This window comes from Malaclemys terrapin, chromosome 3 (assembly GCF_027887155.1).
Source record: "Malaclemys terrapin pileata isolate rMalTer1 chromosome 3, rMalTer1.hap1, whole genome shotgun sequence".
In the NCBI taxonomy this organism is placed as follows: Eukaryota; Metazoa; Chordata; order Testudines; family Emydidae; genus Malaclemys; species Malaclemys terrapin.
In genome coordinates this window covers 100,296,008-100,440,186 of record NC_071507.1, presented here as the reverse complement: position 1 = coordinate 100,440,186, position 144,179 = coordinate 100,296,008, and the positions used below count along the sequence as shown (strand labels likewise).

General features: G+C 41.6%; 1 protein-coding gene across 3 annotated transcripts; it reads right to left on the bottom strand.

The window, feature by feature from the left end:
* Positions 1–96,529: 96,529 nt before the first annotated feature.
* EPM2A (EPM2A glucan phosphatase, laforin) lies at positions 96,530–143,517 on the bottom strand. Of its 3 annotated transcripts, none has more exons than XM_054023117.1 (4): positions 143,242–143,517; positions 128,410–128,584; positions 101,578–101,819; positions 96,530–98,458 (listed from the first exon to the last, which is right to left on the bottom strand). In XM_054023117.1, the coding sequence occupies exons 1-4, from the start codon at positions 143,492–143,494 to the stop codon at positions 98,184–98,186; spliced, it is 945 nt and encodes a 314-aa protein (XP_053879092.1). In that variant the 5' UTR covers positions 143,495–143,517; the 3' UTR covers positions 96,530–98,183. The 3 variants fall into 3 exon arrangements, with proteins under 3 accessions (XP_053879092.1, XP_053879094.1, XP_053879093.1); XM_054023119.1 differs by having other exon boundaries at positions 143,286–143,366; XM_054023118.1 differs by lacking the exon at positions 143,242–143,517 and adding an exon at positions 128,978–132,178.
* Positions 143,518–144,179: the final 662 nt, after the last annotated feature.

Here is a 144,179-nt window from a genome sequence, read left to right as displayed (position 1 = left end):
GAGGAGCTGTGGTAGTTGTCCCCCATGGAGTAGAACACAATCATATATAAGCCATTCATTTAGAGCAATGAATCTGAAAGATACTGCATGGGGTTGCAATATCTGTCACATCTCCCCTCTGGAGAGGTTATGTACAATCCTGGCCCACAATGATACATACATTTAATACAACAATGCCTTCCAAGGATATTGCAGGAAGTTGCCATATCGGTCATGAATGCCAGGTTTTGGGATAGGAGATGAAGAGGCAAGTGATGGGAATAGTAGATTTTACAGAAAGTTGGAAGAGAGCGAGGTGTCTGATGGGGTGTTGAAGGCAAAGAAGAGACACTAATACTGAGTCCAGAGGAGGATGTTATAGGAGAACATAAGCAAGAGCTGAGTTTACAGGGCTGTAGAAAGGAATAGTGTCTGGGGGTGCAAATAATTGGAATGGAGACTTTAATGGGGCCTGCAGAGGCAGAATGAGAACAGCAGACATCATTGGAGCCTGAGGAAGCATCAGTGGTGTGCAGTCTATGTATGTAAGGCATGCATTGCATGCCCTGCATACCTGACAGGCTGTGCATTGTCCAAATGGCACAAATGGGACAAATCCGGCCAACAGGATGATTCTGTCTGGCCCTCACACAAAATGACATTCTCTGCACTGTGTGACCTTGCACCATATGGAGCAAACTAGGTTGAACCACCTACTTACTTACTAAAACTGTCATGGCATGCCACTGGGAAGCATGTTTGTGAAAAGGGGAATAGAAGTTCTGCATGCTAAAAGTGGTGTGTCTTGGCAGAGATTTCTGGAAAAAATTTCAGCAAATAAACTCTGTCTTGGCTCTAGTCTGAGTTTAGCAGGCCTTCATCTTCACAAATAATATAATTTACCTAAATTTAAAAAGAAAAAAAAGGAAACTGTTACTGACATAAATGGTGAGGTGTATTCTAAATTGCACTCTGATGAAGTGTAATGTATAAATCTAGCAGCACAATGTAGCTGGCAGCAGTTTGTAAATTAAGGCTTGCTTAAAACATTTAGCTAAATCAGGTCAGTTTTGGGCATTTGCAATACATTAGGAAAAGTGTCTGTAGCAAAATATGATCTAATTGCATAACTAAGAACTTTTCTCAGAAACTGAATACCTTTGGTGTAATCAATGCATATTTTATATAATTTGGATATATTTTAGTAGGGTTATTTTGTCACAATGACATAATGAGGGCAAGCTATAAAAGCCCTACACTAGCAATGTGTATTTGCTGTAAATCCTATGCAAAATGTGAGTAAATCACAGGCTTCCCAGTAATTGTGGTGAATTATGAGCATCTCAAATCTGGGAAATGCAACACAAGCTAAAATACTAGTTTAGAATATCATCTAAATTATGTCTTTAAATGTTTTCCTTTGACAAAGGTTACTATGTCAATAGATTGAATGCATAAGATTAAATTACACAAATACACATAAATGTACAGACACTTATTTATGTTTGTATGTATACACACACACACACGTATATATGTACGTACATCTATCAGTACAAAAACACACATTTTCGTACACTAATGAAGTTATTATGTAAAACTCAAAGGACAGGACATATAGCCATTATGTGTGCAGATAACACTAGCACAGATTGCAGACCATTTCCAACATGCTTATGCAATTTCTGCTGGAGGCTGTGATCTAGCAATAATTGATAGCATGTGCATTGGGAGGTTTAGCTAGAGAGACACAGACTACTAGATGGATGGCTGTCTTTGGCTACCACCTACAGATTATTAGATAACTAATTTTCCACTAGGCCTGAGAAAAAGGCAGTTGATTATATGAGGTGTCTTTTAATGAATCCCACTGGAGGTCCCTTCAGCCAGCTTTTGTTTCTTCTTTGATATAAGGCTTCTGTGATACAAGTAATGTCCTCCATTTATACAGTAAAACATTAGACACATGAAAGGCACTGACAGCAGCTGAAGAACTATAATCCTATTTGCCCTTGCCCTTCATTTGTCCTTTATTCTCTCCTCCCCCACCCCCCACCCCTGCTGGGTGTCACGCAGAAAAACAGCATCATGGTGTGAAGCTTCTTTTCACTAACAGTGTTCCTCCTAACAGAGTCAGTGAGAGAGAAGTCAAAGCATTATACTGGATCAATGCTGGCTCAGCAGGGAACCCGTATATTCTGGCATTGACAAAGTGAGCCCGACCAAGTGGGGCCTAGGGTGGTGATATTAGGCCACTCTCTCTTCTTGATTCTCCACTTGTTTATGAAACTGCATGAAGGAGCGAATTCGACTCTGATGGTTGTCTATTCTTGTGCACACAATTGCTAGAAAAGAAAAGAAATGAAACACATTTATAGCCTAGGTTATGCCACCCCTTGCTCCCAGGATAAGGCTTACAGAAGATTCTGTACCTACCATGTGCATACACCGGGTGAAAAACAACACAGTCACTTTGCACTGCTATAGCACTTCAAGAGTGTCACAGCATTCTACAGGTATTAATTAACTAAGCCTCATAATACTCCCAAAGAGAGAGAGGTATTTTTATCCCCATATTACAAATGGGAAACCTGAGACACAGAGATATCGTGCCTAAAGTTACAGACTGAGGCTAGGTCTACACTACCCGCCTGAATCGGCGGGTAGAAATCGACCTCTCGGGGATCGATTTATCGCGTCCCGTTGGGACGCGACAATTGATCCCCGAATCGGCGCTCTTACTCCACCAGCGGAGGTGGGAGTAAGCGCCGTCGACAGAAAGCCGCAGAGGTCGATTTTGCCGCCGTCCTCACAGCGGGGTAAGTCGGCTGCAATACGTCGAATTCAGCTACGCTATTCACGTAGCTGAATTTGCGTATCTTAAATCGACTCCCCCCTGTAGTGTAGATGTACCCTGAGTCATTGAGAGGGTTGGAAATAGATCTTAACAGTGTGACTCAAGTCCCCTTACCTAAATACTAGAAGCAATGCCTCCCAAGGAAAAGAACAGAGTGCTTACATGGCAATTGTGTTTTAAATTTTTCATAGCTTTCCTATATAACTTGTGCTATGAGAACATGCAGAGGGTAGTGGGCAATATAATACAGAAGCACTTTATGAGATTGTGAAAGAGTTTCTGGAGCAATCATTTATTCCCTTTATGTGAGTGAGAAAAATCAATAAAAAGAATGAAAACTGGGAAGTGCTATTGTCAATCTCATCCCCAGGACTTTCCTTTTAATAGTCCAGCATCTTACACAGGGAAATGTGAATGATATACCTCATTGTGGTCATGACAAAACTACTTTGGCTTTTTACCAGATAACCAGTTAAGGCTGACCAAATTGTTTTGAATATTTTTTTTAAAAGTCCATGAAAAAATATTTTCAAAATGTTCCAATTAAAATAAAATAATGTAGCCTTTTAAAATAATATTTAAGTTTTGGATTTTTTATTTAATCAGTTTTTCTTCCTCTCCCTTTTTACTCTTCCATCCCCTACCCCTTTTCTAGTTGCAACACAGAAAGGGGGAGAAAAAAGTACAGGGAAAGGGGAGAAGGAAGAAAAATGGAGGGAGGAGATACTGAAACATTAAAAAGATAGAAAATGAAAATGAGGAAAGAATAATAAATATACTGTTCTTATTTTTTCCACACAATCTTCCCAAGAGAAGACTGATTTCTGTAGAACAGTAGTGCACTGAAAACTCCTGCTACATCCAATCCACTAATGGAGTATTGCCAGCCATAACAGCTTGAAGATTTCTCCCTCAAATGCAAACATTGGGCCAGATCCTGCAGACACTTTAAATGTGGTTAAAATGTACACACTACGGAGTAGTTCACTGAAGTCAATGGGACTACTCACTGTGCATAAAGTTACACATGTGCATAAGTCTTTGCAGGATCAAAGCCTTACATTTTAAAGTTAGATCATTGACAGAAAAGTTTCTGTGAAAATGGCACCATTGCAGAGATCAGCTTCCTATTTATATTTTCAACCATATCTACTTTGCAACAAAAATAAGTGTTCACTACTTTTACATCCCTGAGCACTACAGGGCTATCACAATTCTAGGAAAACAAAGTGGATTCTATTCCAGTTTGTGCATCATCATCAGAATTTTTAACTAAATTCCTATTGCAAAATCCTTACTCCCAGTGATAGTGCACAAGCCTGAAATGGAATAGCTTGACTCTTCAATTCCAGAGTTAGGTTGCAGCACTGATGGAACAGACTTATTTTAACTAGAAAAGTGAGGACATTTTGTCTGAAGTCATTGAGACATAATTTACATAGTATCCTACTATACTTTTTTAATATAGAGAATACAACTGGAGCTTAAATATTAACCAGCTATTACTTAGGGTTACCATATTTCAGCAAGCAAAAAAGAGGACGGGAGGAGCCCCGCCCTGTCCTACCCTAGCCCCGCCCCTGTCCTACCCTAGCCCCGCCCCTGCCCCGCCCACTTCCCCGCCCCCCTCAGAACCCCCAACCCTCCCCCCCGCTCTTTGTCCCCTGACTGCCCCCTCCTGGGACCCCTGTCCCTAACTGCCCCCCCAAGACTTCACCCCCTACCTAAGCCTCCCTGCCTCTTGTCCCCTGACTGCCCCCTCCTGAGACCCTCCCCCCCATCCTAACTGGCCCCCTAGGACCCTACCCCCTACCTGTGCCCTGACTGCTCCAACCCTTATCCACACCCCCACCCCCAGACAGACCCCTGGGACTCCCATGCCCCATCCAACCACTCCCCACCCCCTGACAGCTCCCCCCCAGAACTCCCGACCCATCTAAACCCCTCTGCTCCCTGTCCCATTGACTGCTCCGATCCCTCTCCCCACTCCTGCCACCTGACAGCCCCCCCCAGAACTCCCAACCCCCCCCGCTCCTTGTCCCCTGACAGCCCCCTCCTGGGACCCCTGCTCCTAACTGCCCTCCAGAACCCCACCCCCTACCTAAGCCTCCCTGTTCCTTATCCCCTAACTGCCCCTTCCTAAGACCCCCCACCCTAACTGCCCCCCAGGACCCTACCCCCTACCCGGACCCTGACTGCCCAAAACCTTATCCACACCCCCAGAAAGCCCCCCCCAATCTCCCGACCCCCCCGTCTCTTGACTGCCCCCTCCAGAACCTGCCTGCCCCTTCTCCGACCCCCTGGCTCCCTTGTCGTTGGCCTTCGGTTCGCCTAAGGTCTCTCTGAGAGCTTGCTGAGTCTGAGCCATTCTCCCGGCACGCTGGGCAGCAGTGGGGGAGGAGCTCCAGACTGCCGGAGGCGAATGCAGGGAGGGAGTGAGTGAGTGAGCTATGCTGCAGGGGGAGGAGGGGAAAGTGGAGGAGGGACTCTCTCTCGCTGTCGGAGCCCCATGTAAGTGGCACCATCCGGCTGCCCTGTTAGCCGCGCATGCTCTGCATGGGGGTGGGGGGAGAGGGAAGTCCGGACATTAACAAATTCCCCCCGGACACTATTATAAGTTCAAAAATCCGGACATGTCCGGGAGAATCCGGACGAATGGTAACCCTACTGTTACTCATTTGTGGTATTCCTTTTAGTAATGATGATCTCTCCTGCTACGTTAGATGCACCTATACTGGAATTTTTGTTCAATACCATCCCACAAACTGATTGATCCAAATATCAGACATGGCTGTTAAATAAAAATTATCCCCAAACTGTATAAATCTAAAGTCATGCTGTAATTCTCAGCTGAAAATCTTATTTGCACAATGCAGTCTCAATTTAGAATCAGTTCATAACATTGAAGAAACTCAAGAAGCTGCTGTGATGAATTTGGAGCTGCTCTGTAATAATTTATGAATAATGTTTGTTGACCTGTTTATTCAAATGTTTAAATATATTGGCTTTGTTTAATAGGAGGCTGTCAAGATAAACAAACAGGGAAAAAAAAGAGTGGCTCAGTATCAATGAAGTAAACAATGAAGTGTTGATAAGAGACAAAGCCAGGACAGGAAAAGGCCAGGAAATCAAAAGAACTGTGGCAGGTTAAAAAAGGAACATTCTCTCAAGGAAGAGAGGTAGTCATTCAGGGGAACCAGACTGAGATACAAGACCCCAATTGAGAAGTGGGGCATAGGAGGACCTGAAGAAGTTACGCCTGCTTTGGTTACCACCAGGGAATGGTGAGTCTTTCGGGAAGAGGGACGTGTGTAGACTGTTGGTTGTTTTAAAATCCTTTTTCTCTAAATGCTTTGCTGGTATTGCAAAATAAACAGTACTTTGTCGTGAGAAGGCTGTATAATCACTGGATATCACTAGTCACACATTCCCAAAGGGAAGAACTGCAGGTATCTGTACTCAGTCGTACCTTCTGGGTAAGCATGGTTTATAACATGACTACTGTAAGCCCAGGGCCCAGGCTAAGAGTGGGAGAATTGTGGAATTCCCCCCCAGGATCGGTAAAGGTCTGACACTTGAGAGGGTGAACTCAGAGAGACCACAAAGGCAGCAGACATACAGTTAGCCCTGTAATCATGACAGCTGCATCTGGGATTTGCACCTTGTGATCTTGGTTATATTTTGCAGAAGGAAATAAACATCTTGAACTTGCATGTGCTGGACACAAATGTCCTGTAGCAGAGAAGGCATGTGATCATGCATTTCTAACAGAGGGCTTGGAGTTAGTATTCCTGGATCCTGTTCCTGGCTTTACACGGAAATGCTAGATAAGTAATTTTATATCACTGTAAAATGGCTATAATACTACATAATACCACCATTTTTATGCTGGGATAACAGCACAGTTTCTGTCTCTAAGTCAGTAGCATATGGTGTCTTGGTCTCCAAGTTCTCAAAGCACTTTACAAACATTGGATGTGAGTCACCACTCTATTAAACTGCTGTAATAGAGTGGTGAATGTTTGTAAAGTGCTTTAAGATGTTTAAAGGCAGGATGCCGCATCTAGTGAGTAATTTGTTTGTACCACACAATAATAATACTTTTAAATGTACAATGTAAGTGCAAAGTATTATTTCTGTTGGTTTTAGATTGGCATAAACTGTCGCAATCTGCTTGTGGCCTGTTATAATATTTGTGTGATTTTAAAGAAAGTTGTGCAAATGCATTGCAGAGTCAGTAGCCTCTAATGGCAGCCTATTGACTCAGGATCGGAGAACCACACCTCTCATTTTACAGGCTGCTATCAACAATTAGTTGAAATTAATTTAAAAAAAATCTGTGTGGTAATGCATCTGGGCAGGATATTGAACCTGAAGACAAATAAAAGTAAATGATTATGTACAACCCTCTGTTTTCCAGTTATGTCAGAGGGTACAATTCCCAGCAAAGAGCAAAGACAGCAAGACAAGTTATTTTCAAACGTGTCCAGGGGAACAATAAAGATTTGGCAGGACCTGTATCTTATGGAGACCTAAAAGTTTAATGTTTGAAGATGGAGATCCACAAAGCAAAAAACACTGCCATTTTGAAACTTCTCTTGACTACAATCTCATCTCACTTCTTATAAAACTGAGAAGCTTGTTAACAGCAAGAGGGTAAAAGAATCCTCATGTACACTATAGTGCAAGCAGGAGTTAATTAAAAAAGGAAAAGGTGAAAACGTAAAGCTGTCCATATTGAAACCCACAGCTGTGGCTCTGTAAATGAGGGCTTCAGAAGTATCACAGTTTGGGGTATCAGCTAAGAAGTACATTGATTTTTAATTGCTGCAAAAGCTGTGGTTAGAGAGGCTGAAAATGTGATGAGTGGCAAGTCTGAACAGAGAATGTTCTGGAGCTTTGCAGGGTAGGAAGAAAATTAAGAATTAGAGTAATTGCGCAACTATATGTCAGTGGGTCTTAATGAGGACAGACCGAGGGACTCTACCACAGGCTTTTCCCTTCACTAAGGGAGTGAGTTCCATGGCAACCACTTGTGTGGGAGAATTTACTTTTGTTTTATCTTTTTAGATTCACCACTTTATTCCCATGGCTCAAAGTGGCAAATGGGGGGTTCTGGGGAATGCTGAGACCATGAGGAAACTGAGGTTAGAATGAAAGACAAACCACAGTGAAATAAGATGCAGAAGAGTAATGAGAATGAGATCACAGTAACATTCTTTTGCAGGGTATGCCAATAGAAAGCAATCGCTGTCCCTTATCCTAAGCAGTTTCTGGGGGAGAGAAGTACCTTGTGGGTGCAGAATAACATTTGTTTGGGTACATAACCGTTTCAACCATAGTATAAACCACCAATTCCTCAATGCACCCTCTCTCTTGCTCCTAAACCTAGGACCAAGGGGGATGTAAAAGATAATCTAGTTCTAAAGAGAATGTATACAGATCCCTTTTCCTCAGGAACACACTATGTTACTCTATAGTAATAGCTAGGATATCAATGCAGGAGGCCAAGTCTAACTTAGGGATTTTAGATAAATAGAAATGTAAGAAGAAATACACAGGAGATTTCTGTGAACCAAAATTAATGAAATCTGCTTAGTTACCTTGATTTATCTCCTAACTAATAGTACATACCTCAGTTAGCCTAGAGTGTACAGATAACCTTAAGATACTTAGGATGAGTCTCCCATCTCACACTGTTACACCAATGTGTCTCCATCAACATCAATGGACTTACCTCTGTATTATTCCCTTATCTGCTGTGGTAAGAGAACCAAGTCCAACTTTGTACAAATGCCCTCTAGCAGATCTCTATTACATCCTCTTTTCTAGGTGAAGCAGGAGGACAGTTTACATTACATCTTCATTTCTGCAAGGGGACAGTGGCAAGGCAGGGGAGAAGGACACATGAAATAGTTTTGTGTGTGGGCAGAGGCTTCTAGCCCTTGTCGGTGTAGACCACTTGCCCTTTGTTAGTAAATGTTTTAGTCATGAGGGTTGTTTTTTTAGGTTGTGTGCTATTTATTTGTGGTTCCCATCATAGGTGCTGGAACTAGGGGTGCTGAGTGTGTGGCAGCACCCCCTGACTTGAAGAGGTTTCCATCAGACACAAGGTTTACAGTTTGGTTCAATGGCTCTCAGCAGCCCCAATGTACAAATTGTTCCAGCACCTCTGGTTCTCATCAGCTCCCTATCCCAACTGACAACACTGTTTGAATGTACTTGGCATTTCACCAGGAGGGCCTCTGTCTGTGTAGCAGCCCAGCCAAACCATCATGAAATGACCAGCTCAGGCACAAAATCTACTCAGCTCCTCTTTACTAGGATAATTGATTACTGTCATCATATGTATATAGCATCAAGAGTGTGCTGGGCATTTGACAGACATGTAAGGAAACAAAGTTTTTTTGCCCCTAAGATATTACAGTCTGATGATTGATGATGAAAAAAGCAAATATTTTACTAATTTATATTTTAAACTTTTTATATATTTATATGCATGACATTCATGTATGTATATTTACATAAATTTGCAGACACAATGTCTTTTTGTCGTACTCACACCTAATCAATGCATTCACTCCATACATTTGTACCAGCATTTACTCTACGCACTCTTTCATTTGTCCTCGGTGAATCAATGAGAAGGATTTTGCAAGGCCAGTATACAGTTACATTCCTAACAAGTACATCAGATTTTACCTGGGACTCTGTCATTTTAGCTAGGAGATAAATACCGTAGAACCTCAGAGTTACGAACATCTCGAGAATGGAGGTTGTTCGTAAATCTGAAATGTCTGAACAAAACATTGTGGCTGTTCTTTCAAGAGTTTACAAGTGAACAATGACTTAATACAGCCTTGAAACTTTACCATGCAGAAGAAAAATGTTGCTTTCTCTTTATCTTTTTAGTAGTTCACAGTACTGTACTATATTTGTTTTTTGTTTTTTGGGGGGCGGGGGGTGTCTCTGCTGCTGCTTGAGTGTGTACTTCCGGTTCCAAATGAGGAGTGTAGTTGACTGGTCAGTTTGTAACTCTGGTGTTCGTAACTCTGAGGTTCTACTGTAAAGGAAAGTGGGCCTATCTAAGTGTTTTTATATGATAGCATCTTCTTGTTTAATGCATCATACATCTTCTTCCTTAGTTTTTCTAACATCTGCCAGTTGTCCCCTGGCTTCTATGAACAGACAGTGTTTACCAGCTAAAAGACAAGGCAATGCTGCCTTGGTATGGTCACCATAACTTGGCTGCTTTATGAACCGTCTGCAGCTTGCACTTCAGATAAGCTTTCCCAGAGGTTTTAGTCTTTCTTCACTTACTTCAAATTGGCTTAATTTATCAAGTTCCTCATGTTCTTATTATAAGTAATGCCAATGCCTGCAACAAAGTATTGTTTTGTTACATTGTGTTTGCATTTTGTTTACTAGAACATTCATTTATGCGAACGATAAGGGTCTTATCTTGATACAAAGGCACAGACATTGGACCAAATTTAGCAGTGGTGTAAATGGGGGCAGACTAATGCATACTTTTATACCAAAATTTAGCCCAAATAATCTATTATTGTGTTAGAGTATATATTTATACATAAAGTATAAGTACCACCTATTAATAAGGTTCTTCGACATTTCCCATTAGAAGACCCTGTTTCAGTTCCTTATAGCTTTGCCAAACTTTAGCCATTTGAGCTAACATTTTCCATGCCAGGTGTCTGCTTGAGTAGGAAGAATTTTTTTGAAAACTTCAGCCAAAACAGTTCAGCCATTTTCAAGAACAAGACTAGGGAAAATATGGGGTTTTGCCCATTAAAAAAAATTCTGGTGACCTTTTTTGTGACAAGCTCTAGTGCTCCCATGCTTTGGAGCAAGGACTTGAAATCTGGCAGGGATGATTTCGCATTTTCTAATGGCATTCGTAATTTGTAACATTTTAATTACATCATCAATACAGCTGGGATATTGTTAAACAAGTAAGTAGCATTAGACCCCCTTTTAATTGGCCTTCTGTTCTCTAAGAATCCAAAGAGAACTCTGCGCCATGGAAAGAGCAAAGGTGAAAGGGAAAGAACAATTAGAGGAACTGGAGACTATATACTAGCCAACATATAGAACATTTAAAAAAAAAAAACCTAATGGAGAATTCTTTGATAACTGCCTTGGCCAATCTCGAGAACGCTGCGTTAGATACATTTTGGCTATTTTAATAGAAACCACAATCCACAAAGCAAGTATCTGAGTTTTCCATCAGTGATAATTTTGGTCTACTATATTTAACAATATTTCTCATATTCAGGCCCGCCCAGAGGATTCAGGGATCCTGGGGCAAAGCAATTTCGGGGGCCCCTTCCATAAAAAAAAGTTGCAATACTATAGAATCCTATATTCTCATGGGGGGCCCTGCAGGGCCCGGAACCTGGGACAAATTGCCCCACTTGCCCCCTCCCCCCCCCCCGCAGGCGGCTCTGCTCATATTTCCTTATTCCTCTGGGAAATGGAGAAGCCTGTGCACCCCTCTCCTTCCACAGGAATAAGGAAATATGAAAAATATTGCTAAATACAGTAGACCAAAATGATCACTGATGGAAATAGTGAGATAAGTCACTTTTTGGCTCAGATTCTCAGCTGCACGCAGGAAGGGAGGAGACACAAAGCAATCAGTTGTGCCACCACTGGGCAGGCAAACTGATAGCATAGAGCTACTGCTAGCATCATGATTTAAACCTAAGTACAGACTGGACCATCTTTGCTATCCTCTCTTACATCTCCCTGTTTGCTTTTCTGCCCCTTCTTATACCCTTTCCCAAAGAGGCTTAAGGGTTTGTAGGCTCAGCATCATAACTAGTAAACAGGCAAGCGGGTTAAGTAAGAAGAGCTACGAAACATGAACTGTGCCGTACAAAAAATAGCTTGCTGTGCCTCCCTGATCTCCAAAGTTATTCTGGGATGATGGCCATAGCTTAAAAAATCCACTAAAATGCTTTTAATATCAAGAAGGATGGTGATAATTGGAGAGGGGTCACAGAAGAGCCGTGAGAACTACTAAAAGATTAGAGAACATGCCTTATAGTGATACAGTCAGAGCTCAATCTGTTTATCTTAACAAAGAGAAGGTTGATTACAGTCTATTAAGTGTCTAGATGGGAAACAAACATTTAATAGTGGACTTTTCAAAATGCAGCAGAGAAAGTTATAACATGATCCAATGGCTGGAAGTTGAAACTAGACACATTCAGACAGGAAATAAGGTGTACATTTTTGACAGTGAGAGTAATTAATCATTGGAATAATTTACGAATGGTCATGGTGGATTCTCCATCACTGGCAATTTTAAAATCAAAACTGGTGTTTTTCAGAAAGAGCTGCTCTGGGAATTATGGGAAGGAAGTTCTATGCTTCGTGTTATACAATAGGTCAGACTAGATGGTCACAATGGTCCTTCCTGGCCTTGGAATCTATGAAAACAAAAAAACAAAAGATTGAAACTTGTAATGAAGGAAAAGGGGCATTTGAGGACTTCTTTAGCAAAATAGCTAAGCCATTAAAATATGGCTATCTTTTCTTTATCTCTTCTTTTCATGAGTTTCTTTATTCCTCCATTCTCCTTCACTTATCCCGCTCTTCCCTTTCCTCTCTGATAGTTCATTTTAAGATTCTCATTAAAGAATTGTTTAGCTGATGGCAAGCATTAATCAGCAACTCCAGAACAAACACAGGCAAACAAATTGAAACAAGATCATTGGAGGGTAAGAAATGATGAAAACATGGACAGTGAGAACGTTCAAAAAAGATTTCAAGAACTAGACATGTTCAGTCTGGAGAAAAGATGACAGAGTAAACACAATGTTGACAAATATCTAAAGGGATGTTACAAAGAGAACAGGAATCAATTATTCTGCACAGCCAGTGAGGTCAGAACTGAGGTTGCCAGTTAAGCTAGTGCAGAGAAAGCGAAGGTTAAATATTAGTACCCAAATAAAAAAAAAAAAATCAGATGTTAACTTCACTAATGTTCAGAACCAATAAGTCACCAATCAGAACTACAAATTTGTTACATGAACTCCCTTTCCGGAAAGTGGGGGTAACTATTACAAGCGTCATTTCAACTTAGGCATGGTCTACACTGGTGGGGGCGGGGCGTGAATTGACCTAAGATACGCAACTTCAGCTATGAGAATAGCGTAGCTGAAGTCAACATATCTTAGGTCGACTTACCTCACGTCCTCATGGCGCAGGGTCGACTGCCGCTGCTCCCCCATTGACTCCACTTCCACCTCTCGCCACGGTGGAGTACAGGAGTCGACGTCAGAGCAGTCGGGGATCGATTTATTGCATCTCCACTAGACACAATAAATCAATCCCCAATAGATTGATCACTACCCGCCGATCTGGCGGGTATTGTAGACGTACCCTAGTGGATAGAGCATTATGGAATGTATTGTAGTGAAGAATCCTGCATTGGGATGGGGTTGGACTTTTCAACAGCCTCTTCTGGGTACCTAATTATACTCCCAATGGAATATATAGAAATCCCATTTACTTCAATGAGAGCTATTCTGTCCTGCATAGTGAAAACAGTGTCCCAAGACAGAGGAAGGAGAAAGCCTAAAATTAATTAATAAAAACTCCAATACAGCACAAGAAGAGTGATGAGCTGTGTTGCACCAACTACAGATTAGATCATAAGCATACTAGGAATCACTGAAGTGAATTTCAGAACTTTGTAAGTCTCTTTTCTTCTCTATCTCAAGCAGTTTTTAGAAAGGAGGGGTTTTAAAAGGTTAGAAGAAACTGTTCATTGAAGTTCCAATCTCTGATGAGGAGCTCACAGATGCTTTTATTTTAGGGTAATATATTTTAGCTAAACATGGATTTAGCAATCCTATATTGCTTGCCGTACCGGGAAAACATCACCAAACTGGCTGGTTTTCTATACATTTTAATCAACGAGAAAGGAACAGAAACCCCAAGACTGATTAGTAATCAAACACAACATGTCTGTTCTCCCACTAATGAGCAGGGGAGTCCAATGACCTCATCTCTATATCTCAAGGAGTGAATGCCAAGTCCTTTTTATTTTAATGCTATAGTTGTAAATCATCTACCTATAGATTGAGTCTTATAGAGAGAATTACAGTAAAAAAGGATTTAATATTCACTGTGCTCTAGATTTAATTCCATATTCCTTATATATGTTTGATATTTGGGGCATAAAACTAGTTACTATTGGGAGGGGGGCTTTTTTCTCTCATCAACAGTTGTGTGACTTCCCTGTTCTTTAATGATAGAACATGACAAGTAATGTTTGATTACTTGTCAGCCTTGGGATGTTTGTCCCTTTTTTGCTATTTGAAACTAGTGAACTATTGGACTGGAGGGAGGTTACTAGTGTAGTTTCTCAAGGATCAGTCACAAGCCTGATTTTATTTAGTATTTTTATTAATGACCTGGTGTGATGGGGCACACTCACCCCACACTGGATGGGGAAGGGTTAACCCTACATTGTGGGTTGAGGAAGCCACACCCCCATTACTCTACTGGGCATGCTCCAGGTGCACTGATATAAAAGGGAGCAGCTCAGCTCAGTTGGGACTGACTGCTGGGGAGGAAGGAAGTGCTCTGCTGGTTCTAGTTGAGGATCAGCCAAAACCTGAGGCTCTGGAGGCCGGGGACACTGCAACCCAAGCAGACACTACCGAGACCCCGCTGCATCAGGAGTCACTGGGGCAGCGCAGACTGGGGAACCCAGAGACAGCAGAGACGCCCAGACCGCAGCAATGGGAACTACAGTAGGAAGCAGCCCAGGGGAGTTAGATAGTGGCTTGGTTAGCGAACCAGAATTTTGAGTCAGCGTGTCTCAGTTGGAACCCCCCTGCTGACGCTGTGGCACACACCCCTGCTACTACCAGGGCCCTGGGTTGGGGTCCAGTGGAGAGGAAGGGCCTGGACCCCCCTACTAGGGCTGCCACTCCCCTCCCTGTGTGTGATGGCCCCCTTCCCAACTGACTTCGGCCACTAGGCCTCCCTGCCCTGCCACTAAGCCTTAATGCCCTGTCTTCCTGCAGCAAATGTACTGATTGTGGCTACTGGGCCTCACTGCCCCCTCTAAGAGGGGCAAACCTATTGACTTTGGCCATTGGGCCACACTGCCCAGCTATGAGGGGTGAATACATGGGCTCTAGGCATTAGGCCTCACTACCCCCTGAGAAGACAAATCTATGGACTTGGGCTGCTAGGCCTTACTAATTGGGGCAGATCTATTGACATTGGCCAGTGGGCCACACAGCCCTGCAAACCGGGCTGAATTTACTGACTTTGGCCACTAGGCCTCATTGCCCTGCTGAGGAGGGTGAATCTATGAACTCTGGCCGTTAGGCCTTACTGCCCTGTCTTCCTGAGGTGAATGTACTGATTAGGGCTACTAGGCCTACTAAGAGGGGTGAGTCTATTGTTGCTGGCCATTGGGCCACATTGCCCTGTCTTGTTAGGGCGAACTTATTGACTGTAGCTGCTGAGCCTTACTGCCCTGCTGACTGGGGCCAATTTATTGACTCTGGCCATTGGGCCGCACTCCCCTGCTAAGAAGGGTGATTATATAGATTGGAGTTAGAAGTGTGACGGGGCACAGTCACCCCACACTGGACAGTGTTTTCCCCAACCCTGTCACACCTGGACACAAGAAGTAGGAATGTGCTAATGAAGTTTGCTGATGATACAAAGTTGAGAGGCATTGTCAATACAAAGAAGAATCAAAATATTCTAGAGGACCATCTGGATGACTTTCAAGCCTGGCGTGACAGAAATGGGATGAAATTCAGTAGTACAAAGTTATCCACGTAGTGTCTCATAAGAATTTCTGCTGCAATCTCAGGTCGCATCAGTTGGAAGCAACAAAGGAGGAGCGAGATGAGGATGTGTTTGTCAATAACAGGATGACTGAGCCATCAATGTGATGCAGCTGTTGAAAAGGCAAATGCAAACCTAAGATGCATCAGGCAAGGCATTTCCAGTAAAGATAGAGAACAGTGTTCAATTCTGTTCAAGAAAGATGAATTTCAACTGGAACGGGTGCAGAGACGAGCTACTAGGATGATCAAGGGAATGGAGGGCCTGTCTAATGAGAGGAGACTGGAAGAGCTTAGCTTGATTAGTCTAGCAAAAAGAAGGTTGAGAGGGATACGATTGTGTTCTATAAATACATCACAGAGGCAAATACAAATACACCTCTACCCTGATATAACGCTGTCCTCAGGAGCCAAAAAATCTTACCGCATTATAAGTGAAACCGCGTTATATCGAACTTGCTTTGATCTGCTGGAGTGCGCAGCCCCCCCCCCCCCAGGAGCACGGCTTTACTGCATTATATCCGAATTCGTGTTATATCGGGTCGCGTTATATTGGGGTAGAGGTGTACTAGGGAGAATGAGGAGCTATTTAATGTTGTCCTAAGAACAAATGGGTATAAGCATGAACAAATTCAGGCTGGAAATTAGAAGAAGGTTTCTAACCATCAGTGGGTGAGGTTCTGGAACAGTCTCCCAATAGAAGTTGTGGGGGCAAACAATTAATTTTGAGAGAGAGAGAGCTGGATAAATTCATGAGTGTGATTGTATGACAAGGTTGCTTGTGATAGTAGGGGCCAGGGCTCAACAGCCCTGGGACTCACTTCTGGTTTATGTCTTATGTTCTTAAAAGCTCATGCTTCAGGTTTTCAGCCAGTCACCTGCAGGGTCAGGAAGGGATTCCACCTTTATCCTCCATGTATCCTGGGTGGGGAAGGGGTTAGTCTTCTTCCCCTGAAGCATCAGAGATGGCTATGGCTGGAGATGGGACATTGGAATGGGGTGGGTCTGGGCTCTGAGGTGGCACTGAGCATTCTCTCTTGGGTGCTTGGCTAGCTGGTTGTTGCTCACACGCTCAGGGTCTAACTGTTGCCATATGTGGGGTTAGGAAGGAATTTCCCCCCAGATCATATTGGCAGTCATCTTGGGGCTCTTTTGCCTTCCTATGCAGGATGGGGTGCAGGCTGCTTGCCAGGATCATCTGCATATATGTCCCTTAATTAATACTCTGCCGTTACAAGGGCCTTAGGCACTGGTGCACCTCAACTCTGTCTATTCTCTCCCCAGGGCACATAATAGGTGAGTCTCCTGTGGGCTGTAACACCTTGGTCTAATTTCAGTTGTTGGCTTTAGTGTAGGGGTGGAGTTGGTGGCCAGTGATATATAGGAGGTCAGACTAAATTATGAGCCAGTCCCATCTGGCCTTAAATTCTATGACACTAAAATGTGTAGAGAACATTTTCATTTTTCTGGTGCAGATATTGATGTTCTTTAAAAATATATAGTGGGATAAAGAACCTTTCATTTCTACTTCACCAGTTCAAATGCAGGCAGGTTGGCAGTGACAATGTCATTACCATATGGTTACTATATTGAATTACCGTCCACATTGCAAAAAACCCATCACCACTATCAGCACCTTGTCAATAGAGGCCTTGTGTATAGTAGGAGTTTCATCTGTATTAGACAAGTGATCTAAAACATGGGTTCCCCTATCCATGTTAGATTGAGAGGCTGTCCAGAATTTGTTAAAGTGTATGTGGAACTTGGTAGACCCTACCCATACCACTAGGACAACATTTAACATGAGCTGAGTCAGTAGGTAGGGACAGCTGAAAATGATAGTGAAGACATAGACAGAGAAGTCAGCGGACATGAAAAAGGAGCTATCCTCCCACAACTATAGAGATGTCTGCACTAGAGACGTTTTCCGAAAAATTCCCATTGCTGCTAACACCTGCTCTGCTCCACCAGAATTAGCATGATTGGGAACCATAATGTAGATAGGTCAAGAGTGTTTTTTATATTCTCATGCTAACTACTTGGAACTGGAGATTGATTTTTCAGTTTGCAGAATCCAAAAAAGGTTCATTTTGAACCCAAACTGATTTTTTTCAGCTTCTTACTGAAACAAACAAAACAAAAAATATCACTCAGTTCTATTCTGAGCAAGGTCACATGACACAGTTGTTAACAATGCCAATGGCGTCTGGAAGCCCATCTACACTAGGACTCCCCATGTTGGTAATGCTGGTGGAGGTGGGCCAGTGTGTGAATCTTTAGAAAGTTTCTCTTCTGTAGACATGGCCTAGAAGTAGAAATTTGGTTGGAGAAAAAGATTGCCCTACTACTGAAAAAGTAATTGTGGATCACGTTCTCTCAACACGAATAGAGAAATCAAATATCTCCTAGGGATCAATTCACAAAGCCCCAGCCTCATCTTAACATGTAGATAAAACTGGCATTATATTTTAGATTCCACAATATTAAAATTTCCAAATTATTTTTGATGGACCAAAAATTTTCAATAAGTGAAACGTTCTTGACACTTACTTTATAGTTTACACTGTCTGTACTCGGCTAGCTTGATTATCACTTCAAAAGTTTTTTTTTTTTTTTTTTTTTTTTTTTCTCTTAATTAATTGGCCTCTCAGAGTTAGTAAGACAACTCCCACCTGTTTATGCTCTCTGTATGTGTGTATATATATCTCCTCATTATATGTTCCATTCTATATGCATCCGAAGAAGTGGGCTGTAGTCCACGAAAGCTTATGCTCTAATAAATTTGTTAGTCTCTAAGGTGCCACAAGTACTCCTGTTCTTCTTTTTGCGGATACAGACTAACACGGCTGTTACTCTGAAACTTTATAGTTTATTCACATTGCCTGAAATAACACCAGGCACCTTGTTTCTCTGTTCTTAAATCTTTTGATTTGGAAAAAAAATATAAGCAGTTCTATCCTAATTAACTCAAATACTTTATAAGCCCCTCTAGCTGTGACAAAAGTTCTAATGGGTTTCATTAGTGGTTCTGCATCATTCTATGCAACACAAAATCATTGATGCTTCTTGCATAAAAAAATATTGCCAAAATAAATAGATCCAAAATTGAACTTCTTTGCCTGTTTACTCTTGGGAATATTTTCTTTTAAAATAATGAGGAAAATTACTAATTTACACACTAATGAGGAAAATTATTCAGTGGTTTTTTTCCCCCAAAATTTTTTGCCTTGCACAAAAAGCTCCCGTGATAGTTCTATTACAATCCTGCATACAGACCAACCTGATTGCTTACCTAAAGAGGGAGGCAGCAAGTGGAATGGAAACAATGCATTGGAACTGGCTTACACAGACACATCATGAATAATATCCCAGGGAGAGTAGTAAGGAAGAGCAAGCACTAATATTAGAAAAGGTAGGCCATTAAATACAATACAATCTCATTTATCCACCCTCCATTTAGGCCTTATCCAAAGTCCATTGAAATCTAAGGGGAGTCTTTCCATTTAATTCAATAGCCTGTGAACACCTTCTCAACCAGAAATGCCTCTTATCTCAGTCCCAGTTATGTCCCTTGATGTGAGTTGCCCTGTTTCTACCCAGTTATCTGGTTGAATGTGTGTATCCACACAAACAAAAAAAAGACTAGGACTTCCTAGAGTTATACAATATGCCAGTTTTAACCTAATGGGATGCTTTTAGTTTGCTTTCTCAGTGTGCATTTAGTTCTGGTAAAAGGTGCCAGATGGAGACCAGTAGAGGCTGATGTTCTCTACTCACAGCACAGATATAACCAAGGCAACCACTCTTAAGCTTCCTCAGTTTGTCTTACCAATACACCATAAATCTAGACTTCTTGGAGCACCTCTAGGGGTGAGTGTTTCTGTGTTAATAGCCCTTTGGTCCTTAGGGCCTCTGAGGCTGCTGATCAGGATGTCAGGTAGTAGCAGTTGTGATATAGGTGTTTGCGATATAGACTCCTGTCCACTAGGAGGCACTAGACTGAGCTAAACAACGTTTCCCATGAACCACTGAGCTGTCATTAGATAGTAAAGAATTTCATTCGGTGACAAATTGGACTGAATTTTAACCAGTGGTCTCAAAGTGAAATGCTGATGACCCCATTCTCAATTCCCAGAGCCATCTAGTCTGAGTTAATTTCCATTTTATTGTCAAAATCCACTCAGATGAAATCTTCTTGGTTTTATCTTCCTCCTTTTCCTGACTAAGTTTTAAAGGGTTTAGAGCATAGGCTTTTGGAGATATTAGGACTCAAGGTGGTAATTCAGAAGCTGAACCCAATGTAGCATATTATTTATTATATGTATCACAGGAGTTCCCAGATGCCCTAGGTACCCATTGTGTGAGGTGTTCTACAAATAATAGAAGTGTAGGAATGAAAAGAACCACAGTAGGTCATCTAGTCCAGTCCCCTGCACTCAAGACAGGACTATGTAATAACTAGACCATTTCTGACAGGTGTTTGTCTAAAAACCTCCAATGACGGAGATTCCACAACCTCCTTAGGCAATGTGTTCCAGAACTTAAATAAATGCAGAACAAAAAGACAGTCCCTGCCTCAAAGAGCTTACAATTAAAGTAATCTGCTTCTAGGCATTAATGTATGTTTAGGAAAGGCTATAACAGAGCACAATAATGTCAAAAGAGAGAGGCTGCAGAAACTAGGTGCAGGTACACTGAATGGGAACTGGGGAAGGCCCAGCAACAACATGAGGAGGCACTTGATGAGCATCAGAGCAGCAAGTTGAGCAGCTGTTCACAATTGGTGAAATTCATTCAGCAGCAGGAGGCCAACTTAAGGCCTGACGGAGTTACATCGTTAAAAATGGACACCAATAGAACCAGGAGAGGAAAGATCACAGTAAGAGGGACAGGGGAGACAAAGTTGCGTTAACTTGGATGGGCTAAATGGGTCCAGAGGATCAAAGGTATTAACATGACCCTGTCACCATGCAACGCTCAACAGTTAAACTAGGTTCAAGGTTTTGAGCACCGAGATCTTGGTCTGGTTAGTTCCAAGGCACAAACACAAAAAGTCATGCCAAAATTTGAACATATATTGACTGGGATACACAAGTGGAAAAGAATCAACAATAAAACAAAGCATTCTGAAACTTAAATTGACCTACAAAGCAAACAATCGAAACTGATCAAGTCCCTTTTTGAGAGAGAGGATATCAGTTAGACCTCCCGTTCTGTCACGCAATCCTTCTGAGTGGGGAAGAAAGGATTAACCCTGTTGGATTTTAAATTGATCACTGAGAACAATGTTTACTTTTTCTGCCTTTTGACAAAACAGACAGATGCAAGAGGGAAAAGAGAGAAGACAGTACAGGTGGGGGAAACAGAGCTTTTGTTGATCTCGGGATACAGGGTCACTGGTCAATCATGGATGGATACTGTGAGCTGGAAATTTGGTGATAATAGTTGTTCTGGATCCTGGCTTAATTACTTGCTGTGAGATGCTACCTGAATGATCTGGTTGGGTCCCGTGCTTTCACTGGTCCTTCTCAGACAGGGCAGAGCTGAATGGGCAGCCTCATTCCGGTTTGCTGTGTGGTCTTAGGATAAGATGAAAAGCTGAGAGAGAGAACGAGAACATAGGAGAAAACTAGTGGGGGACAGAAAGGAACATGTGAAGAAATGGAAGACAACAGGATCTCACATGTATCAGGCTGGCGTACCCACTGGTTATTTAATGATTTTCAGGCATCCTCACCAGTGTGGGTCAGGACGCCCCAATAACTGAGGATCACCAGTGAATGGCAGAAGTTCTGGAATGAAGATCCCCGTTGGCCACTTTGGTCCCAAAATTTCTCTCTTTAAAACTTCAAGGGGGAATGATGAGTGGCATAGGCCATTCCCACATTTATTTTGTTCACTGATTAGGCTTAACTTCCAACAAACCAATTTTGGCCCACTGATTGCTGATCCTGTCCTCTTCTTCTTTATCAGTCAGTGCTTGGATAGCAACAGTAACCCTTTTTATTTGGGCTAATTCAGCCTGTTTCCTTTTCGTATCTTTTCTATCAGTATTCATTGTTACAGGTTATTGTAACATTTTATGAACTTGCTCCCATTTTCCAACAATTGGGCTTACAATTGCAGTAGATCGACTAGGCACTGATTATTCTAGAAGCACTTCACTCCAAGAAACATGTAAAGAGGTTGGGTCAGCAAGATTTTTGCTTCCACACATAGAAGAACTAGGGAAGCGTGGTGTGTCATGTAGTCATGGTACTTATGTTTTGGGTACTGCACCTTTAAATTTCTATGAGCTTGTGTCAGCAGAGACAGTTATCCTTGTGCCGCAGCTGACAGAGCCTGTATCAGAAGCGATGCACTGTTCTTTGTTGGTTTATTCTTCTTTCCCTTTATCTAAAAGAAAAGCAATTCAGACTAAAACTGTGTGCTTGCCCCTTTTTTTATTGAAAAACTAAACAGGAGAAAAGAAGATGAGGGAAGAGGGTGGTGGCCATTTAAATTCACAAAGCAGTGCTGCTGGAAGCAGATTCTTACTAAGGCAAGTGGTCACAGAGAGAAGAATATTGCTGAAAATTGCTCTGGGTGAAGCACCCAATGCAGTAGGGACGGTTCAACTCAGGAGGGGAGGATAAATTGAGGCCCAGTTGGGCCCACCCCTATAGCCAGAACTCCCACCCTGATATCCAGAACTGTGTATGGGTGGCAGCTCCCACACACTCTGGAGGCTCCAGGACTAATGTGGCATTAGGGAAAAACTGCAGAGGAAACAGGGAGAGAGACTCCAGCTAGTAGGAGCAGCTGCAGAAGCAGCCACATTCAGGGAACTTTTTACAGTCTGGACTGGATTTTCTCTATCTTGTGCTGATTGACTGTTTGCTCCAACCCTTTCTCTCTCTGTCTCTTCACCTCAGCTTCACTCCACACCTGTACCTCTTATGCTCTTCTCCCCTGCCCATCACTGTTCCCACTCCTTTCACTTTTCTCTCCTTTTAGTTTATCACCTAACTAGCCCCCCCAACCCCTTCAAAAATGGGGCATTAATATGCAGTTAGCTGCCACCACATTATTCATTCTCTGCATTATACCCCTTCCCTGTCTGTGTTGTCTATTTGGATTGCAAGCTCTTCGGGGCACGTGGACCATCTACCACTGTTTGTTCAGTGCATAGCACAATGGGTTCCCTATCCTGGTTGGTCCTTAGGTTCTACCATAATAAACATGTTCAATAATAATTCACAACCACAAGCTCTATGTATCACTTAAGCATTCAAAATAGGGCCTAAGTGTCACTTAGACCTTGCGGTGGCTCTCTACCCAGGGCTGAATTTCACCCTCTCTGAGCAAAAACTAACTCTGAAATCCTCTTGGGACAGATATGCTCCAAAAATATTTTCTTTGAGAAAGTTACAAAGACATTCATAGAGAAAACAGCGGTGTAGGGCTTGGAAGAGATGGTGGGACTGTGATTGCATGATACACTGATTCATTGACAAAAGCACAAGCATGTCTAACAATGACAGAGGAAGTTTGAAGATATTTAAACAGATTTTTGGGGTGACCATTCAATGGAAGTTTAGAGCCAGAAGTATAACAGTAGAGAATATCTTGTTCAAGGGAGGGATGGGAAGAGATATAGACACATCCTTATTTCCTATTCCAGGAATGGTTCCCCCTTCTTTCTCCCCAGTTCATAAATAGGTGAAATCTTATATGACCATGCATCAGAAAACCTCATTCAGCAACAGGCAAACCTGGTCTTCAAAAGTTAACAGATAAATATTGCAAAAATCCGGGAGCCTGGGAATATAAAAGTTTTTTCAACCTACATAGATTGAGAAGACGGAGAAAGGAATCCCATCGACCCTGCTGTGGGAAATGATTAAGGTGGTTTTCAGGAGGAGGAGGAGAATAGCACATCTAAGAGAGCCCAAAAGGAGCAATATACTGAAAATAAAGAACTGGAGTTACAAAAAACAAAGTTAGAAAGGTAGGTGGTAGAGAAAGACAGAGAAAATTAGATTGTTTGAAAAAAAATGAATCAGTTATCAAGTAGCCCAACAGAGAAACAAGCAACTGAGAATGATGAAACAAAAAATACTAAGAATACAGTAACATCAAGTCCAAGGTGAGGATGCCAGTGGAGGGGGGGGCGGAAAAAAAGCAGGTAGACAAAACTGTGATAAGATGTTAAGGGGTGGTAAAAATCATATCAGCACTTATAGTCTTCCATAGATAATTGTATTCAGGGCAAAAAAGGAACCTAAAGACTTTCTAAAAGCTCCAGGTCTTAGGCGAGGTCTACACTACCCGCCTGAATCAGCGGGTAGAAATTGATCTCTCTGGGATCGAATTATCGCGTCTCGTCGGGACGCGACAATCGATCTCCGAATCGACGCTCTTACTCCACCAGTGGAGGTGGGAGTAAGCGCCGTCGACGGGGAGCCGCTGAGGTCGATTTTGCCACCATGAAAAAGAATAACAGATGTCACATGAAGAGGGAATGAATATGCAAATGTGAGGCTGAATATAATTATTTATCACATATTCATGCGTTCCTAGATGTGAGCATCTACTAGCAATTCTGTTTGTAATCATATAGCATTTGCAAATGTATGTTTAAAAGTATACACGTTTGCTTGCAAAAGAATCAAATAATCTCTTTAGGGGCAAGGATTGTATCTTGTATGTGTTTATACAGCACCTAGCACAATGGGGCCTGATCCTGATTGAGCCTTCTGGATACTACTGTAATATAAATAAAACCAATATATTAACTGGGTATGTATATATAAACTGTGTATGTAAAATATATATATATATATATATATATATATATGTATACACACACACACACACACACAATACATATTTATTAGGGGAAAATGATAGCCCTGACATTCAAACAGAGGAATGGAAATGAGGACTTGAATTTTATTTATTTATTTATTTTATTTAAGTCCATTCTATATGCATCCGAAGAAGTGGGCTGTAGTCCATGAAAGCTTATGCTCTAATAAATTTGTTAGTCTCTAAGGTGCCACAAGTACTCCTGTTCTTATTGCAATCACTGCCATTTGTCAGGGGCTAGCCACTTGATGTTCTGTAAATTTGAGACGATATAATTTACCTACCTCACTAGAGCATTGTGAGGTTTAATTTACTAATGTTTGTAAACCAGTTCAAAATCCTGAACTGGAACATGCTATAGAAGTCAAAAGTATAAGACACAAAGAGGAGTTTATAACATTAATGATCATACAAAACATACTTCAGAAAATGTTCAATTACTTATGAAGTAGCAATCACCCAAGAGTCTGCTATTAAATATACTACACATGGCTACTTTATCATTCTCGGTATGCTTTTGCCTTGAAGAAACAACTAGCACATGATATTGTTGGAAGAGGGTTTGGCAGAGAAACAAATGCATAGAATGGGTCAGACCCTTAGCCACTATAAGTCAGCACAGCTCTCTCGACATCAGTGTTGATTTACATCGGTTGAGGGCCTGGCCAAATTTTGCTTGGTGTGACCAAAAGGAAATGCCGGTGAATCATTTAGCAGGCAAAGCATTTTAGGTTCTGTACTGAAACTTCCAGGGATAGTGCTTCAAAAGGAAGATGATGAAGCTATTAGCTGGGCTATGATTTCCCAGATACATTTACATACTCAGTTTTAGTTGGGAAGATTATGCCACATGTAATCTTTGGCAGAATCTCTTAATTCCAAAAGACACCCCTTGGGAATCCAGGTCATAATGATATTGTGATAGCTTGGAGAATAAATATAATTACTTTTTCTATAAAAAGAAACTTCATAAATATATTCAGCACAACATATTGTAAGTGTGTACGCAAAAGTTTACTGAATGCATTCAGGTGGAGTTATAGAAGCTTTTCACTGAGAGGAGGCAGTGTATAGCTGATTTAAATGAGTTTTATTCTTGTTATGCAAAATGTTTAATTGTAGCAGTGCTTTGCTTAAGCAGCATATTAGAAAATTCTGAGTTTGATGTTTGGAGATGGTTTCCTTGGGCTGTTAATGCATACTAACATGTGCAAATGAGGAAATCCAATTCAGCCATGTTGTGGTATGATGAGAGGTCAAAAATAATCAGAAGTATTTTCTGATTCATGCCCAACTAATATGGCACGCAGTCACCCTAAAAACTATGTAATATTTTGCCCTCAAAAACAAAAGTGAAGAGACTTCATGCCAATTAGCATGAGATATTCCTTCCATAGCTTAGTGATTTCCTATCTTCCCTTATTTTCCATTTTATCGCGTCTCTATTGATTTCAAACTACACTTAAAAATAAACTATAGGTAAACAAAACTCTTAAAAATAGGCCTCAAACCTGAAAAGACTCATGCACATGCTTAAGTTTATGCATTATGAGGAGACGCAATGAAGTGACTTCAAGTTAAGTAAGCACGTAAGTCTTTGCAGGATCAGAGACATGATGTCCGCCTTCCTTCTCTTCCCACAACAGCTATCAGCCTCATGTACCTCTTCCTTGAGCATCTGTTTTCTCCTTTATATGAGACAAACTCCTCTCATATTACATTAAATTCTTCAATGTCATTAATCTTGTACAATAAATAAGATAATTATGAAGCAATTTCCACCATGTCAATGTACCTCTTAAAACAGGAACACAAGAGCTTATTTTTATCTCTGTCATTTGAATCACAGTAGCTTCTACAGGCATCCACCAAGATGAGGGTCCCATTGTGCAAGGTACTGTACATACCTAAAGTAAAAGACAGTCCCTGCCCTGAAGAGCTTATAATCTAAATAGACAAGGTGTTATCTTTATTTCACTGATGGTCTTGTTAAAAGTCACATAGGAAATAAGTAGCGGAGCCAGGAATTGAAGCCAGATTAGGACTCTCAGGCCACTGCTTTAACAACAAGACTATCTACAGAGTTACAAACAGTATATGCAAAAGGAGCTTCCAAATAGGTTGTGAACTAATGTGTCATATTCAATATTTATATCTTTTTTAGAAGATAGGAAATTTAATAGACTCTAATTTTCACATGATCTATTCGTATATTTTATGATTTGACATGATATCATTCTGAAGGTGTGAAGCTTGATTCTGATCTCACACTGCCGTAAATCATGAACAACTCCACTGAAGTCATAGTGCACAAGGAGTACAGTTCCATTTCCTATCCAGTGACATTGCAGCACACCCCACTTCTCTCAGGTCTGCCTTTTCATATTGTGCCATATCACAATGGCCCTGGAGTTGTTCAGAATCAGGGCCATTGTTCAGACAAGATAGGGTCCTAAAGTCTAATTAGCCCATCACACCAGTTTTTACAATCTCCCTCCCTCTGGGAATTGTACATTTGCTTCTGAAAAAGCTCACTTTTATGGCCATACCCTGATAAAATGTGAGGGGAGGGGGGTTGGTGGAATACACAGTAAAGAGGAAAAGACCCTTTCCCTGAATCCTCTAAAGCCTGGTCTACACTACACAGTTAGGTCAATGTAAGGCAGTACACTCTGCTCCCACTGATGTAAGTGCCCTACTACATTGACATAACTCCACCTCCATGAGAGGTGTAGGGATTATGTCGGTGTAGTTTGAGTGACCTAATATCTGTGTAGACACTGCATTATTTACATTGGCTTTTGGCTGTCTTGTCAATTTCACGGCTCCATCCAGGAGTGGGGAGCCGAGAGCCCAGAGGGCAGCTGGGCTCCCAGCCGGGAGATGCATGGATCTGAGAGCCGTGACTCTCAGCCCTCAACATTGCCCCTCTTCAGTTGATGTAGGCCCTGTTGGTGAAGACGCACACCACCAACAGAAGGAGGGCAGTGTGGACATCAGCCACCCCACTAATTACTGCACTAGCTGGAAGTTGACCTAGCATAGTTCAATGTAAGTCTGTAGTGTAGACATGCCCTAAATATCCTTGCTCACTGAGCAAATGAACAGACTGCCACTTAAACTGTGAAGCAGTGAATACAGCTGTACATAGAGTATGAATGCTCAGCTGATGTACATAATGACAACATGCAGTATATGTTGTATTATATTTTGGAGGAGGAAAAAAAATACAAACATGAGCAGAAGGGAAAAGAAGGAAAGAGAGAGCCTTATATCCTCCTAATTTAATTTTTCTTGCCTGACCTCCCAAATGGAGGTTATAAAGGAAGGATCAGGGCCACACCACACAATAGTGATCCCTATACAAACAAAGAATTCAATTTGAAATCTTACCACGAGCAATAACTGTATCTTAAAGCATCAATGTCATGAAATGCCAATGACAGAAACTGCAAGACAGCGAAGAGTTACATGGCAAGAGGTCACCACTACAAACTGCCTATGAAAAAACGATGTTATATAATGAACTTATTTCTCATGTTACTGTAACTTTATCCAAGTTTCTTGTGCTAATTTATAGAGAAGAATAACTAGTCTGGGTCATTTAAATGGGAAAGTCACATAAATGTATCTTTCTCCACATAAAAGGAAGTAGAAGGTAAATTTGATTACTGGCCACTTAGGCATCAGCAGAACAAGGACATAAACATTTTATAGTTTTTTCTTCCTTTTTAAAGTATTATATCTGATTAAATTCAGGTCATTTAGTAAGGTCATTAGAAATGTAATGTACAAAAAAGTAATATAAAAAGTAAAAGAAGATTAAAAAGGTCATTCACATTTGTGTTATTTATTATAGGTAGAGAATCAGTAGTAAGAACAGTGAGCAGGAGAAAAACTTCAAATGACAAAGTCAAAACACAGTGATCATCAGAACACATCACAGTACGGCATTCGTTGTCTCCTTAATGAGCAATCCCACACTTGTTTAATGAAGTTGGTTGCAGATGGAGTCTGCACTGAAGACTTACAGGGAGCCTATAGCAAATCATTCTCAAAAAAAACGACTGTGGCAGGCATGTCACTTTGGGACAAAATTTCACACCAGAACCCAGAAGGGTGAACAACACACTGAGAGGATAGAAGGACCCACACAGAAGTTTGTTGTATTTTGTCTAAGCAGAGTGGTTGGGGAACCATAACAGGGTTCCCTGCTGTTCTTTCCCCAGATAGTGGAAGAACCTGACTGCACCCCATTATTTACACTGGGTGGCTCCAGAACGGGGCCCTAGTTCCTTACTACTTGCAAGGGGTCCTGCCCTTTGTGGGCCTTCTTAAGTCTCCCCAGATGGGGGATCAAAACGATTATCACAAACCCCAACACAGAGCCCCTCAAAGTGGGGGAAAGTCCACAGTGCTGCCCACACATAGTGGGTTTCAAGAAATCTCCCTGGCTAGGCTTCTGGGTCAGGCTTAGTCTGTCCAGCTTACCCTGGAAGTTAACTGAACTCTCCTTAGGGTTGGGATGAAGGTCTCCTGCTGGGAGTTCCCTCTATGTGAGGTCTATATGCCCCATCACAGGGAGGGAGTGGATAGCTCAAGTGAAACATCTAGGGTTACCATACGTCCGGATTTTCCTGGACATGTCCGGCTTTTGGGGCTCCAAATCCCCGTCCGGGGGGAAATCCCAAAAAGCCAGACATGTCCGGGAAAATTGGACATGCGGTGCTGGGCCGGGGGCTCGGGGGCTGGGCCGGCAGTGCCGGGCCGGGCCGGGGGCTCGGGGGCTCGGCCGGCGGTGCCGGGCCGGGGGCTTGGCCGGCGGTGCCGGGCCGGGCCGGGGGCTCGGGTGCTGGGCCGGCGGTGCCGGGCCTGGCCGGGGGCTCGGAGGCTCGGCCGGCGGTGCCGGGCCGGGGGCTCGGGGGCCGGGCCGGGGGCTGGGCTGGGGACCTGCGGTGCCGGGGGCCGGGGGTGGGCCGCGCCTCCTCCCCCCACACTCCCCCTTACCTGCTTCAGGCTTCCCGCGACTCAAATGTTCGCAGGAAGCAGGGGAGGGGGCGGAGACTTTGGGGAGGGGGCGGAGTTGGGGCGGGGGCGGGGCTGGGGCCCCGTGGAGTGTCCTCCTTTCAGAGGCACTAAATATGGTAACCCTAAAACATCACTCCTTTTTATTTTCTAGTCATGAATTGGATTTTTAAAATCCATATATTAGGACAAAGTCTCATGTGCAGCCCTACAATGTGCCTGACCAGCAATGACGGAAACAGAAACTAATTGGGTTAAGTTCCCTTCTTCCTCACAATGTAACAGCATTCTGTCCAAAACCTTCTTTAAAACCATAGGCTTCCAAGAGGAAGAGTGCTGCTACCAGTGCACCCAATAATATGCAGTGCCCAAAGTGCAGCAACAAGACTTGGTTTGCGTTTGGGGTTGAGATACGTCTGAGACGTGGTTCTTAAGTCTCTCTGAGGCTTGCTCCAGACTTCCCCTATACTTATCATAGCCGTCTGAGGCCACACTCCCTGTGTGTTGCATGCATTCCACCTTGGGGGAAAAAAAAGTTTGTTGTAAATAGCATTTAATATTTATACTACAGTAACAGCTAAAGACCCTGTGGTGGGGTGACGACTCACGGGCGCGCGCCTCCTGCTGGCCATCTCGGGAATTAGCTCTTCCAGCCCAGAGCACCCTCTGTAGGCCGGTGTCTCGCCTGCCGCTGGCCCCGTGTCCTTCCCAGACCCTGATGCCCTTTGCCCAGGGGTTCTGCCCACCACAGTACCCCCTCTGTCTGGATCTCCCCTCCCAGGGGAATCCCCAATCCTCTATACCCACCTTGCCTCAGTGGCTACTACCAGTCATCATCTAGCCCCCGCTCCCTGGGGCAGACTGCAGTCTGTAAACCACGCATCATCGGCAAGGGGTTTAGGACCTGCTGCCTTTGCCTATCTCTGCAGCCTCAGTACCTATTTGGCCCTTTTAGCAGGGCCTGCAACCTGGGGGTTTTCCTGGCTAGAGCTCCCCAGCTCCCTCTGCCCTTCCCCAACACTGCTCCACCTCAGGTACCCTTCTCAACTCCCAGGCAGCCAGGTCCCTCTCTCTCAAGAAGCTAGAGAGAGAGTGTGGGTGTTAGCTTCTGGCCCACTGCCCTCTTACAAGGTAAGCTGGGCCCTGCTTAAGCTGGCTACAGTTGTGGCTGCTTTCCCCATCAGCCTACCTTTTCCCAGCTGTGGACCTCTCCAGGGCTGCTTTAACCCCTTCAGGGCCGGAGTGGGGTGACCACCCCGCTACAGACCCCAATTGAGATCAGAGCCCCATTGCTATAAGCACCGTACAGACTAAGAGATGGTACCTGCCACAAAAATCTTACAGTTTAGATAGACAAGACAAACAGTGAGAAAAATTAAGTATGATTAGACCCATTCTATAGATTTGTGAATTGCAGAGATTATGTGACTTGCCCATGGTTACACAAGAGCTCCATCACAGAGCTAGAAACTGAACTTCCTGAGTCCCCAACTAGTGTCTTAACCACAAGCATCCATAGCCTTCTTTGCTAATGAATTTCAAGTCCTTCTGTTGGATTTTTATTTGGAGGGTCTAATTTGCTCCTCAACCCTAGCTATTTTTGAAATGTTTCACCATGGCTCAATATCTGTATTTTTCTTAAGCAGGGAAATTGTGGAGTTTTGTTTTGTATTGCCTGAATACATTAGGAGAATGAGGATCATAAAATATGTATTTTATTAATAATAATGTTATGCATATCACTGGTGATTGCAGGCCTGAAGCCCCGATGCTGCAGCCAGAAATAGTTTCAAGGCTTCATGGAAAATAAATTTTCAGATTAAGAAACAATTTGCCAAAACATAAGCATGCCACTAAGATTCCTTTTTCTGTGGTTGGCTAAAATGAAGTAATGAATAAGTGGTTTAGTTATTTTATTTTAAAATGATATTTTATATGATGCAGTCATCAGGAGATTTAGAAGCTAGCCTAAACTTTTTTTATACATGAAGAAAGGAATTGAGTGAAAGTTTCTCTCTCTCTAAGAGGATCTATTTGAAGTTCTACATCACTCTTGAAATCATAAGGGCCAGTGTTAGAGGAAGTTCTGTTACATATTCACATACGGTTGTAATAATGTGTGTTTTAAATAGGAAATGCTGCTTAATGAACATACTTAACAGATCATGAATAAAGGTACCTATGTAATTTCAAAAAGTGAGTGGGAAATGTACAGGGGAATTTTCAAAGGGGGATGATCTGTGTGCACCGCAGGGAATTTGCGTGCTCTATTTTGGTAGCTCTGGGCACCAGTGAAATTTAAAAAAAAAATAAGTGCAGTGCTGGAGTTTTGAAAATATGGGACTCCGGCTCTAGCTGCACACTCATGAGACAGGATTTTCAAAATCAGCTGTCACGTGAGGCTATGCTACCCAGCCAGCCACCACTCAGAACACTTGTTACCAAATATTCCATCACTTCCATCCTGTGTGGGGACCTCAGATACTCGGCAGGAAGCCATGCCACACCTATGTGGTGACCACTGGGTAAAGGAAGAACCCACAAATCCAGGAAACCTATGACATCAGAAGTGCAAATGCTACTCAGATGTGTATAGACAAACCTTTCCTCCACTCATATTATGCAAGCTCAGGCTGGGTGCAGAAGAAATGTTGCAGGAAAGAAATAAGCGGCTACTTTCATATCACATCAGGAACCAGTCATTTGCTTGAAATACAGTAGAGGAGTGAATACCATACAGATCCAGGGAAACCACAATATGATTGCTAAGTGCTGCTCTGTGATCTCCAAAAGGGGTCATATGACAGGGATTGAGGGCACAGGGATGCTTTCTATGTAATAAGGACATCCTTTTGTGGTTGCAAGCACCAAGAGACAGGAACCACAAAAACCGGGATGCTACCTGTAGAGAACTCTTATTGAACAGTCCTATGGCCAGAAGAAATCATTTGTATGTGATGTCACCAGCCACCTTTCCTCTCACATTGTTCAAAGGATGGTAGCAGCCCCTATCATGGCAGAATATAAGCAGGAGTCTAAATTCAGTGGAGAAGGGGGACAAAGGTTTGTATCTCATATAGTAAAAAATCCATTGACCAACTTGATACTCTATACATTTAGTGCTCAGCAGCAAGGACTGGGTAGAGAGTAGTTTTGTTATGACTATTGCTATATACCCAGAGTATATGAAGGGAACCACAACACTCTCTCATTTGCGAAGCAGAAATCAACCCTTGAGGCTGACCCTTGGCTCATTTGCCAGCTTTGTACATTTTGAAGGATGGGGTCTAGGCAACTAATCCAAGAGGCTGTAATCTCCTCTAATTTCATAATCCAAACTTTATGAAGGAATCAAATAAGCACAGGGGTGGTATTGGCACAGCTTTTAAAAGCAAAGAATAAAAGCAAGCTGTCATCCTTCAAAATGAAAAGGAGTAATTATTTCGGACAGACTGATCTAATTTTATCAAAATTGATTTAAATGGCAGGTCAGGGTGAGAGCCCTTTGAAATGTACATGTTAGAGCAGAAGAGATTTACCAGTCAATAAAGAAATAAACTCTACCCAAGATTTATGCACTCTGACAGAGTGTTAGACTATGGAATCACTGGGTGAAATTTTATAACCTGTGTGATGCAGGAGGTCCCTTCTGGCTTCAGAAGTCTATGAATGTTCTTTCAGGGGGGAACTGTACTATTTAAAATTGAATAAACCACTGGTGAAGATAGTGTAAGGAAGAATTCTGTACTAATAATGGAAGATGATGTAAGAATGTTTCTCAACCTTTCCCAAGTTTTGGTCCATGCCATAAAAAACAAAACAAAACAAAACAAAAAAGCTCAGGATCTTCTCATACATTTCAGGACCCCCTTCCATCTAACCATAAAGAAAAGAACAATGGGTATAAACTGCCATGAATAAATTTAATCTGGAAATTGAAAGAAGGTTTCTAAGCATCAGAGTGAGGCTCTGGAACAACCTCACACTAGGAATAATGAGGTAAACCATTTAACTAGTTTTAAGATGGCTGGAACTTAATACGTTTATGAATGGGATTATATGCCTGAAATACCAGGGGTTTAGACTTGATGACATAAAAGGCCCTCCAGTCCTATATTCTTAAAAGAAGGATGGTCATGACCCCTGGAAACCTATTTGCAATCCCCTAGTAGAAGTTCAGGATACCAAGGCTGAGAACCTGTGAGCTAATAAATCTTTTCCAACTCTAATGTATATGGGGGAAAGAAGGAAAGATTTGCACAGCAACATACATTTTTAAACAAGGACACATATTTTTTCAAATACTAATGTTGATCAAATAATAAAGGATAAATATATTTGATCAATTTCTCCTGATTCTATTTGCAAATTTTCCACAAACAAATGGGAAAAATTCTCTGATTTTATTTATTGTTTGAAATTATTTGGAAATTTCCTTAGCATATAATTCTTGGTCTTCAAATCACGTGCAAGCAGCTCATTGCTAAGGGTTAAGATATATGCTGTGTTGGCTAATTACGTAAACCATAAGTATTGTTTCCCTTCCCTAAGTGGAGGAGTAGAAGACACATTATGACTGTCCTTTCCATAGCCATGCAATTGTGGGCAGAAAGTAAGGACATTCTCTCAGTAGCACAGCCAGTGTAAGAATCACAACCCATGCACTTGGAGGAGGAATAGTGAAGGGACTGCTTTTGAGTTGTTTCTCCAGTCTCCACAGCCCATGGAGTAACTTGCCAAGAAGGGGAGGAACTAGGCAGAACCATGGCTCCATCCTGTGGAACTGGCTCACCATGCAGGGGGCAGCATGCTACAGCATGCGTCCCTTAGTTTCTTATTCCCACCTCGCCAAGCACAGCCAGGGGGCTCCTCAGGCAGCCAACTCTCTGACCCAGAATGCCTCCCATTGCAATGGGCTATGTCTAATAAACACTATTTAGCCTTGTGTAACTAATAGAGCTGGTCAAAAATGTATTTTATTTTCTGCAAAAATATTTTGAACAAAATAAAACATTTTATTTTTGTCCACATTGTCTGTGGAGTTTTTTGGTGTTTTCAACAACAAAACCCCCAGACCTGAAACCCAATTTTTTTTTATTTTCAGTTGTCAAAAACCCCCAAAAATTCATTTCAGTTTTAGAGGAAAACCCACAAAATTTTGACAAAAATGTAAATTCTCATTAAAGTTTCTGTTACTTCAAAAGGCCAATTTTCATCAGTGAAAAATTTTCATCCATTTCAAGCAACTAACCAACAACAATGAAAACATTCAATCACAAATTTGAGTACAAACTTTGAAATTCACCATTTGCTTTGTTGCTAATTTTACTATTTGAAATTTGCTCTTTGCAAATGTTTGAGAATTTGAGCTTAAAACGAGAACACAAAAGGGGCACAGACAATTAAAGCTAGTTTCTTTAAGGATACAAATCAGTATTTGCAGATTTTATTTTAAAATTTAAAAGCTTGAAGGTTAAATTAAAATACCCCTTTCTAGGGAATATGAACTCGTATTCATAGGTCTCCTCAGCAACATGGGCTACCCGAAGCATATCAGACCTGTCCTCTGCCCTCTCCTCTGGCTTCCCATAGAATATCAAGGCAAGTTTAAAGTCTCAGTACTTATCTTGAAGGTGCTCAATGGCCTAGGTCGAGCATATCTATAATATCACCTGGGATAAGGACCAGAGTCAACAACTCTGCTCCTCAGGCACAATAGAACTTTTACTATAAGGATGAAGCTTGTCTGTGCAGAAGACAGAACTTTGTCAGGACCAGTCTGAGACTGTGGAACATATAACTAAAGAAACTAAAGATTGTCACAAAATCACACCACCTCCTGCTCCAAGTGCAGGGCATACTTCTTCAACCTTCCTTCTCTATCAAACATACAACAATGTGTATATTTTAATAAAATCCCCCTAATCAAAACCTTACCAAAAATAACAATACACTACACACACACACACACACACACACACACACACAGAGTTTTCCCCCTGGGGAGAGGGTGAGAGAGAGAATGAACCACATGATAGATGTTAGTCATGTTGCTTAATGCGCTACTGGAAGGAGCTCAGATATATTCTCAGATTGCAGCTGTAGCCAAAGTTAGGCAGTGATAGGGCACAGAAAGTACATTACTTCTCTCTCTAGTTCTTCATTCAAGTCTTATATTCACTACCCACCTATAGAAGAAGTTTCAGATTCTGAGACAGGCAGACAGAGTAACAAAGTTCACTCTCCTTACCAGTTCTAATTTGTGTTACTGAAGATGGATGATGAAAAGGCCTTTTCAAAAGCAACAGACATAAAAAGACTGCGGGCCTGTTGAAAGAGGAGATATCTATGTAAATGAGAGCAATTGTAACTGCTGCAGGACAGACACTCTCATACACAACAAAATCAGAGCCAGTCCCAGAATGAGGAGCCCGATGCCAATTTTGTGAGCATAACTCATAAATGCTTCCAGTGCAGTGATGAAAAGGCTTTTGCAGCACGATGGAAATTGGCAGTTGCTCGGGAGTTTAGCAATTCTAGAGAGTGCATTTTGTGAAGGAATATGCAGGCGTCCTGAGCAGGAGCTGCTCATTTTTATCTGTCCTGTCTGCACTACCTCCTTGATGAGGTGGAGAATAACAACAACTGCTTCAATCTGAAGGTACATATTTTAGCTAGAAGATGTATTGCTTCATCACAGCAAGGGATCGTTTGCTTTAGGAGAGTTAAGTATCCTAGTTTCCTGAAGTAGAGGAGACAGCTGCTTATTTACCCTGGTGCCATTAGAGGCTTTAAGGAAGTTGGGTGCCAATTTCTTTTTAAAAGATGTAGTAGAAGTTATCACTGACATCACAACCCTGTGCTCCCATTTGTTTCAAGAAACCACTTGACTTCACAGTCTGTGACAGAGAGAGAAGCATCTGAACACACTTCATTTTAGTTAGAGTGGGGAGGCTGCTTTCTGAAAAACAAGAGCTAAATGTTAGCTCATTAAAATTGGAAGCAGAATCATAGGGCAAACTGAGAGAAGCTCATGTCTCTCCCTGGCATTCAGAAGTTGCAAAGTCAGCTATTTTTAAAACTTGAACAACAGGATAGATGTTAATTCTTGATCCCTATAGCTCCCAAGGAGCTTATTTTATTTCCAGATTACTCATATTTTAGACAGTTTCTATCAAGGCAGGTTCAACATTGTCTCTTAGCAGTTGTCATCAAGGATTGTGATCAAAATCAGAGCTTTTGTTAAAACTTTCAAATGTGTTATGTATTTGCAAGATCCTTGGAATAATCCTTCCAAACTCCAGACCAGGACTTTGGAACTGCCAAAGAAGAGTGTCCCCAGACAAGCCATTCCTGGTTTTACACTGAACCCAATGCATGTTGGGACAAGACCTTGGGAGCCCTATACAAATACTCATACATTGCAGACATGTTCAACAAAATTTAGTTTATGCTTCACTATGTTTTCATTATGATGTAAGGTTCTTTCTAACACCACATCTGGGATCAAAAGTCAGACATAATGTGGGTACTAGCCACAGTTACAATTCCACTTAAAACACAAAAATCGTAGCCTCCTTTTTTTTTTTTTTGGAACAAGTAACATTTTAATTATATTTGTTAGGTGAAAATATGGTGATGGATGCTGTTAAAGACAGGGTTTATATATAAGTATGTGCTCCTGGGCATAGGAACTCTGTAAATAAAAATGTGTCACTCACAGGAGGGACAGAGTCATAATTAGAGGTAATTTCTCCTTTATTTCTCTTCTTCTTTCACTGAAACTGTGGGTTTCTAAGTAGATGATAGCAAAGGAGTTAATCCAACTTTTCTCTTGGGTAGGAATATCCAAGAGATTCTGATGGCTTAAGTGACTCCCTTCGTGTCAAAATTGATGAAGGACCTGTGTGCAAGGCTTCAAATGCAGACCCTATGAACCTCGGTTTACCAGCCACAGACTGGTGGCCTGGTTGAAAGTTTTAACAGAATGCTGAAGGGTGTGATATGGAAAGTAGTGAGTCGAAATGGGAAGAATTGGGATACCTTGCTACCCTACATGATGTTTGCTATAAGGGATATTTCCCAGGCTTCCATGGTTTCCCCCCTTGAGTAGCTATATAGTCGCCACTCTGGCAGCATATGGGACATTGCCAAGGGGGGCTGGAAGGAACAGCCTAGTCAAGGAATGAATGTCATTGAGTATGTGACACAGATGCAGGATAGAGTCGTCCAAGTAACCCTCATAGTTCAGGAACATCTGAAAAAAGCACAACAGGCCCAACAGACCTATTATAATCATCAAGTGAAGGTTTGGGAACTCCAGTCAGGGGATTGGGTAAAGGTGCTGGTGTCCATGGCAGAAAACAAGTTCTTGGACAGATGTCAGGGACCATATGAAGTAATAGAGGCCATTGGGTAAATTCACTATAAGAACTGACAACTTGATCATTGAAAGCAGAAGCAAATCTACCACATCAACCCATTACTGGCAAGACAGAGGAGCTTATATGGTCACCCTAGAGACACCACTCCAGGAAGATAAACTAGGGACAAGTAAAAATTCCCAAATCGACCCCTGAACAACGTACAAAAGTCTTCAAGATGATCGAGCAAAATCACAATGTGTTGTCAGAGAAGCCAGGCAGAGCCACAGAAGCTCGTCACCACATCATCACAAATCCAGGAGTAAAGGTGAAGGTTAAACCATACTGGATCCCTGAGGCCAAAAGAGAAGGGATCAGTATAGAAGTTAAGAGCGTGCTGGAGCTGGGAGTCATCAAAGAGTCCAATCCAGTCGTTCTGATACCTGGGAGCTGGGAGTCATCCTGGAGCTGGGAGTCATCGTCCGGTCCAATCCAGTCGTTCTGATACCTGACCAGATTCTGCCATGAGGTTCTGCAATCACTTCCGATTTATGAGAGGTCCCAGTTTGATGCTGCCCCATACCTCAAATAGACAAGCTAACTGACAATCAGGGAAAAGCAAGATTATTGTCTGCTCTTAACTCGATCAGGGGTATTGGCAAATGCCTCTGGCAGAGGTGGCCACAGAGAAGACTGCCTTTTGGGGCCTATACTAGTACATGGTCCTCCCTTTTGGATTGCATGGAGCACCAGCAATCTTCCAACAACTTATTGATAAGCTATTGCATCTACATGCCAAATATGCAGCCGCTTACTTGGATGATGTGGTCATACACAGCTAAGACTGGGAGACTCACCTGGAAAAGGTGGATGCAGTACTAGAAACCATGAGGAAAGTGGGTGTCACCGCTAACCCATCCAAATGTACAATTGGGCTAATGGAAGCTAAATACCTCAGGTACATCATGGCAAGAGCCATAGTGAAACCCCAGATGAACAAGTTGGACTCAACCAATCAGGAAGAAACAGGTTAGAGCATTTCTGGGGACAGTGGAGTATTACAGGCTATTCATTCTCCACTTCGCCACCAGGGCGTACCCTTTGATGGATCTGACAAAGGGCAGAGGCCCAGATGTAGCAAAATGTACTGCTGAGGCTGAGGAAGCTTTTGTGGGTCTGAGGAAAGCCCTCTGGAGTATTCCAGTGCTAGTAGCCCCAGACTTTGATAAGGAGTTCATGCTATAAACAGATGCCTTCGAAGTAGGGTTGGGAGCCATACTCTCTCAAATGGTAGGAAAGGAAGAAGAACCAGTCTTGTACCTCAGTAGAAAACTCCTCCCCAAAGAACAAAAGTATTCCATAGTGGCTCATGGTAAAATGAGGCCATGGAAACCCTCCACATTACCTGCTCGGATAGAGGTTTACCCTAGTTATAGACCATGCTCCCCTGAAGTGGGTGCACTAGAACAAAGGGGAAAATGCAAGAGTAACATAAGATGGTCCCTGTCACTACAACCCTTCCACTTCAAGGTGCAACATAGGGCAGGAATCAGGCATGGCAATGCTGATGCTCTGTCCAGGGTATACTGTTTCTTGGCCCACATAGTCCAACCCTACAGTGTTGAGCAGGGTGGAAGTGGGGATATGTGACAAAGTTGGACACATTGGTCCCTCATATAAGACTTTTGGACAGGAACAGGCCTCTGACCCTATGTGCCAAAATATTAGAAAAGAAGTAGTCAAGCTAAATGGAGTCCCAGTAGCGGAGAAAACCAAACATCCTGGACCTTACTTGGTGATTAAAAAGGACCTATTATATGAAATAGTCTGACTCCAAAGCAAGAACTGGACCAACTTTTAGTACCCTGAGGACACAGAAAGGCAGTATTAGACCTTGCTCCATAGTCATTTGTTGAAGAGATATTTTAGGGGTGGGTAAAACACTAGATAGACTCCTACAAAGGTTCTTTTGGCCAGGAATCTATATGGAGGTTCAGAGCTATTGCACCTCCTGCCCTGAATGCCAGTTGCACAGCCCATGACCTCACTTAAAGATCCATATCGTACCCCTACCTATTATCAAAGTCCTGTTTGAGAGGATAGCAATGGACCTGATAGGGGAAGTCAGCCCAGGTCATCATTGTGTGCTTGTGGTTCTGGACTACCCTTCCTGGTACCCAGAAGCTGTACCCCTGTCAGAGCTGTATCTGTGCCTGCCACTTTGTTTCATAGCACATGTCCTCTCTAATTTTTCACATCAGTTTAATTAGTGGATCACATCTCCTGGGTAGTTCTACATCACTCAGAAGTTGTCTGTAATGACAGGTAACATTTCCATGGCACACCTTAAATAGAGACCATGCTACAGGCAACAGAGCTTTAATCGACTTCTTTGCTCTCATTTAAACTTCCTGCCCTTCCAGCTTGCATCATGATCAATCAACCACTTACAAACTTCTATTGTACTTATGTCCAGTAATAGCTTTCTTCATAGAACTTCCTTCTAGGCACTACTGCAACTGTAGTTCTAAGATGTGATTGAGACCCAGAGGAAGCATGGGGGAAGCTGAGGAAAAGAGAGAAAGAGATCTTTTGCATTTATTTTCAAAGAAGCAGACTCTGTGCTAAAGGGCATTAGACCAAATGTGTGAGTTCATTCATTACTTTCACCTGACATCTCTTTGAACATCATACCTTCACTCATTTCCTTTTCATGAGCTTACATTGAAAGAAGTTGCCCTTCAACATTCAAATTTCTACATGGTGAGAGCACAGATCAACACCAAAAAATCAATGGCCATTTCTAATATGTAAAACTTTCTATTCACTTCATCCTGCCAAACACATAATAGGAAAAGTTCAAAAAGCCCCTGATTTCAAAGTCCCCTTTTAAACAGGAAAAAAATGACATTGTTAAAGAATACTCCATAGAGCATTGGGAAGAGTTGGAAGGTTTAGATAACATTTGGAATTGTTAGAATGGCAAAACTATTAAAATACACAAGACATTAATGGCAAATTGTCCACCTACTAAAATCCTGGTTCAGGAAAGCACTTCAGTGAGACTTAAGTATGTATATAATTTTAAGCACCTGTATAAGAACTTTCATGAATCAGAACCTGAGGGGTTTCATTTTGTTTAATTCTTTATTGTTTATTTTAACATAGCTAACATAAATTAAAAAAATAAAGAGAAGAACAGTATCTAACCTGGAACAGAGAGCCACTATCAGATTTCACATGAAAAGTTAGACCAAATGTCTTCCTTATTAAGGATAATTTTTGACTGGTCAAAGAGATTTGCCTGTACAATTATGTAATAATAGTCATTTGTTATTCAGCCCCAGTGTGGGATTCTTAGTAAAGTAAGATCATAAACTAATTTCCAGAATTATTTCCTTTCAGAAAAAGAGATAAGTAGAGGACACAAAGGAGCATTGACATTAAAAAGAGGACCAAAGAAAAGCCTGAAAGGCTGAAAGTAAAAGAGGATAGAAGAATGATAGGACAGAGAAGAGAGGGGCGGGGGAAAAGGTAGAGAGGGAAGAGATGGGTAGAGGAGATGGGAGGAGGCACTGAAAAAGAAATGTTGCCTGATGGAGAATTTAACTGATTCTTCCAAAAATGGAGACCACATATCTATAAACTTATTTTGGTTGTTTTTGTTGTGAAAAATTATTCATCCCATTGCTGCCAGGCTCCCCAAGTCAGGGCACTATTCTTCGATAGATGGGCATACTTGTAACTTCCATGTGGTAAATGTGGGTGTTTGGCTATGATCAGAGCTCTGTCAAACCATTGTTTTACAAAGAATTTGAATTTCCAAGATGGATTGGTTAGGCCTAAGACAGTGTGGCCAGCCTGCAGTTCCACCTTGGTGGAAGGACAGAAATTGGCCCGAATATTTACCTCTGTCCAGAAAGGATGGATCACAGGGCAGTCCCAAAGGCTATAAGTTAGCCCCTGCAGCACTCCAGTGCCAGTACGTGTCAGACCTGGCTGCTCCGGATCTGAAAAGAATTTTCTGCTGGATCAATTTTAACCCCAGATTGAGTGTGCAATGCTATGTCTTGGAACAAATTTGATTTCACTGAATGTTGGTAAGTGAAATTGACAGCTCATGTTCCCATTTCTTTCTAATATTGTCACTGCTGATTGCCAGTTTGCCTGATAGGTAGGAATACAGATTAGACAACGGCCTATGCAGAAATATCATGAGGCTCTGGTGCTGCAAAGGCATCCGGACCAAATTTTGGTTGCAGACCACGTTTAAAATGATCCTTCTTTGGGTCTATTTGGAATTTCTCCCTAAAGTGAGGAAAGGGTTTGAAGGAATCATTTTCAGTTATATAGTTTATGCTCAAAATATCTGTCTTAATCCAGCTGGTCCATAGAACAGGTCTATGTGCAATTGAAATTTGCATTATCCCAAATTGAAGACTCCGAATGTAATGAGGGATAAAATTTAAACTTAGAAGCAACCAGATAGCAGGCTTTTCTAGTAGAAGTCTGGGTTTAGGACTGATTATAGTGATAGTAGGGCAACAATTCCTTCCTTCATGTACAGCCAGCACGGACAGCTTGAGTGCTGGGGGTCAATCACTGTGTCACTTGGCACTAGATTAAGGATAATCTAATGTTGGGTAGACCAAAACCTCCTGATTTGATAGGCAGCTGCATTTTTTCAAGGGATAATCTGGGCTTGTCACACACACCCTAGAAGGTAGTCTGAAAAATGTTGTTAATTCTGAAGAAAAAAACCCCCCAGAAGTGGGAATATAAATTGGCAAGGAGTCAAGGATAAAAAGATGACTTAGGAGGACATTCGTATTTGATATATTAACTCTGCCCCAAAGGGACAAAGGGAGGGCCTGCCATCTATGTAAATCCAAAACTATCTGTGTGAGAAGAGGATTGAAATAAATCTTGACTATTTATTTTATATTCATAGGAAAGAAGACTATCAAATACCTGATTTCCACCTGCTGCCAGCGAAAAGCATTATCTGAGAGGGTGACATTATGCACACCTTGAGAGATACTAAGATCCTCTGACTTGTGCCAATTAATTTGTACCCTGAGATTTTTCCAAACAATTCAATATTTTGTAATATGTTGGGAATGCCCTGAAGGGGGCAGACGATGAATAAAAGTATATCAGCAGCATGTAAGCATATTATCATCTCTTGGGACCCTATTTTTGCACCCTGGATCAGTCTGATTTGTATTGACAGTTTCTCTAAGGCCAGCTCAAATAGGAGGGGGGGGGATAGCCTTGTATAGTACCATGATGAAGACTGAAAGGAGGGGACATTTAGTTATTAGTGACAACACAGGCGCTAGGATTGGAGTACAAAAGCCTAATCCAGGAAATGAAAAGAGGGACCAAATCCAAATTTTTGTAGAATGAGGAATAAATACTTCCAATTAACTCTGTCAAAGGCTTTTTCCATGTCTAGTGACAAAATAACCATCGGTTCTGAGGAGTTTTGATAGTAGGACAGCACACTAATAAGCTGACAAGTGTAGTCTGACCCATGTCTCTTTTGTATAAAACCCACCTGGTCTGGGTGTATTGTATTACTCATTACCTTTTCTAATGGCCCAGCTAGGATTTTAGACAATACTTTAATATCAGAGTTGATATTGGTTGATAACACATTCTTGGGCAATTTTGTCTGACTTAAACATGACTGAGATTAGGGCTTCATTCACTGAAGCAGGCATAGTGTCTCTACCCCTGTCTACTTCAGAAGCCAGGGTGTCTGAATCGGGCATAAAATTTAGCAGGAAAACAGTCTATGCCTGCGGCTTTACCCAATGTCATGTCACCTAAGACAGCCATAACTTCAGAGCTATGTAACAAGGAATCCAGCCAAATTGTTGTTCTTCTGTTAGCTAAGGGAGATGCAGATTTTGGCTGTATTCCTCAAGAAATTGATAATCGGGGAGGGGAGAAGGGGAGATCTTACTCTAAATACAAGCATTGGCAGAATTTAGAGAATTATTCATTAATCGGTTTTTGGTCAGTGAGTTTCCAGCCTTGGTTTGAGTGGTGCCATGTGCCCTGTGCAGGGCTGACAGAGAGCCTCTGCTTCTTTGTGATTTTTGGGGAGTCTAGAGATGCAGGGGAGTTCAAAACCAGATCATCTGCTATTAACATGTTAAGGAGCAGGATGAGCATCCAGAAACAAAACCTGTTGCCTCAGTATAGCAGATGTTGGTGGATTTTAGTAGGGTCAGCGGGATCTCCAGATCAGCCATTGACCCCTGCTGGCTGTGCCCTTTCCTAAGGGTTTTAAACTTTTTGCTGGGAATGGCTCAGACCCAATGGCTCACTCATGATCTTATTTGATAAGGCAGCAGCTTTCTTTGGAAAAAGGTCTCTGAGCCTGCCAGTGCCGTGACACACAGAGGCCTGCATATTTATATCAGTGTGTTTGGCAGTATAGACCACAATGAGCAGTAATTACCTCTTGAAATGGATCTCACATGAAAACCATAAAAGTTTTGTGGTCAAATCTAATAAAGTATATGGTGCTGCATAAACACGGCCCAGTGCCGAGCTCATTTCAGAACCACTTAATGCACTGGGTACTTTGAACTAGGTCATTCAGGTGCCAGAGAAACTCATCTGCACTGATGAGCAGAACTTCACAGAGGGTGTTTGTTTAGGGTGGGGACTCAGGGTGGGGTAGGGGGAGGAACAGGAGAGTTTGGTTCCTGAGAGCAAAAGGGAATTTCAGAATTTAAAAGAAAATAAACATGGAATATCCAGACCCTTCATTGTTTTATTGGCAGTGGCCTCTCACCAGATGACACAGACTCTTACTCCCCACACGTGCACCCCAGACAGAACTGTTAAGTACTCCATGCCATCTCTTGCCAGAAATGAAATCTCTTCTTTTTAAAAGCGAAATAAACCAGAATCTGCCAATATGGAAATCTAACTCCACCGTGTGCAGTATCCGGTCAGTACATTGACACCACCACAGATGAATCCACAGTGAATATTTTAACAAGAGGCTCTCATGTCTCATCTAAGATTGCCTCTTAGCTTGCAATAAACCCTCAAGACTCAGGGGTATGCACAGTCACAGGGAGAAGGGAGACAGTGGGAAATGAAAACTTTTGTTTTCCCATTTAAAGAAAAAAATTTCCTCCTAAACAGAACCAAGGAGGGAGGCAACCACAGTTCATAGTCAAACAGCCTCTGATCTTGCAATTCACTGCACTGACACCCAACCCCATTGACTACAAGCAGGTGCCTGATTGTTCTCGCTTGCAAGAGTGACATCTAGTGGTCAAAGCTCAGAACTGGGAGCCAGCACTCACCTGCTCCTGCCTCATCCATTGACTTAAGCAAACCAGAAACTCCTCAGTGTCTCACTTTATGCATCTATAAAATGGATAATATAGAAACTACAAGTTGAAGAAGCCTATGAGATTATACAGCTCATCCTCTTTTCGGTGCCAATTTGCATGATAATACTTACCTCCTTACCGAAGGGGGTGGGAGGGAGTTGAGACAACATATATTAGTTGGACATGCACATAAAAAGGCATACAGAGATACTCAGATGAAAAGCACCATGGAAGACCTGGGTATGATAAGAAATTATTTTTACTGTATGTTTTGGCTTTTGACTATAAATATAAAATTTTGTGAAAGGAAATGTGTTCATTGTTGTTTGCTTGTTTTTCTAAAGGAATCAAACATATTACAGGGACTTTAGATCCAGGTGCATTTTTCTTAGTTTGATAAGCACTGGTGTTTAGTTCTACACTTGGCAACAATTCGGTCGTTACATCCTCCCCACTCAACGGAACACCTGTACTAATTAAGTAACATGTAGCGATATGATTAGAAAACACCTGGGAGCTCTCCCATTAACATATAGTTTAGAGTGTTTTTACTGCATTTCATTGAGAGGCGTCGGCAGTTCTGCACTTTTAGGCTAAGGAGGTATTTTAAATGGGATTTTTTTCCCCTCCTGTTTGCTTCCGTTAGTTGTTTTGCAATGTTTCGCAAGCAAAGCTTTTGTCTTTCTCCTGCTGGTTAAACAGGAGGTGGCAGGTACAGTACAGTAGCTTAGGCTGGCATATAAACAGAGCCTGCTCAGCAGTCTGAGCAGTGAAACCAAAATGTCTGATCCCAAGATGTCACTACAGACTCTTGCACTAAGCAGCCTCCTTTGAGAATTTGGCCAACATTCCATTTTTCTACCAAAAAACCCATTGTTTAGGGTACTTCCTGTCTCTTCTGCACCCGTGCAGAAAGAAAAGCTAAGATAACCTAGCTTGGTGCCCCTGGAACAATGAGAGTAATGTTACAGCCAGGCTGCGCTTTTTTTGCACCAGCAAAATGAATTGGAAGCCCATTGCAAATTATTTGCACTTCTAGCAACATGAAATGTGCCTGAAATCAGGAAGTTAGACATATAAGTATTCAGGAATGCAGCTGGCATTCAATTGTGGGCAGAAATTTAAAGGCTGAAAACATGGCTCTTAACATGTAGTATTGAGTGACCCCCACCCCACCCCCCATAACATCTCTACACCACATTGCACCATCAAGTGTGCTGCCTATGCTGCATAGATAGAGGGAAAATTACTTGAGAAATGTGTTTGAGAGAGTTTTTAAACATTTATATTGGGGCTATTTGTCTTATCTGCCTTCAAAGAGATGAGTCACTTAGCACCATGAGCCCAAGTGAACGAGACTCTGAAGAAGAGAAAATCAAAGCTAATAAATTTAAACCACCTCTAAATGACCTAAATATCTTCTTCTTTTTTTTATAAACAATAATGTGGTGAATTTAAGGTACAATATCATGGCACCTGTCCCATGGGGAAGCACTAAGTGGTGTGTATCTGACTGGAAAATCCCTTTTCCAATGGTATAAAGAGCTTCCATTTCCCCAGTTCTGCAGAGCTGTGAGATATAAGACCTTCAACACATCCTTGGGGCTGCACTGCATACTGCCCATCCTCGGTCCTGGCCCAATGCAATTTGAGAAGGGGAGTGGGGTAAGGAGACTTTTTTATGGTAGTAGGTTGATTTTTCATTCATTTTTGACAATAGCTGTTTAAAGGTTTGGAGTGTTGAAGTGGAAAGATGAGGCAGTGGGTCGAATGCCGGTGAGTAGGTGAAGGGCACATGATAAAAGGATTTTATTAAATGGATCTACACTTTATCACATGGACCTCACTTATGGGGTGCACACACACACACACTAATAAAAACTGACCATTGCGTGCCCCTCAGACCTGCAGTGTCACTAGAATCATGGCAGAGTGACAAAAGTTGAATTTTTTAAGTCATGCATTCTGTGAGGGCGAGGTCATAGACAGGGAAAATATTCATCCTAACCAGGGACAGGCCACTACTGTAGCCTATGATACAGCAGCTTCTACCTCTACGCACGTGTATGATGGTCCCCATCCTATGGATCTATGTAAGTATAAATGTAGTGGTCCCTGCAGCCACATTCCCCAACCCCCAAAATGCAACACTCCATGCCAATGTATTTGGGGCAAAGTGAGAGACTGCTTTGCTAGCACATCATGGGTTTTGAAGCCCTCTTACAAGTCCACTCTAACCATGCCTTCCCTCCCTCAGCACAAGGCTACTAATGCATTTCTTTTGTGTGAAGAAGCCTTGAACTGAACCACTGCAAAGGGGTTAATTTCACCCTGTGAACACTCACACCCTGTTCTTCAGAGGGCTACTTTGATTTGCTGGAGAGAGGTTATGGTTATTGGCAACTAGTGTTTCCTCTTGATTGTCTACAGTCAATGCTTGTATGAGTGCCCAGAGATGTACCATGGATGGAATAAGGCTTTACAAAAATAATGCAATAAACCCACAGTTATGTCTGAAAGATAATCACAGCCATGCAATTAATAAAATAAACCAATTGAGTGGTAAAATAATATGCAAGATATTTCCCTTTGCATGAAAGAACCTTTTTTAGAAATCTAGAGATTCTTGTAAGTCTCCTCTTCCGTGTGTGTAAGTCAACTGGTTAGGTGGTGCTGTGGCTAGAATACCAGCAACCTGTCTCCACTAGCACCCCCAGCATCAGTGGAGTGGCACCAATATTAGTGCAATGGCTGGAAATTTGAAAATAAATGCAAGCACAGAGACCGACAAGGGCTGATAATGTTTCGCTTTCACGAGCACTAAGATCAGGGAAGATGGAGGAGGGGGGTTAAACCACAACACAGGGATAAAATTAGATATCAATTACTAGAAGGATAAGTGTTTCATTATACCCTCCTATTACTTTATTCAAGGCCATTAATTTGTGGTGCATCTGTACTGAGCTATTTTGTTTGCTATAAGCCAACGGGAAACTGGGTGATGACAGAAGAATAATTTCTCTGCTGTTAGGCGTGATTTACAATTTGTACTTTAATTTCTTCCCTCACCCCTGCCCTTCTATTTCAAAATGGACTTATCTTGTCATTTAACAACATCCAGCTCTCGAGATGCTCACTGGACTCTGAAGAAGGATTAACCCGTTTTGGTGTCAGCATCAGCGACTTCAAGCAGGTGTCGGGAAGCAGATGTGCACTGTTCTCTGTAATTAATTTCAGCTCTGGCTTTGCCCTTCACTGTCTATTTGAAATTTAACCTTAATAGAATCAGAATGGCATTTACCATGGGATCATCTCCAGAATATGTGAAACTCACAGCAATAAAGGTGATGACACTAACTCCTCCACTTTTTTTTTTTTTTTTTTTTTTTGTTACTTGAAACTTTTTCAAGTTGTTTCTAGACAAGAAAGATTAGGAGAGCTGCGTATTTATAGTACAGGAGCTGGGAAAGGACGAAGGGTGCTTGAAGGGGGCCATGACAACACAGTTACATTTCAGTACGCTGCTTCACAGTGAAGGGGTCTGTGTACTTGGGCAGAATGCTGGAGCACTCACAGTATATTTAACATCACTTTACCACACTAATGTCAAGAACAACAACAAGACTTCCATGTAAGCTACAATGAACCTGTTTCCCTTCTATTCAGGATGGAATTATAGAGCAAATACAAAAGTGCTGCGTTACTTGGCAGCTCACAATAGACTGTAGTCTCATCACCTTTTTCTTCATTTGGGACATATGCTTTTCTAGTAAAAATTGCAAGGAAAGAAAGATGTCATAGGTATGATCATAGTGAATGATAAAGCAATGCTGAAATTAGATCCTCCTACATCATTCCTGCAATGAATGTGATTTTAAGGTTGTCATGATTGTGGTGCTGTATGAGAAGGAAGATGACTATTTACATCATTGTTGCTACCTTTGTTGCACAATTGCAACAAATCTTGTACAAAGTGTATCATGTAAGGTGTTAATGGAAAAGGTACAATCTATCAAATGTGATTACCCTGGTTAAATCCGTGTATCATCACTGTATCTGAGGTTATGAATATTGGCTATGTATTTGTATCTCAAACATGTGCTGTGGTCCCGGGTGACACCCTCCAGATAGGATTTACATTAGGGCTAGGCAGCTATGCATTGGTAGTCCATTAAGGACACTCCACTCTCACAATCGGCCATTGCAGAAACTCATCCCACCCCATCGGCCTTTCCTGTAGATGCTTCAGACAGCGAGGAGCCAATGGCCATGATTCAGCAAACCATGTAAGCACATGTGATGAGGACATGTGACCTAAGACTCCATCTTTTACTTTTCATGCAGACTTCAAAGAGAAACAGCAGAACTAAAATTCATTTGCAAATTTAACACCATTAATTTGGGCTTGAATAGGGACTGGGAGTGGCTGGCTCATTACAGAAGCAGCTTTGCCTCTCCTGGAATTGACACCTCCTCATCTATTATTGGGAGTGGACTACATCCACCCTGATCGAATTGGCCCTGTCAACACTGGTTCTCCACTTGTGAGGTAACTCCCTTCTCTTCATGTGTCATTATATAATGCCTGCATCTGTAACTTTCACTCCATGCATCTGAAGAAGTGAGGTTTTTTACCCACGAAAGCTTATGCCCAAATAAATGTGTTAGTCTTTAAGGTGCCACCAGACTCCTTGTTGCTTTCATGCTCATGTGACCCTGGACTCTACCTTGGGCCAGTATCTTTCCATGCACCTGGGCTGGGCTATAAATTGCAGGCTGTGACATCACTGCTTTGTCTTCATTTCCTGCTTCACATCTCTTGACTGGATTTCTAATAAGGAAGCTTAAAAGAGGGAACTGAATGACCCCCCAATTTGTTTGGGTGAATTTAGAGACTTTTTACAAGCTAGCAAATTTATATCACTGCTATGATCCTGACTTGCATCTCTGAAGATCAGTTGTAATCTATATGATCCCTTTTAACCATTTGATAATGCTCTTCTTTTCTTTTATATTAATAAGCCTTTAGTTTTTAGATACTAAAGGATTGGCTACCAGCATAATTTTAGGATAGGATCTGAGTTAGATATTGGCCTGGCTAAGTGGCTGGTCCCTTAGGATTGGAAGAACTTTATGTATGATTAAATCTGGTTTTCAGTAACCTCTCATTATAATGTCCAGTTGTCTGGGTGGTGAGCCAAGAGCCTAAGGGGATTGTTTTTTGGCTTCCTGTTAACCAGTGTGGTAATACAGAAGCTCATTTTGTTACTGGCTTGGTAAATTCTAATGACAGAATAACCACCAGTTTGGGATGGGTCTGCCCTGTTTCATACCATCTGTCCTGCATTTGGCATTCTCAGCTGTGATCCACCGAGGCACAGTGACAATGATCACATGCTGGATGCTGTAAAGTGCCATGGAACATGCATGCTATCTGCTAAGGTCCATTTGGCTGCATGCCAACTATTTCACCTTGAGAACAAACGTTTACACTTTCCTGACTCTCATGGGACTCAGATTTCTCCAGTATTCTGGACTACGAATGGACATCCCTCATGGGCCACAGTTGAAATGCCAACAAACTCTGTCATGCTCTATACCAAAGATTTAGCAATCAGGAGAAATTCCTTGCAATTGAAGATCATACAGCCAGAGATAATGTTGCTAGCTTAGAATTCATCAGGTTTAAAAAAAAAAAAGGCCTTTTCAGGAAAAGGCATGATCTCTTGAAGGTCCTTTTTAAACTCAGGGACCCATATCTGTCACCTTAAGGAAATTGAAAACTCTGATTATTGTGTTTAAGGGGATTCTCAGTTTTCCTTCAGGTCTGTATATTATCCCTAACTACGGAATCTACAGATTGAATTGTGTCTAAGTCAGTTGCATAGCTTGTCAATTTTCTAGTTCCTCTGTACATATGTCCATTATATCTAAATGTTGATCTAATTAATTGAAAGATTTGTGTAAATTATTTAGTTTATTAACTAAAACCTCCTCCATTTTTGAATGGTTTTAACTTAAGAGAGCAATGAAATAATAATACATAATTAAATAATTAAATACTAGTAGTTTCCTTAACAAATGTTAAGGCAATGTTGCTAGTTCTCATAATGCCTAAAGTTTCACCAGATCCTCCGCCTAAGTTAGAGGCCTGAGAGTTTGGCTGGGAAGATCATAGGAGACAGTCCATTGGGTTGGAATTACATGAAGAAAAATCTTGCTTTTTTTTTTCTTTATATCCTGTGCTAGCTAATAACATGACATGTCCATCTATTAAAATTCAAACACAACAGATGTAATTCTCAGGTGGAATCCCAGCCCCACTGAAGACAATGGGAGATTTGCTATTGTCTTCAATGGTGCCAACATTTTACTCCTGTGGTTTAAAATTATAACAGAGAAGATGAATGTTTCAGCCTGCAATTAGTAGGGTATCCCCAAAAGAAAAGAAAACTTAAGGGAAACACCGAGGACTGTAAAGAGTCTCTGTCTATTCATTTGAAAATGCTGTTTCAGATTTGCCTGCATCAAAACCCACCACCACTAATGAATGAAGCCATTGATCACTCCAGAGCTCTCTTTTTATGGTTAGGAATCTGGGATCCCAGGAGATCAGAACACTTTAAGGCTTACAGTTTGTCTCCCCAAGAATGAGCAATTTTATTTATTTAAAATAGAGGAGGACAATTTTGGAATTAATAGTAACAATTAAAAATGTTTCACTTTCATAAAGGGTAGTAGATCTCAAATCACTTTGTAAAAGAGGTTGAACGCTATATGAGGTAGAGAGAGGTGAAAAGACTTGCTCATGGTCACATAGCAGGTTAGTGTCAGAACAGAAAATAGAACTGGGGTCTCATGACTGCTAGCCCAGTGCCTTACCCAGTAGAGCATGCTGTCTCATATCTGGGTTAAGTACTTAAATTTGAAACAGTAGCTTTGAAGTGGGAGAAGCGTCCATATTGATGGGAACATCCCCAGCACTGGGTACACTGAAAGCAAATATAACCATGATTTTAAATCATGTAAACCATTTAAAAATGATTGGTTTATTTTAGAATATGTTAAACACAATAATAAACTCGTCCTGCTTGCTTTACCACTTAAGTAGTCCCACTGACTCCAGAAGGGCAAGGGCTTGTCTACATGGGAATTTATTCTGGAATAGCTATTCCTAATTAACTAGTGACTCCTATTAACTTCATGTGTTGATGCTCTATTTTGGAATGAGTGCTTTATTCCAAATTGGATTAAGCTAATTTAAAATAAAGCACTCTTGTTATGGAATAATAGTGTCACACATGGAGTTAATCAAGCAGAGTTAATTGGCTTTAAATTCATAACCCACCATAATCTGGATTGATTTTCATGTGTAGACAAGCCCTAAAACTTGGCCCTAAAATAGTAGCTCAGGATTCTTTGATTTTTTAAACTAAAATAATTTACTATGTGTGGGCTGTTCCGACCCTGCCCACCCCCCATTTTCATACCAGACAAAAAGTATTCAATTTGCCTGATACTGTTGACCACAAATGGATAATTAACCTCATTAAAATGTTGTGCACAGATAAGTGTTCCCGCACACATTGAGTGATGCAAGCACTCATCTATTGACTGATGAGTATTTATTTTCAAGTATTCCTCCTCCATTTTAACAAAGGTGCACTGTATCTGAATAAAGCTTTTCTTCTAAGTGTAACCGTACAAACAAAATGTTTCTATGTGTTCTTTGGGTGTTGGGTTGGGGTTTTGTTTGTTTGTTACTTTATTTTTAGGATTAAGTTGTGCATTGAAGTATCCACACATAGATTTAGATAAATAGAATCTGAAGTTTTTTTAAAAAATGGACATTGTTTTGTTCCTCTCCTGCTCAAATTCAATTATATTTGCCTTTGCAAGTTTGATATTGTTATTACAGACATTTCTAAAGCCCCTTTCATTGCTGTATTTGGGTGTTCATCATAGTCCGAGCGCTCACTAATAACACACCTTGTTTCTCACCTAACTCAGTGATTCTCTCTCCTTTATTTTTAGAAAGTGCTTCAAGTCAAGGGCCTGATCCAAAACTCACTGGAGTCAATGGAAAGATTCCCATTGACTGTAGAGGGCTTTGGCTCAGGCTCCAAGCGCACAGTACCATCACATGGCATGCTGGAGAATACCTCAGGATATGGTAGTGTGTGAATTTAAAACAGATTAACTCTCCTTGATTAGTTCCCTATGTGGACACTATTATTCCAGAATAAGAATGCTTCATTCCAAATTAGCTTAATCCAGTTTGGAATAATGCACTCTTTGACATATTCAAAACACAGGGAGGGTCAAATTCTGCCTTCTTTACAGACATGCGGCTCTGAATGTCTTCACTGCAAACTGCACACGGGTTCAGGTATGTTTTGTGGACTGACCGAGGACTTAGTAAGAGATTTCCTTTTTTATGGTTGAGTTAGAGATTTAAATAACTGAGCAAACTCATCAGAATTTGATAGTTTTTTGGTGGATGTAAATAGTAAATAATTTTAATTATAATGTTCTTAGATTTTTTTAAGCTTTTGATCTCAAGGATTCCCTGAACAAAAAGATTGTAATAGCAGCATAATGACATCACACCTAAGGTGTGGCTTACACCAGCATCATAGTCACCTTTTATGTAATGTGTAGATGCTGTGGGGAAATGTTCTTATACAGTATTAGATCTGTTTGGTCAGTTCTACAACTCTGCAAGCACCAATAGGGATACAATAGCACCACCACCAAACACTATACAGAATATCACAGACCCCTGGCTACCCCAGAATGGACTCCTGATTACCATCAGTCCTATGGCGTGCTGGTATATAAGATGAGTTTTCCATAGCAGAGCGCAAATGCTCAGTGGAATACACATGAAATATCCCACTACGGATGATACATGAGATAAAACAAAAAAACTAAGGATGAGAAATGAATGCAAAATTTGGACAACTTCTACTAGCCAGGTGAAGATTTTATACAATAATGGGCTGATTTGCAGAAGTTATGAGCACTCAGAAATCTGAAGTCTATGGGAACTTGACTCTGAAGGGGCCCTGTCTACCTCTTACAGGCTCCACAATGGACAATGTGGCAACTCAGGTTCACCAGGGATTAATTAACTCATTGAGTTACTGGGAGGCAGTTCATTAGGTAGGGAAGGACCCTGGCAAGATAAAAGGAGGCACCTCCCAGTGTGATGGAGCAGGGAGAACAGAGGTGGCCAGTAAGAGGCACAGTTCCTAGTGTGCAGGAACAGAAAGCTTCTAAAGAGAAGGCTTCTTGGATGTGGGGGGATCACTAGCAAAGGAAACCTAGGGAGAATGCTCCTGGGTAGAAGAGTTTCCAGAAGGAAAGGACTATGCTAAATCTCAGAGAAACCTGTCTACTATGACAGACTCTATCAGGCAACAGCAGAAACCCTAGATTAGAAGAATTATGCACTGTTCTGAGGAAGGCTCCTTGTGGTATGGCATCCATGTGGGGTAACCTTGACCCAAGAAGAGGGACCCTTACACTGCTAGAGCCAAGAGGCCCCTGACTCCTGAGGAGGGTTCTGGATCATAAAGGCCTCACTGGTAAGGGACCTTGGACATAACCTTAGTCTTCCAACCCCCCATTTCATTCTGCCCCTCCTCTCTTCAGCTAGCGATGATGATGGAGAGGCCTTTTCATGTGATGGTCTGCCTTAGTGGACTTATTAAAACTTTCATTTTGGGGAAATTGAGGCAGAGATGCAATGGCAGGGCTGCACTGGGCTGCCAGGGAGTGCTCCAGGGCTGAGGATCCCCATTACAGAGCTGTGGGGATACTGGGCTAGAAGACCTGGTTTCTAGACCTGGCTCAGCCACCACCTGTATGATTTTGAGGAAATTGTTTCACCTTTCTGTGCCTCTGTTTTCCCTCCTACATTCTGTCTGTCTTGTCTGTTTGGACGGTAAGTTCTTTGGGACAGGGACTGTCTATCACTATGTATGTGTGTATAGTTCCTAGCACAGTAGGCCCTGATCATGGTTGGGGCCTGCACACTAAAAATGATGCAAATAATTAATACAGCAATATGTGAAGCCCAGAGAGAAAGACATTTGAGAGAAACAGTGAGCATTCATTCCCCTGTGTTGTCTGCCAAATGCTGAGGCCTGAAGCTAGGATTTGCTTTCCTATTCTCTCTCCCAGCCCCTTTTGAATAGAAGAATTATGACTATGGAACATTAAAAAATAAAGCAGCAAAGGGGAATCTTACAGGCAGTATTAAACCAAAACCATTTAAGAGGTCATAAAAAGCAGTGGGTCCCTATCTACTGTATGTTCTTGGTCACATGACCACAGCTAAGCAATTAAGAATGATGATTGCTATTGAACACTGTAAATCTTCACCTTGGTTAAGCACAGCACAATTTAGCACATGTTTCCATAATTGTTATATATTTGAAAAATTGAGTGTGCTCAATCGCCCTCAGAATCACACCTCCACCAGTGTGGTGTGGAGAACAGTCGAAAATACACTGGTTGTAATATACACAAGTAGTGAGAGTAAACAGCTAAAGACCTACTAAATCTAATAATGATTGCCCTCTAAGGGGGCTATGCTATCTTTTTTCCAATGGCTGAGCACTCTCCTTCTACAGATGGGACATATGTCCCGGAAACAACTTGGTTTTATATTTTTACTTAAAGAAGAAGTCAGCTGATGTATGGAGCACTGTTTAAAAGCAGAAAGCCAGCATTGGGGTCTGATCTAAAGCTGATGGAAGTGAATAGAGGTCTTTCCATTGCTTTCAATGGGTTTGGGTTTATCTCTGCACTAATGCCCTGTTATGTTGCTCTAGCAGCGTAAAAGGGCAAAAACGGCCCCCACGTAATACACCAAGCATAAGCGGACTCTCCCCTATGAGTTCAGAAGAGCTGAAGTGGTGCTCCACCAGTTATGCTCCCAGATCCTGGTGCAGGAGATATGCCAAGGGCAATAAGGGGAGGGACTTCGTCAGAACACTGCCATGCTCCTGTTTTTCTCTATTTCCCACATCCTGTAGAGGGCCCTGGGAAGCAGAGCATACACTACAGCGACTCTGAGGCTATACTACCTAACAATGAGGGCTGTGCAGTCCACTGGTAGGCTCCAAAATACAATAAAAAGTAGAAAGGTGACTGTAAAGGGGTAGAGACCTGGGTCTGACCAACCCCTCCAATTAGCCCTGCCTGCCTCAACTGCGGTGGGGCTTAATTCCTAGAACCAGCTGTGCATGGAAAATCTGATTCCCTTATAAAAAGCAGCAGAAAGCTGTGGGTTGAGAAGGTATCTAGAGTTGGAAACACCTAATTAGCAGCACACAGCAACAATACAGAGTCACAGAGTTTAGGAGAGGGAGTAAAGTAGAATGCTATATCTAGCTGAAATTGTAGAGGGAGGTCAAATTTAATTAGACAAGCTGGAATTTGGCCAGAACTGTAGGGCTAAAACTTAACTTGAAGGAAGCGTCACAGGATCTTTAATGATTAAAAGAAGCCAGGATTTGGGGTTTTTCTATTTCTTAGAAGACAGATTATATACAAACATTCAGAGATGGTGATTATACCTGTATGCAAAATTCTACTGTGCTCACAATAAATTTTAAAAGCCTGTCAGTTACTTCCCCCCATGCCCTTTTGGAGTGCTGATTTCTGTCAATCTATCAAATGTAGAGATGACAGAAAGCAATTATATTCCAAATTCAATCCTTATTTCTTGTTAAAATTTACAAGCTTGTTTGTCATAAAATTTTAAAAAATGGTCCTCTTTTTGCAGCATTAGAAACAAAAATAATTTTATAGCCTCAGAGTTCTATTCTTTCTGGGATGGGAACTGTTTTATGTAGGGAGTTTATTTAAATCCAGTAGGGTTCTGCCTGAAATAATTGGAAGAGCACATTCAGGAAGCCGAACTGTGAATTGATTTAACATCTCAGGCGTAAGGGTATATTGCATCATTTAAACTCAAAGCTGCTAAATTGATAACCTTAGTAAAATCAGGCACCAGAGCAGTGCAGCAGGCTGGGGGAATAAGAGAGAGAAGGATTGTTCTTCCTACCCCCCCACTACCCTCCCAACAAAGAGGGTTGATATGGGGACAATATTTTATCAATTAAAAAAAAGTAATCCACAGGTTGGGGTATTTAACAAACTCTGGCCCTCATATTGCAAACATTTGAACTTGGTGGCCCTGATTCACCATGCTCCTCTCATCGTGTTGTCATTTACACTGGTGTAAAGTGAATGCAAGATTCCACTGCTGTGATTTGATTTGGCAGCGTTTTACACCTATTTTGCACTGGTGTAAATGACTACATGTGGTGCAGAGCAATGGTGAATTGGGCTCAGTGAGACAGCTCACATGCGGAAAGATATTCAGGGGTGTGAGTGTTTGCAAAGTCAGGGCCTAGATCTCTCTCTCCATATGTGATCAGTGTTCTAGACAGACTACTACTAATATTTCTAATAATGATGTTTGTAGAACACAGGCCTGAACAGAACACAGTAATTCCTGAACACAAAATTAAGCCGTAGGAAACCTGGCTACATAACTGTAACTTCAGGTAATTTCAAATGGACTTGTTTAGATTTTCTCTAAGTTTGAGTCTTAATTTCCAAGACAGAAGCAACTGACAGAAGTGGAGGCAGCACGTTCAGCCCCTGAGGAGTAGAAAACGCCTCCTATCTTTCTGCAGCAACGGGAACACATGGTGGAAGGTGTAATCTGCTAAAGATTAAAATTGTTTATTTTAAAAAAAAAAGTATCTTAGAAATTTACATCTGTAACACATTTGCTAGGACTAATGAAAGTTGGCTATGGAAATCAGAGGATTTTGTGAGATTTACTGGGCATTGAGGATTTTTTCCCCTAGGTAATTGTTGGCAACAAAACCAGATCAAGCATTGATCACTTAGGGCCCAATCCTGCAGCTCTTATGCACATGAGACTCTGAGGCCACTGCCAACTTTATAGATGCTAACGCAGCCCAAACCCTCCAGATTCCTCTCTGGCCAAAATCCAAGACCTGGTGGAGACGATTGATGGGTAACACCTATCATCAGGCCCGATGACCCAAGAGACTGTCCCAAGAGACCATAGTGGAAGGGCACTTGGAAATAACATGCTTTGATGTGATCCACTCTCTATTCTTCCTGGTAATTCTTGGCATTTCTTGGTTGAAGCAGTATGACCCATGTATCTCCTGGTAGCAGAGGAGCATTAGCTTCTCCTCCTAATATTGCCAGTGTAAGGGCAACAAAAATGATTAAGCATATGAAACAGCTTCCATCTGAGAAGAGATTAAAAAGACTGGGACTTTTCATCTTGAAAAAGAGATGACTAAGAGGGAATATGATAGAGGTCTATAAAATTGTGAATGATGTGGAGAAAGTGAATAAGGAAATGCTATTTACTACTTCACATAACACAAGAACTAGGTGTCACCTGATGAAATTAATAGGCAGCAGGTTTTAAACCAACACAAGGAAGTACTTCTTCACACAATGCACAGTCAACCTGTGGAACGAGTTGCCAGGGGATGTTGTGAAGGCCAAAATTATAACAGGGTTCAAAAAAGAATTAGATAAGTTCTGGAGGATAGGTCCATCAATGGTTATTAGCCAAGATATTCAGGGATGCAACCCCACGCTCTGTGTTTCCCTAGCCTCTGATTGCCAGAAGCTGGGAATTGATGATAGGGGATGGGTCACTTGATGATTGCCCTGTTCTGTTCATTGCCTCTGAAGCACCTGGCTCTAGCCACTGTTGGAAGACAGGATATGGGGCTGGATGGACCATTGGTCTGACACAATATGGCCATTCTTATGTTCTTAACTATGAAATACTGGCCAAGGAGCTCCTCATAATAAAAATTGCTTTTGAAGAATGGCATTACCATTGCCACCTAGCACAGGTTTTTACTGAGCATAAGAACCTCTGGTACCTCCACAAGGCACAAACTTTGAACCAGAGACTTTTACGGTGGGCCTTGTTCTTCTCTTGATTTGAAATTATGATCACCTACTGCCTGGGAAGTCAAAATGTGAAAGTCAAAACTCTATCATGAAAGGGGGAATACTACTGGGAAAATGAGGAACCTACCTCCAAGCCCCTAACCTCCCCAAGGCTAGTTACTTTATCAGTGTTGCACACAAACCAACATCTGATTCTTGTTTTAGGTCTGCAGTTTGCCAAAGTCTTTGCGGAAGGAAGAACATGTCAGTCTCTGCTGTGTGTTATTTGTAATCAGCAACTTTCTGTATTGATGTCTCACAGTAAAACATACTCTTTTCATGGCAGGCTTTGAAATTTAGTGCAGGACAGGCAAACCTAATACTGTAGGCATGTATATAAAGGAGAGTAGAAGTCTTAATTAAAGTTATTGCCCTGCAGCCCTGTGCTTCCTTTTATTTAAGTGGTGCCTTATACACATTAAGTATGAAGATGAGGGATTACGAACATTCTACTTCAATTGTATTTGGTATTAAATATTTATGTAAGGCAAGCCCTTGGGCCATTAAAACACCTTCAAATGGAGAGTCTTTAATAGAGGGCAGATTGGAACAAATCATTAAATAGCCAAGCTAAATACTGCATTATTAAAAGGACAAAGACAAGCACTTATTTCTAGTTTTAAAAGTATGTCATCGTTTTTCAGAAGCCCAAAGATTCAAACCCTTTCCTCCTGATTTTAACCTTTTTGTATTTGTAACACTGATTCTACATCTCCATTCTCCTATTATGGCATTGTTTATGTAAGGGATCACTGGTAGCCAGTACAATGTCCAGTATCTCTCACATTCATCTTTTATTACCTTGCAGAGTTTGTGCAATTCCTGGGTCAGAATCTAAAGGATTCCACAGAAATGAACAGTTCTTCAAAGACCTACAGCCAGACTGTTTAATTGTGTGGTATAGTAGGAAAGCAACAGTGTGAAAATTAAAATGTTCTCAATTTCAAAGTGAAATTTTATAAAAATTGTGGATTTTGCAATACTCTTGTATAAGTACTGTAGTATTTTGTAGTCACTGGCATAAATGATTTTTGTTACATAATTATTGTGTTAGTTTTGCCCAATTCCTATAACAGGGGTTCTCAGCCTAAGCTGTTTTCTGTGGGGAAGCATGAAGGATCACAACATTTTCTGCAGAGTAAGTTTATTATTTTTTATATATATATAATAATCTTCTTGTTGCCACAATCATCTTCCAAATATAAACAGATGCAGCAAGTAGATTTATTGAATATATATCACCTCATGGCATATGCAATTCATGATTTTTTAACAACAATGTAAAAATGCCATGTTGTAAATGTGAAATTGTTTGTAAATTAAAAATTAATGGAGATATCCTATTTCCTAGAACTGGAAGGGACCTTGAAAGGTCATTGAGTCCGGCCCCATACCTTCACTAGCAGGACCAAGTACTGATTTTGCCCCAGATCCCTAAGTGGCTCCCTCAAGGATTGAGCTCATAACCCTGGGTTTAACAGGCCAATGCTCAAACCACTGAGCTATCCCTCCCCCCTGCATTGCTTGGCTGCCATATTCTGAATTCTTGTCACCAAGCCCCTACAAAACAGATTTTACTTAATTGATCCTAACCCCAAAACATCTAGGGTGCTCTAAAAGGTTTCAAAGCTCACAAGGAGATCAAAAAATTCCTCTCACATATCTCAGAGCAAAGTCTGCTAAAAAAGTAGAGACAAATAGTACCCTCTGCATTGAGAATGGAATCTCAGCTGGCCAGGCATGAGACAAGAGGGTGAGGAGCAAATATTCCCAGGGCTTAAAGTATGTCAGAAGACATGGGTAACTTGAAACCAACTCTGGGGGCAGGTCTGTGCCTGCAGTGACTGACTGCTGGATGGCAGGGGTGGAAGACTAGATATAGCTTTGGAGGACTAATCTTGGGCTGCACAGGCGACAAGGGGGCCTGAGCAAAGACCCACAGGAAAAAGTGCTGGGCCTACAGGACAAATGGCAGGGCTGCAATCTGAGGGTCCTAGGCAGCCCAAGGTGGCAAAGGGAGGTAATTCAGCTGCATTCCTGTAGTACATACTGAAAATATCCTTGGAGACTGAATGCGTACACCAATCACCGTCACCTAATGATCAATCGTTGCATGCTGCAAGCCTCTATTACCCTTCCACTTCACATGCTCTTCATTCACTGAACACCCTATGGACTACCTCTTCTACCTTCTGCTTCTCTTCCCTTTTCCTCTTTCTCTCACGGCCAGTAGTTTCCTTCTTTCAGGGGAGCTGCATTCCCTCTTCTCTGGATTGAATGCATAGCTGTACACTTAACCTACGATCCAATATATTCTATTAATCTATTTTAATTTTAAAAGAGAAATTATTCAGTGTATGTGCACTGAATATAAATGCCTACTTTGGCTATATATGGCCAGATAATAGATCTCAGGTAACAATGAAAACAGAGGGTGTCTTTGGGTTGCAAGTGAAAAAAAAAATTGATAACACTAGCCCCTAAAAGGAACCTTTACATAAAAAAATTTAGGTGATTATTGAATACGGATGTCTAAGCAGAATTCCTTATTCTGTTACCTGAATGGGAGTTATCATCTACCCTGAAGCAGAACAAGACCACTTTCATCTGGTGCTTAGATACTATAGTGATATTACAGTGGTACATTATAGAAAAGATTAGAAGGAGAGAGAGGGAGAAGTTTTTTCCCCCTTGGAAAACATCTAAATAGACTGATAGTCCAGTACAGAATTTTGTCCTGCTCATCCTGTCCATAAACCTGAGCAGTGCATGAAAACTGTGACATGAAGCATGATATAGATATTTCCCATTAAACTTCATGCATTTCTGGAAGGAAGTGAAATTCTTCCTATTGACTAGGGAGCTGTGTCAAACAATTCTCCTGCTATGATGGTGCTGGCCCCTTTTCATGCTTCTTGTCAGAAGCAGAGAATCTGCAGGGAAGAACGAACTAGTTTGAACATTATAATAAATTATCTGAACCACCTGTAAAACCTGAAACCCAATCCAAATGTCTTTGAGCTTGAAACATGCACTTAAATTCTTTTATCATCATTTTAAAAATGCCAGTGTGTCTCTGTACTTTCTAGTTTGGGCTGGGTCCAAAGGCAGACACAGACCCCAATAATGTGAGGTGCTGAACACCCTTAATTTCCATTGACTTCAACGGGGGTAAGGGTGCTCAGCTCCTTGGAAAGTCAGGCTACTATTGAACTAGGTAAAAGCTATTGTGATATTTCCAACCTGAGAGAAACCAAGAAGCCCTAAAATTTGGCGGGAAAGACTTTGCATTATCTTTCCAGGCTGTTTTTTCAACCAATGTGTTTTGGATATGTCTGTATACACTTTGAATATGCTACCAAACTTCTTGTGCTTTTGACGTTGCCTATCACTAACCCATCCCAAATGTATTTGCTACCAGTTAATTACCTGTTGCAAAAACTGCTTTTCATTCCTATTAACAAAGTCAGTCCAGCTCAGTGCACATAAACTACATATAAATTACTATAATAATAATTCTGGGAGATGAAAACTGTGACCAATTAAAATAATTTTGTCCTGCTTGGAATTTATACATGACTAGATAAACTAGCAAGCTTTTGAATCTACACTTTCATTGTACCTTCATGTGAAAGTAGCACTACTTTCTTTAATATTTGCCTGGATTTATTGCCTACAAACCTGAACACGTGTGAGACACTTATAATCTGGTACGTTTCTTTTAGTGTTTGGTGCAATATTAACTGACCTTAAGGAAATAAACATTTGTTTCAAAGCAGAGCTGTGATACATCATATTATATTTGTAAACACTTAAGTTACTATTTTGTCCGGTTATTAATATTCCCTTTGTAACCCTTCTGCCCAGTGAAGTCAGCAGCAGAAAGGGCCAAGTACAATACCTCGGGGTTCCTCTTAACAGTACAAAACAGAACTGGCTTGAGACTCCACCCAGGAATCTGGAAAAATTTAACACCACCTGGGGGCACCTCTCAGAGGCAATACTTCCCTTCTCGCAAGTACTGAGTCTGTGTATGGCAAAGAAAACTTTTAAAGGGAAAAAGAACCCAGCATTAATTTGGGAAAATCCCACAACCATGAGCAAACACCCTCCCCAGAGTATGCTGGGCAGTGCCCGTTGCCTCAGTTTCTGACCTTGAGTTGTGAAAGTCCAACAACAAATGTTCCTTTAACACATCCCTCCCTTCTCACTCCACTCAGAGTTGCTGTTCTTGGTCAGCGAAGACCCACAATTCTGAGGGGCATTCACGTGAGCTCACCTCCCACGCGAGGGGTGGGGGCGCTGGAAGGGTCAAGCAACACCTCGGCTGATGCTGCACTGCAACTGCCTCTGCCTCACAGTTGCCACCATTCACTCTGCTGTCACTGCCCACTTCTCTTGCTGTTCATGCTGCAGCTGCCATTGGCCACTGTGCCAGCCTTCATTCACTCTGCTGCCCCTGGCACTGCACTCTGCTGTCTCTCTGCTGCGACATCAAGTACCGAGGTCTGGCCACTTCATCCAGCTCTCAGTGATTTCAGCTCTTGGTAATTTCAAAGGATAGTGGGGAACCTCACTACTAGGGCAGATTTTGCAGTCTCTTTCACTGCCAGGGCCGGCTCCAGGCACCAGCGCAGGAAGCAGGTGCTTGGGGCGGCCAATGGAAAGGGGCGGCACATCCGGGTCTTCGGTGGCGGGTCCCTCAATCCCTCTCGAAGGGAAGGACCGGCCGCCGAATTGCAGCCAAAGAATGAAGCGGCGCGGTAGAGCTGCCGCTGATCGTGGCTTTTTTTTTTTTTTTTTTTTGCCGCTTGGAGCGGCAAAAAAGTTGGAGCAACACTGCAACACTGTCCCACCCCAGATCTCAGGCTCAGTACCTGGTTATCAGTGATTTCAGCTCTAGTGATCCCTGAACAATACAAGAAATCTGAACTGAGTCTAATCAGCTCCGTCTATAAACTGTGGAGAGGGAGAGTCAAATGATGTCTAGCATTCCCTAGGCGGAGCCCACACCACCAGGTAGGAATACCCATCCCTACTCTCTCGCTTTCTTTCACTGAGCTGTGACATTCCTACCCCCTGCTTAGGGAGTGAGATTGTTTAGGGGGAACCTCTCAATGAGGGCAGCCTAAGCACAGCTCTATTGCCCTTTCCTCATACAACAGGGATAACAATGCTTCATTACCCCTGCACTCAATACTAAAGTGATTTGTAACCCAACACAGACACAATTGATCACTTTGGCAAAGCAGGAGTTGGGGCGGGGCTGGGGGTGGGAAATGGGCGGGGCCAGGGCCCCATGGAGGGTCCTCTTTTTTTATTAGTTAAATATGGTACCCCTAAACTACACCCAGCACATCAGTGAGATATAACTAACAGATACTGGCAAATACATGTTTAAATCATACAGAAATGAATGGCATGATGAGGACAATAAGAGCCCTCTGATGGAATAATTGCTTCACCGTAGGGAACTCATGCTGTTAAAGTTTGTTAGTGTCTGGACTACAAATGAGTTCTCAATGCTGGTGACAATGCAGCACAATGGCAATGACAGACAAAGTGTCTGCCAGGGAAGAAGAGCCTTCAAAGTCACACAGTATGTTAATGTTGATAAATGAAGTTGGAAGAAATTTGTGTTTTAAAAACGTTGACAAAAAAGAGAGAGAAGTAAAACATCAAAATCCTCCACGTCTCAGTTCTTTTACAGCAGATGTTAAAAAAGCCATTTTACCCCCCCTGAGAATGATTAAATATACTACACCAATGCCTCATTATCAAATCTCTCTGAGATACTGGTGTGGACGACACATTCAAATTAAAATGTATTCATAAGAATCCTGAACTATTTCTCTACCAATAGTTCAAGACATATAAGCTTGGCAGGGATAGACACTCAGTTGAAGTGTGGAATTAGACAAGGTGACTCTCTACAGCACCAAAGCCTCAATCCTGAAATACAGAAATGAATCAGCATGGGAATACAGAGATCTACCAGTATGTGGATGGGGTTTTTTAATGTTTTTTTTTGCTTCTATCTGGGAGAGTGGTGTAACCTTAAGCATAAAGGCTTTTAGGAAATGAATTTAGTAACCAAGTGGCGGTTTTGCTGCAGGCCTTGTCATTTTGTTGGTTTAATTAAAATGTATTTTAAATAAAGGAATTATTGCATTAAAAGGAAGAGATGAATTACTGGAACTGTGTGCAACATGTAGGAGGTTTGGGGTTTTTTCTTTAAATAGAGAAGACTTTAATTCTTTTTTTTTTTAAGGATCTGAATGATTTTTGCTTCTTGGTCAGCAGCCTTTTTATTAATCTTTTGACATGTCCTAAAGTAACCCAGACATATGCAAGTCTTTCCCTGTAGCAAGGAGTGTATTGCATAAAAGATGTATTTAAGGAGCTCTGAACCCTTAAGAAGATTTTATACATAGACACAGTTTTGTTCTTTCTGGGGAAAAGTAAATAAAAATACTAACTTTGTAATTACCGTAGTCTATTATGCAACCAAGAAGGAGGTATTGTATAAAGCAGAGATTTACACTGTTAAAGGTACTTCATTTTGTTTGTAAATTGTAGGATTTCTTCTGCAACAAAAGGACTAAGGATATAAAAAAGCTGCTACTTTCCCATGGTGTTCTTGTTGAAGTAATATGCAGTTTCTAATACAGACACAGGCAGAAGCTGAAACATTTTATACTCAGGAAAGTGGTGTGACCTTTTGACCTTAAGCATATTGGCTTTTTAGGAAATGTGTTTAGTAACTGAGTGTTTGTTTTGCTGCAGGTCTTGTTATTCTGCTAGTTGAATTAAAATGTATTTTTAATAAAGGAATTATTGCATTAAAAGGGGAGATGAATTAGCAGATCTGCTTGCAATATGTAGGAATTCAATGGAGATTTTTAAAAAAAAATAGAGAAGATTTTAATTCAGTTGTCTGAGGATTGGGGGTATTTCTACTCCTATAAAGAGGACTGAGCTCACCACCCACAGGAAATCTCTCAGAGTAAAGCTTAGGTACTGCTAACTACAGTACAAGAGTAGAAGAACAGGCTCGGTTTCACAACAGAGGTTCTAGCCCGGAATTTTATTGCTTGTGCTGTAAATTAGCAGATAACTCGCTGGATTGAGGGTGAGTGTTAAAATTATAATTGTGAGGGTTTCAAACATTTGCTAGATTTTCAAATGCCTTGCTGAAACCAGGTGGGTGAAAGGTAACAGATGATCATCTTGTCCAGTAAAGATGTCATATAAAATTGTTTATAAAAATCAAGATGAAGTACAAGATGAAGTCAAAGTAATTACAAGAAATGAGTATGTTTAAGTTGAAATGCAATGGTGAAATAGACCTCCAAGGACTATTGAGGTCACAACACAACATAACACAAAAATGGAGCAGAAATTCCTTGAATTATAAAGAAATCATGATGTTAGAGGGGCATCTGAAACGTTGACTGTACAAGTTGAGAAGATGTTGATTGACCATGTTTTTTCTGGACATTTTAGAGAGAGAAACATGGCAAAGGGAGTTCCTAGGGATCCTCACATCTGGAGATCACATTCAAGGCCATCTCACTTTTACCCATGGACTCCAGGGTAATTCTCCAATATATCTAGATCACAGAATGACCAGTGAATTTGCCAGTGGAATCCTAAGCAACCTTCAAATTCTTGCTGTTTCCTTTCCTTGTGTTTTGCTTTGTCCAAGGGCGGCTCTAAGTTTTTTGCTGCCCCAAGCATGGCAGGCAGGCGGCTTTCAGTGGCATGCCTACGGGAGGTCCGCTGGTAACACGGATTCAGCGGCATGCCTGCGGGAGGTCCGCCGGTGCCGCGCCATCGGCGTCCCCGCTGCCGAATTGGCGCCAAAGCCACGGAACCGGTGGACCTCCTGCAAGCATGCAACGAAAGCCGCCTGCCTGCCACCCTCACAGCGACCGGTAGGACGCCCCCCACGGCTTGCCGCCCCAGGCACGCACTTGCTGCGCTGGTGCCTGGAGCCGCTCCTGGGTTTGTCCCCATTTTATGTTCTCTCTCCTTCCAATCTTTTTGTCTTCTGTTCAATTCAAGGCTTCACTTCTGTTGGGAATTAATTCAGATTCATGATATCATCACCATAACCAGCATGATAGGCTGTGCCACCGTATGAAGGAGAAGTAGTAGGAGGAAGCCAGAGAATGCCAAACAGATGTCATCCCAGACTAGAGATCTGAGCTGGGGTCCAGAGTTAAAAGCACACCTTTTCATGACTGACCCGGTGCACTGGTTTCCTGCCTGCAGTGTTTCAATGAAGCCAGTATCAGACACACAAGTTTTCCTTTCGTTTCTGTCCTTTTTCTTCCCCTCTCATGGGTGTTTGTCTAAAGAGCAGAAATAATGTTACCCAGAATATTTGAACCAAAATCCACCTAATGATTGAGCTTTTCTCCCTTCCTCCTCCCACCCTCCAAGGAAGACTCTTAGGTCTGGTAAGAAACATTTAAACATTTTCCCTCTGAATGACTTTACTGAATGTATAAGAAAAAAAAGGGGAACTTTCCTAGAATGAATGGTTATTTCACTTTTGAAATCCAATTATTTAATTTTTAATACGTTTTTTAACTAAGGTGTGGTAGTAACAGTAAAAGCAGATTGGAGTCCCTTTACCAAAAACCCACAAACCACAATCCAGTGTTTAATGTTGTAACAATACAAAGAGAATTCTAAAGTACCTTTGAGCCTAACACTCTGTATTGAGATGTGGAGTTAGCATTTCTTTTTGTATTCTGACTGTTTTTTTACTTATTTAAAAAAAAAGAAAAGAATGTTACATAAACTTTTGATGGTTCTTCAGTGAAATACCTCCCCTAACATTTTTGTTCTCTACAGGCTTATATACACGTGTAACATCCTGTAGTACTGTATTACTCTCATGACTCCAAATTCGGTAAAACAATTGACTTAAGCCAGTGCTCAATTCCATTCCCCTTAAGCACAGGTTTAAAGTTAAGTATGTGCTTAAGGCTTTGCTCACTCAGACAAACTGACTCCATATAAGTAATTTCTATTAAAGTATATCATAAAATGTACTTAAACATAAACATATAATAATAAAGGTAATAGTAAAAAGCATAACAATCATCACTTTTTTAAATAACTGTCACTATCAGTGGAAATTCTTACATTGCTACTACTTAATGCAATAAAATATTTTGCACCTGGAAAGACATTTTTATATTTAAGGAAAAACTGCATTTTCAGATTGTACTGTTTATTTATTATATTGCCATCTTTCAGATCAACTTTGGACTCTAATAAATTATGTACATAGTAAGTTCTTACATGAAATTAAAGAAATTTTCATGATACTTTAAACACAGTACATCCAGTAATTGGGAGAAATAATTTTTTTTCAATGAATTTGAGAATCATTCAGGTGAACTTAATAAGGTAAAGTTCTACAAAAAACAGAATAGAACAAAACAGTTTAAAAACATATCTAATGCAACTGAATTTTCTCTGAGAACCAGCTTTTGAGACACAATAATGCTAAGAGATGTATCTCTGTACTCCTTTAATATCTTTTTTTAAATTACAACATATGTGGGCCGACAAAATTATTAAACTACATAAACTTTCATACAAAATAAAAATTGATGTCCGTAAAGATACTGATCCATTAAGACAATTAAACTGTGCATGACAGAATAAGTATCCAAAAAATTCTAGATGTTACATGTGTAGCTGAGGTTGTAGAAAATAATTGTCTGGCTGTGACTATCTACCCCTATGTTCACCCCTTTGGTAAATTTTGTGCAAAGTATGCCTTATGAGGTATCATTTGAAAATTCATAATTTGCTGATCACTATTGTCCTGGTAAGATATGTTTAGCAACACTGTATGTAAAGTTATAAGCTTCTACTGTATGCTACTACTAAGACATTTTTCCAAGTTTTGAGAGCACAAACCAGTTCCCCAGAGACAAAAGGCTAGCTGACGCCTCAGCCAGGGTGTCAACAAAATCCAATGAACCATCACCTGGTTAAGTGGCCATTCTTTGGCAGGAAAGAGGGTGTGAGTGAAAAATGTACAGCTTGACAAAAGAAACAGCTTTGGGTTCCTGGCCACACAGAGTTTCTGTCTCCTGACAGAACCTCTGCTGGAGATGATTCTCAAAGAAGGGAAAGAACTACAAGAAGAGAGAGCAGATACCTCAAATTATTTCACCCTTTCTCTCTACCCATGGCATTGGCAATACCTGAAGAACAAGGAAGCAGCTTTGGACTGGGGGAGGGATCTTGACTGAAAAAAATTCAGCCGGTAAGACTGTTGAAACATGTGGTTAGAGAGAAGTATTGCTTTGATTTCATTTAGCTTGTTAATTTAGGCATTAGTTGTGTTTTTCTTTTATTTTCTTGTAACAAATTCTGACTTTTGTGCCTCATTACTTGTAATCACTTAAAATCTATCCTTCTGTACTTAATAAACTTGTTTTATTGTTTTATCTAAACCAGTGTGTTTGGATTGATGTGTTTGGGAAATTCCATTTGGGATAACAGGATTTGTGCATATCATTTTCTATTAATAAAATGATGGACTTTATATGAGCATGCATTGTTCAGGAGAGGGCTGGGCAGTAAAAGTCATACATTTCTGAGGAAAGTCTGGGACTGGGAATTTTCTGGTGTTACTCTGCAGTGTAATTCAAGAGTGGCAAGTCATGGCACTCATACAATACAACTAGGAATAACTTACATGCTGGAGACTGTGTGCGCACAGACCAGGAGTGGTGGCTCTCACAGCGAAGCAGTGTAAAAGGCACCCCAGGTTGGAGAATTGAGGGGGCACAGCTGTTCATCGGTTCAGATTGTATCCTGGGTAATGTCACACTGGGATATTTTATTTGAGAAATAATATATGATCATTCAATTAAAAACTGTATCATAATGCATGCACCCAAGGGGCAGAGTTAAGGTCACATGTATACTGGATACAATTTCCCCAGTTTTCCCACCTACAGATTAATCTCTGTACCCAGTACAGTGTGCAGACTGCCTGCAGCCCTTTCTCAGGCAAGCAATCCTCCCTTCAATAGGACTACTCACATGAGTCAGGCTCACCCTCCTGAGTAAGCACTGCAGGATTGGGCACTCTGTTCTTACACTCTCCAGATACAGAACAACTAAGAAAATAGAATATTATGTTGCTTTTTTCACACCAGAGAAACTTTTCCTTGTCTACACAAGCCTAGAGGTTGTCATCTTGGAAATCTGCATGCCAGTTTCTATTTATCTCTAATCTATCTATAGCTCTGACTGTTGCAAGAACGTCATAGTTCATTGTCTGTTTCAGACATTGACAGAATTCCCCTCAGAACTGGAGATGAAAGGGTCAAAATGTGTGCTAACACAGTGGCTCTCAACCTTTCCAGGCTACTGTACCCCTTTCAGGAGACTGATTTGTCTTGCATACCCCAAGTTTCACCTCATTTAAAAACTACTTGCTTACAAAATCAGACATAGAAATACAAAAGTGTCACAGCGCACTATTATTGAAACATTGCTTACTTTCTCATTTGTATCATATAATTATTTAGAATATAAATAGTGTACTTACATTTCAGAGTACGGCTTTCTGTGGGCTGAGGGGTGAAAACATTATCTACTATAAACAAGTTATTGTCTGTATGAATTTTAGTTTGTACAGACTTGGCTAGTGCTTTTTATGTAGCCTGTTGTAAAACTAGGCAAATATCTAGATGAGTTGATGTACCCCTGGAAGACCTCTCCGTACCCCCAGGGGTACACCTACCCCTGGTTGAGAACCACTGTGCTAACATAAAATCTGAGCAACCTTATTCACTTCAATGGCACCGCCCGGTTTTAAACCATCATAACATTTGACCCAAGATACAATTTTTTAAAATGAGGAATTCTTCTGAGAGAAGAAATACTGCATAGTTATTTCTTTGATACAAATGCCCATAACGTCTTCAAATCATCTTCCAAAGAACTGTATGGCAGCTTCTGATTCCATTTATTTGGCTAACAAGACAGTGTTTGGTCCAGTTTAGAGATGAGGTTAGGGTGAAGATAACTACGTAACCTGACAGTCTGTAATAACTTCTTCTAAAGCCATTGTAGTCTATCTGGTGAATATGTAGTTTAGTACAGAAAGTAATTTCAAGAATGCATATTATTCACTCAAATGCTTTGTCAAGGCTGATTCCCCACTCTGGCACTTCAAGTGCAGAAGGTGAAGACCCGCAAGGATTCTAAAAATTAATACTGGCCACTCCAGGCTGGTATTAAACTCCCTAGGTCAGAGTTTCTCGCTGACATTGATGGGTAGATGCTGCCACCACCCAAGTGCAAAACTGCTTTGAGAACCCAGGAAGGCGCACTTGGGAATTCCTTCCTGTGGGGTACCCTCAAGCCCTTTCACACACACACACACACACACACACACACACACACACACACACACACACACACACAGGAAAGAGCTGAGAAAGAAAAAAAGAAAATCAACTGTTGCCACCAGTCAATTAAACAACATGTGCACAAACTTCTTAAGACACAAAAATCCAATTCTGTTCTTAAAAAAAGGTAAATTTTATTTAAAAAAAAAGAAAGAAATACATCTGGGAACTCAGGCTATTGCTAGATTTTAAAAGAGCAACTATAAGGATTAAGCACCAAAAATAGCTTTCTTGAGGTCCAGCTTAAAGGTTACAAGCAAAACAAAAGCATTTGGGGTTAGCACAGAGGAATCCACAAACCATAAAGAAATAAAAGAGATAAACCTAATCGCGTCTTCCTAGACATTTCCTGATCTACTTACATATCTGGGGTTTCAAATGAGTAGTTTCTAGGTATGATACTGATGATTTTTTCATACCTGGCCCAAGCTTTTTGCAGCATAGCTGTTGCCCTGTCCACCTCTCCCCGGGAGAACAACAACAGACAGACAAAAGGGAAGTCATTTTTCAATTTTAAAATGTTCTAGCCTTCCCATTGGCTCTTTTGACCAGGTGCCCACTCACTTCCTTTAACCTATGCATAGCAGTGAGACTTTTTAACCCCTTTACAGGTAGAGCAATTAAAGAACAGCTACTAAGAGGGATTTTATAGCTACTGGCTGGCTGGGTGTCCATAAAAGATGTCCATATCCCTCCCCTTCATTTATCACATGCTTGTACAAGTCTGAGTTGTTTTGGTCTATCATAACAATTGGTCTCTTGGGTAGAAATATTGATTGAATTTCTGTTGAAAAGGGATCTCATGTCAGCCAGTTTGCTGTGTTTTTAAAACTCAGTATTTTGGCCATCGAAAAATACCAACGAGTATCTAAACCACATTCTAGAGGTAATTACCTGACAAGGATTTTTATGTATCTAAAGGCCAAATTCTGTCCTCATTTATACCTATGCTATTCCACTGAGTTAATTGGTGTGACTGAGGGTTTACCATAAATAATGTATTATAATGCAAACAGCAGTGAAAGAGCATTTGGGCAATTTTATTGAACTATTAAAATTAAAGCTCAATGGAGGTTAAATCCCAAGGGCATGGATCAATTACAAAATAATAATCCACTTACCTGGGGAGAACATGAGGTTTTTTTCTTTGAAATGGTTAAAAAATAATGTGTTTCTGAACTGAGATACTTCATAGCAAGTCTCATCTTAGAGTGAATGGTTTAAATTACTAACAATTTGGGTCTATAATGATAATGTTCACCGGCTCCTAACTTCATAGGCATTAACATGCCGATTCTAATAAGCAGAAAGGTCTCACAATGCATTTGGAATTTTTAGAGCAATTTTTTATTATGTAGAGCACTTTTTTATTCTCTTTTGACTTCTGAGGGGGGGTCAGTACAGTAGCTTGTTTTCTTACAGTCCCTTTTTCCTCGGGATTTGCACACTTTGCTATGGTAGAGAGGTAGCGTGGTAGAGAGGTTTATAAATGATACATTCAGCTCTCTAAAGCTTCAGAAAATTGCCAACACCATAATTTCAACTTGCAACTGGTTCTTCATGGTAACATGTAATTTGCTTGCCTCTCATCTGAAATTATGGGTATGCTCAATCTTCTGTTTTCAGAGAACTTAAATTAAAAGTCTTTCTTTCTTTCCAATAAACCACGGTAGTTTAAGACCACAATAAAACTGCATTCCTATGATTTCATGGTCCTTTTGCTGAGTCCTGATGTGTACATTTTTTTGTTTCTCCAAAGTTTCCACGTTGGATTAGCCAGTCAGTTTAGACTGGTGATCACAGAAATACTCCTATACATGTTAAGTGGGACAGGTTCAGCATATATAACTGAGAGCTAAACAGACATTCAAATGAGTTTAGAATAAATAGGCAAGCCCCAAAGTCCAGTATTCCTATTCGCCAAAGTTCAGCAACATGCATTTGAGAGGCAATGTACTTTAGCAGGTAGGGCACTGGGCTATTTCCAGCTCTGCCACTAACCTCGTGTGTGACCTTAGGCAAATCACTTCACTGCTCTGTGCCTCTCTTGTCTTTCCTTCTCTAGATAGTTTGTAAACCCTACAGGTCAGGAACTCTCTCTTACTATGAATCTATACAGCACCTAGCACAGTGGGTCCCCAGTTTCAGTCAGGGCCACTAGGTGCTACCAAAATGTACATAATAATGGTACACCAAGCCAAAGGTTGTTTAAAGAAAGAACGAGTTAAATAGGGATGACTTGGAAGACGATAGGGCCTGATTCTCTTCTTACTAGGAGGAATTCAGTTGAAGTCAATGGAGTTACACCAGTGTAGAACAGGTGTAAATGAAAGGAGAATCAGGCTCAGAGTCCATCATTATACTGTGTACTTGCTGTTAACCTGTAAGAAGTGATGCCACCTCATTCTCTCCACCCAACCCAAAAGATATGAAAGAAAGATTGACCAATACCAAACTCATCAACCTGGGGACTGTAATGAAAGCTTCCTCTGTAGGAACAGCCTGGAACGAGTGCACTTACCTTAAAAGGACACTGCCAGCTTGAGATCTAGTCATATTTTTGAAACATAGTTTAAAGTAATTTCAGGTACTATTGCCCCTGCGTCTTCTGGCCAATTTTTCTGGGATCTTACAATCAGCTTTCCTTCTTTTTAAAATGTTTTTCTTTCCTGTTACTGTGAGAGAGATCCCTCCAAACAGGGGAAATGGATGGACTGGCTAGCCAGGAAAAATTCCAAAGATCCCAGGTTTTTGTTTTGACTCATTTCTAATGGCTCTTCAAGTAGCTCTTCTTTGATTTAATAGTAGCAGAAATCTAAAGTAGGCTGATCTTTTTAAGTAATTTTTCTGAAGGGCACAAGGGACAAAGTAATATGCTCTCATTTATTCACTTTTTAAAAGTGGCTTTGCAAGATAGAGGTTCATTCACTTACAGCAACAAGTCAGGCTTCCCCATCGTTCTTTGTCTTGTTTCAAAGCCGATTGTTTGTTTCTGCCAATTTGTAATTGCATAGAAAGGTTGATGCCAGGGATTGTGAAAGGAGGTTTTCTATCATTGTGTCTAATGGCTGTTCTACTCGGTTTGTGATTATTCATTTATGTCTGATGTTTGCTGCTCTTGGCGGTAGTTAGTAGAAGACTTGCAGCGGTTCAATATTATTTCCTATAAGTCTTTCACAGAATCATTAGTTTCCTGTTCCAGAAAAACATCAACATCTTAATGCAATTTGTTCCTCTGATTAATGAGAGAAGTAAATCCAGCCATTTTTTCTGTTTTTCACTCTCTTTATTCAATAAGCCACAACTGTATGTATCTGAGAGTGCATGAATTGATAATATGCCTTGAAATTTTAATCCCTATGCAGAGAAAAAGAGCTATTGCCTGGTTATTATTCTCACTTTTTCACCCTACCATCTACAACAGCAAGACAAAATGCTAGGGGGAAAAACAGTTCTGCAATAATGAAACATCTTCTGGCAAAGTGATATTTTTATTCCTCTATTCCTGCTGTGACCCATCACTAGACAGCTGTTCTCTGCCTGCTGTAGATAAGGGTTCTATCATCATGGCAAATGAGAGAGGACACACTTGTCTAGTTCCTCATGATAAAGAGTGAGACTGCGACAGAACCACATATGTAAGCCATGTGAGAAACCAGAGACCGACATTCACATTTTCTAATATCATACCATTTTAAAATGCTAAATACATCACAAATCTTCTCCTTATCTAGAAAGAGCATTAAATTAATGCTTGGAGGATTTCTCCAATAAATGTAAAACAGACCAAATTCAGCCCTGGAGTATGTGGAAGGAATCCATTGATTTCAGTGGAGACGTGTCTATTTGCAGCAGGGATGAATTTGGTCCAAACAGCCAAGTGCAGTTAAAAGATTTCATTATAACTTCTGTCCTACCATCCTGAATATTTTAGCAATAAGGTCTGTAGCTGAAGGGTGACTGAAGATTGGTTTTAGTGAAGATTTTCACATTAAAAAGGAAAACTCCATCTATATGAACATCAAAGATGAAGTATTTTACTTGAATTTATAGCAAGAAGAACTTAATTGTCTGTACTGAATAAATAATGATTTGATACATCTTAATCAGAGTATCTGTCCTTTAGGGACTCAAGGTTTTATGAAACTTCACCTAAAGCCCATTTATAATTTCTGTTTGACTAAGTTCAACCCTAGTTCAGCGAGATCAGAACTGCAAGATCATTTCGTCAGCTACTCCCACACTCTCACACAAAAGTACAGAAAGTTAATGACCCAATTTTCCTCTTGTGGTTTTTGGTTTTGTTTAGATGCATATCAGACATATATTTCCTATAGCAATTACTCATTATTTATCTCCTCCTTTGTTGTACGTTCTAGTGCTGCACACAGTGACTGTTGATTGATGGGAGTGTTCTTGAACTATCTTCTTATTTAATTTGCCTCCAGCTTAGTGTCTTTATCCCCAATTTTCTGTCACGTTGGAAGCAAATGCCTATTTAGTACAAAGATCATTGAGAGAAAGTTTCTTAAAGGACAGTTCTTGAAAGATAACTCAATTTTCCAGGTTTAGTGTGTTCTGCCTGAAGAAGTTTAATTTCCTTCTCCAAGGCATTAATCTGTGAATTAGTTGATCTGTCAATTCTTATTGAATAAAGAATAATTAATCCTCCAAAGTAAACCTAATGCATTTCTACACAACATTAGGGGATTTTATAAGATCCTCTCTATTATTATAGGATGTTATTTTGTGAGACTATTTATTGGCAGAAGATATCAACATACCATTAGTACGGTCAATGAAATCTGCTGAATCCAACATATTGCAATGCAATCCCATTATTCAGGAGCCTTAAATCTTTTCTGTAACTCAGTCAAAGGGGTTAGGGCCTAAGACACTCAATAGGAGAGACCGAAAAGTCTGTTGCTGGAGGAATTTAATAATTAGGTAAAATATACCCTGAAGCAGATTCTACAAAATGGGAGGACAAAGTAAAAATAGAAGTTTTATCATTGAATTCTTAGGGTATTAAACAAAGAAATGTCAGTTGTGATATCACTTATTTTAAAGATCAGAGCAGCTGGAAAAACTAGAATTCTCCTGTTTTGCAGATCATTGTGCCCATGAACAACAACAATTGTTCTGTCTTTGAAAATAAGTCTCCCTCACTTTTCTGTAGTAATTCATGAGGCCATTTAAGAAACAACATTTAGGGACTTCAAAAGAAGACATGTCTAGTTTTCCTTTGGTCACCATGAAATGAGGGTGGTGGGGATTAGTGTTTATAGCTTGTGGGTTTCCGATAAATCCCCCAGGACCCTGGCATGAGGCCTGATGGATAACACTGGAGGGAAACTGCAGTGTCTGTCTTTCTGGGATAATAATGCTGAATACTCCATCCAACCACAGGATATATAAAGGCAGCAGCTGCTCTTCAGGTGAGCTCTCTTCCAGGACAGCAGCCTATTGTACAACTGACAAACCTATTGGGCTGATCTATCCACCCTTTCTATTAAACAAATCTCCTGGTCTCTTCCTCCTTCCATTTCTTACTTCAGCGATGCCGATGCTTCTAATAGATTTAGCCTTCTTGAAATACTTACTTGATGTCATCTCTTTCTCATGCACTAAGCTTGCTGTGAGAAATCTTTGACACTGTCTGAGAAATTAAAAGGATGTGAGTTCTGAACATCTTTGTTCAACAAAACTTTCCCTCATGTTTAACACCTAGTGTCTCTCTTGCTGAATAAGCTCCTTCTTTGCCACTGTCTTCAATGCTCCCTAAATCCTTCTCCTGCTCTTATCTTTGCATCTTCTTCCCCAGGGAAGAAACCCATTGAGCTTCCTTTTGGCGTAGAAGTGCTGCAGAGATCAGTGTGTCAGCATCGATTGAGCCATCCTGCTCTAGTCAGAGATTGCCTGCAGATGGCTCGAGTAACCTCTGCTCCACTGCTATAACTCTTCCTCACACTACTCTGTCCCGAGACAATTCACAGCAAAATTGGGCCCTTTTGTTTTATGTCAGATGAATGTTTGGACCGGTGTGCAGTAGCTTTTAAAAACACATAGAAGATGCTTGGTTATATATTTTTTAATTGATAGAAAATAATACAGAAAGTATTACTGTGGTATTATATTGACCAGTGCTACACCTTCATTTGGAGCACTGTGCTTGATTTCAATCACCTCACTTTGAGAAAGGTACAGGCAAGATTAAAAAACTCCAAGGAAGGGCAACCCAGCTAGCACATATTGCCATAACTAGGCTTATTGAACCTGGGAAGAAGAGTTAGAGTAGAATTAACTGATGTGCTCATCACTGTGAATGGTGTGAGGATAAGAACATAAGAATGGCCATACTGGGTCAGACCAAAGGTCCATCTAGCCCAGTATCCTGTCTTCCAACAGTGGCCAATGCCAGGTGCTTCAGAGGGAATGAACAGAACAGGTAATCATCAAGTGATCCATCCCCTATTGCCCATTCCCAGTTTCTGGCAAACAGAGGCTAGGGACACCATCCCTGCCCAGCCTGGCTAATAGCCATTGATGGACCTATAACTGTCCTGTTCTGCCTTTTCCCCTGCCCCTGAACAGGGGAACAAGAGGACACTCAATGAAATTAAATTTCAGACAAATAAAAAGGAATAGTGCTTTCAAGTCTTGCCTACAGGATGTACTTCCACAAGATGGGGGAGGGATAGCTCAGTGGTTTGAGCATTGGCCTGTTAAACCCAGGGTTATGAGCTCAATCCTTGAGGGAGCCACTTAGGGATCTGGGGTAAAAATCAGTACTTGGTCCTGCTAGTGAAGGCAGGGGGCTGGACTTGATGACCTTTCAGGGTCCCTTCCAGTTCTAGGAGATAGGATATCTCCATTTAAAAAAAAGATCAAAGAGTCTTGGAATGTGAATGGGTTTATTTAAAGAGCTGGAGAGTGTCATGTGATCATTGGGCACCATTTGCAGCTCTGCAAGCTAAAATAATAAGGATAATTGAACATCATGCTTCTGAGTGTAAGCTAATTGTCCGTAGGGTTCTGGAGGGATTTTTCTCCTCTGTACACAGTATAGCATAACTGAAGAGGTGCATTCTGGGAACCTTCCATCTTCCTCTAAAACATCACTGCAGAAGGCAAAATGCTAAGCTAGATGAACAAATGATCTAATCTAGAAAGGCAAGACTTCTGTTCCTATATCACTATGCTGAACAACCAGTCAGACTGCAGGATAACCTAATGCCATTGTATAACAAAGTTTTGAGTAGCTTCAGTCATTATTTTCTCCCCTGAAATGCCAGCGAAGGTCCCAAAGGCACAAAATGCTGCTCGCTATGGCAACCTTCATATAAACTATTGTTCAGTTAATATCCATTAATATGGATTTATGCTTAGCTGGGAACCAGGAGTGAATTGTCTGTATTTTAAAAACACAATATCCCTTGCAGCCCTTTAATCTCATTTCAGCGCGGCTGAGTTTCAGGTAGTGGAGAGGCACAGTATGAGCTCAATTAGGCTCAGATGTAAGGTGAGCCTCATGAGCCTGCCAAATAGGACTTCATATTTTAAAGCTATTTACTCAATTTTACATTCTTCCAAATGCACTTAATTGAGTAACGATTAGCAACTGATATCAATTAATAGGGTTCCTATATAATTATTTCTGATGATGACCAAGTCATCACTGTGATGATTAGAGATTTTTTATTACCATGAATACCTATTCTCCAGTAAAGCTCTTCAGCAAACTGAATCAACTGCACATAGTTATTCTCTGTTCATAAGTATCTGTGATTAAAAAAACCCACCCGTACTGTGGGAAGTGCCAAAGATGACCTAGAAATATGCCTCTACTTCTGCCTTAGTGGCATGACCTCAGCATGGAGAGAGCTGTGCTTTGTAGGATCAACAGAATTTTAATGACAATCATCATACTCAAAAAGTTATCCACGTGGATGACCTTACTACTTTCCTCAAGATTGAAAAATGGGCATGTAACACTGTTTGATTCTCCAGACCTTTCCTCTGTATCTTAGATTCTTCTATAATATCTCAGCTAATAGAGACTGAAATCTTTCAGTCCAATACCAATGCCAATACTGGGGAATCACTCTTCTCTACTCCCAGTCATAAGAACTGCCATACTGGGTCAGACCAAAGGTCCATCTAGCCCAGTATCCTGTCTTCCGACAGTGGCCAATGCCAGGTGCCCCAGAGGGAATTAACAGAACAGGTAATCATCAAGTGATCCATCCATTGTTGCCCAATCCCAGCTTCTGGCAAAAGAATAGTCAGAATAATTTATGATACAGAAAATTCAGAGAGCTTTGTACAGAGAATGCTGCCATATCCAAGGCATCTTCTGGACCACTTCACTTGCTGCCTGTTGTCTTGCACAGTATAATCCAGGTGGTTCAGGAAATTGCAATAGTGACTGTACAAGTTGCATGTGTCTTTCTGGCCTATTATTGAACCAATGAACCAGCAGAGAATTCAGGGTTACCATACTACTGCTTGTGCTATTGTTCATATCAGGTGTTAAACAGCCCCTGACTACTTGATCCCATAGTACTTTATGTAAGAGGGAGTGCTAACACCCAGGGCTGTCCCTAGGGGGAGTGCAGGGTCTGGGGCGGAAGTAATGAATCTGTCACTTCTGAGACCAACCCGTCACTTCTGGGACTGACCACACTGGCCAATTGCGCTGGCCCATGGGGCCCCACAAAGTGCGAGGCCCGGATCGGTTGCCCCAATTCGCCATACCCTAAGGACGGCTCTGCAAATACCCCTTCCAGTCCAACCAAACTCCAACTTGACTAAATATATCTTTCAAACCTCATTAATTTATTATTATTACTGACAAAATTTTTGTAAGTGTCCACTAATTTTGGGTGCCTACCTTGAGACACTTAGGGTCTGAATTTCAGAGCTGTTGAGCACCCTTAACTCCTGTTGATTTTAACTGGAGTTGTGGGGCTCAGCACCTCTGAAAGTCAGGCCCGAGGTGTCTCCCATGAAGCAACCAAAAATGGAGGCACCCAGAAATGAATGGGCACTTCTGAAAGCATTGCCCAAAGGCTCTTGAAATGTAAAAGAGGCAATAAGCAAACAAGAGATGAAACAAAGCATATTGTTGTTCAAATAGCAATGTTAGTTCCATCTTCGTTTTTACAGGTGACATTTTTCTCTAATTTTCCCCTGCAGTTTCCACTGGATTCTTCTTTACTCCTCTCTGTAACTATGTTGTAGTGTTCTATAAACTGTTAAACAGTTGCCATTTCCTACTCCTGAGATTTTGGCATGCACATTTCAACAGTAGGTACAGTGATTCCAGTAGACAGATGAGACAGATACATAGTGAAGTGCTGTTGGTCCTTGGGGATGAAAGGTGCATAGATGTAAGCTGATATTATTCTCTAAAAAGGAAAAAAATTGTCCTGACAGTCTGATGAAAAAAGTGAAAACTAACTCAGAGACTCCTAGTCCTCCCATAACAAATATCTGGCAGGATTGATTGGGATGCACTGGCTTGCACTTTGGTTTTCTTTGGAGTAATTATAGCAACCTAATCTGAATAAGGAATGTCACCTTCTTTGGTGGTAGGTTTCACTTTCCTCCAGCAATAGAAATGAAAATGGAAATTCTGTTTTAAAAGCACGGAAAAATCTTTTCAGAGGCAGAATAATGCATCCTTGAAGGCCTTACAAGAAAAACTCTACAATTTTCATTTGCAGCCTTAAAAATTAAGACTCTAAAATCAAACTTTTCAAAACCTTCAGCTATAACTACACAGCATTTACTCAAAGGCCAGTAAAAACTACAATGAATGAAAAATTCAATAAATGCATAGCAAGGGACCATTTGAAAAGAGAGAGAGAGGAAATCAAATTAGTTTGGAAGACATTTTAAGAGTATCATATTGAAAGAATGTGAATGCTGTGTTTCGCCAGTCCTTCAGGGACACTCAGGCTTGCTTATGTGACCCTGCAGCTCAGAGTGTGAATTGTGGTGCACACTGTTTAAAGAGGATGACATTAATGCAAACCAAGTACCTTTTAGTTCATGCCTGCAGCATCCCCACTGGGAAGTTACAGCTCAACAACACTGCAATTCACAACCCCATCGTGTCAAGGATGGGGCCAGATAGACATAGCCTCAGTTCTATATATTAGTTGGTAATGAAAGAAGGTACTGATGTGTAGATCAACATTTAAATCCATAAAACGTTTGATAAGGCATTGCTATTCCTTTATCTGCCACCTTTCTCTTTTCTTATGGTACATTTATTTCTGATGGCTGTGTTTTCTTATTTTATATAGACCATATGCTGAAAGTCCTTACTCATACAAAACTCTCCATGAGATCAATGGGAGTTTAAACTGAGTTAGGACTGCAGGATCTGATCATGTATCTGCTGTATGTAATCTTTACAGTTTGGGCCACATTGCAGATCCCTTCCTCACTTATTCACACAAATAATCCCACTGGAGTCAATAGGAATTACGTGTGTGAATAGCCACTCACCTGTCAGGTTTACAATCTCATCTTTTCTGAACATGTTACAGCAGTGCTTGACATTCTTTAACTAACTATTAAATCATACATGCAGTGAATTCATTCCTTGAGTACGTGATGGATTATTATTGTTCTTGAACCCCATGGAGGATGTTGGTTATGTCAGGAGGAATTATTTTTGAAATACATTATTATAAATTGCATCTGTGGTTATTGTTATGGATAGTTTGTTGGCTTGTAACTTAACAAAATTTTTAAGGATAGGAAATACCACCTATCCTGGGAAGTATGTCCAGGAGTGACATGTTGAAGAGTGGGTGCAGAGAGAATATCAACTGAAACACTGTTTTGGGTATTTGGGGTTTGAGTCTATTTTCCACTACACATCAGTCATTACCCATGCTTAAGTGGTGCTTTTGATCTGCATATCTCCAAGAGCGCCACAGCTACTATTATTGTTTGTACTGCAGTAGCACCTAGGAGCCCTAATCATGGACCAGGGCCCCATTGTGCTAGGTGCTGTACAAACACAGAAGAAAAAGACAGTCCCTGCCTCAAAGAGCCTAATTAAATTAACTTTGCATCATAAGCTACATGTTATCAATCCCATTTTAGAGCTCCAGAAACTAAGGAACAACAAACTAAGCCCTGAGTTAGATGCTTGGGAATCTCTCAGAAGGGAGAGAGAAAGAAATCTTCTCCCCAGACTGGAACTACCTCTGTGCTGTTTGTATCATTCAGACCTACCGGGAAAGAACAGCTGTTGGATCCGCATAGTGGTTGTGCTTTGGCCCCACATCTGGCTAGCCCGACCCCCACATCTGTCTGTCCACTGATTGCATGGAGCTCTCACGGTGTTCTGTGCTGTAACACTCAAGGATGCACTCTTCTGAACGGGCCTCCCGGAAGCCTCTGTGCCTTCAAAGCATACCTATTTTACTGCAAAATATTGACTGAGCTTGCTGTAGGGACAGGGCAGTTGTCAAATTCTACTCCAAGGACACCGTCTGTGGGGGAGGCTCAGCTTTCCTCCCTTCCAGATCAATTTGCAAAATATTATAGTGTAAGAATATGCCATTGCCTTAGGAATATAAAAAGAAAACCTAGGAGAAAACATAACTGGTGGTAAGAACACTTACCAGCTGGAAGAGAAGGAAATGCAGAAGCCAGTTGCAAAATGGCCACTTTAGGGCTGCAGCTGCTGGTCTCTGCCAAATTTAAAGGACCAGTCTCTGGAAAGTCATGCTGGGAAAAAGTGCCTATAATAGGGCAAATCCGCACTGATTAAAGTTACAGTGACCAATGAAAGTAGTTCTGGGGAAGGGGCTTCTTGTCTGTGTTGTATACCCCCACTGTAGCTTTCCAGTGTGCAAGTTCCAAACAATAATTTGGAGCTCTGTTTTACATAACAGAGGTATCCCTCTTTTTTGTCTGAATCCCACAAATATAAGAATCAATGCCACAGGTGCTTTTTTATTTTTATTTTTTTTATTTGGAGCTCAGAACTTTTAATGAAATCACAAGCACAAAGACATCTTTACGTTTCCCCTTTTTTTCTGTTCTTTTCCCCCTCTATCTTCTATTCATTTTCTCTCTTCTTTTCCATGCTTGTTTCTGCTCCGAGCTCCTGTTTTCACTTGAACAAATTGAAAATGACAAGTTTTCTTTGCAGTTTCATTTTGTTTCTCTGCTAACACATGGAGCAGGTCTGTGTGGGCGGCACAAAGCATATGTTCTTTACATATCGCTCTCTGAAACATTCTGGGTTGGTGCCTAACCCTGGTTTACATCATGATCTACCAAACACATTTTGCTATACCTCTCAAGATCTTACTCATTGAGGGAGGTTAATGCATGTGTTAGCTTAAAACTGTCACCCTTTTTGTTCTGCGGGATACTGCTACAGCAGCTGACATTATTACTATAAACTCTCCTTAATGCTCCCTGCTGATTGATCCAACGGTATGTCGTGATGAGTAATGGATTCCGTACACTGGCTTTCCTCCATTTTTCTCCTCTTCTTTCTTTCCAAGAAGAAGCGCACACAATGTGAGATGCCTAGACTTCCAAGGCCTGAGATGCTCGGTGCTGGCCTGCAGATCCACACTAGATTGATCCTCTTCCTAGACTGTTACTCTTTCTTCAGAACAAGTTCATCTGGATCTAAAACCATTCGATCTGAGGGCTGTTTTCTGGTTCTACAATGAGAGTCCTTGCTCAACCCTGGTTCCTTAAATACCACTGGATCAGATGGTTCCTTCTTTCGTGGATTGGCTCTTGAAGAAGAGTCTTACACCAATGATGACTAAGCACTCTTGCTTGACATACCAGCTGGACCCTTCTCTCATGGATTGGTTCTTGAGACAGAAGACGACACCAAAAAAGGTTGAGAAGTCCTATTCTTTGGATCCTCTCTTGGTTTTTGGATCCCTTAGTGTTTGGTACCAAAGAGGAGGTCTTAGGCTTCTTCACTCCAGGCACACTTAGAGCAGATGCTGGTCTATGAGGCTTATCTAAAGCAAGAGAACATTTTGTTCCAGAAGGCTTTGCTGCCAAAGCTACTTAAAGAAAAATCACTTGAACTTTGTTCTGACTCTCGTTTGCTCGCATTGTAAACATCAAACATATGGAGCATTTTGATGGCAACTGATCCTTGCCCAAGAATGCTAGACACCTAGCATGCACATCGGACAGTGGAAACACAGCATGGACATGACATGCATCACTTACAGCCCAGCTTCTTGGGCTTCTGTTCCACCATCCTGATACTAAAGCTTTTATACCTAAATCTAAAAAGTTGAAAGTAGATATAACAATAACAAACCTAACTAATTAAACTAACTGCTAACAACTGTAACTAACTAGGCACTGAAGGATACAGATCTGGGAGAAGCCTGGGGTGATTCCTAAGCCATATAGCTGGTCATGAATGGAAGGAACTGAGGGGTCAGGAGCGCTACACCCCTTTTATACCCTTGCTGTTGAACACTGGACATTTGCAAAAGGAAAGATTGAGGGGGGTCAATGAATGTGCCAAAAGGCACCACTAGGTAGAGTTACAACATTCAGGCTCCACTGGCAGGAGCATACCATGAGGGGGAGTATGCAGAGGACACTTGAAGAAGAACATGATGATATCCCCCACTTTCTTTATACCTCAGTGATGTTTCCTTTAGTTCTTTCTAAAAGGTATTTTTAAAATATTGAATAGAATGATCAGTAAATTAAACTGGAATAAAACTCAACCCAGACTGCACTGTGTTATTCTGAGCAGATCCCAATGAAAGGGTGTGTTGGGACATCCCAGTTTTAAACTCTATCAGTGGGCTTCATTCCTAACAGGTTAGCGCCTCCTCCTTAAGTCCATTGAGTGTATGCAGAGAGGATTTGATTAAATTGTCTGTATGCAAATTCTAGCCCAGCAGATGGAACTCTAGTCCCATCCAGTTGAACAAAAAGCACCTTAATCCTCAGAAAAACTTCAAAAAGAATCCAGGATTGCTAAGCGTTTATCACCTTATTTGCCTGTAGATCATGCAGAGCTTTGAGAAGGCAGGGTAGCAAAAGCCTGAATCACTGAACTAAAGCAAAAATGGAGTGACGGCAGAGATGGATTCATTGTTTCCAAATTCAATTTTTTAACCTGGGATAAAGAAGAAGCCTTTAGGAAGCAATAGAGTCCTGGTGCACTCTCTGTAACAGAGCTACTACACCTCCTGTCTTTCTGCACAAAAGAAGAGTTCCTGAGGGAAAGAAGAGAGATTGAACCAAGGGCTGTGGGGAGCTCAAATCAAAGGAGCTTTTTCAGGACTAGGCAAGAATCTCATGAGCTTATTCTTTAAAGATACACTCCATTACCGCTAGAAAATAGATACAATCAATACACATAACTATAAGGTAGGGAAGTGTTAACCCCAGGTCCAGAGCATTGGAGTAAACTCACAATACTTGTGCAGGAACCATGTGCTTCACTTGGACGTTTACTGACTCACAAAAGCCATACACAGCCTCCAGCCATAGACTCTTTTGGAGTAGCTAGCTACGCTGAACGGTTCATATCTCCCCATATGTTTGCTGTCGTTCATCAAGAGCAGTGATGAAATGACACTTAAAAACAGATCAGGGAGAGTTAGAAGAGTTGCTGGTGTGTGGGAACAATGATGGTTTCTTCAAACGCACACGTTTATATTATATATATTAATATGCTGGGGTGAGACTGATTATTGAAGTGCTGCATAGTAAACATGCCCGGAGAAAAAGCTGCTCTCACAGTGAGCAGGGGTTTATAGGAACTGAACTCTTATATGTTTTCCCCCAAGCCGAGGCTCAGAACCAGCACTTCCAAAGTAAACTGGAACATGAACTGATTTAGCTTCACAGCATCCCTCTCTGAGGCTCCTATTCTGCAAAGTTCTTAAGAACATGCTTGACTTTAAGTACATGTTGAAGTCTCATTGACTCTGATCGATTCAAGCTTCATGGAGTGGTGAGAACCCAGCTCTCTCTCTCTCTCTCTCTCTCTCTCTCGGTATGGCCTTCTGACCCTGACTTGTGTGATCAGTTATAGTTTTCTAAACCTAACTTTTATAATCAAATTTAAGTTAGATTTAATATTGCATTTGTTTTGGTTGTTTGGCTCCCCTTGTATGGTTATTACCTGGCAATAAATAACTTTCATGGTTAAGCTGGTTGATTCTCTCTCTCTCCCCCACGTGGGTGTTTTTTGGCTTCCCCAGTCGCTCTGCAGCAACATTCCTCGTACCTAAACTAAAGAACCCTGCAGCGCCCAAAAGTCCTGTAGGGTTTGCTCATCAAGCGGGTTACTACCAGAACAAATGTAACGTGAAAGTGGGGAGAGGGACGTGCTGAACCTGGGGCATATGATGGTGGCAGATTGAAAGTGTTGTTTGACCCAGCCTGCTCAGGCGTGCTCTATTCCGGTGCGGTGCCCGTGGCATATGAGGGTGAGAGCTTGGAAGTGCTGCTCGACCCAGCCTACTGAGTCCAGAACATATAAGTGCTGATTAAACCAGTCCTCTCAGACGCGCTCTGTTGACGTGTGTGTTTATCTGATTCTGGGGCTGGAAGAACCCAGCCCTGGGGACCCTAGTTCCTGCAGGATAGCTCTATTAGGAGGGAACTTGCAGAAGGGAGAAGTAGAGCTCCGTATGAGAACACAAGTGACACAAGCAGTACATTGATAGAATTACAGAACACCCCCGCCCCCCAGAAGAATAATCCTAATAAATGAGCAGAGCCAAAAGTAACGGGCAAATCTGGTAACAACTCGTCTCCCTTGTTGTGTTACATTCATTTGTTCTGTGCCATCTCTGTCTCTCCATACACCCTGGCCCCTCAGCCAAGCCTGCATTACAGGCCAAAAGTGCTTCTCCCCTCATCCCACATTACAATACTGGCCATTTAATCACAGAATAAACCAGATGCTGTATATTGGATGCATGATGTTTGGCAATGCCTCCAGGTAGTTGGGGTTATTAAATCCCAACACATCTCTAATGCATATGGCTGCTTGTCTTATTAAGCAATTGTACTGGGTTAATTGATTTGATTTGCTAAAATGTTGACTCAGTGTTAGATGTGAAATGAACAGCAGAACAGATTTGAAGTCCATTCTGTGGGCATCGTGTACTGTTCCACCTAATAGTAAGCAATCTAATAAAATGGGCAAATATGACCCTGCTGTATTGCTGGCAACAGCTATGAGGGTTTTGTAAGGAAGCCTTAGTATAAACAATAATCAAAGGGGAATAATAATAACTTAAGCAGTGAAGTAGTAAAATAAAAAGGACTTAACATCTGTATCAAAATTAATGTGCAATAGAGGAGCCACATATGGAATAACACTAAAAACCAGCAGAGCTTCGGGCCTAGGAAATTTCTCTAGCTCAGGTGTCTGACATGCAGGTTCCAAAGGGTGCGTGGAATCTGCAGACCAGTACTTGGGAATGGGGTTATTCGTGCATCTGAGAGCCAAAACGCCAGCTGCAGCTTCTTCACTTCATGGAGAATTCTCCAGTGTTCTCTGGAGCCACTTGTCTTCACTTGAACTGGAAGTGCCCCTCAAAAGGGGTTGGTTTGGGTATAATTGGCAAATAAAAAAGGCACTACTTCAGCCTAGGTAACCAGAGACAGGAAAGACTCAAGAAAAAATGAATGTCATACTATAGCTGGCACACAAACCCCTTCAAGTGTATAGTCTGGTTACAATGCTTTTGCACATCTGTCAGAGAAAGCAGTGCACCAGATGCACTCAGGAATATTAGTTGGATTTGGAATTCCTCCTGAAGGGATCTGGGGCTACAAAGGAATTAACCAATTACAAGGAGGCAGCACGTTCAGATGCAGCAGATATAGTCTTGTTCTGGTATTTTCAAAGGTCTGGAACAAACTCTTACTGTGCCTAGGAAGCATTGTAAGAGGGACATTTCAGAATATAAACCCACACAAGGAAAGGAATTTTCCTTGAACTATCTACAGTTTGTGGGTTTGTTTTAAGCGGGGTGGAATGGGGGGGATGAAAAGCAAAAAGAAAAGTAGCACATGAGTAAACTCATGCATTGGAATTTGAGGCAATCATACGTGTGCATAATACATGGGAAACATTGCTAAGAACTGCAGTCTTTATGAAAGATTGCCCCAGGATTCTGCCAAGGTCACTGGAATGTTCAGCAGTTACGCTTCTGAAGTTCATATGCCCACACCTTGAATACTGCGTATGGATGTGGTCTCCTCATCTCAAGAAAGATACACTGGCATTAGAGAAGGTTCAGAGAAGGGCAACTAAAATGATTAGGGGATTGGAATGGGTCCCATACAAAGAGAGATTAAAGAGGCTAGGACTTTTCAGCTTGGAAAAGAGGAGACGAAGAGGGGATATGATAGAGGTATATAAAATCATGATTGGTGTGGAGAATGCAAATAAGGAAAAGTTATTTACTTGTTCCCATAATATAAGAACTAGGGGTCACCAAATGAAATTAATGGGCAGCAGGTTTAAAACAAATAAAAGGACGTTCTTCTTCACACAGCACACAGTCAACCTGTGGAACTCCTTGCCTGAGGAGGTTGTCAAGGCTAGGACTATAAGAGGGTTTAAAAGAGAACTAGATAAAGTCATGGCGGTTAAGTCCATTAATGGCTATTAGCCAGGATGGGTAAGGAATGGTGTCCCTAGCCTCTGTTTGTCAGAGGGTGGAGATGGATGGCAGGAGAGAAATCACTTGATCATTACCTGTTAGGTTCACTCCCTCTGGGGCACCTGGCATTGGCCACTGTCAGTAGACAGGATACTGGGCTAGATAGTCTGACCCAGTATGGCCATTCTTATGTTCTTATGTTCTTATACATCACCTTTTCAAAATGAGTGTGACTGTCAGTCTTTGAAATTTTGCTCTTCTCGTGTTCTTCTCATTCCAGAGTGTGTTGTCTCCCTTCTGGGCTTTGCATATATACAACACATGCCACATTTGGGTATGGGTGCTTGCCCAACATAGTTAGCAAGCACAATATGGATTTCAGACATATAGTAAAGTAAGTGGGAGAACCAGTTTCAGCTTCTTTTAGTTTCCAATCCCCTGGAAAAATTAAGCCATTTCATCTGACCATTTTACTGATATTATTTATTACATTGAGACTGTGATACAGACAACAAAGTCCTGAGTGCACTTCTAAATGCTAGCCATCATTTGCCAGGGCATTATGATGGCAGATATACACAAATTTAGAAGTCGACTCATCATTAGTTAAAGCTGAGATTCAGCACATGTGAAATGTTATGACTGAAGTCCCTGGGACTATTCTAATACTTATAGTGTGCTGAAGTGCTTTGCTGGATCAGGTCCTAACTGGGGGGAGAATGTGTCCTGTACACTCAACCAAGGCTTTTATAATTCTAAAGAACAAATAGTTAGAATGTTTAATTACTTGCTACTTACCTCAATAACTGTCCACTTACATCCCTCGCCCCAAAAAATAAAATAAAACAATAAGCAAGTGTACTTTGTATAGGCATAAACAGGTTCTCAATTATCTTCCTTTCATGTCTCTTTCTCTTTTGTCATCGAGTAAGCAGATTCATAGGACAGATGCTCAGGTTACTCTTTGCTTTTCTCATCCGTGTTGATATTCTGTGATAATGCCAGTGGATTTTTCTTTATTTATCACAGACTTAAATAGGGAGAACTCAGTGTCTTGACAACAGCATATGGAGAAGCAGTTTTGGAAGCAGCTTTTGGTGATTTGTCCCTATGCTTCGCAGAGGTGATGTACTTTAGCCTGGAGTGGGGGAGGTAACTAGGAAAAGGAGAGGATGACAGCTGCACATGATGGGCCAGGTTCTGATCTCAGCAACAGCGGTAAATCTGGAGTAGTACTGAAGACAATGAAAATACTCCAGATATATACCAGAGTCTCTGAGATCAGTATTTGACCCTTTATTTGGTGGCCCTTGAAACAGCACTAATGTTAGGGCTAGTCAGGAATGGAGAACAAGAGCCATGTACACCACCGAAATAACATTTTTGATTTCAATGTCATAAGCAGAAGCTCACAAATGGCAGAGCTCAGCATTTTCCAAAGTGTATTCTAGTCATGTTTCACATTATTTCTTCTCAGCAATCAAGACAAGCCTAATCAAATTTTTCCTTTTTAAAATAATCATCTTGGCATATTTTGTTAAATAGTTTGCCAGTTTTGGTTTTTTTAAGTCTCGATGCAGCATTTCCTCAGTCATCCCATCTTTATTCTTCCATACACTAAACTGTGCAATAAGGGGAATGAAACTTCCAAAGCAAATAGAAATAACAGGTAACCTGTATGCTGAGGTCACACTGCTCTCACTCCCAGAAGCGGAACCATCTATTACCCCATCCACTGATCAGTGGCAGCTCCAGGCACCAGCGCAGCAAGTGCATTCCTGGGGCGGCAAGCCGTGGGGGGCGGCATGTCGGTCGCTGTGAGGGCAGCAGTCAGGCAGCCTTCAGCGGCGTGCCTGCAGGAGGCCCTCTGGTCCCACAATTTCGGCGGCAATTCGGCAGCGGGTACGCCGAAACTGTGGGACCGGCAGATCACCTGCAGAAACACCGCCGAATCCGCGGGACCGCGGATCACCCGCAGGCATGCCGCTGAAAGCCGCCTGACTGCCATGCTTGGGGTGGCAAAAAACATAGAGCCGCCCCTGCCACTGATCCTTTCACCAGGTTCCTATTCATTTCAAAATTGTCCTCAAGATTTTTGCCACTCTCCATTAACTCCTTGCTCTCCCTCTTCTCCGCCTTCTTACTTTGCTTCCCCAGCCTTAGCCACCTCTTCCTAGACCTTTTCATATGATCTTGCACCATTGGAAGGTCATTCATTCTGCCTGTCTAACTGGAACACTGCCTCCCTCTCAAGTCACATCTTCTCTTATTATTGCTATTAAATCTTCCTCTTTTATTAGTATAGGCCTGACGAGGCCTCTCATTCTGCAAAATGTTTTGTCATATTGTGTTGTAAAGCAATTCTATAGCATCCGTCATACAAACACCGTTTGTATTTAATTTATTTATTGTTATCAATTACTAAAGTTAGGCACCCAGATCCACAGTTAGGAAACTAAATAGGAAGCTTGACTTTCAAAGATGCTGAGCAGTCACAGCTCCCATTGACTTCACTAGTACTTGAAGGACACTTTGAACGATCCTCAGCTGCGAAGTGCTATCTGAGCCCCCAAGTATTATCACAAAGGAAAGACAAAACAAACATCTGCCTGCTGATGCTTGAATCCGTTCCTTCTTTTGAAATGAAACAGCCTATTCCAGCTTGGAACATAAGACCTTTTCCATAAAGTACGTGCACATTACAGAGCCAGAGATTCTTAGTAACTAGGCCACAGGGTAGCTGTGGCTGCAATCAAGTTGGCAATATTTTGTTTTGGTTTGGTGGTTTTGGAGGGAAGGACAGGGTCCCTGTGATAGTTGAATCAATTACGTAGACCCTTAATATACCGTTAACTTCTAATTACAAGCTTACTCTGTTAATACAGAGCCATGCTCTCAGTGGAGTCTTTACTGCCACTATAGCTGGAGTCACTGATTCTCTCTCCCTACCCAGCTATAAGCCCCAGGTGAGACTAGCATTATCGTCAGCCTTTTAGAGACAGGGTCGCTCAGAAACAAGTCAATGATTTCCAGGCTGGTCCCCTGAATGCTGGATCTCATTGGACCTCCCCCAACTCAATGCTCCTAAAAGGACTAGTTTGCTTCTCTCCCTGGCACATCTCTTCCAACTACACGACATGCCCTCTATGCACCTGGTCAGTTATGCCAGGGGGAGTTAGTACCTGTGCAAAATATAAAAGTCAATCAACTTATAATTAACTGACTTTGAAGCTACTGTTGCTTCAACTACACTCTCCAACTCTAGGGCTCTGGCTTAATACTTGGGGGTCCTTTTCCCAGTGATACTTGAGAGGCTGTGCTGTAGCAGCACCATTTCTGTCTGACAACAAACAGTGCATCAAGCCACACACATTTTGATGCTTCTATTTGTTTAGGCATATGTTAGGCAGTGCCTTCCCCACCTACTTACCCTATTCTGAAACACAATCCCACACATCCCGTTTAGAATCAAAACACCTGTTCCTGGGACTTGACTTTATTAAACAAGTTGATTTTAATGCTCAAAAAATCACCACCTACAAAAGTGCATTCACGCCCAGCACCTACCATGCAGGGCATTGCCATTGACTTTTAAGATTTGCTTTCTGTGGTTAAACTTGAGAATAAAATTTATTCAGAAGTAATACATATCATGACGATCTCACTGACAGTGATGCCAATGGGAGTTTTGCCATTGACATTAAGAAGAATGGGTTCAATTAACCCCTTTATAAATACTATATTGAAAACTGTGCCTCCTAAAATAGTGCCTTTCCCTGAAGAGTACCAGAGGAAAAAAAAAATAAAAACAAATTCCCTTAGCTGAATATGTTAAAAAATACAGTTCTGTTCATTTACCCATGAGAACACAAATGCTGAGAATTAGAAACACTTACCTAAGTTCTGCTCTCAGCTACATGGATACAATTCCTATTAAGCAGAGAGCAGACTTTTGTCTGTTTTCATTTTAAAGGCTGATATCTGTTTGCCAGATATGTGCTTTCTCTACAGTCCTTATGCTTTTACTTATATGGTCATGATTTACCATTACATAGCTCCGGTGTTTCTTTGATTAGTGGTATGGGGTTATTTTGCTTTAAATTCTACATTAGCTTTGCAACATCTCACTGCAATTTAGTGAGAAGGAATAAAAGGAGAGAGGAACAGAGATTTTATGGAAATTTTCTTTTTACTATATCAAATCAACAATTTTCCCAATTGCAGAACAGTAAAGTCAGTGTGTAATCCTGTAAAGTAGAGATGAAAAAAACCCAACAGTGGTAGGTGCTAAAGTCTGTTCTTTTGTCAGGGAAAGAGTATTCCCTATGGTACCTTTCCTAGTGCTTGTGCTTCTTCGGGTTTCTATCAGTTCCGTTGGGAGACTATTCCAGACACACACAGGTCTCTCATTTCCCAGCACCGTGCACCCAGAAAAGCTGGATTAAATTCAGTGAGGGGAACATCAGTGTTTTCCTGGGCACCTGGCTCCCACCATGGGTTTTCTTGCATGAGGAATGTGTGCAGATGTCTGATTGTAAGCTCCTGAGGGCAGGGACTGTGTTTCTTTGGTAACTTTTGCAGTACACAGAATACAGTTGAAAAAAATAATGAGACATTGAAACTAAATGTAAAGCACCCAGAGGCCCCAGCCAAGATCTCGGCCCCATTCTGTGCTATACAAACATAAAGTGAGCCCCGAGAAGCTTACATTCTTAACAGGTGAGACTGACAAAGGGTGGCAAAGAAAGCAGGGGTAGTGAATTTATTTACCAGTGGTCACACAACCTGTCTGCAGCAGAGCCAAGAATAGATTACAGAGCTCCTGACACCCAGTCCCCTATCCACTAGATCACACTGCCATTCTAATTAACTTAGTTAGTGTACCCTATGTCCTCATTGGTCACATTTTTTGGTCTCAGAAGGAAAAATATTCATGAAGTCACAAAGCGCAGGCACATTAAGCAAGTCCCTCTGAGGGGCTGAATGCCTCTTACAAAGACATTGAGGGGAGTTCAGAGCACTTGGGGCCTTGCAATATTTGGCCATAGGAATAAATATGTGTATTAGTATCTATCCTAATATTGATATTGAGATATCGTTAGTAACCTGGAGTTGTGAATGGCCCAGGTTCATTCAGCAAATTCCATTTGCTTCTTCAGTTAAACTAGATAAAATAATATGAGGGCTTTATTTCTACCTGGGCACCAAATACTTGATGTGCCAATTCTAATTGACATCTGTTTTCCCCAATGATACCTTCCAGTGATGATGACCTATATGAGCTCTTGCATCGGTTTCCCTTCTTTGTCCTTGTACACTACTTCGGTTTATTTTGGTCACTTTAAAATAACTACTGCAGTTTATCAATTCTTAATTACCTTCTTAGGAGTTATTCTCTTCTAAATATAGTCTAGCCATAAAGGTGCCACTCTCAAGAGGAAATATACAAGCATATTAACAGCAGCAGTGCCCTCATCCTTTCACCCAAATTGCATAACAGTTTAGTGTGTGGAAATGGTTGATGATCCAATCACCACAAGAACACATTTCAAATTAGAATTTTAATAGGTAAGCATTAGATACAGGCTTATCATGTCATTATGCAGCTGGAAAAATGGAATATTTTGAAACCTTTGCTTTCCTGTTGCTGTAGCCTTTTGCAATGGGCTCTTTATTATTTAAATGTCTGGTGCTTACTAATTGCATTTGACAGGCAGGACTTTCAATTAGTGTTACCTAGTAGAGTGGCTTTCAATAGAGAGACAGGAATCAGTGCTCTGGGGACAATGTGACAAGTGGGTATGTTACCGATTATGCACTGTGGGTCTACAACCCTTGGGAACCCTATGTGCCATTTACTAGTACATTTTTGGCAGGCTGGTTTCATCTATCTAATCTATTTATGTAATCCACCTACTGTGTGCCCCCATCACACTGTATCTCAGTGCCTCATCAGTATTTAAAAATAGAAGTATTAGTCTGGAACCATCATGTATGTAGCACTACGATTTCTTTGCTATTTGCAGCTCTTTGATGTTGACGGTATCCATTGGATTTTAAATTACTGACATTCTTGTCCAAAAAGACATGGAACACAATGTAGTATAAACTTATACATCAGATCTGCACAACATGGGGTATTCCTGGCTGGCTCCTGTTGCCAAACAGTGGATGCCCTGAAGTATAGAATTCGATTAGCCTTAGCCTGCAACATTTACAAATGTAACCACTGAAAATAGAATTAGCTGTACCCTGCCCAGTTATACAGCAGGGACACATGGAATATCCGTTAAGCTTGTGGGCTCAAAAGCATCCTGACAGAACTATAACTTTGGTGTTAATTCAAATTTTTGTTTCTCATGCAAATCTCATGATTTCAGGGCTTGATCTTTGTGGGGCACTCTCTGTTACACAAGTTGTATTGAATCAAGTCCAAGAAGTTCTCAGGGATATTAAAGGCCAGATTGTGACTCTGACTCCATCTCCATGCAAGGGAGTAGAGGAGTAAGGATCCCCTTTATATGGGCTACCCAGATCTTGGGGCCAGGCATATAGTAAGAAGCAGGGCTACTTGCCCGCTCCCTCCCTCCCCAGAGTTAGTGGTCAGCAAGAGGCAGAGAATGAGTTGGGGAGCAGCAAAGAATTGACCCACTTCCCTTACTCACCAGACACCATAGCTAAGCCAGCATGGGTAGGGTGTAATTTACTGCTGGTACAGGCCAGTGGTAAATAACTACCTCCTAGGAGCAAATAGGAAGAGGAGGAGGAATCAGGAGTCAGGTGTGAGTTATTGCCACGCAGTGTCTCCCCAGGGCACCACTGCTTGCTCAGGACTGTGCCTAAAGTCACGTTCTAACCTTAAGCGTATGTCCCTAGCTGAGTTGCATTTTGACACACTCTTGTGCTCCATGAGTAGGATGGGCATCATCCACACCCTTTAGTTCACAAGGTCAGGCACATAGATACAAAACCCATTCTTGTTCCAGTCAGACCATGGGAGACTAGAAATAAACAATTATGGTTCTAATGGCTACTGTCCACTCTTAAGTACAAATAACAAACGTGAGCAAAACACATGAGAAAACCCGCACTTATGGAAGTGTCATAAGGCTTTTATTTAACATTGGGCTATAGTTTCATCCAGTATCTAACTGATGACATACATTATTTCAAAACAGAAATCAGAAATAAAGTGATGATCAAATACATAAATTTAAAATAACTTCCAGTTGCTTCTTCACATCTGAGGGCATCTGAGGGGTAAAAGATAAAGCAAAATATATTATGATGGACATTCTCCGTGAACAGTGCCCAGGATACTGTAACAGTGAGATCGCTAACAAGTCTCCAGTAGTAGGATTTCCTTATAATTAAGGTCATGTGTCTCTTATCACCTCTTTATCACGGAATAAATCTCTATATAGACAAATCATTTTTCTAAAAATAACTGGAAAAGGGATTTAGCTCAGCCATCTGCCTCTAGAAATTAGTTTTTTAATTTTTGTGTCCTTAACAAGCAACTCTCCCACTCAATCAGACCATCAGCGGAGGAATTTCTCCACTTCCTCCCCTCGAAGTCATGAGTTGCAGCACCTATTTTTGGCTGAGTGGGGCTTGTTTGGACTCTGGAGCCTAGTGATGCCCTTCCTAATTTAGCTAACGGGACAGTGACATCTGAGCAGCAATGGAAGCACTTGTCTTCCACAGGAGCAAGAGATGGCTGCTATTGCAGAATTTCCAGGCAACACCAAGTAGGCGAATGAGACGGACACTGCACCTGGGACTCTAAACCCAGCAGCACAGCCTGCATATAGGCTCACCAGGCCACCTCCCATATCTTCTCTTTTAACTCAATTTTCTTTATTGTTACTTATCTTGTGGTAGCACGAAGAGGCTCTAATCAAGGATCGTGGCTCTGTGTTAGGCACTGTACAGACAAGGAAAACAAAAACAGTCCCTCCGGAAATCTTACAATCTAGGACAATCTAATTAACCAGGAGTTCTGCCTTGCAGTAGATTAAACATGCATAAGTGGAACTTTCCCCCACCTTTATGCACAGCATCTACAATACCCTCAGCACCATAACAAAGTACAGCAGTAAATTTTACTAAATCACATTAACTATAAACCTAAACGAGAGAGAAAGGGCAGCTCTTGCCTAATGAATTGAATTTAACTTGCTGTTTGTTTCAGAAACACAACTGCATAAATCAATTTCCTTCTTCTTTTTATCAGTCAGACCATTTCATTAGAAACATCTTTATAAACACACCAAAACAGAAGGCTCTACCTGAAACGGTCAAACAACCCTGACTACCCAAGCCAGAAAAAAACAAAAACTGCACACCGTTGACTTTTATTTCTTTATGTAGCCCTTCCGCATTGTTCCACCTTCTTCCTACCACAGTCTTGCCATCTCACATGGTTGTATCTTGTGATATTTGTCCCAGCTCCTGGAGTCACATGAGTACATGAGAATCTCAGTTTTCGTTTTGCAAAGTAAGTTCCTAACCCACCTGGTTGCAGAGAAAAGTTTGAAAACAAGAACCCCAAAGCTAAAAAACACAAGGCAAATAAAAAGAGACTGAACTAATTATTGTTTTTAAATCTCATGATTTTTCACACACTCACTCTCTCACTCACACACACACACAAATTTGGGTGGTCTGACTATGAATTTTGAATGTTTGGGATTGGCAACACTGCGAGGAATCTCTCCCCTCCTCCAATCAGCTTTTCTACCACTAAGGTTTGCATGAGTAGCGAAGAGGTCCAAATTTCTGATAGAAATCGTCTTCAGCACGAACCAGAGCTTCCTCATCTATGTAGACAGCTGGTCTCCTGGAGGCCACAAAGTACTGCACTTTCCTTAGGTTCCATCCCATCACATACTTTAACCAGCCACAGACTGCGGCTGTAGACCTGCCAACACCAGCATTGCAATGTACGTAGACGATGTGTCCATTCTCTAGCAGCCCGTGCAGGAGACAGACAGCCTGAGGCAACATCTGTATTCTTCCTAGGATTAAAAACAGGGCACATTCCCATGAACACAAGAAAGGGAGGATCACTGTTAACAATATGTTTCTCTATTCTGCTGTACTGTGAAATCATAGTGGCAGGCAAAGAGAAATCTATTAAAGCTAGTTTCTCTTCTTTCTCTGGTAGGAGAATATGAATGTCTACATAGGTTTTCTGCACTGTCAGAAATTAAGTACCCTTTTGCACAGGCTAGGCCTAAGATTTCCAAAAGTGACCAGTGATTTTGGGTGTCCACACTGAGATGCCTTACAGAGGCTTGATTTTAAAAGGGTGGATGCGAAGCACTTCCTAAAAATCTGGCCCCATCTGGTTGAGCACCCAAAATCACCAATCTCTGTTGAAAATCATGGCCTACATGTGAAACTATAGTGTCAGTTTCCCCAAATGCCCTTCAACCCTCACATTTTGCTAAGTAATAGGTCCAGGTAATACAAAAGTCCATATAACTTGGACCCCGACCTTCTTTGACAACAAATGGTGATCTGCAGTAAAACGTGTTTAATAAATCAGTGGTTCTCAATCTTTCCAGACTACTGTACCCCTTTCAGGAGTTTGATTTGTCTTGTGTATCCCCAAGTTTCACCTCACTTAAAAACTACTTCCTTACAAAATCAGAATTCCTTACAAAAATACAGAAGTGGCACAGCACACTATTACTGAAAAATTGCTGACTTTCTCATTTTTACCATATAATTATAAAATACATTGATTGGCATATAAATATTGTACGTACATTTCAGTGGGATACTTGTACCTGTTTTTCATTTGTGAGCCTTGTCTGAAGCCTGAGCCCCACCATTCTGGGCTGATGCATGTAACTTAGCTTTGCAGGGGTCCCCTGTGGCATGGGACTCCAGGCAATTGCCTTGCTTGCCACCCTCCTAACGCTGGCCCTGCACTTGCAACACTCCCTTAACCTGTCCCGTGACCCCCCTGGGGGTTGCAACCCCCCCCCCGTTGAGAAACACTGATCTAGATGAGTTGAGTACCCCTGGAAGACCTCTGCATACCCACAGAGATACACATACACCTGGTTGAGAATCACCATAAGTTACTTTTATATGGCCCACTGTCCAATACAGACTGAGTTGAGGCAACCAATTTTATTTCACAGACCACCATAGATTTGTTAAAACAGTAGAGCCAGAAATGAAATGCTTTTGTCATACAGTGTTTGAGAAGCCATCCAGATTCCCTTTCATTTCTTGTCTCATTCAAAGAACAATAAAAAAAATATTAACTTATACAAGAAGTATAAATGTTTCAACCAATTTAGAGGCAGAATCGGTCCACAGAGTCATAAGGAAAATAGGTACTAACTTGATTTATGTAATAGTATGGTTACTTTAGATGAAATATACTTTAAATTTAGCTAATTAAGGTATTAAATGAATTCATTGCCAAAACAAAGATGGTGTTTGTCATCAGTTCAGATATGGATGTTGTATAGTATTTAATCTGAACAGTTTCCTCCCCTCCAAAAATTAACTTTTAACTGAACTATAACTGTATTCTTATCTTTCCAATTTAAAATAAGAATATGGAAAATATACTTCACATTTTATCCAAAATGATGGGGGACAAGAGCATCTCCATAAATCCATGTCTCTGTCTCAATTTTAGAAATGTGCAAAATTAGCAGCTGTGGTAGTTTAAGCCTTCACAAGTCGCTCCTACGAAAATGCTATGTTTTGCCATCATAATACATTAGCAATCTATTAGAACATTCTGTATACAGCACTGACATACCTTTCATATCATGCTCAATTCTGAACATTAAGTAACAAAGAAATCCTCCTAATCATACACCTCTCTCTACTTATATGTTTTTAGGGCCTATAAATGGCAAAACTCCTACTGACAAATTGGTGTGTGTGTGAGGGGGGTGTGTGGAATTGGTGCTGTGGGAACCATGAAGTTCTCATGACCCATTTTCTCCAATTATGTGCATATGCTGCCACCTCTCATAGCTCTGTGTTGAGGGTCACTAGGTCTTTTGGCATAGAAATAGAGATACACCTATCTCATAGAGCTGGAAGGGACCTTGAAAAGTCATTGAGTCCAGTCCCCTGCCTTCACTAGTACTGTCCCTGACAGTTCCCCCCCATCCCTAAATGGCCCCCTCAAGGATTGAACTCACAACCATGGGTTTTGCAGGCCAATGCTCAAACCACTGAGCTATCCCTCCCCCGGAAGATTAGACAACATTGCCCTTTAATTGTCCATCAAGTACATGGTTAAGCAATATAAAATCTTTTCCTCTCAAGGGTTGAGAACTCCCAGCCCCTATCAGTCCAAAGAGTGAGACTACAAGACTCAAACCCTCGCTTTTACTCATGGCATAGCTGAGCGTTAACACAAAGCCAATCCATATTCTTGATTTCATTTTTCTTTCAAGTCTCCTGCCTCTCTTGATGCATATAACTGACATGACAATTCTCTGTTTGTGACACCAATATTTGACTTTATTAAAAATTATCCTGTATATTTTCTAGTATGGCAAACCACTCACGTTTTCCAACCTCCCGCTTATACATGGTTTCTTATCACTCAATCTATTTTTATCAATGAACCAAGGATTGTAACGGCCAAATAACATATCCTAATTGAGGTTACAATTTGGGGTGCTATGCATATCCTATATGATTACAAATTATTGTAGGTGACAATACAGTGGCTCAATAGACTGGCACACGACTGCAAAGAGAGAGTGGTGTACTAAGGGAGCCAGAGTAGGTTACCTAGCACTGCCTCTTTGGTTAAAACCAGCAGTTATGGCAATTTCGGAGTCTTGATGTGCAAGCCAATGGTCATCAACTCGATGAATTTGTATTCTCACTAAATCAGTGCTGAAAGAAAAGGTTTTCAGTCATCAATTTTTGGAGGAGATGGGGATATACCGAGAGAGGAAGATATGTATCAGAAATCGTTGACTTCTCTGTATATGACAAAGTGTACAGAATTCATTAGGGACAACACAACAAAGTAACAATAAACAAAAGCTATTCAGAAAAAAACAACACTAAAGCAATGTAATCATGTCATTGAAAGGTTTTGTTATTACTTATCCAGTTGTAAGACAGGTTTGAACATTACCTTCAGTGCTCATATCTGGGGTTGGCATCCAGACATAAGCGAGACCTTCCTCTTTATACAGTTTCATAAGGACCTCTGGGCTCATGGGTTCTGGATAGCGGTTGCAGCCCCAGGAATTCTGAACAACATCCCACTCGGTCTGGAAGTTCATTACAGCCGTAACACCCAGTTCGTGTTTTAGCTTGATGGTTACATGCTCCACTTGCCGAGGGCAACTTCCCAGCCAGATGTTTGGCAGAATCCTAGCATTGAAAAAAATGGTAGCATAGCTCATTAAGCACTTTCAACAAAGGAACTCCCCACCCCTGCACAAAACTCAGATTTTCTGTCAGCTTAAAAGGCATTCTAGTTCAAAACCTGGCAGCATCAGCATGTGAGATACGTTGTTAAACACACCCGTTTTGTGTCAGGTGATAAAAAGCTTCTTGTTTTATTACAATTTAACCCGTAATATTGTATTTTAAGAACCAAACCTAAACCTAGCGCACGCAGCCAAATTCACTTCACCTGCGTAGACTGGAGCCCTAGCAAACCATGGCCTAATTAGTAGCACAGGTCTCAAAGACACCAGTCATTCAATCCTGCAGCTGAAGCTTACTAGCAGCATTGATGAGAATAAGGAAACCCAGAAGACTCGCACAATCTCTATGTAGAAAGAAACCCAACAGGCTCACATAATTCAAATGTGGAATGTTACAGTAACAATCTGTAAACCATATAACTATTATTGTTTTATAGCTACTGCTATCGCAGCGGGCAAATCAGATCAGGTTAAGCCAGCACCAGCCTAAGCCATATTTTCTGTGGTAATCAAAAGAGTGTGGATTACTTCTTCCCCACGTGCCTCTGCAATTCTGGAGTCCAGCCAGGACCAGCTACAGAAATTTGAACTATGTTTGGGCTCCCTGGAAGCTGGAAGAACCAGAAATTCTGTGAGAAAACTCAAGAGGATTGAATAATTTGTATAAACAGCCACATCTTTTGGTACTTAGCCAAACTAAACCTCCAAACCTTCTGTGGTTTTCCCATCTCTAATGATCATAAAATCTATTATATGTCTTAGCAAGCTTTCGTACATAAACAAACTGAAACACAGAAGTGGGTGCCTAATTTGCCTAAAATCCCAATAGAGTATTTACATGTTTAAATCAGCAGCTACATACAAATATCCAGTTTGCACAGGCAGTTACAGTAACCACACAGGCAAAATAGGCACACAGTTGCACATGTAATTTTGCAAATCAAGCCCTTAGTTATTCACAGCAAAAAAAATACGGCATCTTTAAGAGTCAGCTTCCATGACTCCTTCAACCTATGATGAAAGTAAGTGTAGCCCACTGGTGAGTGTGTTAGAAGTCCCACTTTGCACCAATCCACGGAGGATATGAATTGTTACAGCTCCCACCTAGAGAGCTTTGGCCCTTTAGTTCAAGCTGTAGCTGCTCATGCTTTCAGCTCTAGTTTCATCCCCAGTGTGTTGGCCAAGACAGCAGCTGTCACATAAGTGCTTCAAAAATGAAATAGGCCAATGATGTACGGCCCACAGCTATTTGCAAGTTCTAATCATTTGGGGCCAGACTGTGGAGTTCTTGCTCCCCCAAATGAGTGTATATTCACTTGAGTAGTTTCATTAAACTCTCATGCGAATACCGCCCCCTTAAATTTGATGGTGCTACCCGCAGAAACAAATGGTCACTAATAGGAGTAAAGGCTCTGGAAATGGGCCTTTGATAATGATTATATCCTGCAGACTACTACTGTAGGATTGCTAGAAAGCCGAATTCAGTGTCATCAGTTTGTATTCCTTATAACCAGGGCCGGCTCCAGGCACCAGCCGACGAAGCACGTGCTTGGGGCGGCACCTTAGAAGGGGCAGCCAATGTTGGGGTGGCGGGGGGGGTGCTCACAGTCTTTTGTTTTGTTTTGTTTTGTTTGTTTTTTGTTGTTGTTGTTCGGCAGGGCGGCGCTCGAGGGGCTTTTTTTTGTTTGTTTCAGCCGGGCAGCACGGCGGGTGTTTCGGCGGCGCGGGGGGGGGGGGGGGGGGGAGGGCGCTTCAGCAGCGCTGTGGGGGGCGGCCCAGTGCAGCACTCTGGGGGTTTGGGCGGCCCGGCACAGCGCTCGGGGGGGGGCGGGGGTTTGGGTGGCCCAGTGCGGCGCTCAGGAGGGGGGGGTTGGGCGGCCGGGCCTGGCACTCCGGGGGTTTGGGTGGCCCAGCAAGGTGCTCGGGGGGGGGCAGGGGTTTGGGCGGCCCGGTGAGGCGCTCCGGGGGGGGGGTTACAGCGGGGCGGCACTCTTCTTTTTTGCCTGGGCCAGCAAAAAAGTTAGAGCCGGCCCTGCTTATAACTGTATTCCACTAGCACCCACAATATGCTAGGCACCCATGAAACACATGGGAACACACAGTCCCTGCCTTGAAGAGGTTACAGTCGAGGCACCTCTTTTAATATGAAGATGAAGAGTGTGATTTTAAAATTCTGTATTTACAGCAGGGCCCCATCTCCCCAGTTTATAGAGAACTAATAAAAAATGGTTAATTGGGGCACATTTATTAGGCAGAAGCTGTACCTTAAGGACTGTCAGTTTAAGTTATGATAGCAGTTTCTCCCAGGTGACTATGTGTGGGAGCTTGTTTGGATAGACACAGTTCATTTGATTCAGCATTAGGGAGACAGTTAAAGTGCTCCATATAAATGCCCTGGCCTATAATGTGATGGCTTTGCTTCCCCTCCGTGGTAGATGATGCAGTGGAAGTAACACGGTTCACCTAGTACTCTTGACAGTAATCAAGCTTTAACATGTCAGCTCTGGGAATGGGAAACTAGCATTTACATCACAGAAAACTCATTTCACTTGTCACTTCTCTTGTTCTAATACCTGTTCTTCATACTTTACATTTCCAAGGTGTCTGTGGTGGAGGTGGAAAGAGTTGAAATGGGATGGTCAGGACTGCAGTCCCTTCATTTCTAAAACTACACAGACCCACCATAGTCACTGCTACACCACACCACCTTCCACTCACATAAGGGATATTGTATAGAAAAGGGGACCTAGTCAGGACTTGCTTACACATTTGAGATCTGCCACTATCATCATGGCCCCGTAGGGCCCTTGGTTGTCAGTATAAATTGAAGCAGCTAATTTTCACTAAGGACTAGATCAGTGCCTGGATGACCCCACGATTGGGAGAGCAAAATGGTGGCTTAATGCCACCTCTGTGGCTCCTCTCCCTATACCGAGCTGTGCTGAGTGCCCCTTGGCCACAGCGTTTCATGGTACATGATGAGAAGACAAATGTGTTCTCTGAGGACAAGAGCACCTGGTATTTTTCTTCACAGTTTTCCTGAGAGTTCAGTACATTCATATAATAAACCCTCAATGTTTTATGATTTGAGAATCAACTAATGTACAGAGTTATCATCTCTTCCAGGGGACAGAAGTATAGATTCTAGCAGATGATTTAACCTGGAGGGACTAGAGTCCTTAGACTAATCATGCAATATAAAAATTGGGCTACAGAGAAAATACTACCTTAGAAATCATTTCCTATGTTTATACAGCATACATGAAAATGAAATCCAGATTAAAATCTGTGGGTGCAACATATTCTATATCCAGATTATCTACCAGGTACTTTGAGAGTGTCCAACAGAATTTTTGGACCTGCTAGAGTCCCCATTGTACCTCAGTTTACAATTAGTGAATCATCTGGTGGCTTTACCATTGAACATCACCATATTTCCATTCAATGGAATGGAGGAAAATGGCAGTACACAGAGCAGAGTCAAGACTAGGGCTGTCAACTGCCTGGATTTAGACCAGATGACTCTTATGAACTGGTTCCTTGGGACCAGCTCCAGGAGTTTTGCCACTGAAGTCAATAGGATCAGGATTTGGCTTCTGGTCTTTCCTCCTCTGTTTACCAGTAATGGCTATAAAGCCTTGGTATACAGTGCATGTATTACTTAATTGGGTTTAATTGTTCTTTTATCAGGACGACATTCATTATAGATAATGTGCAGTGCACAATGACACCAAGTAGATTTGTTTATTCCGTCAATTTATTTAAGAGATCTAATTATGATTATTTCATTCTTTGCCTGGGCTTTCATTCAGCTTTATCAAGTTCATTCCTTTATTTTCTCCTCACTTAAAAGAGGGTTTTAGTTCAAATACAATCTGCAGAAATTGATGAACAGTTCAGTAATTGTATTCTATATATTTATGCCAGATAGTCCTCACAACGGTTTCACTCTATGATAGATAATGGAAGTTAAAGAATTGTAATGCTAGGGAATGATCCTTTCACAGTTTCACTTCCCTTACCAAAAAGTATGCCCTTTTTAAAAAAAATGAACTTGTTTCCTTCTGGAAGTCGCCACTTTATTTCACTAGGTAACCAGGTTTGGACTGGGTTAGTACCGGGGTGAGCGACCTCTTCATTTTCAGCTTTGAGCTGCTCAACAGTTGCTGCCTTCCAGCTCCAGAAGTGATTACTTTACAATGGCAGATTAAGTAACCCTTCCATATAATATGAAAAACAATTACAGATTAAAGGGGATATGTAAATGTAAGATCATTTCAACCATTAATCCCTTTCTCTTCCTAAAAAAGTATGACACACTGGTTTTTTAAAGAGGAATTATAGGAAGAATATGTCAATGTAAAAATGTTGGTTGCCGTATTGTTGTAGCCGTGTTGGTCCAGGCCATTAGTGAGACCAGATGGGAGAGGCAATATCTTTTATTGGACCAACTTCCATTGGTGAAAGAGACAAGCTCTGTGTCTCGTCTCTTTCACCAACAGAAGAAGGTCCAATAAAAGATATTACCCCACCCATCTTGTCTCTCAGTGTAAAAATGGCCCTTTCTTACTCAATGCATCTGTGCACTGTGTGTTACTAAGGCCTGGTCTACACTACAGGAAGCTACCTTAAGTTGACCTGTTAATGTATGTGTCTACACTACCTTGTCCTTTACGTCGACCTAAGTTACCTCTGATGTTGACTTGTGTAATCCACCTCTGCAGCGCTTAGTTTGATTTCCATGGGCTGATTGCGAGGTAGTGCAGGCGCAGCATTGTGTAATTCAACTTAATTGGCCTCCAGGTGGTGTCCCACAATGCTCATCTGTGACTGCTCTGGAGATCATTCTCAACTCTACTGCACTGCAGCCAGGTAAACAGAAAACAGCCCACCCCCTGCTAATGCCCTGGGAATTTTTGATTTCCCATTTCCTGTTTGACCAGAATTGGGAGCATGCCAGCTTGAGCACTACTGATCATGGAGACTACACGCCCCAAACGCGCTCCAGCCTGGTCTGCACAGGAGGTGGTGGATCTCATCGCTGTGTGGAGAGAAGAGTCTGTGCAGGCAGAGCTCCGATCCAGCAGAAGAAATGCTGACATATATGCAAAGATCACTCATGGAATGGGGGAGAAGGGCTACACGAAGGACACACAGAAGTGCTATGTGAAAATAAAAGAACTTTGCCAAGCGTAACAGAAGGCAAGGGAGGTGAACAGTCATTCTGGTGCTGAACCCCACACATGCGGGTTCTACAACGAGCTGCATGCGATTCCCGGGGGTGACCCCCACAAGCAACGTGACAACTCACAGGCGTGTGAGTCTAGGGACAAGGAGGAGGATGATATGGTAGATGAGGAAGAGGAGGAGGAGGAGAATGGGAGACAGGTGAGTGGTGGATCCATTCTCCCCAAGAGCCAGGAAATATTTTTAACCCTGGTGTCTTGTGGGTCACAGGACATCACAATCGACTTCATTAATTCGGGGGCTCGAGGTCAAATTAGATAAAGTCAACTTAATTTTATAGTGTAGACAAGGGCTAAGACTAAAACATTACATAGGGACTCAGAAGACGTGCTCAAATCCCAGCTCAGACACAGATACCTTGTGTGACTTTGGGCAAGTCACTTAGGGTCCAGCATCTAAGGGCTTGTCTACACATTGCTTCAGGCCACACCAGAGAGGTGTTAGTCTGCACTAGCCTGTTGTGTACTAACTGGCCTGTGTGGACCCTAAAAGTTCCCCAGTGCATGCCAATGTAGTCCTGTTTCAAAAAGTACTACCTTTGTGTACACTAAGGAACTTCTAGTGTAGGGATTCTCAAACTTCATTGCACCGCGACTCCCATCTGACAACAAAAATTACTACATGACCCCAGGAGTGAGGACCAAAGCTTGAGCCTGCCCGAGTCCCGCCACCCTGGGTTGGGGGGCTGAAGCTGAAGGGCCTGTAACCTGAGCCCTGCCACCCAGGGCTGAAGCCCTCTGGCTTCGGCTTTGGCCCCGGGTGGTGGGGCTCAGGCATTGTCTTTGGTCCCGGCAAGTCTAACACCAGCCCTGGTGACCCCATTAAAACAGGGTCCTGACCCACCTTAGGGTCCCGACACAGTTTGAGAACCGCTGTTCTAGTGGATAGCAGGAGGGTCCACATGGGCCAGTAAGTGCAGGACACGCTAGTGAGGACTAACATTAACACTCCCTTGGTGTGGACTAAAGCGTCCTTTTGACCTGTAAACTGAGGCAACCAATGTGAAATCATCACTCATAGAAAACAAACATGGAACCTTGTGAAGTCACTTGTACATTTACTTTTCCACACTTTAATTATTTTCAACGATGCAAACATATATCGTGCTTGGATGATTCTCCTCCAAGACTCTTTATAGTCTTGATTAAATTATGGCAGCTGAAACCACACATTTATTTCATGTAATCAATACATATGCAATAGTTTGCTCACCCACAAGGCCATACAGAGTCTGGAACAGTGAAAGATTAGCATCCTGGTACTTTTTTTTACAGAGTGGATTGCCACTTTCAAGCTAAAAACATAAGAACATAAGACCGGCCATACTGGGTCAGACCAAAGGTCCATCCAGCCCAGTATCCTGTCTGCTGACAGTGGCCAATGCCAGGTGCCCCAGAGGGAGTGAACCTAACAGGTAATGATCAAGTGACCTATGTCCTGCCACCCATCTCCACCCTCTGACAAACCCTCTCCACCAAAGAGCCACACCACTGTTGCCGGCACAGAGTGCCCGAGGACAGCAAAAGTGGGGTTCGTTGCTCGGTGTGCTTCGCGTCAATAAACACACTAGGGTGGAGCAATCAAAGTTTATTTGAGATCTCAAAGCGGTGCAAGGAGACTGGCACGTCTCAAATCAAGCACACTAACAGAAACAGTTTTTCTTCTTTTATACATTTTGCAGTTAAGCCTCATCCCCCCCCCCTTCCCCCACTAGCCCTCCCTTTCTCTCCCCCATTCCTCCCTCTACCCCTCCCGTCCCTGGTAATAGTTACTAAGCAAATAACGATTACATTTAAGCAGTTAAGTCATTCTTGGCAGCTATAAGCCTAGCTTGTTAGTAACTTCTTTAAACCATTATCTTGTTCTTTTTCCCTTCAGCCAGAAACATGCAGGCCTCATTATTACCGCTTGATACCGGTGTGAGCAGGGGGTTGCACACGGATAACTGATTGCTTACATATTCCAATTGCACCTGGCTTTTGAGGTCGATTGGAGTTTAAACATGGAAGGAGTTTGGTTCATTTAGGCCTAGTGCAGGAAGGCTTCATTGACACTTGTGATTTTCCACCCTCCCGAGTTACCTAGGGTGATGGTGATGCCTGGTGACGTCAACACCACTGTGCCTTTCAATCCAGATCTCCATCTGCAGTCTAAAGCTAATCTAGCATTTGTGGCCTTGTAGAAAACAGCATGATTCAAGCCTTCAAGGTCTATCTATTAGCTGGCACAATATCCCAGAAGGTCTGCTTGCACCAATGGCTGACAGCTTCAGTCAAGGAACAGTACTTTGCCAGAGTCAAAGTACTTCCCACAAGTAACTGGCCATAAAGTCACTCTCAACCTGCAATTTGTTTATATTGCTGATCTCATTCAGATCAGTCCATACATTATTTTGAACACAGGGCAATGAATTCTTCCTCTGAGGCCCACTCGAGATGTAATCTAATGTCATCGAAACTTGAAATTCACTTCACTTGGCCACTCAGGCACTGCACTACCACCTCACTTGGATTAAGGAAGATCAAAATAAGAATCTGAGGATGCCAAGAGGAATACTAATATATACAGATAAAAAGGCATCGTGATTCAGCTGAGGTAACAAAGAAAACAGTCTTCAGGTTGACCAAGCCTTCCCTCAAGGCTTTTATTCCCCGAGGTGCTAAGGATACAATATTTATAGCAAAAGAAAAACTATTTTACATTCCAAGAAAAGCAATACAAATAATCCAGTCTGCATTACACCAGACTTCTGCAGTGCCTAGATGTACATGGAGTTTTATCTCTGCCAACTCTCCACTTCTGATATTATTTATTGGACCAACTTCTGTTGCTGAGAGAGAGAAGCTTTCTCCAACAGAAGTTGGTCCAATCAATGATATTACCTCATCTACCTTGTCTCTCTGATATCCTGGGGACCAACACGGCTACAGCAACTCTGCAAACACTCCTGACACACACATATTGGCAGGTAGCCAGAGGATAAGGTAGGGCTGTATCTCTACCTCCTTTACAAAGGCCATGGGTATTCTGTACTTTACCTGCTGCTCAGGGCTCCAGCTCAGAGTGCATTTCTGAATCCTTCCCTGACGACGTCGCAAAACTCTGCAATCCTACGTTTGTCTTCTACGTAGTGACATCTCTTTTCTGTGTTACATCACATCATACCATAGTGCAACATCACCACAACATCACCACCCACAGCTATCATCATCTGCGAGCTCCCTCCTTTGCGGTGACCTTCTTTAACCCCTATAGGCTCCTGCCTCCCAACTGAGTAGCTAATTGTTCTTGTTGCTTCTGGGCCTTCCGAGCTCCCTCTCCCTGAAAACCTATGTGAGAGTAACAGTCCTTTGCTTGCTAGTGTCCAGATAAGGTCCTTGCACCTTGTCATGATAATGATGATGATAAAGGAGGACATATTCAAAGCAATCTAGAAAAATTACTTAGGTAATAGCCTAATCTGCTGGGCTATTAGTTTTAACAACAACCTCAGGGGCAGTAGAGTTAGGTCAACACTTTTGAACATCCTATCCTAAAATGTATGGAGCACTCTGTTTTTGCAGATGTTTCAATCTTTTCAACCCCATACAACTAAGATGCACAAGAAGCTGACAGATTAGTTTCACTTTCTTCTCACAAATTAAATCTCAGATCTCTGGTATATTTTACTCTGTTAATCAAATTGTATTGTAGCACAGTATCTCAGAGATCACAGATAACTTGTACCTACAGTGCTGGATTACGACCTCAGTTACATCTGTGTATAACCTGAGTAACTCTACTACTGTTAATGGAGTTATTACAGATTTACATCAGTGTAGCCAAATCCATTGGGTCTAGTCCATGATCATCTCAATGAAGACTATCCTCTATGATATATTACTTCCTACTTTATCCATCTTAGTTTTAAATGATTCCAGTGATTAGGCTTCCACCACTCATCTTCTTCTTCTGTTTGTTTGTTGCAGCTCTATTCCAGAATCTAATTCCTCATACCCAGCAGACTTAGAAAGACTGATTGAGAGGGTACGATGACTGACCTACTTTCTCATAGCTAGATGTCCTCTCCCTCCAATCAAGAACTGAAACACTCTGTGCTGTGGTTTGACTTGGAATGCCACTGCCTGCCCTACACCTATTCTGTGGATACATGGAGGAATTCAGTCTCTCAGTCAACATTTTTCACAAGAAATGGGGGTAAACAGTGAGATAGCAAAATCTGCAAACAACCGAGAATTATTCTGGATAGTCGGGACTAGAGAAGTTTGTTAAAAAATCCACAGGTACCAAACATAGCGGAACAAATAGGCAGAACAGTGGTGGCAATGTACTTGGAATAAATAATATGAACTACTCCCATATATAACTGGGTTCTAATTTAACTAAAATCAACCAGGAAAGAAAACAATGTGTCACTGTGGACAGCAAAATGAAAACATTACTCCAAGTGGAGGTCAGAAAGCAACATTAGACTATACAAATAATGCATTTAAAGTAATACTCAAAATATGGTAACATCATTCTACATATCAATAGTAAATCACATCTGAGGTCCTCCAGTCAATCCTGGTCATACCATTTCTAAAAAGATACAGGAAAAATTGAAAAGGTCCAGAAATAGGAGATAAAAATGATTGGCATCATGAAAAGATTTCCATATGAGGGGAGACTGAAAATAATAGGCCTATTTAGAGGTAGACAGAGCATGACATAGAGACAAATAAGAAAGCACATGGCAGAGGTATATAAAACAATTACTGGAATAGAGAAGGCCAATTGGCAAGGCCTCTGGGGAAGGGAGGGCAAAAGGGACATTTTGCCCTGGGCCCTCCATTTGAGTGGTGCTGCAATCTAGTGTGCAGTGTCACAGTGCCACTCGGGTTTGCCCCAGTGGTCTCTCCATCATGATGGAAGGGCAGCCAGACCAAACCCAAATAACCCCGCGCACCTGGTCACAATGTCCAGAGTGAGGAACTGGGACAGGAGCTGAGCCACCACTGCAGGGTGAATATGCAGCAAACTTGCTCTCCAACTTCCCCTTCCCCCTCCAATTCTCCTCAGTGGTAATTTGGGGGTGAGGGGCAAAGAGGGGCTCAGTTTCAGATTTTGCTTCACACTCTTCTAAACCTCTGTGAAGCCCTGTCAATTGGATAATCCTATTAATCCTTTCATAATACATGAGCAAAGGGATAGCCAATGAAATTGAAAGGCAGCCCATTTAAAACAGATACAAAGTTTGGGGGGGGAGGGGTGGGAGAGGTTGTGCACAGGATAATCAACCTGTTGAACTCACTGCCAAAGGCCAAGAGCTTAGCAGGGTTCAAAAAAGGATTAGACGGTTTTATGTAATATAATTGAATCCTCCCATTATACATATAATAAAAATATAAAGGATATAAACATTCATGATTCAGGCATAAACAAACCATTAAGAGAAAGACAATCCCCTTATGTGAGGATTATTCCACATATTTCCTTCCTTTTGTCTTCCTCTGAAGTATCTGGTACTGTCCACTGAAGGATACTTGACCATCTGGATCACTGGTCTGATCTGGTATGAGAATTCCTGTATTCTATTAAATACACTTTACATGAAAATAAAAAACCAAAATAACTCCTTATCTGATGAAACAGTGGAGTAGAATTGGCAGATTGAGGCCCAGCCTTTTCAAAGCTGCAATTGTTTACTCTGAAGACCTGACCCATTCTGCTAGTGACTTACTGATAAAGTTCACCCGCAGATCAGTCAGATCAAGTTTTACAATGAGAGGCTTGACTTGAATAGGATTGAGCGAAAGCAGCCAGATGCACTGAACTACTGACAGCATGAGCAGAAACTCTACTGACTGGAGTAAAAGAAGATACCAGGATTTGCCAGCAGTATGATTTATTCATTGAAAACTATGATCTAATAGGCACGATAACATCAATTTTATCAATAAAGACACATAAAACGGCCATAATCTGAGCAAAAGCCAACACAGGAAAAGAGCTGATTAATGGGGAAAACATATACTGCTGAAATGACATAGCAGCAACCTTGTTAAGGCTACTTACGCTGCAGAACAAAAGCTTACATTTATCTAATGCCACAAGCAGAAGGAATATAATTTGGTGATTAGAAATTCATCCTAGTTTACTACTAAAGCTGTAAGGTTTATTTTTAAGTAGAAAATGCAACTGCAGGTTTTTAAAATAGAATTAAATAGACTACAATATAGTTCCAATGGGTTTCCCCCCCCCCCCCCCGTCTTTCATTGTTTGTGGCACCCTGAAGAAAAGTAATTAAGCTCTGGCAAATTTTCTTCTTAGATGTAATTTGGACTACTTATCTGGGATTCTCAGATGGGAGCAGACTTGGCAACTGAAAGGAAACACCTGTTTTTATTACTGCAGAACAACACAGTTTATCAGTCTGCAAAATTTCTGAAGCCCTTGAACACTGGTTGATATGCTTAATAAACTTATTTATTCAGTGTTCACAAATTTATTTATGAAATATGGCATCAGAGAGCCTGGTTCACTGATCTGCAAGATGAACAAGGCATTAAGCCAATCAATGTTAAGTTAACAATGGAATAAAATGAAAACAAAGGCTAAGATATAAAAATAATACTGTGCTGATAACTGAGACATAAGCCTATGTTGACATCAAGGTGCTAAGCAGCTCGTGTAGGTGCAGAGCACCCTCAACTTATATTGAGTTGAGGAGAAGAATATGTTAGAAAATTCCAGAAATGGAATTTGGCCAAACCTGCAGCCCCCAGTGCTCCAATAATGCAAAAAGGATGGAAAACTACCCTAGCAAGGTGGCTAGGGATTCTCCTTTATACCACTCCCTGATGCATCTCCCAAATATAAGATGTGGAAGGAGGCATGACCAGAGTGCAGCATGCTCCAGTCATTCTGGATTGATGGAATTACCCCTAAGGGGCAGTTATTGATGGCATGAATTAAAGCATCCCAGTAGCTATGCTCTTTTACATCACAGCCTGAACCTTGCTTACCCCAAGGGAAGAGGAAGTGAAAAGGTGTATTTAAGCCAGCTTTGCTCCTCTGCCCCAATCAGAGTTCAGCTGGACCCAAGGATTTGGCCCAATATTTTTTAAGCCTCTAAAAGCAGAGGGCACACCCCACTGAATTCAATTGAGACATTCCTGTTGTCAATCCAATTAATTTGGCCCTACAAAATAAGTAAGTAAAATAAATACATAAATAAACAAAACCAAAACCCTTAGTCAGTTTCTTTATATCTTATAAGGCTGTGTTAGAGTTTTATGAGATGCAACCAACCCTATAAAATGGTATATGGTAGAATAAAACTACTTTGATTCTGTCTTCTGTTCTGGGAATGTCCTAGCACAACCTGGCATGGTCATGCAAGGCTTTAAGTATGTGACCATCCTCAACTTTGAAAAATTAAGCCTTCTCTTCCCCATCACCTGATATATAAGCTATGTTACATCAGTCTGGATTTTGCATTTGTGCATAAAAGTTAAGAAAATCTGTGTTCCAGATGGTTATTTATATACACTCCAGTGCCTTATAGGAGTTGATGTCCAAAGTTAGCCCTGTGAAATTTGCAGTCAAATTTTACCTTCTAGCATCCATGCTCAGGTCTCATTGACTCTGGGGAGACGTTTGCATACTATATACAGCAGAAAACAGAATTTGGTCCTCTAGGACCTGATTTTTCCCTCTCTCTCACTGGTATAAACTGGGTGTAGCTCCACTGAAGGAAATGGCATGTCACTGGTGAAAAGCCAGGGTGAAAGAAGAATCAGGTCCCGTGGGCTCATGCCAAATGAGCTGAGGAGCTAGTCATGAAGATGGTTTCTCATTTGGCTTCAGAGAATTAATATGTAAATACTCTGATTACAGAACACAGCTTAGTGCATTGGTTGCCAACAGTTACTTGCTACATATGTCTTCATCACATTGCCAGCATTCAAATTTGTTTTGAATTAGAACTAATAACGATGAATGTGAAGTACAACAGGCTGCTTAACTAAGCCAGATAGAAATGAGCCATGAATCTGTTGGCATCAGGAACCAGGATTTCTAACATTAGTGCTTAATGATGGGTCTGATGCCACTACTAGCACCTTTGTAATGCCTTACAAAATTGGTTAATGCCCCTAAGGATGAAAATTAAGCAAACAGTTCAGAAGACCAAGGCATTGCTGGTGAAAATGTCTTTTTCATCTTTGTGCTAAGTTAACTTCCCAGTCTAAACTTCCCAAATAATGAGATGAAAATTGTGTAATTGAAAATTAACTTATTTTGGTTGAGAATTGGCTTTGTGGGCTAGTCCCAGTGTATAAATATGAAGACGACTGAAAGTCTCTGCTGGACATGAAGAGCCTAGAGATTTCTGGAGGAAGCACATTCAGAATTTGTGGTATGTGAAGAGGATGGAAATGGCCCACTTATGTCACTCAAATGCAATCCCTTGGACAGGTTTATTTGTAGTTAAACTGTCTTAGTTATTCATATTTTTAAAAAATAACACCATAGTGAATAGTAAGAATTGTTAAGAAAGCTAGAGACACATGCTAGAGAATTACAGATGGGAGCATTAGGCCTTATAAATACTAATAGAAAAAATCTGAAATTAACTCATCTCACCACAGTGAGAACTCCAAAAAGTTCTAAGATAAGGTTACACCCCAAAGCACAATCATAGGGACAAGATGGTAGGACACTTCAATTGTATATAATGTCCCAATCAATTGCTAAATTATAAACCAAGGAAGAGCAATATTGACAGGGACAGTGTGCTGCCAAAATTTTAACATTGGGCTGCCTCAGTCAGCCACACACGTCATTCTCCGAGTAAATACTCTTCTCTGAATTTTAAATAAACAAATTTTATACACCACCTGAGCGACACCTCCAGCACTCATTTTCCAACCTACCACCTAGCCTATCACCAGAGATGACTGGATACCCAACTAGCTATTCCATAGCCAGAGGCCATAAAATGTCCTACATGCCACTACCACCATCATCACTGCAGCTGTCACATAGGGAAGCTACCTACAGGAGCCTCCATGAGGTGCTGGGAAGGTGGAAGCATGGTGTATTAAGAAGTATTGGGCTGGGTTATGTGGGGAGGGACTGGATTTGAGGTGGGGTGGAATTGATGGATTTGAGTGGTTTTCTCCTGACTCTTGGAGGAGGACCTCAGGTGGTGTGTGTCGCAGGCAGAAGAGGAGTACTTTTGGAGTGAAGGTTAAGGAGTGACTTGATTACTGTCAGCAAGTACCTATGTGAGGAACAAATATTTAATAATGGACTCTTCAGTCTAGCAGAGAAAGCTAGAACATGATCCAATGGTTGGAAGTTGAAGCTAGACAAATTCAGACTGGAAGTAAGGTGTAAATTCTTAACAGAGAGTGTGATTAACTTTTGGAACAATTTATGAAGGATCACATTGGATTCTCAACCACTGATCTAGTCTGAGCTCCTGTATAACACAGACCATAGAAATTCTAAGAATTATTTTGGGGAAGTTCTATGGTTTGTGTTATACAGGAGGTCAGACTAGATCAGTGGTTCTCAACGAGGGGCACATGAACCCTTAGGGGTACGCAGGGGTCTTTCAGGGGTACATCAACTCATCTAGATATCTACCCAGATTTACAACAGGTTACATAAAAAACACTAGCCAAGTCTGTACAAACTGAAATTTCATAGACAATGATTTGTTTATATTGCTCTATATTCTATACACTGAAATGTAAGTACAATATTTATATTCCAATTGATTTATTTTATAATTATATGGTAAAAATGAGAAAGTATGCAATGTTTCAGTAATAGTGTGCTGTGACACTTGTATTTTTATGTCTGATTTTGTAAGCAAATAGTTAAGTGAGGTGAAACTTGGGGGTACACAAGACAAATCAGACTCCTGACAGGAGTCTGGAAAGGTTGAGAGCCACTGGACTAGATGATCACAATGGCCCCTTCTGGCCTTGGAATCTAGGACTCTCTTCTGGCACTGGAGCAATAGGAAGGGTGATAACGTGAGGTGTACTCTCAGAGGTGGTAGGGAAGAGAATTTTTCCCCAGCAGTAGCAGGAGGCTCAGTCCTAGTACAGTAACAGGTAGAGCTTTTTCCAGTGGCAGAGGGACCCCAAGAGGAACCGTGCCCAGTCCTCTTCAGCCAGGACTGATAACCATATGGTGGAGTCCTGAGAAAGCTTTGGAAGTCAAGAGGAAATAATTAGTTTGACTAGAACTTTTAGGAAGCTGGCCTACAGCAGTTTGTTTCCATGGGAACATAAAGTTAACAAGCGCTGGGAAGGGAGGAGTGGTTGTCTGATTACTTAGATTTATTTTGTTGCCTAAGATTATGATTTCATCTGCTTTGAAATAGGAACTGTGGGCACTTTGATAAAGGTATTAAAAGTGATCAACTATAGTTTATGTACGTACCTCTAGACCCTCTGCCGAACACTATTATTGTAACGCTGTAAAGTGTTACTCAGCCCTGGATAACAGCCTACACTACAAGTGTAGTAAGGAAACTGGGTTTCTTTGTTATTTTCTCTATCTCCTATGGTGGAAATGTTACTGGAGAGTGATGAAAATGCCTCTCTGGGCTGACCATAAAGGATATGAGCTGTTACAGCCCACAGCTACAGTGCCTTGGACCTGTAGCTCAAACTGTAGCAATTCAGGCTTTTAGCTCTAGAGATCCCTGGTTCAATCCCCCATGTGGAGACCAGGAAGGTGGACATCACAGAAGCACCTCAGTGTTACGGTAAGTTCAGCAATAAAGGATTTAGCCTTCTGCAGTGATAACAATGGGCTATGTTGTGCTCATGGTGAAATTCACATAAATGTGAAGGGTCCCCATAAGGCCTTCCACATCTCTGAAGCCTGTTATAGAGGGAGGGGCACCAAAGGCACAGCATGCTGGGAAACTCTGCACAACTACCTGGTGGAGAGCGGGGTGTTTTTCCACAAAGGCTCTGAATATGCCTGTTTTGGGGTTGGCTAGAGATATACATATCCAGTGGCCCAAAACTGCAGGGCAGAGAGGCAGCAGCCATTGAGAGAGTCGGTTTCGTGGCCACAGCCCACCAACAGACTCTATCGGTGAATGTGGCTATCTCACTGCTCCTCCTTCCTCACTCAACACCCTGTACAAAGTCCAAATACTTGGGCTGTGTGTTTGAAGGGGTAAATTTCACCCTTATAGAGCACACCTAAAAAGAACTACAACTACTAACATTTATCACTTTCACAATCTTGTTTTCATTTCACTTTTCTGCACATCAAAATTAAATTCATGTTTTCATTGCATTTCCTCCCTCTTCTCCCTTTTTTCTCCCTGGATCCTTATAATCATTTACAAATTGTGCAGTCTTACCACAGGAAAATATAAAATAAAAAAAGTACCCTAAGACATTTCATTCTAATTTGCAACTCTTTTTGGTCTGTGTTTTCCCCCCACTAATAAAAAGGATTTGAAATCCATATTTCATATAGGTTGGCAACCTGCATGACACTCTGCTCAATTTTTGTCATGGTTCACTGAGGACTTTCACAGTAATAGGAGTTACGCACCTAACTCCTTGAATTTGAAATGAAATATTCCACTGCACAGCATTAAAGCAGAAAATGAGAGATTTTCAGTTAGAGCCCTTTACCTTGTTCTCTAGGAAGGCAGCAGCCGTTCATCTGTTTTGTTTTGTTTTCTTCTGAAGAAATAAAACAAAACTCAAGAAAATACAGCAGCAACTCTGTAATATTTATTTATTCTCAGGAAATAAAACAGTAAAGTTTCAGAAACTAAACTTCAGAGAAACTAAAGGAGATATTTAGGTTTCATTTCTAATGGCTTTTTTGTTTACAGTTAAAATATGACAAGTTTCTTTTTTTACACAGAGGAACCTTGTTGAATTCGTCTTTCAAACATCAAGGGTTTTTAAGTGGCAAACCTGCATCTATATTTGTTGTCTGTTTTATAAATTCCTAATGCATGAGGAAAATTTTGCAGATTAGCTGTAGTTCACCAGTTTTTAAGAGATATTCTCTACTCTAGTTCTATAGTTTCAATAGCTAAGCAATGTTTGCTTATTTTATGTAAGGCATTTTGGGTCAGATCCACAAAGGGACTTAAGTACCTAAAGTCCATTTGAAGGTGCTTCTGAGATCCACAACCCCCTCCCGCCCTGCCCCATTCAGTTGCTGCCCAACGCTGTAGATGCCTAAACTTATCTTGGCACCTAAATTTTTGCTGTAAAAATTCTGTAGGTGCCTAAGTTTCTACCTCTGAGCATGAGCACTGCTTCCTCCCCCAAGACATCCAGACACTTATCACCTGCCTAAGCCTCAGCGTGGTCTACAAACTGGGAAATAACAGGTGTTCCCTCCTCCTCTCCCGCTGGGCTCTTTTGGATAGAGCTAGGCATGTGCGCAAGAAATGGCTTAGGTGCCTACACAGCTTACTCCAGGAGAGCGGCTCCTGGCTGTGATGGAAGCAGAGAGGGGCAAGGTTTAGGATTCACCCCTTGCCTCTCATCAGCTTGTTAGCTTAGGTGGATCTCCATCTAGCATGCTGGCTTCTTTGGATCAGATTCTTAGGTGCCTATCTCTTCCCATTCTTTTTACAGGAGGTCTGGGCACCTAATTCAGGCTTTGCAGATCCCATTTGTGTTCCAGTCATTTTCTAGGCACTTAAAAGTTATGCATTGCAATGCTGAGTGTTGCAACACCTATGTCCCTTTATGAATCTGGGCCTTTGTAATTTAGAAGATACTTGTTTCAGAAATACAATATGCACCTAACCAAAAAATCATAGCAAAAGAACTAAGTCCATTTGTAATCATATCAGCTTGTTGATTATGGTCGATCGGTTTCCAAGAAAGAATAGTGCTGCATTCTAGCCTACAAGCACTTTCTCCACAGTGCTGGCTGTGAGTGAAAATGACTCAGATTTTGGAATCCTAGTCAATTTCATTCACAGCTGGCAATGTAGGCAAACTGCCTCTGTAAGCAGCACAATGCTACTCTGTCTCTGACAGCTTGGACCTTAAAGAATAAAAAGGCAGTAAAACGGGAAAAAACAATCAAAAGAAAAATAGAGTGAGGAACAGAGAGACAACTAACAAAGGAAGAGGAAAGGAGAAACTACAAGAGTAATGACCTAAACCAATTTTCCCTCTAACCGTGGTATCTCACCTAATATTTGATTAATTGGACCATCAAGAGTTGCCTTTTGATAGCCCAGAGTGAAAACAGTACAAATCACTTTGTTTACACCTGTGGTTTCCTTGCCAAAAGGGTTCCTGTTCTTGCCTCTGCTTTTTTCCCCTGAAGAAATGGAATCAGTGTCTATTTTCCTTAAGAAATAAGGAGATCTTATGCAGCAACACAGCTGTGTGAATTTCCATTTCAAAGAGCAGCAATGTTTTAAAGCAAATGTTAACACATAGGCAGCTAATTTAGGAAAATAACCATTTTGACATCACCAGCCAATCTCAGCTCACTGTCGTTTTACAGTGGGGAGATCATTCTACCCTGCATAGTGACTCACTCACAACCATCTCTCTAAGGCCTTGTCTACACTGCAGAGTTTTGTCAGCAAAAGGCAGCTTTTGGCGACAAAAGAGTGGAGGTGTAAACTTTTGGCAACAAAACTCTTCACTCTCACAGCGCTTTAACATGGCTGACTAGTGTAGTGTTGTGGCTGTGTAGTTGTAAAAAAACCCACCCCCACGAGGGGAATAGCTACCAGCGCTGGGAGTGCAGCTCCCAGCACTGGTGCACCGTTTACACTGCCACTTTACAGCACTGAAACTTGCTGCGCTCAGGGGGGGGTGTTTTTTCACACCCCTGAGTGAGAAAGTTGCAGTGCTGCAAAGTGCCAGTGTAGACAAGGCCTCTGTCTCTCTCCTATTTCTCCCAGATCTACAAGATAAAAAAAGCTGCACTGCCTTTTCAGAGCAAGCCCAAACCAAGCCAATCCCATTTCGGAGGCACCGCCTACTGCCACTCACCAAGCCAAAAACAAGCCACACACTTCAATGACAAAGCTACTTAAAGGGCTTGGCTACACTTGCAAGTTACAGCGCATTAAAGGGGCCCCAGGCGCCCTAGATTACTACCCGTCCACACTGGCAAGGCACGTAGAGCGCTCTGACTCCACGGCTAGAGAGCTCCTGGTACTCCACCTCGGCGAGTAGAATAACGTTTGATGCGCCCCTGCTGGAGCACCCCAGTGTCAGTGTGAACGAGGTGTTGCATTACTGCACTCTGATCAGCCTCCGGAAACATCCCATAATCCCCTTAAGTCAAGGGGCCACTCTTGTCATTGTTTTGAATATGACAAGTGCTAAACTTCATCGCTCACTCATTTTACATTGTTACTGCCCATTCCCTACTCCTGGGGTTGTAGATTGCGTGGTTAGATTGTAAGCTCTTTTTAGCAAAAGCTTTGCCTTCATATCTGTCTGTCAAGCACCCAGCATACTGTTGGTGCTGTACAAATAGCCAGCTGCTTCTGTGAAATAGTAGCATTATTTTTAATACAATCCTATGCATCTTTTCCTTCCCCCAATACCACCACTTCTAGTTCAGCTGAGCTGAACAATGACCTTACTATCAGCTATTTTCATTGTGTCTCGAAGACTTGTCTCTCTCACCAACAGAAGTTGGTCCAATAAACGATACTACCTCGCTGACTCTGTCTCTCTATTATCCTGGGACCAACACAGCTACATTGCATATGACAAATTATATCATTTTGAACTTCAGAACTCATCTGGTTATGAGAAGAATTCTGTTTAAGTGACCATCAAAATGTATGTTTCAGCTCCAATCTCTTTGTAACTGCCATCCATGTGGCCAAATCCCATGCGCAAAGCTAAACAGACCTCTAAAAGCTCATCCTTACTCCAGGCCCATGAAGTTGTATTTACTTCTGAGAGGGAAACCACATTTAATCGCAAGTCACGTACCAGCTATGTGACTACAAGACCCCTCTTCTGACCAATGGGTTGATTCCTTGACACCATTCTACCAGATCCCTAGCAATAATGTCAGGAAGGCATTGCACATTCATTCTGCCTCCCCACCTATGTAAGGCTGCGAAAGCCAACCAGACCAGTTCTTCCAGGGCTGACTCACATGGGAATTTAAAAGCGTTTATCAGTTTTGACATTTTTGAATGTGGCACAGAATGCTTTTGAGAACAACCCACTTTGGTGGGGGAGGGGTCAGAAGTATAAACCACAAAAGGTATTTGTACAGGGAGGAGGAAGATTTAGGCTTTCACAAAATGTGTTGCCCCCCAAAAGAAGAGTGAAACAGATGGAAAAGAAAGAGAGGGGAAAGGAGATATAAGGGAGGAAGTTTCTTTTTAACAAGCTCTTGATATTTTTAATGGGTCTGAATTATTTCTGAACTGTAAAAAGAATTATTCATTTAATGACAATGACATGGTTAAAAAGGGATAGCCACATATCCGTGCCACACGTACCAGGACAATTACACAAAATAAATCATGAAATGTCATTGGAAAAAATTCCTGTTGTATATCAAGAATGATTCCAACTGCTCCATGTCCAAAGGCAGGCAAAATCCCAATATAAAAATCTCAGGTTTACTGGACTATGAATATATGAATAATGCAAGCAACATGCATGGTAATTTCCTGGAAAGAGGAGAAAGGAAAACAAAATACCCCCAAACCAGGTGAGCATTAACAATACTGATGGATATCACTTAATAAATAGCTTGACATAAAAAACATAATTAATGTCTGCCAAAGTTGGCAAGGTTTTTAAACAGACCCATTTGTTGTCACAACAGTTTTTCTCCCATTTCATCACGTTTATACAGACAATCTACCATTCTTCGGTAGTTAATTCCACAGTGTCACTCCAATGTCTAGACAGTATTTTGTGTCCCACTGATACCACAGTACACAATAAATCTGAAAGAGTACTAGAGCGTGGTCATTCTTCAGGTCTAATAGAAAACATAATGCAGATAATGATAATAACAGTAGCTTAACAACTGATAAGAGTCAAGCAAAAATCGTACTCTGAAATTACTCCACCATGGACAATCCTAAACCAAACTGCCCTATGATCTTCTATTCAATTAAAATTATAATATCTGCTCTGTAATACCAGACTGCTTATAATTGTGGTATTCACCAGAAGTATGTCTAGAGCACAGGATTGAGAGCCAGGAGTCCCAACTTCCTTCCCCATTCTGACACTGACTTGCTATGTGACAGTGGACAAGTTTAGGGCTACGTGGATAAGAGCTTCTTGTTTGCATTCAGAAAACAAAATAAGTGGCTTGCCCACTTTGGTTAATCTGTCAAAACAAGCTGCTTCACAGGAATGTTGTAAGGCTTAAATAATGTTTAGAATCTGTTTCAACATCAAAATAGAAACTATTATCTTTAAATAGTTTCTCTGAAATTATTTTCAACTGTATTTTGTTACATCTGATGTATTTATATATTTTTGTTATGCAGTATTAGAATTAAAATTGGTCTTATTCTTAAACTTTCAGTAGCCTGTGCGTGTTATTTAACAACTATAACTAGGCTTGGTTTAAATGATAATATCAATGATTATTTTTAAGCATTTTTTAAATGTTGACAGTAGCACAAAAGTATGGGATTTATGCATTTTTTTCAATGTTTTATCTATTTATATTTTCACAGTTGTGGGAAATTGGGGGGCGGGTGTCAGACAATTATTTGATGACAGTAGATGGTGAGATGCAAAGTTAAAACTTTAACAGTTAAAACACAAACTGTCAACATCATGTCAAGATACACAAAGTAAAGTGCCCCAAGGGTCCGTCCTGGGGCCGGTTTTGTTCAATATCTTCATTAATGATCTGGAGGATGGCATGGATTGCACCCTCAGCAAATTTGCAGATGACACTAAACTGGGAGGAGTGATAGATATGCTGGAGGGTAGGGATAGGATACAAAGGGACCTAGGCAAATTAGAGGATTGGGCCAAAAGAAATCTGATGAGGTTGAACAAGGACAAGTGCAGACTCCTGCACTTAGGATGGAAGAATCCCATGCACTGCTATAGACTAGAGACCGAGTGGCTAGGCAGCAGTTCTGCAGAAAAGGACCTAGGGGTTACAGTGGACGAGAAGCTGGATATGAGTCAACAGTGGAAAAGATGTGGAAAAATTGGAAAGAGTCCAGTGGAGGGCAACAAAAATTATTAGGTGGCTGGAGCACATGATTTATGAGGAGAGGCTGAGGGAACTGGGATTATTTAGTCTGCAGAAGAGAAGAATGAGGCGGGATTTGATAGCTGCTTTCAACTACCTGAAAGGGGGTTCCAAAGAGAATGGATCTAGACTGTTCTCAGTGGTAGCAGATGACAGAACAAGGAGTAATGGTCTCAAGTTGCAGTGGGGGAGGTTTAGGTTGGATATTAGGAAAAACTTTTTCACTAGGAGGATGGTGAAGCACTGGAATGGGTTACCTAGGGAGGTGGTGGAATCTCCTTCCTTAGAAGTTTTTAAGGTCAGGCTTGACAAAGCCCTGGCTGGGATGATTTAGTTGGGAATTGGTCCTGCTTTGAGCAGGGTATTGGACTAGATGACCTCCTAAGGCACCTTCCAACCCTGATATTCTATGATTAAATATCCTTAAATCAAACTCTAATAAGTTCTTAAGCAGCAGGTTTCTTATTTTGCCTATCTGTAAATTGAGACTGAATGGAAATATTTTTTCATTTGTGTGCCTATGGTGAAATTGACATTTACCAATAAAAATCTAATCCTTCCATGCCTAACTGTAACTGTATGTTTATGCACCCATACATATTGTGTACACATATAGTGTACTATAGTTAAAGGATGATTAGAACAGGCATCATAAAGAAACTAGCCCGTAGTTTAGTGGCAAGGCAATGCACTGCCACACAGAAGGTGCAAATTTAGGTCCCAACGTCAAAAAAGTTTCCCCCATTGCTCTTGAGCAACCTCCTCTGACTGACCTTTCTAGTTAATCAGATCCAGATCTCGAAGTTGATTGGCTGTCCCCATGTCTAACCAATCTCAGGGGCCAGTGGGAAGGGACAGTAGCCAACAGTGCCCTTTTCCATTTATGACTTGTTTTTCTAGATGCAGACTCCCCCTCCTGCCCCCTTTTGCCTATATCTTTTGTCAACTCCAAGGCTTATTGCAATGTGTTCTCCATGGAACTACACTTGAAGACCAGTCAGAAATGTCAGGAAGTACAGAATACAGCTCCCTGCTTTTTCAACAGTACTTCCCTCAGGCAGCATGTTCTACCTGTGCCCCTTGACCTGCACAGGCTTCCCATACATTTCTGGTTGCAATTCAAGGGGTTGGTTTGAATCTATAAAAAGGTCAGGTCTTGCTTATTTTAGAAACCATCAGGCTGCTTGTGCAATACCACAGAAGTTGAAATCAGCTGAGTTTACACCTGAGGAAGTTGAGGACAAGGTGTTCTCAGTGAGGGGATCTCTTATCTCTGAAACTTGTTTTCTCTCTCCCCCACTCTGAATTTGCTTACCTTCAAGCCACACTGCAATGCCTATCTATTTACCTAGACTTTGTACAGGAGGGCTGTGGGAAGTTAATGAGGAGGAAGATTTAGAGCACTTTGATCTAGTCTTCTTTGACACAGGTCTAGATCAAAGCACATTAGCAGATTGTTAATGCATGTCAGCAGGATCCACATGAACAGTCGGACTGTGGCAGGCTAGTGGGGGTAGATTCACACCCCAGTTTGCTGTGAACTAAATGTTTGTGAAGACAAGCCCTCTAGGCTCTGTGGGAAAAGGCTGACAGTGGGAAGTTAATGAGAAAGGAGAGTTTCAATTTGGATAGGTTAGGGAAGGTCTTTCATTGGTGAGAATCCAATTTTGATTTGTATGTGTTTGGAACAAAATTTTATTCATGCACAAGAGTTAGGGATAGGCACAATTTTAAATACATCTAAATAAATGAGCCCGGGATATACAGATAAGGCTCTGTTCCCATAATGTGGTCGTCTTCTTCATTCCTCCCCTCCCCATGCGCGCGCACACACACACACTTATTTTTTTAAATAACTAAATTATAAATTGTTTAAAAATTATCTCCTACATTTAATCTCTCTCCCCCACAGCAGATACCAGTAATGTCATCATACAACTCTTTTGCTCTGTAGCTCATTATTTCTTAGTCCTGTTACTGATGCTGTTGCTCTGTAGCAACGATTCTCAAGTGTGGCCACGGTAGCCCCATATGGTCACCACAACGCAGCCACATGTGCGGCCACCATAACTTTTGGGGTCCCCGGGCCCCTTCCCTAAGCTCTCTGCCATGGGTCACCGGCTCTGCTCCCCCCAGCAGCAGCCCAAATCCATGGTGGGCCTGGTAATGTTTCATTATAGTGTAGTAGGGCTGCCTTTGGCTGTGGGAGGAAACCAGCCCTGAAAGAGAGACGTATTGAACAATTCCTTTTCAAGAACATTTTGAAATAAAAAAAAGTTTATTGATATTTACAACAGGTAACTTTAATGGTATTATTATTAGTACATATTATTCTTTAAATTGAAAAGATTTCATTTACATGACACTTCCAAATAACCACATGACTATGTTGTCACTTGTTTAATATTTTAACTGGACAGAACCTTCCCTTATATTCTACACTGACTGAAATAACTCCATGGTATTTAAAATACATATAAATGCCCATAAAACCCTGCCCACCCCTGCCAAATAATGGCGGGGTTCCATGACTAGTCTTGCTCAGTGACTTCCCTATCATATCTGCTCAATTTAAAAATCAAACATTCACTTTTTTCCCCAAATTCAACCCAACACTTAAAAATCAGGTTATGTTTTTTCTGCCTCTACAGTTATCACCATTAGTAAAAATACTGCAATATCAGCTCAGCTGAAGATTTCTGGATATTGTCTGAGGCTTTACAGAACCGTGTTCACTCATCCATAGCTTTATTAGCTCTGTAATGCACAGAGTGGTAAAAATATTTTCCCCATCAAATTAAACGGACAGACGTCAAAGATAAACAAGGCGCAGATATTCTGAATGAGAAGATGCTTTACATAAAGAAAGGTTACTCACCTTTTAGTAACTGGAGTTCTTTGAGATGTGTGGTCCCACTCGGCACTCACTATGGGTGTGCTCCATGTGCCTGAGACTGAAAGATTTTTCACTAGCAGTGTGGCTGGTCTCTGCCTGAGCCCTGTGCCTGCTCGTGCTCCAAACTGGGGACAAATGAGGTGGCACGGACTGCCTGCCTGCCTCTCCAGTTCTTACTGTACTGTGGATTATAGTAAGGTTCCAAAGCAGAGAGGAAGGAGAGTGGGTAGTGGAATATACATAGGGACCACACATCTTGAAGAACTTCAGATACTATAAAGTAAGTAACCTTTCTTTCTACAAGTGCAGGTCCCTATGAGTATTCACTGTGTGTGACTCACAAACAGCATCACATTGAGGAGGAGGGTATGAGGAACTATGCTGCACTACAGATCCCTGGCCTGCTGTTCCAAAGGAAACCTCCATGGATGAAGCTTGCATAAGGGGGTAATGCTTAGTAAAAATACCTACAGAGCCCCACGTTGCCATCTGCAGATCTCCAATAGAGGAATTCCTTGCGGCAAACCCACAAAGGTCGCTTGTGCTGTGGCTTAGTGGACCCTCGCACTTTGTGGGGGAGGGGTGACCGTTTGGTCATAGCTAACAACCCGAAATCCACACACAGACTTTGCAATGAAATTGCTTCTCCTTTATTTGCTTGGCATCACTACATTGCAACGTGAAGGTTGTTTGGGTGCCTTAATTGTGCACTCTCATACTTAACATATTTGGGTTTTTTATATATAACCTTAACTGTGAGTTTTCTGGGTTTGTTATGCTTGGTTTTGGAAGAACTACAACAGCTCTGTAAAGTTTTTAACCTTAAATTACTGATCAGTACTCTCACTCCATGGGAGCCTGCCACTGACTTCAATTAAAGTAGGCTTGAACTCAAAATCTCTCCATTATGCAGACATATCTGATTTTTACTTGCTTAGGGGCAATTAATTTGCATTCAGCTTTTCTGAGGGACTGTAAATTTAGCCTTCTGAGTTGCCTCTCTGTGTATGTGAATGGGTCGTTACTTTCTGTTCCACACAAATTCCCATTTGCCACCATATGGTCTAAGTCTCTATCCATCCTTTCAGTTCAGATTTCCTCTTTAGCTGCCTGGATTGAACAAGCCCTTGAGAATACTCATTGTTTGTTTTTTTACCTGGAATAGTGAATGGCTTGATGGCCTGCAATATTAAAATAGAAGTCAGTTGTGTGCTTCATCTCATCAGTGTGTCCAGAGACTTCGATCCAGTGTCCTATTGGCAGGCAGTAAACTCCATCTACCAAGTTGCTTTCATTGTAGACACAGCAGCGGTCATGATGGGGACCATTACCTGAAACAGAAGCAGCAACATACACAGCTTGTGAATCAACACTGTTTACATGGAATCAAAGTAAATGTGAATTTAAATGTGAATTTAAGGTCTTTGGAACAGGGATGTCTCGCAGGGTGGCTGGCCTCAGTAAATGAAGTAGATCTAGCTCTCCTCTGCCAGAACAGGCGCTTCCACTTGCCCAAGTAAGAGGGTTGGGAAGCACCTGATGCTATAAAGAAAAAGGGAGACACGCAATGGGTGGGAATCGGTACACGCAGCCACCCACGTTTGGACATTTTGTTCTCAGTCTCCTATTCCCTTCATGCTTTCTTTTTGTCCCATCCCCTCCGTTAAAAACAGTCTAAATTCATTAAAGGTACAAGTATAAGAAGTCCGATTCCCTGGACTCACCATGCGAAGTATCCTTAGCACTATATAAAGTTAATATGCTCAAAGGGCTTTAACATCATCCCCTGACAAGACTGCACAGCATTCTGCAGAGGTACAGAAATATCATTGTCCATTTTATATACTGGAAAACAAGGACACAGAAAGCATAAGTGACCTTCTGCCCAGCAAGTGAGTGTCCACAGAAAGAACCCTGGAGTTCCCAGTTCCTAGCTTGGTGCTCATTTAACAAGACTGCACTTGCCTCACTGCTTATATCGAAGTCTTTTACCAAGCACAGAGATTGGCTACCATAGATCTACTGGGGGGAAACAGGCATAGAGGAATTTTTTTCTTGGATTGTAAACTTTGTGCACTAGTTTTGAACATTAATTTACTCAAAGTGACTTCGACATAATGGACAATGAACTTTGGCCATTTGAATAATATTTTCTGAACCATACTGCAGGTTGAGTACAGTTTCAGATTCCAGGCACTGCAACTTGAATCTTTTTTGTTGTCCATATTGTTAGACATATTTGCTGACAGGTATTTTGAAATAAATTATCAAAATAATTGAAACTGGCAAGATTATAGTGTGTTATATTGACAAATAAAATATGCAGAATTTTAAAATATTGTGGGCAGGATTTTTAGACAGAGAATTCCCCTAGGAGTAACCCCTCTGTCTCACTTTAGTTCAGTCTAGAGTTACTCAAGTTCCCTTTTTTCCTGTTCCCTCTGGGGCTCCTGCTTTCCTTTTTAGAAAGCAGACAACCTGTGATGTCTGTCTCTCTCTCTCTCATCTCCTTCATCTTTGTTTTTACTGGCTTTCCCCCTACGTGAGAGCCAGTCAAAGGAGAAGGCAGAAACCGAGGCAATGTTCCCATTCATCATGCTCTCAATAGCAGAAGCACTGGCTTCCTGCTCTCCCATTTCTAACTCTTTTCCCTCCTTCCCCTTGAGGTTTATGCCATCTGCTGACTAACTTTCCCCTGTCTCCTCATCCTACTTCCTCTTCAACTTGGATTCCTGGTCCTCCCTTTCCTTTCTTCCCAGCCCTCCATTTTAATTCTTGATGACTTCAACCACTGTGTTAATGATCCTTTCAACTTTGCAATCATTCACTTCCTTTCCCACATGGCACTAGAGCTACAACCATACACAAAATTGTAGCCACTCCTTCAACGTATAGTCTTCACTAGGCATTGGTCCCTCTCTTCTGTCACTTCCAAGTAGCTTCCTTTCTCTGATCACTATTTATCATTGAAAGAGGTGGAGGAGTAAACAATCAAATAAAAAAAGAGGTATGTTTTCATTTGGGTTTTATATTTAAACAAACACCCTCCATTCATACAGTGCATTTCATTCAAAAGTACACCAAATTATTTTAGTAGCAATTTTTCATGCACATCATACACACGTTATTCCACCCACCATTGAAATACAGCAACAATGTACAGTGCACAGCAACACAACAATTTCAAACAGGAAGGGAAGACAACTGCCGCATCCTATTGAAACCAAAGACAAGAAAGTAGGTAGGTGGAATGAAGTTACCCAATCAATATTGACCTAGGACACTGAAGTTTACATCCCTCTCATATAAGAATTGCCATGAGACTGTAATTATTGCAAGTGATCAGGATTGCGCATTTAAGTCTAATCCAAAAGATGCCACCTCCACCAGAAGTATCTCCTAAAATATGCTTGTTTCACAAGGTAAGTACAGAATACAAGTTTCAAGGGGGGGTATAAAAATAAAACAAAAAAACCACTGAATCAGTTTATATGTCTTTACTGCCACAATTTCTCATGGGCTGTCCCAAATTATTTCGGTACTGTAAATGGCAATGCAAGGAAAAAGTTCTAGCTACCCAGAGCTACATAAAGAAGTTTGAAGAAAAGAAGTGAGATAGTAATCATTTATAATTCATAAACGACTTTTAATAGCATTTAGCATTCATGTCTCTTAGTTTTTGTCCTCCAGAGCCATTTCAATAATAAAAAGCTGTGGCCCCAGAGGGAGCAGAACTGCAGACATCTTCTGTCGGACTTTGTCACAAATAGCTCTACTTGGGGAAAACCCCACAGCTAGAAGATGTATCTGGCCACAACTAGGTGAAGAAACCACTTGTGGTGACTCAAACCATTTGCTCAGGTGGCCTGCTAAGTCATTCTGCACACCCCGCAGGTAAGATGCTTCTAGATCTACTGAGCTGGCAAGACAAAACTGCCTGCGTAGGGCTGCTTCGTGACAGAGTGGGGAAGAGTGGGCTCCCCTCTGCTTGTTGAGATAAAACATTGCCGTCATGTTGTCTGTGACGACTAACAGCCTGCTTCCCCTGATCTGCAATAGAAATACTTGCACAGCTTTCAGTTCTCTGACACTGATGTGTAAAGCTAAGTTCTCTGAGGACCAGAGACCCGGCAGAGAACTAAAATGGGCTCTCTATCCGAGGACCGAAGCATCTGTCCCTAGCATGAAAGTTGGCTGTCAGTGAACAAATGGAATGCCTATCTAGGGACTTGAGGACATGGGAGGGCACTCTTACCAGGGAGTCCAATTGATGGTGGTTTGGTGGGTAGACAGATGCCAGCCAGCCCTGCAAAGTTCTGAGTCACAGTCTGACATAGTGAACCACATAGGTGCAAGAGGCCATGTGACCCAGAAACCTCAGTTTGGTGGTGTTGTGACCAGCAGACCTACGACAATTGGTCGAATTGCCTGGAACATGGAAGAAAGGCCCTGGCTTGAGAGGATTCCAGTGCAGCCCCCATAAACTCTACTCTCTGGACTGGGCAGAGGAAATACTTTTGTGTGTTGATTAATAGTCCCAGATCATTGACTGGATCAGGTTAATGCTATGCACTTGCCATTTAGACCAGCCTTTGACAAGCCAGTCACCTAGTTAGGGATAAACCTACGCTCCTGATCTTAGAAGGAATGCAGCCACTACTGCCATGACTGAGAGCTGCTGACAGGTTAAGAGGTAACTTAGTCACAGTGTATAAGTACCTACACGGGGAACAAATATTTAATAATTGGCTCTTCAATCTAGCAGACCTAAGGCATAACAGAATCCAGTAGCTGGAAGCTGAAGCTAGACAAATTTAGACTGGAAATAAGGCATACATTTTTAACTATGAGGATAATTAACTACTGGAATAATTTACCAGTGATTGTGGTGGATTCTCTATCACTGGCAATTTTTTAAAATCAAGATTTGATTGTTTTCTAAAAGATCTGCTCTAGGTATGGGGGGGGGGGGGGTTCTATGGCCTGTGTTTTACAAGAGGTCAGACGAGATGATCACACTGGTCCCTTCTGGCCTTGGAATCTACGAATAATCACAAAAAGTCAGTATTATGCAGTTTCAAAGTCCCTGCATGTTTCAATCCCCAGGATTTGTTTTTCATTTTTTTTCCTGCTACAACCAGTGTTAAAAAAAATTAAATCAAAGTTTACACTCACCCCTCTATCCTTGGGGTAAAACAAAAACAAGCACAAATACCCTATGGAAAAAAGGCCACACACAATTAAAAGGATATATTTTTCAAAGCTCAGACCACTTTATAAATGGATCTTTTTCTTTAATCTTGATTGTATTGATTTTTTTCCCCTGGGAACAAATGTTGGTTTAATTTTTGAGAAGGCAAACTTTTAAAAAGTTGTCAAATAAAACCCAGCCTGTATAGTGCTCTTCAAATATTTAATCCGTTACTTATCATATACAGACCTCTCTAACCAGTCATGTATGCCTTTCTAATTGAAGAACAAAGAATCTGGATAAGTTTATGAGCAGATATAGGCTTGACTAATATACATCCTGCCTGAGCCCCGCTGCGCTGCCGACTAGGAGCCGCCTGTGTTAAGCGCTTCCCAACCGGAGACTGCACCTCACACCCACAAACCCAACACTCTGGGCCTCAGCCCAGAGCCAAAAACTCCCTCCCAAAGCCCACACCCCTCACCATCTCCTGCTCCAGCTCAGAGCCCTCTCCTGCACCAAACTCCCTCCCAGAGCCCGCACACCTCACTCTCTCCTGCACCCCAACACTCTGCCCCAGCCCTGAGCCCCCTCCTGCACCCAAACTCCCTCCCAGAGCTTGCACCCCTCACTCCTGCACCCCAACCCCCTGCCCCAGGCTCAGCCAATGCACATGCCACAGTTGAGAATGTTACATTGATTGTGACAATCCCTGAAGGATTTTGGATCTATAAACTACAAATGACACTAATAAGAAGTAAAACTCATGAAATGTCCAGTAGATTCTATGAGATTAGGTGCCGTGTGACCATATGACCCCTACACCCAAACTCCCTTCCAAAGCTTGCACCCCTCACTCCCGCACCCCAGCCCCAGGCTCAGCCCGGAACCTCCTTCCACATTCCGAACCCCTGCCCCAGCCTGGTGAAAGTGAGTGAGGGTGGGGGAAAGCGAGCGACCGGGGGGGGGGGGGGGGGGGAGAAAGAGGGCAGGAATGGAGTGACTGGGGTGGAGTAGATCTGGGTTGATCTCAAATTCAGAAAGTGATCTTGTGTACAAAAAGGTTGGAGACCACTGCATTACAATGAAGAAAACCCTCAGTTCTATTTTGGGCCAAATTCTTCTCGTTATCTGTATGTTCTACTGTATGGTGTCAATATCAGCAGTTACAATTGGACTTCCACTGATACACATACAGTACTCAAATTTACTTATCATTTACACGAGAGCTTGTTATGAAAGTCTCCCTGCTATCTAAATGTTTGAGTGAAATTCAGTCTTAGATGGTTTGGAATAAGCTCTGCCTCAACCCAACCAAGATGGAATTGCTATTGATTGCTACAAGATAGAGGTATGGGAGAGTTGAACTTCCATCACCTGAATTTAGATGGGTCACATATTTTGGCAGTTGATCCTGCTAGGAATTCTCAGGGTCATTTCAGACTCTTGTCTTTCTAATGTCAACGTATGAAAATTTACATCAATGAAAATTCAGATGTGGTTTTGATTTCACACGGCTGATGACGGTTGTCAAGATAAAACTCTTGCTTTCTACGTCTCATACAAAGATTCTTATTCCTGAGTAGACAGACTTTGTTATTATGCTTTTTAATGCTGGCTTTCCTGCTGTCTCTATAGAGTCTTTCAGAAGCAGCAGCTAGCTTTCTTACACTGGTTAATTATGATGCCAGAATTATTCATTTCCCACATGTACTGCACTTCTAGATCAGTAGTTTGTTTAAATACATCTCCTTTCATGAGCTAATACCATGTGATTAGTTTGAACTAACCACACAGTACATCCTGGCATGATCTTTTACAGGAAAAATATAGAGAATTTGGGCTTGGGACTTTTGAGATAATAAAAGAATGAAATTCACAAATTTCCTGACTTGAGGGACTTAGAGTAAAAGTCATGTCAATTTCAATCCTTTGCTGACTCCTAAGAGATACCAGTAAAGTACAAGGATGGTATAATGTGCACATTTGTATCATATACACTTGAAGATCAGGGCTATTTATTTTTTGTCCATCTTTGAGGTAGAATTTTAAGTCTGTTGCAGCACTCTGTTTACAGACCTGATATTTTATCAGGGGGATAATTTATAACAGTAAATGTTATTCATGGGCACACTGGGTTTAGGACTGAATCCAGTCAATCCTGATAGCCTCCTTTTTAAGGATCAGTTTAAACAACCACCCCCACTACCACCTGGAATCAGAACTTAAAGACTTACAAGCCATACTGATATTAGTAAACTGATATGAAGCAATCAATGAAAATTAGTTCCCAATCATGTCATAACTAAGTCACAGTGATATTTTAGGTGGACAAGATAAAACACTATATGCTATTGTAAGCTGAAAATGTGGTTGCACAAATTTACTGAGAAACTGTGTTTAAATGCAGTCACTTAAAAAAAAGGAAAGTATGATTCTGGGGCTGAATTCAAATTGATTCCTATTTACTCACATCAATAATGTTTCTTCACAACTGAAAGGCATTCATAGAGCTAACATTGTCTCTCTCACCGCAGCAATAGGTTCTCAGTAAACCATTGTGTATTACACATAATGAGTCAACATCAACATGCAGTTATACTTAATATTCCCTCCCTTACATTACTCATTGAAAAATAGGTTTGGTGTGGGAGGAGAGAATAAAGTCCTACATTGCCTTAAAAAAAAAAAAAATTATACTATTGATTAAATTCCCATGTAGCTGCCTTCAGCAAGGGTTGAGGAGGTATTTGTTATATACAAGTAAAATGGTGACACCTAGTGGAAGTACTAATCAGCAAGTAAAACATCTACATTAAAATCAGGGTTGAGAAGTTCTTTTTTTTTTTTTTTTTTTAATTTACAGCTGTTTTCCCCACTCAGGGGATCAAAATATTCGTTTGGGGGAAGGAGGACATGTGCATTTCACCAGAAAGGAATAATAGGGCAGGGAAGAAAGAATTATTTGCCTGAAATTCTGCTTCCTTAAAGATATCATGAAGGATTCTTACTTGTGCTCTACTGCTACTGATGCCCTCAAGGATTAAAATAAAAAGAGATTTTAAGACACAAATGGCAATTAGGCATCTAACTACCTTTCACTTCTTTGAAGTCTCCCCTTTCAGAGAGTTCTACTAGCCTTCTGCTACAGCGCTGAGAGAAGAAACCTGCACAAACTGTAGATTTAAATAAAGTTTCATGATCTAGTGTCACTAAATTCCACACTGTCAACTCAATGCCATGAGTAAATTAATGAGTCCTTATAAGCAGCACACACCCAGAGTTCTGCAAACTCAGAAAGAATCACAGAGGTCGCACATTCGCACATCTTCTTTTGTAACATTCAATCAGCCATGACAGCATGCGTGCTGGCCCCTTAGAGCCAAAAGTAGAGACCACCTGTTCCAAGCAGCATATATTTTTTTTCCCTTGAGTGAGGGAAAAACTGAAAGAGGGGAGCTACACAAAATTATATATATATATATATATATATATATATATATATATATATATATATATATATATATATATATATATATATATATATATATATCTCAATGAAATAATAGAAAGTAAAGAAAAGGAAAGATGGGAATGAAACAGCTGAAGAAAAGGAAAGGAGAGATGGCGAGAGAAAAGCACATGGCAACAGGGAGAAGTTAAAGGGGATTCACCAGTCCATTGCAAGCGGGACTACAATAAGTTTGGGAACTACTTCTTGATGTAGTCCTTTGCTTAAATGCTCAGAACAGAAGAAAACCAAAACTAGTCTTTGAAAATGTTTTTGGAATACTGCAATTTTATCTAGAAGTTACCCATTAACTCAAAATGGAATGGACACAGTCATTCAAAGCAAATCCCTGCACGATGACTGGTTGAGGGATATAATTAGGCAATCCAAATGCAGCGACTTGTACTATTGCCCGGGCTTGAGTAACTTAACAAGACACCTACTAAGAAGTGGACACAAAATATTGAGAACCACACCAACAGAATCCAGAGGAAAAAAATAGAGCACTGCTCACAGGAGCACTCCCTACTTGGACTGATAATTCATGTTGAGTAAGATAGGGAGCAGAGCACTGATAAGAGATAGTGACTAAACACACCTAGCAGTGGGAAGCAAGAAGTCTCACTGGAGTCTGAAGAAGAGAAACAATTAAACCCACAGGCATGACTGTTCTCGGTGTTTTTAAAGCACCGGGCACGTAGGCACTAACACCAGCACCTTGACACTTAACCAATTAGTTTAATGTGAAAGCGTACACTCTTCTCTTCAGTAGCCAACAGAACTAGGTTTTAAAAGACAAAGAATCCACTACCATTTATGGAGAGTTCTTTTTATTTCATACTGACAGAAGTAGTAGTACATTTTAATGGAAGGAGCTCAAGTATAGGTCCAAAAGTTGCCAACCCTGCTTGAACGCTCCAGCACTAGAAAAAAGTGTACTCACTATAAATACGCAGTTTGCTGTTATTTAAGCTGTAATGTGCCATATGACCGCTACTATTTTCAGACCATTAAATTCTCAAGCCACTTGAAAACTATGAATATATTTTACTTCAGTTATTTTTTCCACTATTTATATCACTTTATTAGCCAACACTAACTGCAAGTCTAACTGAAATTACAAAACTTTTTGAACTGCTTTCAGAAGTTGTACATTTCCCAAGCAAGAAAAATCCAACTTCAGTTGCCTAACCCAACTTGGCAGGGGCTGGGATGCTGCCGAGGCAGCACACTCAGCCCCAGACTTTGTAGTATAATTGTTTTTAAATAGAATTGTTTTTCAAGGTTTGCCATAAGGCATCAGCTGTTCCTGAAAGCTAGAAAAATGAGAGATCATCAAGATTTCATTTGGAACCCAGAGAATCCCTAGAAAACAAAAGTGGGAAGATAATGTGAACAAGATTAATTATTTTGGGAAAACCAAAATGTGTTTATTAAGTGCTTTGAGTGTATATTATGTCATTTTATAGTAAACACACCATGCCCATTCTCTACTGTTTAAGTAAGTGAATTCACTAAAAAAAAAAAAAACCTATATTAGTATGATGTTAAGAGTGAAACTAGAAACACAAATATTACTATTTGTTTCTGGTAGCAGCCACAATATGCTGGCACTTTACAAACTGAAAAGGGCCCAATCCCTGCTCTGGGGAGCTTTCAATACAAAGGCAGACAAACAGTGTAGAAGGTGCACAGGATATATAGTTATATATATATATATATATATATATAAATAAATCTATATGAAACAAACTTTTTCAAAATTACTTCTCCAGCTTATCATTGTCAGCCATCAATTTTTCCATAGGCATCTTGGCAGAGGTGTATATTCAGGAGGGACTTGAAAGTAAAGAGAGTGAGGGCCATAACAAGCAAGCTCAGCAAAATAATATACCTGCAGTAGCCTTATTTTGGCCACGATGCATATAGATTTGTGGTCTAAGCACAAATCTATAAATCTATCTAATTCTAGCTTTGATGCTGGCTGTCTCACTGGCTTGGAAGAAACATGATCTCTCTGCCTCAGTTTCTTCATCTGTAAAACAGTGATAATACCTACTTATCCTGCAGGAATATTTATGAGGATTAGTTAAGTTTATGTTTGCAATATACTTTGAAGATGTAAATAAGTATTATACACAGTATTTTTGATGTATATTTTAAGGAACATTATCAGATTAAAATCCTATTTCAAAATAGTTTTCTTACCTGTCAATGTGGAACAAATAAGCATTACATCATAATTGATTGTGAGTGTGCCTTCAGAGTTGCAGATATTCTAATAACTGTTATAAATGTTTTCCTGAGAATTGGTTCGTTTTCACCTTAAACACAGATGGTATTGAACATCTGACATGTTGATTTATATTTTATAAACCTTGTTTAAAGAAAAGAATCCAGATCCGTTTTCAAACTGTAATTTTTACAGCAGAATACAGAGGATCACTGATATAATAGTCAAAGTTTTTATTGATCTATCTTTGACACAGGAGTGTCTTTCAGTACTTTTTTTAATTATTGGAAGGAGAAATCCTCTTGTTAAGCTCCTTTCCACACCTTATCATCAAGAACAATGACATCCAGGAATCTGAGGGTTAAAGACCTAACCATTTTTGGTGACTGAAAATGGAGGAACCACTCCGATGACTACCATAAAAGCTCAGCAGTATGTTGACAATCCACAGACTGTTTTCTACCTTTGCAGCCAGGCAGAAAGTTCAAATTGCTGAATACTCACCATGATAAAAAATAAAATTCCATACTAGTTAGTCCTGAAGGAATATTTATGCAAAAGTAGAATATACTCAGAACACCACCCATTAAACAAGCACCCAGAGATTAACAGAAGCTTTTATATTGTCATATGTCTGAACTGGACAGCAACTGGGCCTCCATGGTTACATGTAAATTAGTTCAAGACATTTTCACAATGTAAAAGAGTAGGGGGAGAAACATTTCCCCATAAGTACAGGTTAGCCTCACTGCAGCTAAATTCTATGGGGAGCTGAATGATGGTTTAATAACACAAATAAAAGGGGTTTTCACTCACCCTAGCTAAACTGGGCTCTTATGACCAAAATCAGTCACCCAAAAGCCTCACCTGCACATTTCTTGCATGTGCCCTGGGTCCTATCCTGATTATTAGCAGTCAATCATTGTAAAAGTATTGACACAACTGGTGATAAAGTTGACCCACTTTCCTAGCTTCTCTTCTCATTCAAGCTCCAGAATAACAACTTCAGACTGACACCAAAGCAAGTTTGAAACACTTATCTTTATTGCTTGTCATATACTGTGTAATCTTAGAGTGGAAGTCTGCCGGGCCTTCCTACACACATTCATTACACAAATCATTGATAAGGTAATGAGTTATTTTGGACTTTGCCCCTTCTAGAAAAGGGCCTCATTTACTGCTCCTTTGGATGGATGAGAAATTTTGATTTCTTAAGTTCACCTTTCCTGGACTTCTGCAAAAGAAAAAAATTGTCAAAACGGACTGAGTAGGTCTAATTTAGTGGTTATATATAACAAATTTCATTAGTCACATGTGCTAAATACGTCAAAACATCAAAAGTTGTTTTCAAAGACACAGATTGTTAGCTATATATTCTTTTTTAATTTATTTATTTTGCTTTTCTTGGTATATAATTATGGTATGTCTTCCTCCATAACATGTATGTGTAGATGACTGAAATTTGATATGTATCCTCCCTAATGTGCGAAGCACAGCTGTATTGTCATTTGCTTCCTCTGTGCACAGAATTAAACTTTAGTAGTAGTTTATACATTTTAAAATACAAGTTGCTCCTTATTTAAAAAAATAATATCCTTTAATGCATCTTTTCCCCTTACACTAAGTCTCAAGCTCCCCATCACTGAGAAGGCACAGAATCAGATCTTTAGCAGATTAAGCAAACAACTAAGTGCCCATTCTCTCTTGTGTCAAAGATATTACAGTGAAATTCACTGAAATAGTCTAAGGCAACGGTTCTTAAACTGTGGGTCAAGACCCCATTTTAATGGTCACCAGGACTAACGTTAGACTTGCAAGGGCCTTGGGTTGAAGTCAAAGCCTGAGCCCCTCACCTGGCTCAGGCTTCAGCCCCTTCTCTCCCACCCCCGGGGTCATGTAGTAATTTTTGTTGTCAAAAGGGGGTCGCAGTGCAATGAAGTTTGAGAACCGCTGGTCTACACTACACAGTTAGGTCAACATAAGGAAGTTTATGATTACTTAATTATATCAGTGTCTACACTACAGCCTTCCACTCCACCCTCCCCAAGAGGCTTAAGGCTTTTGTCGGTGTAGTTAGGGTGACAGTGTCTGTGTAGACACTGCACCCTTGCATCTGCTGTCTTGTCAATTTCACCGCAGGAGCCATGAAATTGACAAGAAACCAGGGCTCCCCTGGGATCTGGGGCAACTTTGGACCCTGCTCCTGGCAGAGAGCTGGGGTAACTTCAGACCCCGCTCCTGGCTGGGTACTGGGGCGAGAAGCGCCCCGCCCATTCCCCGGTGGTCAGAGGCCCTGGCTGATTCCACCTGCTCCTGGTGAGGAACAGGGAGAAGGGGGGAAGCCCACTGGAAGCCCATGGAAGACCAGGCTCTCAGCTCCCCACACTGCCCCTCTGAGGTCAGTGGAAGCTCTCCTGGTGAGGACGCACAGCACCAACACAAGGAGGGTAGTGTGGACATGCACCACCGCAGGTTTGTATTGTAGATATAACTTAAGGGAAGTGAAAGTCCCTTTAAACACTAGATTGCCTAAAGCACTAGAAAATGGTGCAGGGAATTGGCAGGAGAATAGAAAAAGTGATGTAAAAGGTCTTTTCCAATTCTGCCTTTGATTATTTTAATGGAAAAGCTCACCAGCTACAAAAGGCCACCACACTAGTTCAGATATTGAGTTCATTTTAAAAATGAAGAACAGGAGTACTTGTGGCACCTTAGTGACTAACAAATTTATTAGAGCATAAGCTTTCGTGGACTACAGCCCACTTCTTCAGATGCATATGCATCCGAAGAAGTGGGCTGTAGTCCACGAAAGCTTATGCTCTAATAAATTTGTTAGTCTCTAAGGTGCCACAAGTACTCCTGTTCTTCTTTTTGCGGATACAGACTAACACGGCTGTTACTCTGAAACTTGTCATTTTAAAAATGTTAACGAATCCTGGGCTTGAAGCAGGAATTACTGGGTGTAATTCTATGGCCTGTGTGGTGTCAGACTAGATGATCATAATCTTCCCCTGTTGCATTAAAACTCTATGAATGCACAGAGTGGAAGAAAGAATATATGGAAGAATGACAAATGGAATTGTTTTCTGGTAGTCTTAAAAATTTAGAAAAGAGGATGCTTTATCTTTTTCTGTTACCAATTTAAAAGGAACAAGATTGCAAGTAACTGAAATCCTAGAAAATCCTCTGTGGATACATAATTCAACTATTCTATGTTTACAAGAAAAAAGTGGAAGCTACACTTCTAATACCTTCAAGAAGATGAGCACCAAAATCCTTCCACTTTATAAAGAAAACTCACATTTTTCAAGCAATCAGATGGTTGATAAAGGCAGAAAGGCTTTACTACTACCATACCACGTATTTTCTGGATTCCTCACACATACACGATAAAGACAGAATCCTTAAAGTTGCCTGTAAAGTAAGTGATCGGATAGAAAAAAAGCTCCTACTGTATTTCTCTGGACTCTGAACCAATCTCAGAGTTTCGCATAATATACAAGAGAAAAATACTGAGAAGCTTACCGCCTCTGAACTAAACTTTCCTTGACAAGAAAAATAAAGCTGCAAGTTTGCTCCAAAGAAAGCTGAGCCAGCTACATTGACATACTTATTTATTTTCGGGGCAGACTGCTATAACCCTGTTGGATAAAATCTGAGCCACAGTGACAGTTTTATTAGAACGGGGCTCTAAATAAATACTGATTACCAGGGAAGTATATTTCTTCTAAATTGAGAGATTTATTTGGGTTAAACGCTGAGCTTAGTGATTTACTAGGTTACTAGAATCCCACCTTTTATCAGTGTCTGGCGTCTTCAGCTCTTCAAGGAAGACACTCTCTGTAAAAACACCTAGCACATTTTGGGTGCTATCACAGCACAAATAATAATTACAAAATGATTAAACAATTCAGTCAAACTAATTGTTTGACTGAAAGCTACATTCTGATATGCCGTGGTTATAATGAGCAGTTTGACTTGTTGTGTTAAGTTAGGTAGCAAATTTTACACTATGTGCTGATTTCCTTCTGTAAAAGGTAAACTTTGTGATAAAGCTCTTAACAGGTTGATTTCTCTTGGCTTTTGTACTGGACACACACTAAATACTTTGTGGTGTACACAGGGTGATCAGACAGCAAGTGTGAAAAATCGGGATGGGGTAGGGGGTAACAGGGGCCTATATAAGAAAAAGATCCAAAAATCAGGACATCTGGTCACCCTAGGTGTACAGCAGAAGGTGTTTTACCATTATACAAGTGGTTGCCCATCTTTCTTGACATCTTCCATTGACGGTATAATCCAATAAATGAAATTTAACTTCTTCATTGCTGAACAGCTTGTTCACATGTGCAAAACAAGTGTATGAGACACATCCCAATAAAGGGATTACAGAGTGCTGATGCCCACCCCAAATCCTGTACTTCTTCCCTCTCCTTCCCTATTACTAGGCACATAGGTCAGTGGCATAGCTATGCCCCTACAGCGCTGTAGTGCGGATGCCTCCTGTATGGAGGGAAGGGGGGTTTCCGTCGCTGTAATTTATCCATAGGTGATTGGAAGACTTCTTCCAGCAGCGACCGAGCCATCTCAACACCCTTAGTGCATGACACTGCGTGACATTGCTCGCAGCCTGGAGCGAAACAGTGAGGTCAAACTAGTCTTTAGTTGCAATTAGGCCTTAGGTTAGAAATCGGGATTGCCGCTGGGCGCTCGCCCACCGCCGGAACTGCTCACCCCAGGCTGAGCGGGGGATCGCGCAGCAGCGGGGGAGGTGGATCTGAGTGCAGGCGGAGGGGGAGCAGCGGGAGGACGCCCCTCAGCCCGGTGTAGGTGTGAGACTCCAAGCTCCCTAGAGCCGAAACACAACGGGAGCGACACGGCGGCGGGGAGCGCCCCCTCCCGCAAAGCGGCTGCTCTCAGCGCGGCCCGGGCTGGCTGACCCCATCCCCGCCCCATGGGCCAAGCAGCAGCAGCCGCCGCCGCCCGGGGCAGGGGCCAGCAGAGAGCGCGGGGGGCAGGGCAGGGCAGGGGATCCCCCGCGCCCCGCCGCTACCTTCCCAGACGGTGTCCGCGCCCCGGCGCTGCAGGAACTTGTACCAGAAGGTGCCCGCGGCCTCCTCGTCCGGCAGCGCCGCCTCCGCCAGCCACAGCGCGGGCTCCTGGGCGGGGAGCGGGGCCGCCGGGCGCGCGGGCCTCATGGGCAGCGCGCGCTGCGGGTCCCAGTGGCCCAGCTCCGGCCGCGAGCCGGCCACCATGAGCGCCTCGGCCAGCCCGGCCGGCAGCACCACCCCGAAGCGGAACAACATGGCAGCGGCCGGGCCGCTCCTGGCCGCGGGGAAGGTGAATAAGTCCCCGAGTGATTTATCACCTCCCGGCCGCCAGGGGGACCACACAGCCCCCGCGTACTTCCGGGTTATGTCATCATCACGTAAACGCGTGGCACGCTGGCAAATGGGTGCGAGGCATGAAAGGGGCGGGGAGATAGCACGTGACTCGTAGAACCACGCGGCGCGGCGCCTTATGCGCATGCTGGGGATGTGGCTGTGAGAGGGCGGAGGAGAAGAGAACCTCGCGGCGGCGGCGGTGCAGGCTGCTGAGCGGTGCGGAGCCCTGTGCGCTGTGACCGCGGGGAGCGGCGCTGGGCACGCGGGTCAGGCGCTGTCGGAGCGCAGTTTAGCTCTGTGAAATTGTGGCTGCTGCCAGCTCTGTCTGCAACAGACCCTGAGCTGCAGCCTTCTCTGTGGCGGTGGGTGATTGCAACCGGGTACCCACCCGCAGGGGAGGGCGAACACCTACCTCACTCTGGGAGAGTTCAGCCCCAGCACTCGCTACAGTGGAGAAGTTATCAACAGACTGGGGCCGCAACAGGCACAACACAGTTCAGCTCTGCTCATAACGATCACCTTTACTAGCAAACCGGTAAAGGACAGAGAGACCAATACAGAGCGTCTAGTATTTGCATTACTTGCATGCTATCTTCTGGAAAAATCC

What these genes read in the sequence shown, in the direction of transcription:
- EPM2A (XM_054023117.1), bottom strand. Translation starts at nt 143,494, where the DNA reads ATGTTGTTCCGCTTCGGGGTGGTGCTGCCGGCCGGGCTGGCCGAGGCG. An exon ending in CAAGCCATTCACTATTCCAG is followed by an intron (nt 101,820 to 128,409) that starts GTAAAAAAACAA and finishes TTTCAATGCTAG; the next exon opens with GATTCTGCCAAACATCTGGC. An exon ending in CCCAGATATGAGCACTGAAG is followed by an intron (nt 98,459 to 101,577) that starts GTAATGTTCAAA and finishes TTTTAATCCTAG; the next exon opens with GAAGAATACAGATGTTGCCT.